This window comes from Enhydra lutris, unplaced genomic scaffold (assembly GCF_002288905.1).
Source record: "Enhydra lutris kenyoni isolate GAN:26980312 unplaced genomic scaffold, ASM228890v2 scaffoldscaffold29, whole genome shotgun sequence".
In the NCBI taxonomy this organism is placed as follows: domain Eukaryota; kingdom Metazoa; phylum Chordata; class Mammalia; order Carnivora; family Mustelidae; genus Enhydra; species Enhydra lutris.
The window spans coordinates 19,353,601-19,497,779 of record NW_019154113.1 but is presented as its reverse complement, the minus strand read 5'-3'; the positions used below and the strand labels follow the sequence as shown (position 1 = coordinate 19,497,779).

The window sequence follows — 144,179 nt, the reverse complement described above, 5'->3', positions numbered from 1 at the left end:
TAAGGTCAAGACCTTGTTATGGTTCTGTGATCAAGACCTCAAAGGGAACAAGGAGGGAGCCAGAGCTGTGGCCCAAGGTCTCTATCTTCTCTGTATCTCTTAGAGACTCTGCACCATGAACCAAGACCCATAAATGTTACTGATATTTATAGGCAAGAAGGTACTGGGTTGAGTGCTGCCAGTGTGTCCTATAGCCCACTCTGTTTCCTCCTACCTTAAACAAGGGAAAGAAAAGAGGGGCGCCTGGGTGGCTCAGTTGGTTCAGATTTGACTCTTGGTTTCAGCTCGGGTCCTGGTCTCATGGGCTATGTGATTGAGCCCCAGGCTGGGCTCCGCACTCAGTGGGGAGTCTGCTTGAAAATTCTCCCTCTGCTCCTCCTCCTGCAGGCTCACTCATACTCTCTCTCTCTCTCTCTCTCAAATAAATAAATCTGAAAAGAAAAGAAAAAAAACCTAGGGAATATTCTTGGATTCGAGAACGCACAAGTTCAGACTGCTCTGGAATTACAGGTTAATTCTTGATATTCTTGCTCATGTCCCAGCTCACTGTGACTTCCAGAAATTCATTTTCTGTCATTTGATAGTCCTCTTCCACAGAAAGGAATAAGACGGTTTCCGGTGGTTTTGTTTCCTTGTTTATTTCCATTGGGATTTAGATAGGAGTAGGTTGCCTTTACTCAAGTCCACATTTAGCCCTGAAATCGTATATAAAGATAGTATACTTTTACAGCAATGTCTCAATACAACATTAAGAGAAAGGGTACAGTGTCATTTTTACCAGATGTTAACAGCTCATTAACGGCCCACCGTGTGTGCTGACTCCAGAGATAAGATGTGGTCTTCAAGAAACTTCTGCTCTTGCTCAGCAGGGGAAGGGTGACTATGTAGGAGAATAACAGGCGGTGATGAAATGCCTGGTGTGGACACCAGACGCTACAGCCTGAATCATACAGGGGAATTTTGGTGCAGGAGAAATGAACATAATTGGGGCCCAGAGCGCGAGAACCCTCAACCAAAGGGAACTTGGGGAAGAGAGAAAATGAACAAAGGTGATAACTAGGACATCTGGCGTGATCTGGGTGGGCTATAAGGGTACTGTATTTTAATCACTAGCTGATGCAAGTTACCTTCTTTCTCTGATAGCCTGGAAGAAATTCTGGTCTTCCCAAAGCCGTGAATACAGTTACGGACTCCTCTTCTGTAATTGTTGTTCCCTTCCTCTCCAATGGATAAAATGCCACCTACTGGATCAGCTGGTATTAAAGAGCTTGGGTGCTTTCCTCAGAAGCTTTGTGCTTCTCGAAAGTACAATTGGCTGGTGAAATCCATTTTACATGTCTGAAGATAATTCGTCCATTTCTGGTTACCCATTTTTTCAGAACATCAGTATTCAGAAAATACTAGCACAATACCATGATAGCTAACTCTGTGTGTCAACTTGGCTGGGACACAGCGTCCAGATACCTCATCAACTGTGATTCTGGATGCTTCTGTGAAAGTTTTTTTTCTCTTTCTTGGATGAGATTAACATTTTTTAAATGTTTATCATTTTAGTTGACAAATGTTATGTTAGCTTTAGGGGCACAACACTTTGATTCCACAGTTCTATATATATGACGCTCACCAAGAAAAGCAGAGTCACCATCTGTCACCAAATGACGTTATGACAGTATTACTGACTATATTCCCTTTCCTATACATTTCATCTCTGTGACTTATTTTATAACTGGAAGCTTGTGCCTCTTTATCCCCTTCATCTGTCTCTCCGTCTTCCCAAACCACCCCCACCCCCGCTCCAGCAACACTAGTTTGTTCTCTGTATTTATGAGTCTGTTTCTGTTTGTTTGGTTTTTTAGGGTCCACATGTAAATGAAATTATATGGCATTTGTCTTTCACGTTCTGACTTTTCTCACTTAGCATAACACCCTCTAGGTCCACTCCTGTTGTCACAAATGGCAGGATCGCATTCATTTTTATAGCTGATATTCCATTGTATACATATTTTATATAAATACATATATAATACACACACACACACCCCAGATCTTCTCTATCCACTCACCTACCAATGGACACTTGGGCCACTCCCGCATCTTGACTATTGCAAATAATGCTGTGGGGAACACAGAGGTGCACACATCTTTTCGAATGAGTGTTCTCCTTTTCTTTGAATAAACGTGTGGTGGTATAGTCACTGGATCACAGGGTAGTTCTACTTGTAATTTTTTGAGGAACCTCCCTACTGTTTCCAGTAGGGAAACTGCACCAGTTTGCGTCCCTACCAGCAGTGCAAGAGGGCTCCCCTTTCTCCGCATCCTCGCCAACACTTGTTATTTCTTGTCTTTTTAATTCTAGCCACCCTGATATGTGTGAGGTGATCTCATTGTGGTTGTGATTTTCATTTCCCTGATGTGAGTGATGTTGAGCATGCTTTCATGTGTCTGTTGGCCGTCTGAGTGTCTGCTTTGGAAAAATGTCTATTTAGATCCTCTTCTGCCCATTTTAATAGGATTGTTTGTTTTTTGATATTGGATTTTATAAGTTCTTCATATATTTTGGATATTAATTCCTTTATCAGACATGTCACCCACAAATGTTCTCTCCCACCATTCAGTAGGGTGCCTTTTTGTTTTTCTGACAATTTCAATTGCTGTGCAAAAGCTTTTTATTTTGGTGTCATCTCAGTAGTTTATTTTTGCTTTTGTTTCCTTTGCCTGAGGAGACCTATCCATAAATATGCTACCAAGGCTGATGTCCAAGAGATTCCTGCCTTCTTTTTAGATTTCTGTTTTCTTTTAGAGGTTTTGTGGTCTCAGTCTCCCATGTAGGCCTTCAGTCCATTTTGAGTTTATTTTTGTGTCTGGTTTAAGAAAGTGATGAGATTAACATTTATTTTTATTATTATTTATTTATTTGAGAGAGTGTGTGTGTACAAGCAAGAGGGAGAGGCAGAGGGAGAGAGGGAAGCAGACTCCGCGCTGAGCAGGGAGCTGGATGTGAGGCTCAATCCCAGGACCCTGAGGCAGATGCTTAACCAACTGAGCCACCCAGGTGCTCTGGTGAAGTTAACATTTAAATTGGTGGCCTTGGGCGCCTGGGTGGCTCAGTGGGTTAAGCCGCTGCCTTCAGCTCAGGTCATGATCTCAGGGTCCTGGGATCGAGGCCCGCATCGGGCTCTCTGCTCAGCGGGGAGCCTGCTTTCTCCTCTCTCTCTCTATGCCTGCCTCTCTGCATACTTGTGATCTCTTTCTCTCTGTTCAAATAAATAAATAAAATCTTAAAATAAATAAATAAATAAATAAATAAATTGGTAGCCTTTCAGTAAAGCAGATTACCATCTGTAATGGGGGTGGGCCTCATCCAATCAGTTGAAGGCCTTCATAGAACAAAGACCGACCTCTCCTGAGAGGGAATTCTGCCCGCAGACTGGCTTTGGCTTCAAACTGCAACTCTTCCCTGAGTCTCCAGCCTGCCATCCTATCTCATCCAATATACACATACACACATGCTGTTGGGTTCAGTTTCTTTGGAGAACTCTGACTTGTAACTTCTTTGTGAGGATGAACAGGTGTAATCATGGGTAGGACCATTCACGAACAATGGACAGGCGCTCCTTAGAGAAATGACTCCAGACCTATAAACAAGTAAGAAGTCCTTTCAAGCAATAGAGGTACCCTAAGGAAAAAAGGAAATAATATGTGGATAAAAAGGAATAAATGTGTTGTGCCCTCAAAGTTAGAGACTGTAGAGTGTTTGAAATAAAAGGTTGAAAGTGCAAACAGAACACAATACACTAAGAAGAGTAGGAAGATTTCAGAGCCAAGGAAAGAAACTGAAGACCAAAAGTAGGTCTGTATAGAACTAATTCGTAAATAAAAATAAAATTCAAGGAAGATAATGTATTACACATACAAATCCCACAGAAAAGAAAAAAGGCAGACAAATGAAAGCAATTAGAGATAAAATGAAGAATATGGAAGACACACACAAAAAATGATGTCCCTAAATAAGGAATAAGCAAATGGGATGCAAAAAGAAAGAAAAAGTGTCCAAAATTAAGACAGACGAAAACACCCCTGAAATGAAGAAAGAACTATTCTCTTCAAAGTCAGGCCACTGAACGTGACCGTGTTGCTGGGGGGAAATATGGTATGTGAACATCAACACTGAGATCTATCCCGAAGACGTTTCTCAGCTCTGAAGTGTGGCTACATGGACAAGCGCCTGTGTCCTGTGCTGGGGAACAAAGTCTGCAAAAGGACAAAGCCAAAAGACAGGGGCGCAAGGCAAGAACAGCAGCTCCATGCTTCCACCAAACAAGAGGGCACCATTTCTTGTATATCAAAGGCCTCCTCCGTTCCCCCCCACAAAAAAGGAGACACAACATCCTAACTGTCCCCATACATATCTCTTGGGTGAGGCTGATTTCTCTTTTAATTCAGTTGGAATCCACGTGAACAATTTGGAACCTAAAGGCTAACTGTAAGCCTTATATAAAATAACAGGGATGGGGCGCCTGGGTGGCTCAGTGGGTTAAACCTCTGCCTTCATTCAGCTCGGGTCGTGATCTCAGGGTCCTGGGATCGAGCCCCACATTGGGCTCTCTGCTCAGCAGGGAGCCTGCTTCCCCTTCTCTCTCTGCCTGCCTCCTTGTGATCTCTCTCTCTCTGTGTCAAATAAATAAATAAAATTTTTAAAAATAAAATAACAGGGAGAAGTGGGAAGGGAAAAATAAAAGACCTACAGGTGTATATGCATGTATCAAGTAAGGGGGAAATAGGCGTGGCTACTCTACCCCACGTCTGTAACTGGTACTCAAGAGGCAGTCTTTGGACCTGCTACAGAGGCCTGGGGCTGAAACACATTCGCATGTAGCATAGGTGACCTCCAAGTGGCAAATCGAGTATTTTGTCTCCTTTATGGTGGCGGGCAGTCTAACATAGAGTAATGTGTCGATCCCTTTGGAAGGGCTATCCCAACATGCTTTACACCCATGAACTTCCAAAAACTGTTGTTAAAGTATGCCCCTGACATCACGGGGCTCTTACTTCCCATCTTCTGACACACATGTATTTTAGTAAGACAGCCTAGGTACTTGTTACTTCCTGGTCATCAGAACCAGTCATCATTTTATGGTCAGTGTCATGGGCTATTGGGATTTTCTATAGTTTGTCAAGACAACCAAGTTCTCCCTGCTGATTAGATCATGGTAGAGAGCAGAAGAATTGACATGGCCAGGACCCCTGGGTGGCTCAGTTGGTTAAAGTCATGATCCCCTGGGTCCTGGGATCTAGTTTCTCCCTCTGCCTGCCACTCCCCCCTGTTTCTGCTCTCTCTCTCTTTTTCTCTCACAAATAAATAAATGAAATCTTTAAAAAAAAAAACAAAAAAACAGAAGAATTGATCTGGCCCTGAGGCAAATGCACCACGATCCCTGCTAGGTGAAAGCAAACTGCTTCAGGAGAACTTGCAAACTGATTAAGAAGGAAGAGCTTTTGCCACATCAACAGCTGTGCACTAAGTATGAGGAGTGGAGTGGATTTGCTCTGGGAGAGAGATTACATCTGCAATTAATTGGTATCTCCACCCAACTACATGATAATCATCTGTGACCCTCCAAGATCCAGCCACCTCTGTGCGGGCCAGCTGGGCAAGGTAAATGGACATCCCCTAGAATTAACATCCCTGGAGCTTTTAACTCTTTGAGGACGCACTGACCTCAGAAATTCCCCCAGATGCTTTTGGCTTACATCCTGGTAGGGGAAGGAGGTTCCAAGGTCATCTACTTGGCTCTTCCTATCATAATAGTCCTCACAAAATAGATCAGGGAGCCAATGTAGGGGTCTTGCAGCTGCTAAATATGTCCATTTCAATTATACATTAAAGAACCTTAGGGCGCCTGGGTGGCTCAGTCGGTTAAGTGACTGCCTTTGGCTCAGGTCGTGATCCTGGAGTCCCAGGATCATCCCGCATTGAGTTCCCTGCTCTGCGAGGAGTTTGATTCTCCCTCAGACCCTCCCCCTCTCATGCTCTCTCTCTCAAATAAATAAATAAAATCTTTTTTTTTTAAAGATTTTATTTATTTGACAGAGAGAGACACAGCAAGAGAGGTAACACAAGCAGTGGGAGGAGAGGTAGAGGGAGAAGCAGGCTCCTCACCGAGCAGGGAGCCTGATGCAGGGCTCGATCCCAGGACCCTGGGATCATGACCTGAGCCGAAGGCAGATGCTTAATGACTGAGCCACCCAGGCACCCCAATAAATAAAATCTTCTTTTTTTTTTAAAGATTTTATTTATTTGACAGAGAGAGATCACAAGTGGACAGAGAGGCAAGCAGAGAGAGAGAGAGGAGGAAGCAGGCTCCCCGAGGAGCAGAGAGCCTGACGCAGGACTCGATCCCAGGACCCTGAGATCATGACCCAAGCTGAAGACAGAGGCTCAACCCACTGAGCCACCCAGGTGCCCCCAATAAATAAAATCTTAAAACAAGAACTAACAGCCAGGTTCATTTTGTTAATCTCAAAATGTATTAATAACAAAGCTTAACTTATGGATCTAAAATAAAACATCTCTGAAATGTTGAAAGGCCAAGTATGGACACAGAGCAGGACAGTGAAAACATAAAGAACACTGTACTTAGCACCCAATTTATGATCTCTAAATATCATTGCCCACTGAAGAGAGTCAGAGCTTCTTGGGGAAATGACTGATTTCATATCTGGGACAAGAAAATTAAATCTGGGCCATCTTATCATACCAGAAAGCAAGGAATATATCAAAGACTCCTATGGTTGTCATATCAAAGGGACTCGTGATGTAAATTTAAGAGCTCCTGAAGTCCGAAGATGAGACAATTCCAGTACCAATAAAAATGACAATTTCCAATGAATTGTGGCATATCAAATATTTTTAAATCTCTAAGTTCATAATAACACTACAAAATAGAAAAAGAAGAGGAGAAATTCATGATTACCTTTGGTGAATGCTAGAGAACCCACTCATCATTTTGAAAATTTAAGGAAACGGAACTGACTTTCCCATGTGAACTGTACCTGAGAGTAACCAAATGGTTGATTACAAGGTCTCTTCTTAGAGAAACAATCCAGTTAACAAACGAAGAAGAAATGATAGGATACGACATTACACCATTTTATTACTCCAAATGAATTAGTGGATCTTTTAAAAGTGAGATAGTAGGGATGCCTGGGTGGCTCAGTCAGTTAAGCGGCTGCCTTCAGCTCAGGTTATGATCCCAGGGTCCTGGGATCGAGCCCTGCATCGGGCTCCTTGCTCAGTGGGGAGCCTGCTTCTCTCTGCCTGCCTCTGCCTGCTTGTGCTCTCTCTCTGACAAATAAGTAAATAAAATCTTTTTAAAAAATCAGATAATATTAAAATGAGAAAAGTAGACCTCATGTCCTGATTGTTGAAAGTACATAACACCACCTGTGAAGTATTCTTGCCAAAATGTTGAATCTGAATCTCATCAAGCCTCCAGATTGAAACACCAGTTTGTAGGAAATACAAGGACCGAGGAACACACTAAGGACCACGGAGGAGAGCTCTTCAAAACCAAGACTCTGGGAAATGCTACAGAGGAAAAAAATCTGGTACTTCCAACAAATATATTACAAGGAAAAGAAAGAGTTGGAGAAGAAAACCTATGCAGTTGCAATATATGGGCTTTATGTAGCTCATGATTTGGAGAGACCGTAAAACTAGGAAACCATTAGGTGAGTTTGAATGCTACGATGTTATTTCATAATGGTATCAGAGAAGGACTGTCAGTTGTTTAAAGAATGTCATATTATGGTTATTTTTAAGGAGTCTTTATCTTTTGGAGATATATGTTGAGATATTCACAGATGAAGTTATATAATATTGGGGATTGGCTTCAAAATAATCCAGTAGAGGGGGAGTTTTCAGAGAACAGACAAGATGGGCCATCAGTCGATAATTGTTGGAACGGGATACTAGATACAATGTGAGTTCATTATACCACTTTTTCGATTTTGCACATGTTTGAAAATTTACACAATCAAAATTTCCTTTAAGAATTTAATAAAAATTATATACAGGGTAATAATTTAAAATCAGGTAAGATTAAATCAAGTGAAGAAGTAGCTTATAAAAGAAAGAGACTTTAGAATGTTAAAGGGAACAATCCACAATAAAGTTACAGCAGTCGTGAATCTTCTTGCAAAAAATAAACTCCATAATACAAAACTGCAAAGAAATAATAAGAAATTGGCAAAAGCATAATAGCAGTAAGAGACTATAATTCATTTCTCTGAGCAAATGACAGATACAATAGGCACAAAAATAAGTAGGGCTATAAAAGCTCTGGATTGTATAATCAATAAGGTCGCCTTCCATATCCTGAGCACGGTGAACACTCTGCTTAAGCTCCAACACAACATTTATAAAAATCAATCTTTTGTAATGCCATCAAGAAAACCTACATCAAGTCAAAAAAGTAGAATAAAATCAGACCCCATTCTGTTTTAACGATGCAATAAAACCAGAAATTTGGAGAAAAAAAAAAAAAAGTAAGATCCGGGGCACCGGGTGGCTCAGTGAGTTGGGCGATTGCCTTCGGTTCAGGTCATGATCTCAGGGTCCTGGGATCCAGTCCCACGTCGGGCTCTCTGCTTGGCAGGGAGCCTGCTTCCCCCCCTTCTCTCTCTGCCTGCCTGCCCGCCTACTTGTGATTTCTGTCAAATAAATAAATAAAATCTTAAAAAAAAAAAGTAAGATTCAAAATACTCTCCTACATTGCCAGTGGGAATGTGGAGTGGTATGGCCACTCTGCAATATAGCCTGGCAGTCTCTTAATAAATTAAACATGTATTTATCATGTGGCCCCAACACCTCACTTCTCCATATTTGTCAAAGAAAAAAGAAAGAAAGCACATGTCTATAAAAAGATTTGTACACAAGTATTCGTAGCAGCTTTATTTGAAATGACCAAATACTGGAAACCACCCTAACGCCCTTCAACAATTGAACAGATAAACAAGTTGTGGATTCGCACAATGGAATAGTACTCAGCAATAAAGAAGACAAGCTATGGATACATGGAACAATGTGAATGACTCTCAAAATAATGATGCTGAGTGAAAGAAGCCAGACATAAAAGAGTATATATTGCCTGAGTCCACTTATATGGAATTCTAGAAAATACAAACTAGTCTGTAGTGACAGAAAGCAGATCAGTAGTTACTCAGGGAAGTGATGATGACAAAGGGACATGGGGGAGTTTTGAGAATTACAGATATGTTCATCATCTTGATTGCATTGTTGCTTTCATGATTACACACACTTGTTGAAATTTATTAAGTTGTATGCCTTTAAAATGTGCAATTTACTGTATATCAATTACACTTCAATTTTTTTAAGTCCTAGGAATAAACAGGACCTACATGAAGAACATCTTAAAAGTCTATCAGAACACATAATATAGATGTGAACCTGTGGGAAGGCAGACTTTAATTTCATAGGGATATTTGATTTCATAAATTCAGTGCAATAATAATATCAAGGGATATTGCTTCACTTAATTATTTGAAGTTGAAAAATGATTCCAAAATTACTCTAGAAAAATGAAACCCAAGAAAATATCCAGGTGATCCAGAAATAGAAGAATAACATTAGCACGGGAATAGGCAAATCAATGGAAGGGAATTGGGAGTACAGACATTAACCCCAAAATAGGTGTCTAAGGTGTGAATAAGATGATGTTTCAGATCAGTGGGGAGAGGATTATTTAATAATTGAAATTGTATAATGAGCTATTGTGAAGTAGAGAGATTTGATTTCTCTTTCCTCTGTCTCTGTCACACTACCCTGCAAAAAAAAAAAAATTGCTTTAAATAATCAAAACTTTTAATGTAAGTGAAATCATCAAAGTACTAAAACAAGGCATGGATAAACATTTTTGTAACTGTGAATTGAGAAAAACCTTTAGTAAATTTGAATCAAAATCTAAAAGGCACAGTGGAAAAAACTGGTCAATTAAGACACAATAAAAATTTAAAACTCCCATAATGGAAAATAAAGACAAAAAGTAAAGAAATTATAAACTGTGAAAAATGTGATGCGGTACTTAACCCTTGGTGTAGCTCTTTATGTATTAGTAAGATAAAGATAACCCAATGAAAATAAATGAGCAACTCAAAGATGAAGGAAAATAAGTAGCCATCAAACATGCAAAAAGATGCCAAATCTTATTAAAATTAAAACAAATGTGAATTAAAGCACTGTTTTAGCTATCTATTGCTATGTGACAAATTACGCAATGCTTAGTAACTAAAAACAATAGATATATAGGTATAGATTTTTTAAAGAGGATGAGAGGGAGGGAGAGAGAGAATCTCAAGCAGACTCCCCACTAAGCACAGAGCTCAACCTGGGGCTCGAATTCACGACCCAGAAATCATGATCTGAGCCAAAAATCAAGAGTCCTATGCTTAACCAACTGAGTCACCCAGCCGCCCCAACTGATATTTATTATCTCTGCTATTTTTGTAGGTGAGAATTCAGAGTGGCTAAGCTAGGATATTCTATTCTGTCTTGGGTCCTTTCATGAGGTTGTAGTCAAAATGTTCCCTGGGGCTGAATTCATCTGAAGGCAAGAATGGAGCCCGAGGATCCATCTGCAAGGTGCCTTATTCATATGCTAGCAAGTTTGTGCCACCTGTTGGCAAAGGCTTCCCATCCTCCCCAAGTAGGCATTTCTGGAGTTCCGTTTGAGTGCTCCCACAATGTGGGGACTGACTTCCCTACCGCAAGCAATCCAAGATAGCAAGGCAGAAGCTAAAGGGACATTTATGACCTAACCTTGGCAGTCATACATATCACGTCTACCGGTTACCTGGGGCACGCAATCTGCTCGTCACGCAGGATCGGAGTTCAGAAGAGTCCTGCACTTGGTTTAAAGTTCTGCTATTGCCATATTGATCGTCTCTTTTTTTAAAGATTTTATTTATTCATTTGAGATAGAGAGATAGAGCAGCATGAGCAGGAGGAGAGGCAGAAGGAGAGGAAGAACCAGACTCCCCACTGAGCAGGGAGCCCAATGAGGGGCTCCATCCCAGGACCCTGGGACTGTGACCCAAGGCAAAGGCAGACACTTAACCATCTGAGCCACCCAAGTGCCCCGCCATATTGGTGTTCTTAACAATTTTCTCTTTGGATTTTCGTAAGGGAGGTCCATAGGACAATGAAGATGACGCGTGAGCCGAGGGGATACTTGCAAGATGTTTGTGCACCACTATTTTTTGCCAGCCTTTTGCCTATAGTGTTAGCAATGCTCAGAATTTTGGTGGGAATTCAGTGAGACTCAAAGCAGGGACAAGGTTAGTATGTTTAGGAAGTCACCAGCTTCCAGAGTGCTGGGAAAATGTGCACATATTAGGAAGTAAAATAAAAAGGGGCGCCTGGATGGCTCAGTCAGTTGAGCTTCCAAATCTTGATTGAGGCTCAGGTTATGGTCTGGGGGTTGTGAGATCAAGCCCCATAGTGGGCTCCACATTGGGCATGGAGCCTGCTTGAATTCTCTCTCCCTTTGCCTTTTCCTCCGGCTTACATGTGTTCTCTCTCTCTCTCTCTCTCTCTCACACACACACACACACACACACACAAAGTGAAATAAAAAGAGTTAAGTTAATTTTGTACATCACTTCCACTGTTCTGGTAAGAAAAAAATACATATGCATATACAAGCTATGAAATATGAATTATGTGATTTGGGTGATTCTGTCTGAGTTAAATGCTTTCCTATTTGCATTTAAATCTGGCATTGCACATATAAAGATGAATGGTAAAATTTGCTAACATTTTAACATTGTGATTTTTCTTTACTTACGATGACATTAATTAGCAAATATAAAAGCACCATGACAAGTTGAGAGAGAGATTGCAGAAGAAAGAGAAAACCTTTATTAATAGTACCTTTAGTCCCTTTGTTGGCAATTTTTGTTGCTTTTTGAACAAGCATTTTCACTTTTTCCACTAAGCCTTTTTAATTAGGTAGCCAGCCGGGCCACACAGAAGAACTCTGATTTGGGGTGAGAGGAAACTCACACACCAGGAGGTTCGGATGAACAGAGGTTATCTTGGAGGCTGTTGACAAAGATAAACAGGTATATCACCTCTGAAGCAGGCAAAGGTTTTAAAGATGGGCAAAAAAAATAAAAAATAAAAAATAAAAAAAATAAAGATGGGCGTCCATGAATGTGTGGAGAAAGAGGTGTGTTCCAACCAGTCAGAAGGGTCGGCTGATAAACTTTTGGAGGTAACATTGATGAAAAATTCAAACGCACATAGAGCTGACCTTTGAACAACCAGGGAAGTGCGGACCCACTTACACACGGAGTTTTTTCAATAAATACAGTACTGTAAATGTATTTCCCTTTTGATTTTCTTAACATTTTTTCTATAGCTTACTCTATTATAAAAATACAGTATATAATACATAAAACATACAAAATATGTATTAATCAACTGATTCCGTTATCAATAAGGCTCCTAGCCAACGCTTGGCTCAGTAGTTAAGTTTTGGGGAAGCCAAACATTACACATGGATTTTCAGCTGCGTTGGGGTGGGGGGATTTCAACCTTAACCCCTGCATCGTTCAAAGGTCCGCTCTACCTGTAACCCAGCAAATTTATTTTTAGGGATTTTGTTCAAAAGCACTTCCAACGTGATGGAGAAGTACGGGGCGCAAGGATATTTGCTGCAACATTGTTAGTGAGACATCGGAAACAATATATTAGTGGAAATTTGGAAACAATGTAAAGATACATCTTTTTCTCCTGACACAGAGAGATGCCTGCAATTGATCCTTAAATGAAACAAACAAGTTCTAGACCAGTGTGTTTAGTAGGATACTGCTCGTGATTTTTGCAAATAGAAGATGTTAACAGTGCACTAGAGAGTGAAATTGGGTAAGGACTAGTGGGATGGGGTAGAGGGGAAATTTTGCTTCTATGTACTTCTCTCTGTGTTAAAATTAACACAAAGATATTACTTGCATCCTTTTTTACTAAGTTTGAAAAACTATCTTTCATTCAATTCCGAGGTGTTAATGATGTTTTCCAATGACACAATCTATAAAAAAAAATCAAGGGGTAGGTACCAGGCGGGCTCAGTCAGTGGAGTGCGCAACTCTTGATCTTGGGGTTGTGAGTTTGAGCTCCACATGGGGTGTAGGGATTGCTTAAAAATAAAATCTTAAATAAATAAACATCATCATCAGATCATTAATTCACATGTGATCAGAACAAGGCCAAAAATAGACCGGGTACCTCTCACCAGAGCTTGTCCCTAGATTGCCAGGAATCCATTAATCAATATTCTTTTGGTAAGATTACATTTTAATCAGGTCCAATTTATTGCTTTGATATGAAAGCACATCCAGGGTCTTTGTAAGACCTTGGACACAGGACGCCTTCAGCATACTCCTCAGAGCGGGTCTAGCACACCTGTCTAAAAAGAAAGTCTTCGTCATCTCCCCTTTTCCTTTTTAAGTAGTTACAAACCTTTTCCAGTTGGTTTTGCATGGAAGAGCACCAAAACCTTGCTCCCAACAGTAGGGTCTGCCCAGCTCAGATGATTGCCAGATGCAAATTAGCAGCCCCTGAGACACATTCGGCTCCTGCCTATATTTCATTGTTCCACAGGGTTCTGGTTGTTTTTATTCTGTTTTGTTTTGAAACGTTAGAAGCCATAGAAATACTTGGACCTCATTCCAGTGTGGTCACAATGAGTTGCAGCCGAGCACACTTTCCGAGAGCTCCCACCACTTGCCACAGCCCCCACTGTTCCTTTTCTCACACCTAAGTTTTTCAACCACTTCTTGCCTTGACCCTGAAGCCATTGGAGTATAACTGGTTTGTTAAAAAATCCAACTTATTTTATTTTTTACTTAAACAAAACTTACCCCGTACCTCGCTGGTTCCGAAGTGCTTACAGAAAGCAACCTTTCCATGCCCAAAATAACCTTATGAAAATGATACTCGTTTCAAGCCCATTTTACAGAGGAGGTAACTGAGTCCCAGAGAAATTAAGTAACATGACACAGGTCACTCCGCTAATGAGAGGAGGAGCCAACATTTCAGTGTAGGTAGTCTGGCATGCTTTTAACCACCACTACGAGAAATAGTTGTATTTTTTTCTTCTCTCGGGAAACCCCTTTCCTACTGGATAGAGGGCTCTTTCTCAAACTAATTCCCTAAATTCAGGGAATTTTTGTTGTTGTTTTTTTTAAGATTCAGTCCAGTTGCCTTTAATGTGTCAGTCACAGATCTGACTTCAAGCTCCCTCTCCAGCTCATCTCCCTGACCGGAACGGAGGGAAGAACTTCTTCACAAACACCACACTGCCCTACAGGGGCCCTTCCTGGTCCTGCCATCCCTTGTGGAGAGGAAACCTGTACACTACTGTGTAGCAACCTCTCCCAGTCTCCGCTCCCTGGAGTGCACCAGTCCTATGAGTTTTTCTAAGAGCAAAGGACCCTGCGGGTGAATTTGTTTGGGATGAGCCATGTCCTCTGTCCCCCTCTTGAAGACTCCCAATTCTTTTAGATTTATAGCCCTTCCGTAGATTCTCCAGCGTAATTAGAAGCTTTAAGAATGCCCACAGTAAAGATGACATAAACTAAACATTTCCCAGACTTACAGGACTATGAGATTCTTTCTGCCCTACATTTACTACTGTGCCAGGCACAGACCCAGGACACAGAGAACGTTGCCTTGGGCCCTGCCTATCACAAAAAGTGTTCTGGACTCCGAGCAAAGTTTCTGTCCATCAGTATTCTGCAACCTAAAACCAAAGGGGACTAAGTCAAAACACGAAGGTCTGTGGGAAGCTCTGTTCCGGTGTAAACGGTAAACACGGGCTGGGAGTGTGGAGAACATCTGAGTGGGAGAAGCGCTTACACAAGGGAAGAGAAAACATGAAGTTGTCAAAGCCTCTGGGAGCTTGACTACAATACATTTTTGCATAACAAAATATCTTCTCCAGGTAGAACTAAGCTTCCTGTTTTTCCATTCTTCCGCATTTGGTTCATGGTTCTACTGTGCGTTAACAAAGGTACCAGCCAGCATTTGCTCCTGGACACTGAAGAACATTTTGCAAGACTAAACAAGTAAAATGAATTTTTTTTTTAATTCAATTTAGTTAACATATAGTGTATTATTAGTTTCAGGGGTAGAATTTAGTGATTCATCATTTGCATGTAACACCCAGTGCTCGTTCTATCCCGTGCCCTCCTTAATGCCCAGCACCCAGTTACCCCATCCCACCACCCACCTCCCCTCCAGCAACCCTCAGTTTTTTCCCTAGAGTTAGGAGTCTCTTAGGAGTTTTCCCTAGAGTTAGGAGTCTCCCTCTCAAACTAATCGTAAATGTGTATATGTCCTTACATTTGTCCTTTACCTTAACATAAAATAGACACATTATGCTTGAATGAGAAACTGGTTTATCTTCGTGAAAATATTTTTTAAAGATTAGGGGCCCTTGGGTGGCTCAGTGGGTTAAGCCTCTGCCTTTGGCTCAGGTCATGATCTCAGGGTCCTGGGATTGAGCCCCACATCAGGCTCTCTGCTCAGCAGGGAGCCTGCTTCCTCCTCTCTCTCTCTCTCTGCCTGCCTCTCTGCCTACTTGTGATCTCTGTCTGTCAAATAAATAAATAAAATCTTAAAAGAAAAAGAAAATATTTTATAAAGATTAATTAAAGTTCAAATTAAAACATTTCGGTTTTATACAAATAAGTACGTAGCATCCAAAATTGTGGAGGGCTGTTTTCCCAAAAAAAAAAAAATAAAGGAAAGAAAAATATACAGAGGACCAACAGGTGCTTGACAAGGTGCTCAGTATCACTAATCACTGGAGAAACGCAAACCACTGTGAGAGGTCCCTCACCTGTCAGACAGCTAATATCAAAAAGTAAAGAAATAACAAGTGGTGGGGGAAGGGAGCCCTCCTGCGCTGTTGGTAGAATGCAGTTGGTGCAGCCATTGTGGGAAGAGTACAGAGATCCCTCCAAAAATTAAAAATAGAACTACCCTGTGATCTTGTAATTCCACCCAATGATTGCACCTAGTAATTACCCAGGAATTCTGGGTATTTCTCTGGAGAAAACAGAATCACACTCTCAGAGACGTCTGTACTCCCAAGTCCATTGCCCCATTATTCACAGTAGTCAAGATGGGGAAACTACCTACATGCCCACCAACAGATGGATGGTTGAGGAAAACGTGCAAGACCTGTGTGTGTGTGTGTGTACACAACAGAAAATAATTCACCCATAAAAAAGAAGGAAATGCTGTCATTTGCAACAACATGGATGAAACTTCAAGGCATCATGTTAAGTGAAATAAGTCAGGCAGAGAAAAGCAAATCCTGTATGATCACTTACATGGGGACTCAATGAAACTGTGAGTGATGCTGCGGTGACTATGGGACTACAGAGATCTCCAAGAGAGTCATTCTGGGTTTGTTCCCGAATCTAGATATTGTCTAGAGAATATTGTTGGCAATTATAGTTGTTATTGTCCCAGGAGAGCAGTATTTCTCCCCAATGGAATAATTTTTTAAAATCACTCAAGAACTAGGGGCACCTGGGTGGCTCAGTGGGTTAAGCCTCTGCCTTCGGCTCAGGTCATGATCTCAGGGTCCTGGGATCGAGTCCTGCATCGGGCTCTCTGCTCAGCGGAGAACCTGCTTCCTCCTCTATCTCTCTCTCTGCGTGCCTCTCTGCCTACTTGTGATCTCTCTCTGTGAAATAAATAAATAAAATCTTTTAAAAAAAAGATCACTCAAGAACTATGGTGATATATCACAGACATTAGTAATGTCTAATTCAAGATTATTACCAATAAAATGCATGTTATACGAATCTCGATTTTGCTGAAATGAAGACAAGGAATTACAGGTCATGGAGTCAATACAAAACAATTGATTAACTGTGTATGCCCTTAGTTTATTACTCACCCAAACGTCACTGCACCATCCACAGAAGAGCCAGACATGCACAATAACAATTATATTCATTATCTTTGTTTTTTGCCATTTTTAATCACTTACAGACCGTAGCTGCTTACACATTTTTCAGTGTTATCCTTTTGAAGGTCCATTTGCCAAAACAGGGGGGCAGAACACATTTCATCTGAAAGTGTGTTAGCCTGATTTATAAGTTTTTAAATATTTTCACTTGATGTGTGTCTTCACTTTCTACTCTTGCCCAGGGTCTCTCAGTATTAGGAGCAAACCTGCTTATGAATGTCCTAACGGGCAGTTTTCTGCAGAACATTCACTGGGGAAGAGTTAATGTGTAGACATCGAAGGTCAGAAGTACCGTTTCTGACTCTTTTCCGTGTTCCTTTCACCGCCAACTTCTCTTACTATTACTTTTCTCCCATCAAACTTTATTTCCTCCACAGTCACTAGTTTTCCTGATTGATTCATGGACTTCTCTTTCATAATGGCCATCATTAGCCTCAAAGCCTTTTGGTCCTATGGTGAGTTCCTGGGTATACGATGCTCTTAATTCTATGTTCTGCATCATCACCCAAGGTCCCATGGTTGCATCTTTCAGCCCCAGGTGACTTGTATGTGTTGCATATGTCGTGGTTTTGGTACCCATGGCAGACGCTGCTAGCTAATCACAGAATCTTGATCCTGGATACAGTTTCGGGAAGTATTCTCCTGCATAGTTAGGAAGCCATTACTAATAGTTTAGAGTCAACACGGTGAAACCTATCAGCTACCCTTGGCCTAGAGCTGAGTCAGCTAGTGTAATAGGTGCTGGGCATCCAGGAGTGAATGGAATCATTTCTCCTCTTGAGAAGTTCAAAATTTATTAGTAAGTGGCCCTTAATGATCTGGAAATTTATATACCTTCTAAGAATTAACTCTAGTTCTTGAAGTCACTTTGGAAGCCAGAAGTCCCCTTCATTTTAAATGGAGTTCATTTTGGAATTTTTAGCCGTGGTCCAAAAACCCAACATTCATTTTGTTTTATTAATATTTTATTTTTTTAAGTAATCTCCATACCCAATGTGGAGCTCAAACCCACAACCCCAAGATCACGAGTCACCTGCCTCACTGACCAAGCCAGCCAGTTTATTTTGGAATAAACTTGGTTCAAATATGGAAACTAAAAAGATGTGGAAAAAACACAGGAACGGTGCAATTAATTGTCGTAAGGTGAGCAGAATTGTGTGAATACTCCCCCAGATGGAGAAGAAGAATATAACCAGCCCGCAAAAGTCTCGTGCCCCTTTCCTACATTATCTGCATCTTCCTTCCTAAAGGTAGTTGCTGCCCCGAATTCTAATACCAAAGGTAAGTTTTGAATTTTTTGTAAGTAAAATCACACAGTATTGATTTTTTCTTGTGTCTGGCTTCTTTGTCCAATAATATAAGGTTAATTGATGTTACTGCTTGTGATAGTAATTTGTTCCTCCTAATTCCTATGAAGTGTTCCGTTATAAGACTATTCTACGGTTTATCCAACGGGATTGTTTCTAGGTTTTGACTGTTAAGAGGAATGCTTCTAAGAAAATGCTTGTCCATGACTATTGTTGTGCATATGTTCACATTTGTATATCTAAAGAGTGAATTTTTTTATCTTTAACTTCAGTGTATCCTATCTTAAACTTTAGTAAATAATGACAAGTGGTTTTCCAAATGGGTTGGACCAATTTATACTGCTGGGAGCAGCCTCTGGAAGCTTCAATTACCCCACATCCTTGACAACACTGGGTATTGTTGGTACTTTTAATTTTAACCTTGCAGGAGCTAGTAGTCTTTCATCATGACTGTATGTTGCATTTTCCTGATAACTGATGATTTGAGAAGCTTTTCATTTTTTTCCTTGCCCGCTGTCCAAAACCTTCTGTGAAGCACCTGTCCAGGTTTTTTAACCATTTTTCTTTGGGGCTGTTTTTTTTTTTTTTAAGATTTTATTTATTTATTTATGTGAGAGAGGGAGAGAGAGGAGGGACAGAAGGAGAGGTGCAGCCGACTTAGTGCTGAGTGCAGAGCCCAAAGCAGGGCTCGATCCCACAACCATAAGATCATGACCTGAGCTGAAATCAAGAGTCAGACGCTGAACCACCTGAGCCACCCAAGTGCCCCTGGGCTGTTGCTTTTTCTTACTGATATGTCGTTCTTTTTCATATTCTAGGTATAAGCCCCTTCATGATTACTTGTCTTGCAAATATTTTCTCACACTCGATAGTTTATCTTTGTACTGGCTTAATGTTGTCTAAATTTCTGGTTTTAGTGAACATCAGTGAATCCAATCTTTCCTTTATCATTATTCAGGGATTTGGGATGAGGATATCCTATTTAAGACACTTGCCTACCCCGTATTTGTTATTTTATTCTTCTACTTTTCACATTTAAAACCAAAATATACCTGGAATTGATTTTTGCATATTTTTTGAGATAAAACTAAAGAAATTTTATCAACCCAGCACTATCTATGTAAAAGGCAGGACTTTCCCCAAAATGTGTCTTTTTCATAAGTCAAATACGTGTATATGTAGGTTGGTTTCTCTTCCGGTTTTGTCTCATTGTTTATCTGTCTTGGTGCTATAACTTCACTGTCTTAAACATTTCACCTTGATAAATACTGATACCTGATAAATTCCTCCAAGTTCGTTCTTTAGTATTGTGTTGGCTATGCCTGCCTCTTTGCCTTTCATATATGTTTTAGAATTAGACCGTCATTTTACACACACACACACACACACACACACACACAATCACACACACATGAAGTCGTTGGGTTTTAATTTGGTTTGCTTGGGATCCATAGATCGGTTTGGGAAGGATTAACACATTTTTAAAATTTTTTTTATTTATTTATTTATTTGACAGACAGAGATTACAAGCAGGCAGGGAGGCAGGCAGAGACAGAGGGGGAAGCAGGCTCCCTGCCGAGCAGAGAGCTGGATGTGGGGCTCGATCAGAGGACCCTGAGACCACGACCCAAGCTGAAGGCAGAAGCCCAACTCTCTCAGCCACCCAGGCACCCCAGATTAACACATTTATAATGTTGACTCTTCCTATCTAAGAAAATAGTATCTCTTTCGGTTTAGTCTTCTTTTATTTCTCTAAATAATATTTTATAATTTTCTATGTAAAGTTCCTATAGATCTTTCATTAGATTTACTCCTACGTAGTTGATTTTTTTTTTTTAACACTGTTGCAAATGTAACACTTCTAAAATTTCATTTTCTAGTTGTTTATTGCTGGTATACAGAAATGCGATTGATTTTTTTCTACATTGACCCTTCGTGCAATGACATTGCTGAATTCACTTAGTCTACTACTAGTGTTTATCGATAGATTTATTTAGACTTTCTACATACATAATTATGTCATCTGCAAATAACAGTGTTTTATTCTTTTTTTTTCTTACCTTATTTCACAGGATAAGAATCTTGAAAAGAAGTAATAACAAATATTCTTGTCTTGTTCCCAATCCTAGGGAAAAATTTCAGAATTTTACCACTAAGTAGGAAGTTTGTTATAAGTTTTTAGTAGAAACCCTTTAATCCATTAAGATTCCCATCTATTTCTAGTTGTTATTTTTTTTAAATGCATGCTGAATTTTGTCATTTTCCTGCATCTCTTGAAAGGATCATATGATGTTTCTCCTTGAATCTATTAATGTGAATGATGTTGATTGGCTCTCAAATGTTAAACAACCTATATTCTAGATGGATTCAAATTTGCCAGGATATATTTTTATTTTTGTATATACCAAGATTTGATTTGCTGATATTTTGGTTGAGATTTTTTTTTCATCTATATTATAAGAGCGATTGGTATGTACTTTTCCTTTTTGGTGTTGTACTTGTTGGGTTTTAGTATTAAGATTGTGTTGGAGGGTGCCTCGCTGGCTTAGTTGGTAGAGTGTATGACTCTTGATCTCAGGCTGATCTCTATACCCACACAGGGTATAGAGATTACTTAAAAACGATCTTTAAAAAAAAAGATTGTTTTGACCTCATAAGATGAAGTTGGGAAGTCTTTTCTCTACGTTTGTGTGAGATTGGCACTATTTCTTCCTAAAATGTGTGGTATGATACACCAGTAAAGCCATCTAGGCTTGTAATTTTCTTTGAAGGGAGATTGTATTTACAGATGAGATTTCTTTCTTTAGCAGTTTCAGGGTACTCACATTTCTCTTTCTTCTTGTGTCAGTTTTGGTAAGATATATTTTCCTAAGGCATTGTCAGTTTCATCTAAATTTTCAAATGTATAGGCATGAAACTTTCTATCATCTGATTTTTATTATTTTAAATATCTGTAGAATTTGAAATGATGTCCCTTTTGCATTCCCCAGTCTTGACAGAGGCTTATCCATTTTAGTCCTTCTGGAAAACCAGCCTTTGGTTCTGTAGATCTCCTCTATGAGATATATATAGATATACGTGGGTATGTGATGATATATATATAGATATAGATACAGATCTCTGTGTGTATGTGTATGTGTGTGTGTGTGTTCATGTAGGCTCCACACCCATTCCCAAGCCCACTCTATTCCCAAGCCCAACTTGGGGCTTGAACTCAGGGCCCTGAGATCAAGACCTGAACTGAGATCAAGAGTCGGATGCTTAACCAACTGAGCCACGCAGGTGCCTCTATCCCCTCTATGATATATTTTTACAGCTTATTAATTTCCGATTTTTGTTATTCCCCCCTTCTCTTTTGTTATTGGGGGGTTTACTTTTTTGTTATTTTTCTAAGTTCTTGGGATAATGGATAAACCATTGTTTTTTATCCTTTTTTTCTTAATATTTGCATTCAAGACTTTCTAGACAGCTTTAGCTTTATCTTAGAAGTTCAGATACATTGTGTTTCCAGCATTATTCTGTTCAAAATGTGTTTTTATTTCCATTGTGATTTCTTTCTTGACTCCTAGGTCATTTTTAATTAGGCAACAAAAATATTGTTTATTTCCAAACATTTGGGGATTTCCTAGTTTCTCTTTTGCTGTTGATTTCTAGCTTAATTTCACTGCGGTCAGAGAATATACCATGCCTAATTTTAATCCTCTGGAAGCTGTTGGGGCTAACTCTATGAGCTAGCATATGGTCAATTTTGGTAAATGTTCCATGTATATTTTAAAATGCTGTTATTCTGTAGATATTTGATACTGTGTTACAATAAGATTATGTTTTTTACTTGTGTTATTTGAACCATCTATCTTTTTACTGATTTTTTTTATCTACTTGTTCTATCAGCTCCCAAGAAAACGATATTGAAATCTCCCGTCATAATTGTGAATTGGTTTATTCTCCTTTTATTTCTGTCAACTTTTTGTTTTATATATTTTTGAGGCTGTGTTATTAGTGTATACAAATTAAGAATTTTATTTCTTCCTGGTGAATTGACCTTTCATTTTTATGTAATGTCTCTTTATAGCAGTATTTTTCAATTGTGGGTATTGACATTTGGGGCGGAATAGTTCTTTGTTGGAGGGATGGGGTGCCATCCTAGGTCCTGTAGAATGTTTAGCAGTATCCTTATTCTGTATCCAACAGATGCCAGTAGCATCCCCATCCCCAGTTGTGACAATCAAGAATATCTCTATACATTGCCTTATGTCCACGGGGGCAAAATCACTCCTAGTTGAGAGGTACTGATCTACAGCAATACTTTGTGTCTTCCAGTCTATTTTGTCTGAATTAAGAATGGCATTTTCTATTGGTATTTGCAATAGAAAAACTTCTACATTCAACCTTTCAATATCCCTACTTGTGATGTGTCTCTGATAAGCAGTATTAGATTGACTAATTTTTTAATACAGTCTGACAATCTTTTTTTTTTAGATTTTATTCACTTATTTGACAGAGAGAGAGGGATCACAAGCAGGCAGAGGGGCAGGCAAAGGGAGAGGGAGAAGCAGGCTCTCCGCTGAGAGTCCTGGACATGGGACTCAATCCCAGGACCCTAGGATTATAACTTGAGCCAAAGGCAGATGCTTCACTGACTGAGCCACCCAGACACCCCCAGTCTGACAATCTCTTTATTGTAATTGAAGTATTTGTCCCTTTTGCCTTTAATGTGATCCTTCATGTTTGGTTTTAAATATGCTATATGACTATTTGTTTTATATTGAAGCCATGTTTTATGTTCTTTGTTATATCCCTGTTATGTTATCCTGGGTTCTTTTTTCTTTCCTTTCCTGCTTTCTTGGGTACTGTATTATTTTACTCTTTTGCTATCCTTCCCATTAGTTGAGCATTCTTTTATTATCCTCTTAGTTGTTGAGAGGTCACGACATGTATCTTTAACTTATGAAAATGTAATGTTAGTACTTGGGTCACTTTCTGTGTTATTACCTTAATACTTTCTGTATTAGGACCTTAGATGTTTTTATTCCATTTCCTTCAATCTCACACTTGGTGAATTTTTGTTTCTCCATAATTAGAACCAAAGTAATTCATCATTTCTTAATTTCATACAGTCACTGTTTATTTAGACTGACTCAAATATTCATGTTTTCCATTGTTCCTCGTGTCTTCCTGTATCTCGCTGCCTCCGTCTGGAATTATTTTCTTTCTGCCTGACTAGCTCCCTTTAGTCTTTCACTTAATACACATCTATGATTGCTGAATTCTCGAGGTTTATACTTGCCTCACAGTTGTCTTTCTCTTTTATTTGAAAGACAGTTCACTTGGTTTTGGGATTTCAGGTTGTGGTTATTTTCTTTCTGTTGGTGAATCAGGTATCAGTCTTTTGGCCGCACCATTGAAGAGAATGTAGTTTTGTGTTTGCCTTCTCTTTGCCTATAGGTTTCAATTCTACTAAAATGTTCTTGGGTGTGGTTTTCTTTGTATTTATCAGGCCCTCAAAATACTTTTTAACCATGGCTTAATAACTTTCATTGGTTTTATTTTTATATTTTTTAAAGATTTATTTATTTATTTGACAGACAGAGATCACAAGTAGGCAGAGAGGCAGGCAGAGAGAGGGGGAAGCAGGCTCCTCGCTGAGCAGAGAGCCCGATGTGGGGCTCAATCCCATGACGCTGAGATCAAGACCTGAGCCGAAGGCAGAGGCTTAACCCACTGAGCCACCCAGCTTTCATCAGTTTTAGAAAATTCTTGGCCATCGTGGCCTCTGATACTGCTTCTATCCCATTCTCTTTTTTACCTCCTCATCTGAGACTTCATATTAGACTTTCTAATCATATCACACAGATGGAAAATACCTTACAAATATCAACCAGTATAAAGCTGATGTGGCTATACTATGTTATTTTCTGGTGTTTTTTCCTTTCTTTTTATCTCTCCGGGCTTCAGTCTAAATATTTTTCTTTGTGGCCTATCTTCCACATCACTAGCTCTCTTTAGCGGTATCTAACCTACCATTAAACTCTGCTTCGGTTAGTTATCTCTTGCTACATAATAACGTACTCCAAAATTTTATGGCTTCAAACAACTGCCACCATGTATTTGCACATGGTTCTGCAATTTGGGCGAGGTTCAGGAGGGACAGTACGTCTCTGGGCTAGACATGCTGTGGGCTAGCGTAGCTTAACTGGGGTTGGTGGATCCAAAATGACTTCAGTCACATGTCTGACACTTCAACGAGGGGACCAGAAGAGTTGGGGACTGACCCGATGTCCTCTCTCTCTCTCTCTGCATTCTTTCATTCTGTGGGGTCTCTCTCCATGTGCCCTTCCGCTCCCATACCAGCAGCGTATTTGTAGGTATTCACATGGTAGGTTGGAACTCCATAAGGGTGAAAACAGAAGCTGCTACCCCTCTCAACGCCTAGGCCTAGAACTAGCCAGGCATTGTCTCTCCCACATCCTTCAGTCACCGAGTAGTCCGTCAGATGGTTGGACCCAGATACCGTACTCTCCCCAGACTCCTGCAACCCTGCTCTGTGTGGCATGGTCTCCATTCCTTCCCCAACCTCCTGGTTCCCCATGGCTCCTAGACCTAGGACCTAAGACAGTGACAGATGCATAGTGCTACTCAACAAATATTTTTTACAATAAACAGAAAAAGGAATGCAAACGGGATGCAGTGCTCTCTTTGGCAGTGCCATGCTGATACTGGAACCAGGCTAGCCCGAATGGTGGCCAAAGCTGCAAATTCTTCAAGCCTCTCATGTCTTTTACATCTTGACTCTCCTCCTGCACAAAAAGCTTAATAACTCACTAACGTCCTCCAGTTTGCTCTCAGCCAGGACAGGAGAGTGAGAGGGCAAGCGTGAAAGCAGTCGCAATGGAGATGGCCTTTGGACTCTGGGTGTCCGGGTGTAGAGTTCCCAGGGCCTGAAACAATCCTCCTTTCCTTCTGCAAATAAGATTCCAGGTGGCTTGGGTAGTACCTTCAGAGACCATACAACGCTTCTGGATCAGTACCGGGGTGCTCTCTTCTTGCCTTAGTGGCCCGAGTATAGCAACACAACTGACCCAACCCTTGACTCCTACCTTGTCCTATCATGTCCGTGTTGACTTTAATGGTTCCTTCTGCTGACTCAGAACGGTCCAGCACTCACCAAGGGGGTGTACTCGGTATCACCGCAGGTAGTACAGGACAGCCCCTCCACTGACTCTCGAGAAGGTGTCAGTATGTGATAGCCCTTTCTCTTTCAAGGAATGTGAGACCAGTTCCTCGGGACATTTGAAAGACGCCTCTCATGGCAATAGTAGTAGAAATGAACTCTGATGCAAAGTGCAGGGAACTGCCTCGGACATATGGGTGTGTGTGTGTGTGTGTGTGTGTGTGTGTGTGTGTGTGTGTGTGATTAAAACCAAATTTTCCTGACTCCCTTTCCACAGTTCTTTCCACTGTACCATGTTACCAACAACCACCACCACAAATACTACCAACTAATATTTAGTGAGTCCTTACCATTTGCCAGGCATTGTTCTAGGTGCTTTCCAGATATCACCTCATATATCATTTGGGGAGAAAGAATCGGTTTTAGGCAACTGAAGCATCAGAGAGTGGGTAGAATCTGGGGGACAAATCTGAAGGAACTATCGGAGTTTTATTAGGAACTTGAGTCAAGATACGAAAGGTGAAGGTGAAAGCCAGACGGGGTCAACAAATTGTGTGGATGTGTGTGAGTGAAAAGAGGAACAGCAAAAAGCAGACCAAAGTGCCAAGAGCAGGGCGAAGTAGTAGCCCGTAGGGATTTTAGGATAATAAAATCAAAAGTGATCAAAGGATGTTGATATTATTATCATTTGTGAATTGAGTTCTTTCCAAGTTTCAGAAGCAAAATTAATGTGTTCTATTCTGACATAGCAAAGAGACCAGCTCTTGGGGCCAAACGAAAATAAAATACATCAGACTCATAATGGTCTTAGTGGTATCTCTAAAGGGTTAGTTATTATCTGTTAAATATTTGAATAGAGCATTGTTCTGGAATAGCCACAGGAAGAGGCCTTTGCATAAAAGCAGAGGAACCAGTCTGAAAGCCCTGTCTGCAGTGAAAGCCACAGGGCAATGCTTCAACCCCACAACACTGTGTCGACAAGGTGGTCTGCACCCAGCCTGGCTGCGGAGACAGATGGGCTCTGAGCCAAATGCACGAGAAGATTCCCAGGACCAGCCAGAAGGAGCCTGGAGGGGGATCCCCTGTGCGCTTGTTATTGACGCTGACTCGGTCAGGACACGACAGGCAGGCAGATGACGTGTGCTGAGCAGTGAGACCAGGCTTAGAAGAAACCCTGAAACCAAAGCCTCGCTGGGAGAAATCTCTACATTCTCAAAACAGAACAAAACAAAACAAAAACAAAAACCCTATCGACAATCCCCTTTGGCTTTTGTCTTCAACCTCTCCCTCGACTGCTTCTGCTCATTATAAACTCACATTTCTCCAATCTTTGACCAAGTGACCAGTCACAGCAGGACAACTCACCCTTCATGCATTCTTGAGAGACCTTCTCTACTGCCGGGAATGAGGTGTCTACACTTCCTACCTGTCACTCACGTGTCAAGCCGCTGCTCCCTGGTTTCGTCCCATCACTGTTTCAGTGACACAGTTCCCACCAAGGTCACCAAAGACATCTCAATCACCAGGTTCAGTGCACCCATCTCCTGCCTTAGCTCCCTTGACCTTCCTGTGGCATCTGTCTGGACAGGTCCCTCCTTTTGGAAATTCTTTATTATTTTTTTTTCTTTTTGGCTTCTCCAGCACTACTCTCCTCTTCTTTTTCTGCCTGACCCTTAAAGGTTCATGTTGCCCGGCTCTATCCTTGGCCACTGCTTTTCTTATTTGACACAGTGCCCTGGGAACCTCCCACAGGGTTTCAACCGCCACCTGTGTATTAACATCACTCAAATCTCTACATTCTGCCTCGCCTTCCTTCTCTAAGCCGTACATTCTGCTGCTCACTAAACACCTCTTCCTGGATGCCCCACGGAAATTTCGACACACAAAACCACTCATTATCTCATCCCCAAATTGCCCTTTCTTCATGGATTTCCTCAACTGAGTGCCAAAACGAATCATCCTGTTGCTTAAGCCAGAAACCAAGGAATGGTTTTTTATTTCTTCTTCCTACTCAGTTGCCACCCAGTGAGTCACCAAGCCCTGTCTCAGCCCTTCTGTCTCCTGGTGAGACCCCCCCCCCCCCCCCGACCCCGTGCCCCTAGACCCTTACCCTCAAATCCACCCCCACACTGGCCTCCGGAGTAATTTGTCTGGCCCCAAACCATGACCATGTCCCTCCTCTGCTTCAAGTCTCCCGTGGCTTCCAACTGACAGCCTGTCTGTTCTCATTTCTTCCCTCTCCCCCATTGCCACGCTATGCCCACAGGGAGGCCAGACTGGAGGAGGCAAGCAGCCAACAGCTAGGGCTTTGGCAGCTAATCAGAGGGATTTCGGTTTGACATATGAGGATATAGGAACCGTTCTCAGGTTCATGAGCGGAGCATGATGAGGGATACACAGGACAGGTCATAGAAGTGGGAAACATGTTCACAGACTGCTAGGAATCGAATGTTGGTGTCCTCCCAAAACTCAGATGCTAAATCCTAATGTCCCATGTGTTTGGAAGTGAGGCCTTTGGGAGGGGATGAGGTCATGAGGGTGGAGCCCTGATAAATGAGATTAGTGCCCTTATAAAAGAGACCCCAGAGATCTGCCATGCCATGCCCTCCTCCCCCTCCTACCTGTGGAAGAACCCAGAGTAAAGACTGTCCTCGAGGAACCAGGAAGTGGGGCCTCACCGGTGGACAGACTCTCCAGCACCTTGTTCTTGGACCTCCCAGCCTCCAGAACTGTCAGAAATCAGTCCCCCCTTCTGTGGTATTTTGTTGTAGCCGCCCAAAGGGACTGACACTGGCTAGGACAATGGAGACAAAAGGACCTAGACTGGTCTTCCAGGGTGAGAAAAGAGGACAGGTGAGCCTGCAGGACCCATGGGGGAAGGCGTGATATCTAAGAAGGAAAGTCACCAGACACAAGTAGTAAGGAAACGCATGAGTAGGTCACGTCAAGCGCTAGTAACAACGTCAACAAGCCTCAGGAAGTCTAGAGACTTCAAAGCCCCATTACTGGAAGCCCAGCACCAAGAACAGGAGCAGGGGTTGGTCTGCCAGGCAACACACACACACACACACACACACACACACACACACACACACACTCTACAAAGCAAGCGAGGGAGGCAGGTACTGATGGAAATGAATAGCTTCTATAAAAGGGAAGAGCAGAAATGCTCAGAAGAGGGGACAGACGCGAATGAGAACCGTCCTCGTGACAAACGAAGGCCACAGCAAGTACGCTACACTCAAGGGCTGCGCCAGTGACTTCTTACGGGTGGGCTTCGACATGACGAAAGAAGCAGATTCACCATTAGGCAGACTGAAGACACGTTGTCCGAAATATTGCCAGGATTGGAAACAAGTGACCCGCCAGAGTTAAGTCCCTTTCCCCAAACTACAGGCCTGCAAGACCCACGCGCTGGAGAAGCACGACCGCGCTTGGGCTCTGGAGTCCTGTAGGTCCGCGTTCGAATCCCGCCTGTGCCGCCAGGCAAAAGAGAACCACCGCCCGTGACTCGGGCCGAAGAGCCTGCCCTCGGTGGGTCACAGTGCATTGTCAAGGGCAGACCTGGGGCGAGGACCCAACACGGTCGCCGACTCCAGAGCGGGGCTCTTTGCAGGCAGCCTGATACGCAGGGCAGCGGGTCCCCTCGCGCAGCCGTCCCCCAGGCCTGCAGGGCCTTTATGCCCCACTCGCCGGAGAGCACCCGCAGCAGTGGCCCGCGGGGGCGGCCAGGCGGGGGCCGGGCGTGGGACTGGGGGGCGCAAGGAGGTGGGGGAGCGCCCCTCTAGAGCTGCGCGGGCCGGCGGGGAGGGGGGCGGCCAGGTGGTGATTGGCTGGGCTGCGGCAGGCAGCTCCCGGCCCAGAACAAAAGAGAGCGGGCGGCGGGCGTCCCCCGGAGTAGGCGCTCCCGCCCGCCCCGCGCGGGCTTCGGTGCTGGGGGAGGACGCGCCCACCGCCCGCCCGCCCGCCCGCGGAGCAGCCGGGCTGGCGCGCTCGGTTTCTGGGCGAAAGCCGGCCGTGTACCTAGGAATTAACCGGCCGGCGCGGGAGGGGAGGGGAGCGGGAAGCGGGGCGGGGGGGATGCTGAGCGCGCGCGAGAACAATAATAAGATCGTGTTTGCGGTCGCTGCCCGAGGAGGAATTCGGAGGAGGCGCGAGGCCCGGCGCTCGCGCCGCGCCCGGGAGCCCGGGAGGGAGGCCGGCGGCGGCGGCGGCGGCGGCGGCGGCATGAGGCAGGCGACGCGGCGCCTGTGAGCAGCGCGCGGCGGCGGCGGGGACCTCGGCGCGGGCGAGAGCCGAGCGGCCGGGGGCTCCCCTCCCCCGCTGCCGGGCCGTGATTTGCCGGGCCTGCTGCGCCCCCCGCCCACCCCTCGCCTCAGCCGCCGCCTCGCCGCTTCCCCTCGTCGGAGCGGCCGCTCGCCCGCCCGCTCGAGGCCCGCGGGGAGCGCGGCGCAGTCCGTCGGCCCACGGGGGGGCGGCCTCCCGGCATCTTCGCGGCGACCAAGGACGACCGGGGGAGGAAGCGGCCGGGATGGCGCGTCCGCGGCCCCGCGAGTACAAGGCGGGCGACCTGGTCTTCGCCAAGATGAAGGGCTACCCGCACTGGCCGGCCCGGGTGAGTACGGCGGCCGCGGGCGGGCCCGCCCGCCCACCATTTTCCCCTTCATGATGGCGCGCCCGCCCCCTTCCTCCATCCGCCTCGGCCCGGAGCCCGGGCGCCCCGAGCCGGCCGCGGCCGGGGCTGGAGGCGCGGGCGGCGCTGCGCACGGAGGCCGTGCCCGGGCCGGAGGCGAGGGTTCCGGGCCGCGCCCGCTCCCCGCGAGGGCGGCCATCCTTCCGCCCCCTCTGGAAGGCGGCTCCGGCCCGGGCAGGCCCGCCGCGGGGAAGCCGGGCAGCCGCGGCGCGGGGGCGGCGGGCCCGGGCGGGAGGCAGGGCTGCGGGCAGGGTCGCGGGTGGGCCGCCGGGTCCCGGGCGAACGTCGGGGCACGTAGGGGAGCGTGATGCAAATGGCCGGCGGCGGGCCGGCGGGGGCCGCGGCGGCGAATCCTGGAAAGGGCTAGTGGTCATCCAGAGGCCAGCAGGAGCCTCTTGGCAGCCGTTCATCCATCCCTCGGCGCCTCCTTCGCCTTCCAGACTTGTTGAGTTTCCCCTGAGCCCCGCCGGCCGCATCATTGTCCTGGCGTCCGCGCCTGCCCGCCGCCGGTCGCTCCGCAGACCCACCCGGAGTAGCCGGGAGCTCGCAGCCCGGCACCGGCTGGTGGGTCTGCGGAGCTCCCGGTGCCTTTTCACCTCCATGTTTGTTTTAGGTCGGATCCCAGACCTTCGCCTCGGCCTCCCGCTACAGCCCACAATAGCTCTCTCTTCCAGGTCGTGGCTGGCTCTTTCTCTCGAAAGCATCTGCGTGTAATACACAGGCTTAATTTTTTTTTTTTTTAATCGGTTCCTTTGGGCGAGGAGGAGATCAACACTTGCCGTGTGTGCTTTGTGTCTTAAAAATAAACCCCGTTTACTTTTGATTTTTATGCTAGTTGGCAGTTAGTTGTTTGAAAGGAGAAATAACAGTGAAAAGGAGGGTCAGGGTATCTTGGAGGCCCTGTTGGTATCCTTGGGGAACAGAATAGATGTGGGAAATATTGGCATAAATAGGAGTGTGAGCTCTAAAATGTTGTATTACAGTCAAGTGAAGGTAGCTAGACGGGGCGGGGGGGGGCACCCATTCACAAAAGGAAGTGACATCACGGGTGGCCAGGCTGAAATTAGTGAAGTTGAAGTAATGGGTGGACATAATCACTTTTTTTTTTTTTTTCCGCTTTAAGTTCGCGGATTTAAAAACAGAAAAAAAAAAAACAAAACACCAAAAACACAAAAAACAGTTGGCCTGGGAATTGGGGGGCCTGGTATTGGGTTTGGGCTCTGTTATGGACTAATCATTTCAGCTGTCTGAACATCCATTTCTGAAATTAGAAAATTATCATCTCTAGGATTTCTTCCAATACTAATAACTTCTGGTTTCAAGTGAGGTTCAGGTTCCATTAGGCTGTGATAATAACTTTGGAGAGTCAACAAACAAGCAAACAAAACCAAACCAAACAAACCAAAACTTAAAATTTCATTAACAAGTTGCTTACTTAGGTTGGCCACCTGTAGTAATTTTGAAACAAAAAAGTGCAGTAGAAGTAGTCCTAGTTCTGTATCTGATTGCACACAAAATTCCTAGAAGTTGTAATTCCAAACCAAGGCAAAATGGAAAATAAAATGAGGAAACAGAATCAGGTTGTTAGATAAAATAAGTACAGGAAGGAAAAATCTGTGTCTCTTCCCCATTTAACGTAAACTCCTCAAAGAAAGGACATGTGTTTTCTTTTTTATAAAATGGTATTTTATACCATTTTATATCATTTTATACCAGTGGCATGTTGTAATTTCCAAGGAAAGGTAAGGGTTAGAAAAAGATGTGAGTCCCTACTCTGGTGGTTACCATGTTGTATGCTCCATGGATGTCCTCATGTTACTTCCACTCCAGGTCACTAAGGCATTATCCCCATTTTACACCTCGCTATAGATGATGTCACAAAATGATGTTACAAAATGCTAACTGGAAAAAAAAATCCTACTTCTTCATATTTCAAATACTGTCATTCGATATGAAGGCAGTCTTGTGGGGATTAGATTCTGTATGGCCCCAAGGGATCAGACAGACCTAGGAGGAAAAACATGGGGGAGACAGATTTTGGGAGGACTCTTCTATCAAAGAAGGTCCATGCTTGAATGGAGAAGCAACTTCCCTGCCGTAGGGAAGCTGTTGGGTCCTAGGCAGCCCCTTATGAGGAATGTGGGCCCAGAGGATTCACTCCTTTAGCAAATTTGGTCAGGTTGGATTCCGCTTTTGGCCGCCCTTCATACTCTGTGACCTTAGGCATATTCTGTAATCTTTCTAAGTTTTAATTTACTAGCCTGTGAAACAGGCATAATTCTCACTGCACAGATTCAGTTGTGTAAAAGTACCAAGCAGCGGTGTTTGGGTGTTCCTACCTTTTTTCCTTTTTCGATTTCTGACTTTCCCCTTGTATCACTACACTGTTTTTAATTTTCAGCTTTTGAGTAGATAGGTTATTTTTTCCAGCCTTTTGTCATGAATCATTTCAAGTGTATAGAAAAGTTAAAACAGTTGTCCAGTGAACACCTTTATATCCACCACTTAAATTCTACAATTAACATTTACTGCACTTGCTTTATCTTGTGATTCACGATCCATCGCTCCATCCATACAGCAGTCCATCTTATTTTAATCCATTTTAAGGTAAGTTGCAGGCATCAGTATAATTTACTCCTAGATACTTCAGCGTGCATTATCATTAACTAGAGGTCAGTATTTTTTATAGATCCTTTTTCTTTCTTTCTTTCTTCTTTTTCTTCTTTTTTTTTTTTTTTTTGCGTTTTGAGATAAAATTTATATAAACTGAAACACACTTAAATGTACCACTCAGTGAGGTTTGATTAATGTATACGCTGGTATAATCCAAATCCCTTGTAAGATATACGGTAGTATCAGTACCCATGAAAGTTCCCTCATGGCTCTTCCCAGTTAATTCCTGTCCTCTTCCCTGTTCACATGCATTATATTAGCGTTCGTAGTCAACTAACTGTTTCTAACGGAATATATTTTATATTGCATATGACTTAAAAATAGAAGTTTTATTTGTACCTACGGATTAACTAGCTTGATATTAAAAATACTTATGCTAAAATAAGAGTCTCTGAATCCTATTGATCATGTGCGCTATTGGTAAAAATCCCTAATATATATAAATTTACTTTAAATTAAATCTCCATGTAAAATGCACTATTGCTACCTACATTGTAAAATAAATACAAAAGAAAGCGGATGACAGATGATGTAATTTATGTTTTAAAATTCTTATTAGCAAAATATTGATAGTAATAGATTAAGTCTGTATTTTTAAAAATAACTTTTGGAATATTTTTTGCCTCTTTCTTGTGAGATCTGACTAGATAGTCACAGTTTTTCTAAAGAGATTTTCTATAATAGAACTGTCAGCTGGGCCATTTCCTTGTTTGCTTGTGCTTACATTATTGGTATTATCTTTGTAGGACTCCTTTTAGCCACTTGTTCATTTGGCAAGAGTTCATTTAGAAGTGAATATTCCATAATTTTGCTCAACTAGGCACTCCGAAACGGCAGTAAATCACAGTGTGCTCAAAGTGAATAAATACAACCATCTGAATAAGGACACCGGTGTCCATTTATATGTTAAATATCTGTAAAATTTACTTTGTAGGTAAAAGAATAAGAAACTAAAATAGAAATTGTACTATTTTCTTCTCACACCCTTCCCCCAAATTATCTTGTATATCCTCTGAGGCGTGAGCACTCTCTGTATGTTACCCCTGCTCTGAAAGATGGAAGTAAAAAGCAAAGCAAAACAAAAAAGTCCCCCAAACTCTTGTATTTCAACCAAGAACTCTTTTTAAATTTAAAAACCTTATATGAGATCTCTCCAGCATTGCTAATAGAAGAGTAAATAGATACAACCACTTGGGAAAACTGGCCCAATCTACCATAGTTAAACACACACCTATCTTGTAATTGAGCGGTCTGTTCTAGGCACATACCCGAGAGAAGTGAGTGTTTATGGCCACCAAAAGGCTTGTGCGACAAAGCTCACCCATGACAGCTTTATTCATCATAGCATAAGATCGCAAACAACCCAGATGTTCATCAGCAGGAGAACGGCTAAAGCAAACCGCAGCGCATTCATGCAGTGGCGTGCTGCTCGGCAGTAAAAAGGAACAGACTACCGAGGCCCACAAACATAGGGCTGTATTTCAAAATTTGGGATTGAGTGAAAAAAAGCCAACATGAATAGATTCTGTGTGATAACATGACCATCGAAAACAGGCAAAAGTGGGGATCAGTTCGTAGTGGTTGGGAGGGATGTTACAGCCTGGGAGGAAGCTCCGAAAATGTTTGTTATCATGATCTGGATGTGGATACACTCAGCCTTATCGGACTGCACAGTTAAGATTTGCACCCCATCCTGTGTGTAAGTTTTACCTCAACTTCATACTTTGAAGTGGGAGAAAAGAATCTAACACTTCAGACTTCATGGATTGAATTTGACCATTCTTAGCTTTCAGGTGAGAATTTTATTTTTTCTTTAAGGCTTCAGTGCTACCAATTTGCATCTTCCTGTTCCCTTTGGACTGTCTGAGAAACTTCGTTTACTACTTTACAGCTTTCTGTTTACATTTCTTTTTAGTTCTGGTTTCTGCCTGTCTTTGGTTTAACTATATTAGTTTTTCTAATCCTTTCATGCTAAATCATTGCTGGTATTTTTAATCTAGCTCTTGACTTCTTATCAGGTAAGAAGTCGAGAGCTAGATAAAACATTTGGGGACGCCTGGGTGTCTCAGTCAGTTGGGTGTTTGCCTTCAACTCAGGTCACGATCCCAGGGTCCTGGGATTGAGTCCCATATCGGGCTCCCTGCTTGGTGGGGAGCCGCCTTCTCCCTCTCCCTCTGCCCCTTCCCAGTGCTCCTGCTCTTACTCTTAATCTCTCAAATAAATGAATAAAATCTTTAAAAAAAAAAAAAAGGCACTTGATCGCTGTTCTAGGACAGCTTGAAGAGCTAAACTCTTAGCTAAACTTTTACTGAGCACCTACTATGTGTTAAGGCACTGTGCTAAGTATAGTTTTTCATTTTTCTACCAACAGATTAAATTTTCAACAATTTAAAAATATTATAATTACATAATTAAAGTTTCCTACCTTTTTTTTTTTTTTTTAAGAGTTTATTTATTTGACAGAGAGAGAGGGAACACAAGCAGGGGGGGTGAAGAGGGAGAAGCAGGCTTCCCGCTAAGCAGGGAGCCTGATGCAGGGCTTGATCCCAGGATATTAGGATCATGACCTAAGCCAAAGGCAGACGCTTAACAACTGAGCCACTCAGGCTCCCCTCCATACCTAAACACTGATTGAGAATCCTTAGTTCTGATCCATAGTACTTTCAGTTTCTTTGCTGTTACTAAACTCTGAACCTTTATTTCTGGAGACCAAGCTACATAATTTCAGGGAATGACTTGGGACTTAAATTCTTTTTAATCTCAACATGAAGTAAGATGTTTATATTCCTGCTCTTTGGCATGAGTCCAGAGTAGCCCATCATTGGTTCATCCCTCAGGTAGAGTGGCAGGAATTCATTCAGCCTTTCCCTGGGGACTATATTCATGTTGCTGAGGGACTGGCACGTTGTCTCATTTTCTTCTGCTTAAATCTGGGAACAGATAGGCAACTTAAACCCTCAGTATCAATATGTACATTTGCTCCCATTTCAGCCTGCTGAATCGTTTTTCTGGCACATCCCCTTTGCTGTGCCCTAATGACTACTGTTTCCCCGGGATTTGGAAAATGTTAATTCTCTGAAGCCAGGTTTCTACTATATGAGATTGTGTTTCATTCTTTTGGAAAATGACTGATAGTTTAAAATTATATGACTGTATTGAAAATATCTATTAGCATAGGAAAACATCATAGGCTAGTAAATATGGTAAACCTAATAGAGGAAGAGCCCAAATGCTCCTGTTTATTGGAGAAAGTTACCTTCTGTTGCAGAAGATTGTCCAGATGTTCAATCAGAATCCAGTCTACTTGAAGCTGTGATTAGTCCACTGCCAAAAGGCTTCTTAATCACTTAGAGCCTTGCTTACTGGGAGCATGGTCCGTGGACCATTAACCTGTCAAGGACCAGATAGGTGCAGAAATGTAAAGTAAGAATTTAGAAAATTTTTTTAATCTATCTGGTAGAGTAACTTCATGTTTATGAATTTAATTTTTAAAATGAAGTTTATGTTTTCTGTGACTATTTTTCTACTATTTCATCTTTCATGTATTTTATAAAAATGTCTGTAACAAATTAGAAATTTAAAAAAAAATGTCTTTCACCACAGAGTACTGACCATAGAGGATCCTTAAAGGTCAGTAGTATTCCTTGCATCTAAAACAATCTGCTCATATGATAAACTTTTTTTTTTTTAAAGATTTTATTTATTTATTTATTTGACAGAGACTAGAAGTGGGCAGAGAGGCAGGCAGGGAGAGAGAGGGGGAAGCAGGCTCCTGCGAGCAGAGAGCCTGATGGGGGGCTTGATCCTAGGACCCTGAGCCGAAGGCAGAGGCTTTAACCCACTGAGCCACCCAGGCGCCCCACGATAAACTTTTTTTAAAGATTTTATTTTGGGGACACCTGGATGGCTCAGTTAGTTAGGCATCTGACTCTTGATTTCTGCTCCCGTCATGATTTCAGGGTCATGAGATAGGACCCTGCATGGGGCTGTTTGCTGGGCATGGAGCCTGCTTAAGACTCTCTCCCTCTCCTTCTGTCCCTCTCCCCCTAACAGTCTGGCTCGCTTGCTTTTGCTTGCTCTCCTAAAAAGAAAAAAACATTTTTAAAGTAATCTCTACACCCCACAGGTGGCTTGAACTCACGACCCCAAGATCAAGAGTCACTTTCTCCACTGAGTCAGCCAGGAACCCTTGCTCATATTGTAAACTATTTTAAACTGTCTTCAGCTGGGGCTCCTGGGTGGCTCAGTGGGTTAAGCCGCTGCCTTCGGCTCGGGTCATGATCTCAGAGTCCTGGGATCGAGCCCCGCATCGGGCTCTCTGCTCTCTAGGGGAGCCTGCTTCCTCCTCTCTCTCTGCCTGCCTCTCTGCCTGCTTGTGATCTCTCTGTCAAATAAATAAATAAAATCTTTAAACTGTCTTCAGCTATTTAAAAGAGAGAATGGATTGACTTTTATAAGTATCTCATCTGTGTAAAAAGTTTTTATTACTTCAGTAATAATATTCATTGTAGAAAGATTACTATCCCTCTGCCTTGTCATAAGCATCATGAATATGAACCTACATGTATAAGTACATAATTTTTGTAGTTCTATACAGTTTTGTAGCCTTTTATCCATTTAAACACTATATCTTCGGGAACTTTCAATGGCAATGAATATATTCCTATAGCATTATTTGTAGTAGCTGTATCTGCTGATTTATGGTATAGACCTATTTGTTATAAATTATAACCAGTTCCTTTATAGGGACATCTAGGTTATTTCCAGCTTTATTTATTTTTTAATTTTTAAAATATTTTATTTATTTATTTGACACAGAGAGAGAGATCACAAGTAGGCAGAGCTGCAGGCAGAGAGAGAAGGGGAAGCAGGCTCCCTGCTGAGCAGAGAGCCCGATGCGGGGATCGATCCCAGGACCCTGATATCATGACCTGAGCCAAAGGCAGAGGCTTAACCCACTGAGCCACCCAGGCCCCCCAATTTCCAGCTTTATACTATAAAATAAGACTCAGAGAAACATGCTTAAGCTAAATCATTAGTTAACTTCCTCAGGACAAGTCTCTGGGAATTTCTCAGTCAAGTGGCAAGTGCATGGTTTAAAACTTTGGATTTACATTGTCATATTGTCCTCCAGAGAAGTTTTGACTGTCTTACCTAGTAGAAGAATAAGAGAATACCTGTTTCCATACATATTCATTGTAAGTAGAGGACTCAAATTTTCAAAAATATTTGTCAGTTTAATAAATACAAATATTTAATTGAATTTATTTGTTTACATGTTAGGCAGAGTATATATATATATATATATATATATATATATATCATATGTGACATATCAAATCATATATCATATATGTCTTGATTACAAGTGAGGACAAATATCTGATAACACTACTTTAAGATGTAAGAAAACCAAAACTTAAGAAATTCACCTAAGGTTCCGTACTGAGCAAGTGTCTTAATCCCAGATCGTTAAGAATGCCACAGGAACACAAGACATGTGGTAACGAGTAGGTAAAGGGACTGAAGAAGCAGTTGGTGGTGCGTAAGAAGATCATTTATGTATATGTAGTACTGAGAAGCAGCAGGGAGGCCAGCACTCTCATGTCCGAGAACATTTATTGTGACGTTATTATATTATTACTATTTTGTATTATCATACATTATTTTTTTATTAATTATTTTTCTCTAGTCTGTATGTCTTTGCAAGCCCTTTGACACAAGGCAGTAAAAACTAAGTAAGATATTAGTTACGCATACAGAGAAAGCAGAGACCCATTAAAATCAATTCCGGTGAATAGCATGGTGTTGACGTGGTTTAGGTTCTAAAACCTTTATGTGTGAGAGGATACATACACTTTGAATACCAGGTGGAGCAGTCGTGAGAGTTACTGGTTCAGTAGAGCCTAGAAGCTAAATCATAAGAACTACTAGTAGCCACTGTATTCTTAATCCCTGTAACAGCATCTTCCTGTGTTACTTCACTGCCATTCATACATGTAATAGCTTCTCAGCTGTGTTAGTAAGTGAATTTTTCTATTCTATTTTCTTACCAAATAGGAATTTGCTGCAGTTAGTCAGGAATAGCTGTATAGTCACAGGGAACCACATAAAGGTAAAAAGAATGAAGTAATCTCAGTGCCTGGGTGGCTCAGTGGTTAAGCATCTGCCTTTAGCTTAGGTCATGATCCTGGGGTCCTGGGATTGAGCCCCGCATTGGGCTCCCTGCTTGGCAGGAAGCCTGCTTCTCCCTCTCCCACTCCCCCTGCTTGTGTTCTTGCTCTTGATGTCTCTCTCTGTCAAGTAAATAAATAAAACTTTTTTTAAAAAATGAAGTAATCTGATAACTGGTGAGTTTTAAGCCTTTAGAAGGGATATCCTCCAGGTATCTGAGTAAGATTTCCTGTGATGTTGGAAAGAACAGTGACACCAGGAGTTAAAATACACATACTTCATTCCACCACTGTCTTGGCTTGTCAGGTTTGGACATCTTTTTTTTATTATAGCCTCTTTGTAAAATAGGGAGGATGATAATTCTTATTTTCTTTCTCATTTTTCCTTGGAATCAAATGTTGAAATGTACATGAAATAAGTTTGCTAAAAGGATCATAGACCATATATGGGGAGGTGTGTGTGTGTGTGACCATATATATATACATATATATATATAGTCTGCCTAACTTGTAAGCAGACATTAATTCAGTTACAGATTTGTGTTTATTAATACCACAGTGTCATATAGGCCATATACCAAAGTCCTGCAGCTAATACCATCCTCAGTGGGGGAAAAACTGAGAGCTTTTCCCCTAAAGTCAAGAACACAAGAATGTCCACTATCACCACTGTTGTTCACCATAGTACTGGAAGGCCTTGCCTTGGCAAACAACAAAAAGAAATAAAAGGCATCCAAATCAGCAAGGAAGAAGTCAGACTTTCACTCTATACTCTATACTCTGGTACTCTATATAGAAAACCCCAAAGGCTCCACCAGAAAACTGCTAAAGCTGATACGTGAATTTAGCAAAGTCTCAGGATATAAAATCAGCCTACAGAAATTTGTTGCATTTCTCTGCACCCGTAATGAAGTGGCAGAAGGAGAAACCAAGGAATCCATCCCATTTACAATTGTGCAAAAAACCATAAGATACCTAAGAATAAACCTAACCAAAGAGGTAGAAGATCTGTATAATGAGAACTGTAGAACATTAATGAAAGAAATTGAAGAGGACACAAAGAAATGGAAAAACATTCCATGCTCCTGGATTAGAAGAAAATATTGTTTAAATGTCTATACTACCCACCCAAAGCAATCTACACAGTCAGTGCAATCCAGATCAAAATAACACCAGCATTTTTCACAGAACTAGAACAAACAATCCTAAAATTTGTATGGATCCAGAAAAGACCCCAAATAGCCAAGGTAATGTTGAGAAAGAAAGCAAAGTGGGAGGCATCACAATTCCAGACTTTAAGCTGTATTACAAAGCTGTAGTCATCAAGACAGTGTGTACTGGCACAAAAACAGGCACATGGATCAATGGAACAGAATAGAGAACGTAGAAATGAACCCTCACCTCTGCAGTCAACTAATCTTCTACAAAGCAGGAAAGAATATCCACCAGAAAAAAAGACAGTCTCTTCAACAGATGGTGTTGGGAAAACTGGACAGAAGAATGAAAGTGGACCACTTTCTCATGCCAAACACTGAAATAAATTTAAAATGGATGAAAGACCTAAATGTAAGATAGGAAATCATCAAAATCCTAGAGGAGAAACAGGCAGCGATGTCTTTGACCTTGGCCACAGCAACTTCTTACTAGACACGTTTCTGGAGGCAAGGGAAGCAAAAGCAAAAATGAACTATCGGGACTTGATCAGGATAAAAAGCTTCTGCACAGCAAAGGAAAGAATTGACAAAATGAAAAGGCAGCTGCCGGAATGGGAGAAGGTATTTGCAAAAGACATCGGATAACAGGCTAGTATCCAGAATCTATAAAGAACTCATCAAAATCAACACCCCAAAAATAAATAATCCAGTTATGAAATGGACAGAAAACATGAACAGACATTTCTTCAAAGAAGACGTACAAATGGCTAACAGACCCATGAAAAAATCCTCAGTATCACTCATCAGGGAAATACAAATCAAAATCACAATGAGATGCCACCTCATACCTATTAGAATGGCTAAAATTTACTCTGGAAACAACCGATGTTTGTGAGGATGTGGAGAAACGGGAACCCTTTTGCACTGTTGGTGGGAACTCAAACTGATGCAGTCACTCTGGAAAACAGCATGGAGGTTCCTCAAAAAGTTAAAAACCAGAGCTGCCCTATGACCCAGCAATTGCACTACTAGGTGTTATCCAAAGAATATTAAAAATGCTGATTTGAAGGGGCACATGCACCCCAGTGTTTATAGCAGCACTATCAACAGTAACCAAATTATGGAATGCACACAAATGCCCATCAACTGATGAATGGATAAAGGTCCGTGTGTACACACACACACACACACACACACACAAGAATATTACTCAGCCATCAAAAGTGAAATCCTGGGGCCCATGGGTGGCTCATTTGGTTGAGTGTCTGACTTTGCCTCAGGTCATGATCTCAGGGTCCTGGGATCAAGCCCATGTTGGGCTCCACTCTTAGTGGGGAGCCTGCTTCTCTCTTTGCCTTTTGCCCATCCCCCTATTTGTGTTCTCTTTCTCTCAAATCAAATCTTTTTAGAAAAGGAAATCTTGCCATTTGCAATGATGTGGATGGAACTAGAGTGTGTTATGCTAAGTGAGATAAGTCAGAGAAGGACATATACCATATGATTTCACTCATGTGGAATTTAAGAAACAAAACAGATGAACATAGGGAGGGAAAGAAAAATAAGATAAAAACAGAGAGGGAGGCAAGCCATAAAAGACTTCACTGTAGAGAACTAACGGTTGTTGGAAGAGAGGTGTTGGGGGGGATGGGCATTAAGGAGGGCACTTGTGATGAGCCCTGGGTGTTACATGTAAGTGATGAATCACTATATTTTACTCCTGAAACCAGTATCACGCTATATGTTAACTAACTTGAATTTAAATTTAAAAAATTGTGTTTATTAAATTTTTATTTGCTTTCCCTTCTTTTTCCCTAGGAATCACATGTTAAGATGTACCTAACAGTTACCTACCAGGAGAGCACCAAACTCCTTGTCATACAGTGGTAGAAACCTAGTAAAGTCTCAGTGGATGTTCTTGTGGTTGGCAGGTGTCTTTCAGTAGTTTTCTTGTGACTTTATAATATTGACTTGGCTCTAGGCTCTGAGCATTGTGGGCATTTCTCATTGGCACCCCTCCCTCAGATTCCCAAGTGTGGTGGGCCATTTCTGGAGGTTCAGGCTTAAGTCTTTGGGAGCAGACTGAACTGGACTGCGTTGGCACATAGGAAGGATCTGTGAGAAAACTACTTTTCCCACTTGAGCACAGACACTTGAGCTCTGAGTGGACTCTCTCAATCTGATCATAGTCCATAAGGCTGCCCGGAAGTAGACATTATCTAGTTGTCAGAGTGGAGGGAGTCCATGCTAATAACGAAGTTGCCTCCACGGGGACTGGAAAATTCTTGATAACATTAACGTCTCAGTTTCTGTTGCAAAATATATATAAGATGAGAGCTGTTAGAAAGGCTGGGTTTGTTCGGTTCAGAAGTGGTTGCCAATATAAAAATGAGTGTCACAGAAGATTCAAAAATTTTTATGTAGGAAGAAATGTCAAAAAATAAACTCATGTCTTCAGATCTGTTTTTCCTTTTTCTCTGTCCCTGAAGTAGAACTTTTGTGCTAATGGCGTCTTTAACTTTGGAGGAAATGCATATTCAGAGGGAGTGGTATGACAGATCCTTGGTTCATTTTTTTTTTAGAGATACATATGTTGACTAGATTGAAAACTAATTCCCTCTAAACCTCTGTTTGACTTTCGAAATGAGACCAACTACTTTCAAACAAGACATAAGTGTTCTTATTTCCCCTCACTGAACTGCTACGTGAGGATTCAGTCAATAATTTTGAAAATGTTTATTAGATCTTGAAAATGAGTCATTGTTGCTGATTGATTCTGTTGCAGTCTAGTCCAGTGGCTTTCAGACTTTTCTTGTACTATAGTAAGAAATAAAGCCCATAGTAAGAAATAACTACTAATTTCATACACATACACACACACACACTAGTAATAAGGTTTCACCAAATCATACTATATGTGATGCATTCTGATATTTTTATATTTTTATTTTGTATAAAATCAGGTTGCAACCCACTAAATCAGTTTCACTTCCTACAGTTTAAAAACCACTGGTCTGGTCTGTTAGGCCAAAGGGAAATTAATCTATGTGAGTTTTATGTGTGTGTATATATATATATGACAGTAGTTGGATTTTTTTTAAGATTTTATTTATTCATTTGAGAGAGTGAGAGTATGAGCCAGGGGGAGGGGCACAGGGAGAGAGACCAGGAGATTCCCTGCTGAGCTGGGAGCTCAGTTCCAGGACCCTGGGATCATGACCGGAGCTGAAGGCAGACACTTCACTGAGCCACCCAAGGGCCCAACGACAGCACGAGTTTTTCTTTTTCTTTTCTTTTTTTTTTTTTTAAGATCTTATTTATTTGATAGAGATCACAAGCGGGCAGAGAGGCAAGCAGAGAGAGAGAGAGAGAGAGGAGGAAGCAGGCTCCCTGCAGAGCAGAGAGCCCGATGCGGGACTCGATCCCAGGACCCTGAGATCATGACCTGAGCTGAAGGCAGAGGCTTAACCACTGAGCCACCCAGGTGCCCCGACAGCATGAGTTTTGAAACGAGTTAGTAGTCCTGAGCATTTGATTGTGCTGTAGCCATGGTGTGGTACCTTCTGAGGTGGGTGTAGTCATGGGACTAACGTTCCTAGTGGTTCTGTATTTCCTTTTAAATCACTTGTTTAATCAAAAAGAGACTTCCTTGCTATTATTAGATCAGCCTCGGTAGAGAGAACCTAGTCTTGATGGTAGTAAGGCATTCTATGGTTTCTGTAAAAGGTGCATTTCTGAAAAGGTGTAGTAAACACAGTTTAGGATCTCACATCTGGCTGGTTCACTCACACAAAGCAAGTACACGTCTGTTAGAAAATACCCCCGCTGTACTGAATGGAAGGATCCTGGAGCTGGAAGGATCCTATTAGGTTAATCTTTGTGCTATGCCAGATACTTCGAGCTCTGCTCGTTCTCCAGCTCAGTCCCTCTGTTGCTGTGGGGGTCTGCTGGTGCCCTACCCAGTGGGAGGCCAGGTAGGCGGGGAGAGACAGAGCCTGTGATAGAGTTATGAAATATGATGGCTTCCACTGTTTGTTTTTAATAAGCTCCTTGTCTGGGCGAGGATTTATTTAGCTACTAGGGATCAGGTAACCCAGAACAAGTGTGTCCCTTGTTTTATATTGCGCTAAGAGCAAATTACAGAAGTAGAGCAGTTCAGCGGGAGTGGGCAGTTGGAGCCGCTTGCTGGAGTGACACGAGAGGACAGTGACGGGGGGACGCCTCCTTTGCCGCAGTGCACTTGTTCCTCCCTCAGTGTTACTGTGCACTCGGAGTGAGCCCGGAACCTCTCCATGTCCTCTGGCCGCATCCACTGCCTCTCCTTACCCAGATTTCACCTCCGAGATCACCTAGACTCTCCCACCCTAGTCTCCTTTTCTACTTTGAGACATTCATCCTAGAAACCGCTTCCTGGGTCATCCTTATAGTCGTCCCTGTCTGCTCCAGCGGGTGCCTCCTGCAGCCGGCAGGCCGTCATCACAAAGTGCGCAGCCCGGCCCTGCCGCAGATTGCTTTCTTCTAGGTCCTCAGTGCCCCTGTCCATCCTTCTTGGGTGTTCCAGCATCCCTTTACTGTTCTCCAACTCAGATGTCTCCCCCTCGTTTTCGGCACATCATTTTACCTTCATATATTCTGTATGTTCATTTTCAAGGTGAAATGGAAGAGTAAGGGCTTTGTGGGCAGAGGAAGTCACGTCTGCATGGTGCCTCTGTCCCTCAGCAGACAAATGACCTTGGGTAGATTGCCTAATCTCTTGGCCTCAGTGGACTCTTCTATAAAATGGAAACAGGAAGGACTTGTTTGCCGGATTGTTTCAAGGATTTTGAACACAAACAGCCTGGAGTTTAACATGATTAAAAAATATTTGTTTCCCTCTGGTTTACCTGTTCCCTGTGCTCTTTACTAAAACCCTCCTCTTCCTTGATTCCACCCTTTTCCTCCTTGCCTGCAACATTCAGTAAGTATTTTTGGAATGTTTGCTATGTCCCAGGTGTTCTCATAGGTCCTGGGAGTACAGAAGGGACTTCAGCAGCCTTCTCCCCTCCGCTCGCTCTTTCTCTCCTGGCCAGAAATAATCCTCTCTCCCGTATTCTAGGCACTGCTCCCTCTGCTTTCCTTGGTAGCCAGGCTTCCTAAATAACTGACCTTACTGTCTTTCTGCCGCTTTCCCAAAGGTCACCATGATATCCCAGTCCAAAGAACACATTTCAATCCTCCTTTTTTGCCTCTGTGGAATTTAATACCGCCTTTAAAAAAAATTCTTTTCTCTTGGCTTCCTTCCTGTATTTCTTTTCTCGAAAGGTTCTTCCACTTCTCTGACTGTGCCTTTGCAGGATCTTCTTTGTCTTCAAGCCACCATTTAATATCTTCTAAACCCCGTTTCAAGCCCAGAATCAACTGTTGTGGGCTTTAGACCCATACGTCCATTTACCATCTCAGCAGCTCCATCTAGCCATCTCTTGGGTACCACAAATTCATTGTCAAAACGAATCTAGCTGCCCCTCCCCGCCTAAATATTTCTGTTTCCGTGAGAGATTACAATTCAGACAGTCACCCCAAAAGACAGAGACCTCAGATTATCCTAGGTGCTCTTTTTCCCTCATCTCCCACGTTTTACTGGTCACTAACGAGGTCTAGATGGCCATGCAAATGCAGGCTTGCTGGTCGTTCAGATAAAGAAAAGTGGTGTGAAGTCTGATTCATCACACAGCCCACGGCATAGTAAGGATTCTAAATGCAAGAGAACCGAGACATATTCATGTTGTAAACAGGATATAATTTCAGTAAAATAATAAGATATTGAATTGATATCATTAATTTGGATTTTATTGATGTTACTTCATTTCTATTTAATATATAAATTAACCTTGGTTTTATAGTATATGGTTATAATATATTGTTGCTATATTTGAGCATGTTTTAGAACATGATGATAAAATTTTATGACAGCTGGGGTTCTACAAGATTTTGTTCCCTTTAAAAATAATTACAGACGGGGCGCCTGGGTGGCTCAGTGGCTTAAGCCTCTGCCTTCGGCTCAGGTCATGGTCTCAGGGTCCTGGGATCGAGTCCCGCATCGGGTTCTCTGCGCAGCAAGGAGCCTGCTTCCTCCTCTCTCCCTTTGCCTGCCTCTCTGCCTACTTGTGATCCCTCTCTGTCAAATAAATAAATAAAATCTTTTTTTTAAAAAAGTTTAAAAATAATTACAGGGATGCCTGGGGGGCTCAGTGGGTTAAGCCTCTGCCTTCAGCTCAGGTCATGATCTCAGGGTCCTGGGATCGAGCCCTGCATCGGGCTTTCTGCTCAGCAAGGAACCTGCTTCCCCCTCTCTCTGCCTGCCTCTCTGCCTACTTGTGATCATCTCTCTGTCAAATAAATAAATAAAGTCTTAAAAAAAATAAAAATAATTACAATTTCCCCTTGAACAGTGAGGGTGTGGGAGTTAGGGGCAATGACCCCCATGGTCAGAAACCCAAGTATAACTTTTGACTTTCCAAAAACTTAAGTACAGGTAGCCTACTGTTGACCAAAAGCCTTACCAATAACATAAACAGTTGATAAACACATATATATGTTTATCCTTACGATAAAATAAGAGAAAGAAAATATTGTTAAGAAAATAAGGAAGAGAAAATACATTTACAGTACTGTATTAGAAAAACCTCACGTAATGTATATAATGTGGGGCCCTTGCAGTTCAAATCCATGTTCAAGGGTCAGATGTAATTTAAGATGCCACAGATTAAGAGACCTCAACAAATTAGAATGAATTTGTGACAATGAGGGACCTAGAGAGAAAGACATATAAGGACATAATCAGGGATTTGAATGTTTAGTCAAAGAAGGAAAGATGTACATGCTGATAGTGATTCTCAAATATTTAAGGGACTCACATGCAAGAAGAAATAGGAAGTGTGGGGTAGCAGGAAGAGCATCTACTTTGGAGCCAAAAGTATAGGTTCAAATGAAGCTCTACCACTTGCTGACTGTGGTCTTGGGTAGATTACCTAATCTCCCTTAGCCTCTGGTTCCTTTTCTCTGAAGAGGACTTGGTATCCCCTCCCCCCACGAGGTTGGTGAGAGAACTTAGTACCTGACACATAGTTGAAGCTAAGCCAATAATAGTTTCTTCCTTTCCTGGGTAGTTTTTTAAAAAGGGTGGAACTAGAATATGGGATAGAAATTGATCTAAAAGTAGGGTTATTGCAAGGAAGAACAGTTAAGAGAAAGTCTTAGGACTAATTATCGAGAACTTATATGCCATTAACTTCATCTGTCAGCACGTAACCCTGTGTGATTCATGTTGATGCCCCTTCTTTACAGATGAAAAACCTGAAGTTCAGAGAGATTTTAAGTATCTTTCCAAAGATTGCCCAGTTATAGTAAATGATAAACTTGATCCCTGGCTCTGGAGTCTGTGCTCTGAACCACTACTGTGCACAGTGCGTTCTGTCTGTGGCAGTGCACGTATATTCAGCCACTCATTCAACACTGTTTAGTGAGCACCTACTCTACGGTAGGCACTGTCCCCCACACAGGCCGAGTGCCCGGTACAGAACATGACAAAGAACCTGCCATCCAGTGATTCTTCTCTAAGGCAAGAAGGTAGTTGAAGGGGACAGGAAGTGCTAGCAGTGGTACAGAGTGAAGAGAGGATCTTGCTGTGTTTTATGTAAGAATGTTCAGGGAAAGCCTCTCATAACCTGGCATTCAAACAGGGAATCGAAGGAAGGGAGGAAGCCCTGTGGATATTCATTTTAGGTAGAGAAGAGCAAGTTTCTCATAATTAATCTTTTTATTAAGAATAATTATTCTGAACCATTTTGACTTGTTTTTCTAGATTGACTTTAGCAATACCTTGAGTTTCAAGAGAAATCACAATGGAATTTTAGTTGGAAGTGAATTAAATTGTAAATTAATAGGAGAAATGACCCTTTTTCCGTATCGAAACATTGAAACATGCCTGCCAGAGGTATGGAATGTTTCTGTTTATTTTTCTATTTCAGTAGAGTTTTGTGGTTTTTCTTCCTAAAGGATCCATACAGTTTTAAAAAATTACTGGGTGTTTCCTGTTGCTGGTGCTTTTATAAATGGAATCTGAGTAGCTCAGAACAAGCACCTTGGTGTCCCCCCGACGTTGTAGCTTTCTCCCACACCTAGTGTGCTGGCAAATCCTCTTAATTCTAACTTCAGAGTATGTGCAGAATCCAAAACTTCCACAGCCACTATCCTTATCCAAGCCAGTATTGTCTCTTAAATATATTATTTGAGTCAGTTTCTAGCTGGTCTCCCTTTCCATTCTTGCGCTCTGAAGATCTGTCCTCAGCAGTGTGGGCACTGCCACATGTTAAAACGGAGTGGACATACAACCTCCTCTCTTCTCTGCTCCAGTGTAGCCTGGGGCCTCCTCCCTGCTCCTTAATGTGCCAGTCATGCTGCTGCCTCAGGGACTTTGCCCAGGCTCTTCCTACATCCCTCCCAGACCGCTTCTAAGTCTCTACGTAGGCGCCAACGAGAAATTTTACCATCCATTTAAAATATAACCCCATCTTCATCCTTGGCTCTGATTTTGTATAGCTCTTTATTTGCTCTCTTATATACTAAATAATTTACTTATTTAATAGAGTTATTTTCTATTTTATTTTGCCCCTTGTTTGTTGGTGAATCCTTAATGCCTTTAACAGTGTCTGGCTCACAAAAAAAACCTAAATATTTGTTGACGGACTAAATTCAGTCTTTTTCTTTTATATTTTTCAACCTGGTCTCTGATGTTACATGCCAGAGCTTTTTATTTTTACTTATTTGTCATCCTGCTATACTTTATTTCTCAAAAAAGATTTATTATAGGGAGTGAGTGATCGGGGAGAGGGGTAGAGGGAGAGAGAATCCTGAAGCTGGCTCCTGCTGAGTGTGGAGCATGACCTAGGGCTCAATCCCAGGACCCTGAGATCATGACCTGAGCTGAAGTCAAGAGTCAGCTGCATAACCCCGAGTCACCCGGGGGCCCCATTCTACTGTACTTTTTAATTCTGTTTTTCTAGTGATACACTTTTTCTTAAATCATATGCAGATAATTCTTTTGTCTTCTCTGTTTCAATACTTGTTACGCAGAATTAAGAATTCTCTTAATATATTAACTAGAACTTTCAGAACAGCGTTAAGCATTGGAGATAATTGACGTTCTTGTCTCCTTGGTTTTTAGGAGTACATCTTATTTTATTACTCTATGGTTTTGTCTGTTTTCAGATAGTCTTTATCATGTTGAAATATTCTTGTATTCCTGTTTTTTGAGGAATTCTTATAAAGAAGTTACATTTTGTCAAATGCCTTTTTTACCATCCATTGTAATAATCATAACATTTTCTCTTTTAGCCTTTGTATTAATTATATAAACAGATATTAAATGTTAAATTGTGCTTGCGTACCTAGAATTTACCTTACTCTGTCGCAGTATGTATATGTGTGTTTCTTTTTTTGTTGAGATAGAATTCAGATACCATAAAATTCACCCTTTAAAATGATGTAATTCAGTGGTTTTTATTACATTCATACGCTTGTGCAACCATTGTTGGCAACTCCAGAACATTTTACCACTCCAAAAGGAAACCCTGTATTCATGAAGTTGTCATTCCCCATCTACCCATACCCCTTCCAATCAGAGATCTACTTTATCTCTATGAATTTGCTTGTTCTGGATATTTCACTGAAGTGGAATCATAGGATGTGTGGCCTTTTGTGTCTGGCTTCGAAAGAAGTGTCACGTTTGTCCATATTCCATCCGTGTAGCGCAAACATCAGTCCTTCATTCCTTTTCAGAGCTGAATAACATTCCACTGTGTGGATATTCCACATTTCTTAAAATCACTCATCAGTTGGTAGGTATCTGGGTTGCTTCTGCTTTTGGCTGTTATAGATATTGCTGTGATGAACATTTGTGTTACAGTTTTTAGTGTGGACTTAATGTTTTCAGTCTTTTGGCCATATACCTATAAATCGAATGGCTGGGTCATATTATTACTCTATGTTTGAAAAATTGCTGGACTCTTTTCCAGTGCTGCTTCCTACGTTACACTCCCAGTAGCCTGATTGCCCTGGCTGAACCTCTAGTACAGTGTTGACAAGAAATCAGAGTGAATGTCCTCATCTTGTTCCTGATCCTATGGGGAAATTTTTAGTGTTTCACCATTAAGTATGATGTTAACTAAGGTTTTGTGTTGTTGTTTTTTTTTAATAGATGCCCTTTATCAGCTTAAGGATATTTCCTTTATTCCCAGTTGGTTGAATGTTTTTATCATGAAAAGAAGTTGGATCTTTTCAAATGTTTTTCCTGTGTCTTTTGAGATTATCATGTGGTCTTTGTCTTTGGTTCTATTAATAGGGTGTATTGTGTTGATTGATTTTGATATGTTGAACCAACCTTACATTCCTGAGATAAAGTCTTTGGGTTATGGTACATAATTTAAAAAAAAAAATCAGAACCAGTTTTATTAAGGAAGTTTGAGTCATTTCCTTCCCTCTCATTCTAGCTTTCCCAGTCTGCCGTCACACATGGTTGGTACACATGACATTGAATACTGATTGACCCTTCTTATACGTTGTTCCATGAACATGAAACCCAATAACAGTGCTAACCCATTAATCTTAAAAGTGTCCTCTTCCATTAGATGTTTCTCCTTGTCAGTCAGTCAGTGCCTAGCTCACTCCCCTCTATTCGGTAGAACTAAATGCTTTCCCCATTCCAAATAATGTGCTTACAAACTGTCTTCTATTTTGGTCTTTCTTCCTAAAGGTGAGTTTATTTCCTTCACTTCTTTAATGATTTGGTTTAGTTTCTTTGTTTTATAATGTTCTGTTATGCTGGAGCAGGTTCTAGTGTTAGCCAATCTGATTATTTTCCTGTCACTTTTTATAACCCTGTCCCCTCATGCAACAACCAGTTTGTTCTCTGTATTTAAGATTGTTTGTATTGTTTGTTTTGTTTTTTAGATTCCACATATATGTGAAATTGTGTGGTATTTGCCTTTCTCTGTCTGAGTTATTTCACTTAGCGTAATACCATCTAGATCCATCCATGGCATCACAGATAGCAAGATTTATCCTTTTTTATGGCTGAGTAATAATTGTATATGTGTACCGCGTCTTCTTCATCCATCATCTGTTGGCGGACACTTGGTTTGCTTGTATAACTTGGCTAATGTAAATAATGCCGCAGTAAATACAGGGCTCATATTATCTTACCGAATTTCATTTTATTTGGGTAAATACCCCGTAGTATAATTACTGGAGTCATAGGGTATTTCTATTTTTAATTTTTTGAGGAACCTCCATACTGTTTTCCCACAGTGATTATACCAATTTACATTCCTACCAACAGTGCATGAGGGTTCCCTTTTCTCCACATCCTTGCTAACGCTTGTTATTTCTTATCTTCTTGATATAGCCATTCTAGCAGGTGTGAGGTGATCTCTCATTGTGATTTGGATTTGCATGTCCCTAATGACTGGTGACACGGAGCGTCTTTTCATGTGTCTGTTGGCCATCAGAATGTCTTCTTTGGAGAAATGTCTATTTGTGTCCTCTGCTGACTTTTTAATCAGATTTTTTTTTGGCTGTTGAGTAGTATAAGTTATTTATATATTTTGGATATTAACCCATTATTGCATATATCATTTCCAGATATTCTTCTCCCATTCAGTAGGTTGCTGGTTTCCTTCTCTGAAAGCTTATTTTGGTGTAGTCTCAGTAATTTATTTTTACTTTCGTTTCCTTTGCCAGAGGACACATACCTAGGGAAATGTTGCCAGTGTTCAAGAGGTGACTATCTGTTTTCTTTTAAAAGTTTTATGGTTTCAGGTCTCACATTTAGGTCTTCAATCCATTTTGAGTTTATTTTTATGTATGGCATAGGAGAGAGGTCTAGTTTCATTCTTCTGCATGTAGCTGTCCAGTTTTCCCAACATCATTTATTGAAGGGACTATCTTTTACTCATTGTATGCTCTTGCTTCCTTGGTCATAGTTTAATTGATCATATAAGCGTGGGCTTATTTCTGAGGTCTGTATTCTGTTAAATTGATTTGTGTGTCTGTTTTTGTGCAACAGCCATACTGTTTTGTTACAGTGTATCTTGAAAGCCAGATTGTGTTACCTCCAGCTTTGTTTTTCTTTTTCAAGATTGCTTTGGCTATTTGGGGTCTTTTGTGGTTCCATACAAATTTTATGATTATTCGAGTTCTGTGAAAGATGCCACTGGTATTTTGAAAGGGATTCATTGAATCTGTACATTTCTTTGGGCAGTTATGGAAATTTTAACAATATTAACTCCTCCAGACCATGAATACAGTATATCTTTCCATTGTGTTGTCTTCAGTTTTTTTTTAATCAGTGTTTTATAGTTTTCACAGTACAAGTCTTTTCACCTCTTTGGTTAAATTTATTTCTAGGTATTTTATTTTTGGTGCAAATATAAATGGGATTGTTAATCTCTCTTTTGCTGCATCATTATTAGTATATGGAAACACAACAGATATTTCTGTATATTAATTTTGTATCCTACAACTTTACTGAATTCATTTATTCTAGTAGTTTTTTTGATGGAGTCTTTAGAGTTTTCTATATATAATAGGTCCTCTGCAAATAGTGACAGTTTTACTTACTTTTTACCAATTTGGATGCCTTTTTTTTTTTTTTTTCTTTTCTCATTACTGCTACAACATTCAGGATTGTGTTGACTAGAAGTGGTGAGAGTAGACATCCTTGTCTTGTTCCTGATCTTAGAGGAAAGCTCTGTTTTCACCATTGGTATTATATTAGCTGTGAATTTGGCATATGTGGCCTTTATTAAGTGGAGGTATGTTCCCTCTAAAACCACTCTGTTGACACTTTTTATCATGAATGGTTGTTGGATTTTTTCAAAGGCTTTTCCTGTATCGAGATGATCATATGGTTCTTATCCTTCATTTTGTTAATGTGATATGTCACGTTGCAGATACTGAACCGTCCTCGCATCCCTGGGATAAATCCCACTTAATCGTGGTGAATGATCCTTTTAAAGTATTATTGAATTTAGTTTGCTAATATTTTTGGGGAGATTTTTGCATCTGTGTTCATCAGAAATGTTGGCCTGTAGTGGGTTTTTTGTTGTTCGTGTATTTGTTTTTGTAATGTCTCTGTACAGTTGTAGTACCATGGAATGAATTTGGAAGCTTTCCTTTCTCTTCTATTTTTTTGTAATAGCTTGAGAAGAAAAAGTATTAGTTTTTTAAATGTTTGCTAGAATAAAACTGTGAAGCCATCTGGTCCTGGATTTGTGTTTGTTGGCATATCATTTTCATAGTAATCTCTTATAACCCTTTGTATTTCAGTGATGTTGGTTGTTGCTTCTCTCTCGTTTCTGACTTAGAGTCCTCTTTCTTTTTTTCTTGATGAGTCTAGCTAAAGGTTTATCAGTCTTATTTTTTCAAAGAATCATCTCATGGTTTTGTTGATTTTTTTTTTCTCCTGTTGTTGTTAGTCTCTACTTTATTTCGGCTCTGATCTTTATTATTTATTTTTATTATCCTTATTATTTTATTATCTTTATTATTATTATTTCCTTACTTCTGCTATGGGCTTTGTGCTTTCTCTGATTCTTTAGGTGTACGGTTAGGTTGTTTGAGATTTTTCTTGCTGCTTGAGGTAGGCCTATATTGCTATAAACTTCCCTCTTAGAACTGCTTTTGTGCTTCCCAGAGATTTTGGCTGTTGTGTTTTCATCTTCATCTCTCTCCCTGTGTTTTTTATTTCATCTTTGATTTCCTTATTGACCCACTGGTTGTTTAGTAGCATATTGTTTAGCTTCCACATGTTTGTGTTTTTTTCCATTTTTTTCCTTGTAATTGATTTCTAGTTTCATACCACTGTGGTAGAAAAGACACTTGATAGGATTTCAATATCTTCTTAAATATACTGATCTATATTAAATATACTGATCTAATGCATGATCTGTCTTGGAGAATGTTCCGTGTGCGCTTGAAAAGTATGTGTATTCTGCTGTTTGGGGATAGAAATATTCTGTATATATTTGTTAAGTCCATCAGGTCTGATGTGTCATTCAAAGCCACTATTTCCTTATTGATTTTCTGTCTGAATGGTCTGTCCATTGATATAACTGGGGCATAATTCTTTTTATGTTGCTGGATTCAGTTTGCTAGTTGGTATTTTGTTGAAGATTTTTGCATTTTAATCATAAGTGATATTGATCTATTTTGTTGTGATGTCTGTGTCTGGTTTTGGTATCAGAGGAATATTGGCCCCCTCTCAAAAAATGAGTTAGGGAATGTTTCTTGTCTATTTTTTGAAAATTTATTTCTGTAGTATTTATGATAGGATTATGTACTCTTATTCATCAGAGAGACATAACACTGCATCCTAAATGAACCTTACCTTACATTTTGTTCTATTGCTTCTTCACTTGCTGCAGATAATCTTGAAGTCTTTAATGAAAAGTTGGGATGCCTGGGTGGCCTCATCGTTAAACGTCTGCCTTCGGCTCAGGTCATGATCCCAGGGTCCTAGAATCCAGCCCTGACTTGGACTCCCTGCTCAGCTGGGGGTCCACTTCTCCTTCTCCCACTCCCCCGGCTTGTGTTCCCTCTCTCACCGTGTCTCTCTCTGTCCAATAAATAAATAAAATCTTTTAAAAAACGAGAGAAGAAAGTTAAATGATAGTACCTCCTAGGACAAGATTTAAGATGACTTCCAGTGTTGTTATATTATTGTTGTGTTATTTGGGGGGGATGGATAAGAAAACTAAAATTCATTAATCTTTTTGATTGAGTGATTTGCTCGGGGTTACAGAGCAAATTAGTAGAAAGAGCTGCTCTAAAATCCATTTTCCTCTTTACTCACCTTTATGGGATGAGAGGAAGAAGAGGACATGTGGAATTCACAGTATTTTGACAGTTAGGGAGAAACCTGATTTAATTTAGAAAATTAAAAGTTCAGGTAGGGAAAGGATTAAAACCAGACTTGGGATGAGCTATTTATGTGTTTTTCATTTTCTTTTCTTTTTAATTGTGGCAAAATATGCATAACATAAAATTTACCGTCTTAACCATTTGTAAGTGTGTAATTCAGCAGCCATCACCACCATCTAACACTCCTCTCATCTCACCAAAGTGAAACTTTGTACCTGTTAGACAGTAACTCCTCTCCCCTCACCCCCAGCCCTGGCAACCACTGTTGCACTTTCTGTCTCTATGAATTTGACTCAGTACCTCCTATAAGTGAAATCATACAGTACTTGTCATCTTGCAACTGGCTTATTTCACTTGGCATGATGTCCTCATGGTCCGTCCGTGTTGTAGCATTTGTCAGAATTTCTTCCTTTTTAAGGCTAAATAATATTTCATTATATATAGTACCACATTTTGTTTATCCACTCAGACGCTGGTGAAAACCTGGTTGCTTCCACTTTTTAGCTATTATAAATAATGTTGCTATAACATAAGGGTACGGATATGTCTTTGAGACCTTGCTTTTAATTTTTATGGGTATGAGTCTAGAAGTAGAACTGCTAGATTATATGATAATTCTATTTTTAATTTTTTGAGGGAATGCCATAGGGACTTTTTTTCATAGGAACTATATATACCATCTTACATTCTCACCAACAGTGCACAAAAGTTCCAATTTCTCCATATCTTTGCCAACACTTGCTATTTTCTGGATTTTTTTTTCTTTAAGAATTTATTTATTTGTCAGAGACAGAGAGAGCGCACAAGCAGGGGGCTTGGCAGGCAGAGGGAGAAGCAGGCTCCCTGCTAAGCAAGGAGCCAGATGCGGGACTCAATTCCAGGACCCTGGGATCATGACCTGAGCCAAAGGCAGACTCCTCACCAATTGATCTGCCCAAGAGTCCTGGATTTTTTTATTTTATTTTATTTTTTGGTAGTTGCCATCCTAGTGGGTGTGAGATGGTATCTATCTCATTGTGGGTTTGATTTGCATTTCCCTAGTGATTGGTGATTTTGAGCATCATCTTGTGTGCTTGTTGGACATTTGTATATCTTCAGAGAAATATCTGTTCAAGTTCTTTGCCCATTTTTTAATTGGGTTGTTTTTGGCTTTTGAGTTAATGGGAGTTCTTTATATACTCTGGATGTTAACTACTCATCAGAAACATGATTTGCAAATATTTTTTCCTGTTATGTGGGCTGCCTTTTTATTCTGTTGATTGTTGTGCTTATTGTAATTTATGTATACAGGCAAAGTACAGGACTCTGAATGAGATGTTTTCAAGACCGTGAGATTCTATGGTAGCCCATGTACAGCAGGAAAGAGCTAGGAAATTAGGTACTAGGGTCATTGTGATCTGTGTTATCGTATGTGTAGGCTGGAACAAGAGTGGAAGTTACTGACAGATAAAAACGGAAGACTAGGGGCGCCTGGGTGACTCAGTGGGTTAGAGCCTCTGCCTTCAGTTCAGGTCATGATCTTAGGGTCCTGGGATCGAGCCCTACATCGGGCTCTCTGCTTAGCGGGGAGCCTGCTTCCCGCTCTCCCTCTGCCTGCCTCTCTGCCTGCTTGTGATCTCTGTCTGTCAAATAAATAAAATCTTCAAAAAAAAAAAAAAAAGTAAGACTAAAGGCAAACCTACCTACTTTGTCCAGGCTTAGCCTTAGATGAGGCAGTTGGATAGAATTGAGAACAAGGAAAACAAGATCGTGTTTAGAAAATAACTGTGACTGATTATCTAAGTGATCAAATGAGTTTTTGCATAGATAAGGTGGTCAAGATGGTTCAGCTAAGCCACTACCTTTATTTGTCAAAAACAATCATATTTTAAGACTAAATATGGTAGGGGCGCCTGGGTGGCTCAGTTGTTAAGCGTCTGCCTTTGACTCAGGTGATGATCCCAGGGTCCTGGATTGAGTCCCATATGGGTCTCCTTGCTCGGCTTGCTTCTCCCTCTCCCACTCCCCCTGCCTGTGTTCCCTCTCTCGCTGCCTCTCTCTCTTTCTCAGTCAAGTAAATAAATTAAATCTTTTTAAAAAAGACTAAATATGGTTTATGGAGCACCTGGCTGGCTCAGTCTGTTAGAGCACACAGCGCTTGATCTCAGGGTCATGAGTTTAAGCCCTGTTGGTTGCAGAGCCTACTTAATGGAAAAAAAAAAAAAAGTCTAAATATGGTTTAATTTTGTTTTATACCAAGAATTAATTGAAATTTTCATGTGATGAATTTCATCCCTGAGGCAGAAACTAAAGGAAGGAGTCTCTGAGAAAATTAACCAAAAAGTGTTGTATTTTGGGAACACTATTGTGACAGGAACTAAGTCTTGTCCTCCACTTATAGAAATATAACAGTTTGCTCATTGTGTTTTGTTTTGTTCTTATTTTATGGACAATTACACCAAAATCTGATAAGTTTTAACATTAGTTTCCTCATCAGCGTACTTGCCGTCGTCGGCTCTTCACGGTGGCGTAGGTTGCTGTGCTCGCCCTGTGGCCTTCCTTCTGTCACTAAGTATTTGTTGAGCAACCCTGTCAGGAGCACGTGTCCATCAAAATTTGTTTTGTTTTGTTCTTTTGTTTTTTATTTTTACATTGGTGTTTTTGGCAGAAAGACAAACTATCTTCCCATTTTTATCCATAAAAACAGATAGATTACAGTAGAATGCATTTTGAACAGGTGGTTCTAAACCTTTACAATCATAATGCTACCTTAGGTTAAATTTTTGAGGCATTTGATGAGTTATCATACTTGTACATTGATTCAATGATTTTGTCTTTCGTCTGGTATCCGCAGTCGAAAGCACAGGTTCCTTTCCAGAGGCATTCAGGGTTAATGGCTGCTATCCTAGATACAAAAGCATGTATTTTCTTCCTTCAGCCTTTTTGCTGTTTCTTCCCTCTTCCCAGGCTTTTTAAAAGTCCTTCGTGCTATGCCTTATGAGAGAAAGCCCTTCTTTCTGGTAGTCTACCACACTTGTGTTTCTCAGGTGTTTTTTCCAGTGAAGAAAAATAGTATGTGTATAGTGAGTCTCTTAAATAAAAAGGCCAAAGTAGAGAACACATAGATACCCCAAATAGCAAGCAGAATCAGTGCTCCAGAAAATAGCCAAATAGAAGACAGACTCTGGAGAATGTATCTAGAAAGCAAAAGAAGTTAGAGACAAATAAAATAAGCATCAAATAAATATCTTTCAGAGAGAGTCAGCTTGCAAACATCATGGACTCTAGCAGAAGACAGGACAAATCAAAACTGGTTATCAGGGGCGCCTGGGTGGCTCAGAGGGTTAAAGCCTCTGCCTTCGGCTCAGGTCATGATCCCAGGGTCCTGGGATCGAGCCCCGCATCGGGCTCTCTGCTCGGCGGGGAGCCTGCTTCCTCCTCTCTCTCTGCCTGCCTCTCTGCCTACTTGTGATCTCTCTGTGTCAAATAAATAAATAAAATCTTTAAAAAAAAAAAAAGAAATTAGATCCCTGTTTCATACAGTGTATAAAGATCATTTCTACATAGATAAAAGTGTGAAAAGCTTTAAGGGCATATGGGGAATATATTGTGTCCCTAGAATAGGGAAGAATTACCTGTCAAGACACGGAAAGAGCTATCCATGAAAGTAAAGATTAATAAATTTGAGTATGTTAAAATCAAGTGCTGTGTTCAACAAAAAAAGTTCCTTTAATGAACTTGAAACTCTAAGCATGGAGCCCGACGCAGGGTTTGATTTCATGACCCTGAGATCAAGACCTGAGCTGAGATCAGGAGTCGGACCTGTAATGGACTGAGTCACTGGGGTCCACTGACTCAGCATTTCTGTTCCTAGGTTTACACCCCAGAAACACATAAACATGCTCACTAGAAGATGTATAAAAAGAATATTCACACCAGCATGATTCATAATGGGAAAAAGAAACTTGGAAATAACCCAAATGCCCTTGGACAAAGAATGGAAAATTAAGTTTTGGTATATTGACGTAAGAATATTATCCAACATTAAAAATGAATGAGCTACAGCTGTGCGTTGGCTGCTTTTCAGCATAGGCAGGCTAGCTTTACAATGATCAGTGTCAAAAAATAAGTAATAAACACTTACTAATTGGTTTAAAAAAAATAACTTACTGAATTCCTGCCATGTGCCAGACAGCGTTTGGGGTGCTAAGGATTTTGTAGTGAACAAGGTGGACAAATTTCCTATCCTCATGAAGCTTACATTTTAGTTCTGAGGGGACAGATAAATAAAGTAAGCAAAGCAATATGTAACTTAATATAATTCATAAAAGCTGTGGAAAAAGATGAAGCAAGGTAAGAGGACAGCATATAATTTGATTTGTGTGTTTGTGTTTCTGCAGATTGAGGAAGGGTTTTTTGAAAACGTAACATTTGAAAAGAGTTGGACGTCCTATGGGAGAGAGTGTTACTACTTTCTTGGGGGAAAGTAGGAATGAGCTTGGCGTTTAAGGGAGTTGGAGAAGCGAAGTGTGAGTCGGATAAAGAGCCAGGACTAGGGGAAGAGGGCAGGAGAGGAGTTCAAGGGCATGGACAAAATTCGTATCATGTAGGGTCTTACAATTTTAGTACTAAGTTTAGGGTTTTAAAAAATATGGAAAGTCCTTGGAGAATTTGGGGCAGAATGACATAATCTGAATCATGTTTAGAGTCTGAACTGATTGTTGGGGGGCAGAGGTAGGGGGTTGGGAGGTGGATACAAAGGGCCCAGTTAGGAGGCTTTTATTGAAGTACAGACATTAGATGATGGTGGAGTAGACCAGAGGTGGGGGGACAGCAACAAATACAGAAGGAAGTGGCTAGTTCAGTGATATATTGGGGGGTTATAATCGGAAGGATTCAGTATTAGATGAAATATATCTATATGGGAGAGAAGTAAATCAATAAAGACCTCTTGCTTTCTACTGAGAGCAACTGGTTGGACAGTAATACCATTTACTCACCTGGGGAATACTGAAATGTAAGCAGGTTGGGCCATAAGGTTAAGAGTTTGTTCTTAGATCCCTTGAATTTAAAATGCCTGTTAGACACCCAAGTATGTGAGTGTGAAGCCCTCAGAAGGGAGGTCTAGAGATCAAGGGGTAGAAATTCGGGATTCATCAGCATACAGATGGCATTCAAAACCTTGGAGTCCAAAGAGACCACTGGGAGGGTGAGTGTAGACAGAGAAGAGGAACTAGGAAAGGAGGCCAAGAAGTGGATGCTGGGAGAAGGGAAAGGTGCCTTGAGATGTGGTGTCCAGGAACTCAAAAGAAGAAGATGGGTCAGTAGACATGCTATGTAACAGAAAAATATATTTGTAATAGAAATTACAGATATCAGGTCAATATATCACAAGCGAATAGTAAAAAGACAGTCTTATGTAGAGAAATGCAAAAATGATCTGAATAGGCAGTTCACTGAAGGGTAAGTTCTAATGGCGAGTACACCTATGAAAAGATGCTTAACCTCATCATTAATCAGGGAAATGCAAATTTAAAAGAACAGTAATACCTAATGCTGTCAAAGATTGGAAGGGAGGTCGTTTTCATACCTTAGTGGAAATGTGAATTATTACAGCCTTCTTTGAAAGCAGCCTGGCAATATCTATTAAAATGAAAAATATCTCTAATCTATGATCCAACAATTTCACTTCTAGAAATCTGTCTCCTGGGAATAGAAGCACCAGTGCATAAAAATCTAAGTATGTTTACTATAGCCTTTTTAAAGGGCAAAAACACTAAAAATAGGGTAAATGCCCGATCCCTCAGGGAAAAGTTTAATGATTATAGATTATCCAGTCATTAGATTATTATGCAGCTGGTTGAAGTCAAGGACCTTGAATGATGCAGGCAATTTTATAAAATAGGATTCATTGTGTGTACACGTGTGAAACACAGTAGCCTCCCTCTTTCCAGAAAAACTTCTGCCTGTGTATACATTTGTATCTATAAGAAGGTAGAGAAAAGCATAGTTCTAGATAGTTCTTGTCTGGGGATACGTAAATCTGAGGGAGATTGTGGAGGTAAGTCTCTACTCATTCATTCACTCAATAAACAAACACACTCATCTCTGTTTAAAAGATGAAGGATCCCCAGGATAAAATCATTTCCGTGATATATCCCATTTGTGTAAAGTATATGTGCCTATATATAAAGATGGAGAAAGACAGTCACCAAAATTATAATCCTAAAGTATAATTAACTTTTTTAAAAATAAAATGCTAAATTGGGGTGTACTTTCACCATTTTTTCTCCTTTCAGTGCTAGTTCAAATGGAGAATCTTGATATTGACCAGATAAATTCCATTTTCAAAAGAATACTTTTTATTTTTATTTTTATAAGAATAATTTTTAAGTAAATTTACAAGATTAGTACCATTTTATTCCCTTCATTAACTTCTGTTAAACATTCATCTTCCTCTTGTTTTCTTAGCTTTTGGTGTTTAGCCAGCAGTTTGTTTCGGGTATAAACTAAGAATAGAAATTAGAACAGATTAGTGGTCAAGCCCACAGGTAGCTATGTTCAGTTGAGTGAGAAACCTCACTGAATATCTGAATCATGAGCACAGTTATTTAGCATTTACTGTATGTATCTGTTCAATAGGTATGAAGATACTTTCATACTGTTCAGTTTTAGAAAATATTTGTGATATTTATTGATTTAATTGATTTAATATGATAAAATATTAAGTATTATTTATTTAATAAATATTAAGTATATTTATTAATAAAATAAAATATTATGTACTATATGCTTTTTTAAAAATTTGAGTATAGTTGACACACAGTGTGATGTTAGTTTCAGGCGCACAACATATTGATTTGACACTCTGTACCTTATGCGGGGCTCACCGGGCCTGGAGCTAGCACCTGTCACCATAGAGCTCTATTACAGTGTCATTGGCTATATTCTCTGTGCAACACTTTGTATTCCTGTGACTTACTCGTCCCGTAACTGGAAGCCTGGACCTCCCACTCCCCTTCACCCATTTCGCCTGCCCCCTGACTCCCCTCCCCTCTAGCAGCCATCAGTTTGTTCTCCGTATTCATCGTGAAATCATACAGTGAAATCATAGAGTATTTGTTTTTCTCTGACTTACTTGACAGTAAAATTCCCGCTGGTCCATCCATGTTGTCACAGTGGCAAGATATCACTCTTTTTATGGATGAGTCTTACTGCCTCGTGCCTGCATTACTGTGTCTTTATCCAGTCATCATCTATTGCTTTAGACACTTGACTTGCTTCCTTATCTTGGCTATTGTAAATAGTGCTGCCGTAAACACAGGGGGGTACATCTCTTTTCACGTTAGTGTTTTCATTTGCTTTGGGTAGATACCCAGGAGTGGAATTAATGGATCATATGGTGGTTCTATTTTTAATTTTTTGAGGAACCTTCACAGTGGCTGCACCAGTTTGGGTTCTCACCAGCAGTGAACAAGTGTTCCTTTTCCTTCACATCCTGGCTAACACTTGTTATGTCTTGTCTTTTTTGATTCTGGCCATTCTGATAGATGTAAGTGTATTTATTGATTTTTACATTGAGATTAAAATGGACATCATGACTGTCATTAATTATGTGAACTTCTAGAGCAGTGTGGGAGCCTGTGGGTTGGGAGGCTACCATTTACAGAAGATTGGGGCTAGCCTGGCTGATTTTCTCTTAAGTCTTGTCTTCATGCATTACTTCGTATTCATCTTGACAGGTCTCCCACCTTTGCTCTTCCTCTGTGATTTAACTGCTGTGTCGTCTTGCCTCATTTTACTTACCTGAAGCTTTGTTTTGCTTCTACTCTGTGTTCAAAGCCATTTCATGATGCTAGCATCATTCCTGTCTCTTTGGATAAGGTCCTGTAACTATTCTGGTCACTCTGCTAATGAAAAGCAGGGCGCCTGGGTGGCTCAGTGGGTTAAAGCCTCTGCCTTCCGCTCAGGTCATGATCCCAGGGTCCTGGGATCAAGCCCTGCATTGGGCTCTCTGCTCAGCAGGAAGCCTGCTTCCTCCTCTCTCTCTGCTTCCCTTTCTGCCTGCCTTTGATCTCTGTCTGTCAAATAAATAAATAAAATCTTTAAAAAAAAAAAAAGAAAGAAAAGCCCCCAGATCAGGTCTAGTCACAAAAGCAAACCAAGTTCTGTAAGAAATATGGTCAATTCTGTGTGATAATTTTAAAAGTTCAGACTTTATTTAAAGCCAAAATTTCACCCTTCCAAAGAATCTTCTAACTCCTGAAGTAGGTTGGCCTACTACAGTGGGAAGGAGGAGGGGTCAGCTACTTTTTCTGACTTTACATGACATACTGCTCTTCCAGCATTTCTGCAGCCCCCGAGGCAGGAAGTGGAGCAGAAGGTGGCAGGAAAGTTCTTACCTGACTGTGACTGTTGTGAGGCGGTGTTGATGCTGTCTGGACTTAGCAACTGTGTACAGCTGATCGTTTTGCTTATGAATTCTTTTGCAGTTTCTTCAGAGCCCCCAGTATTAATTATCTTTAGGCTCATGACACATCTCTCCAAAACTTAGTGGCTTAAAACAACACGTTTGTTATCTCACAGTTTCTGTGGATCTGGAATCTAGACATGGCTTACCTAGATCTTCTACCTCCATGTCTCTCACAAGATCAGAGTCCTGTTAAGGCTTGACTCGGGGATAGACTTGCTTCCGAGCCTACTCCAGTAGTTGTTGGCAGGATTCAGTTCCTCATGCACCAATATCCCAACTGCTTCATTTCTTCACAAGCTATTGGCTAGAGCCTTCCCTTGGTACCTTGCCATATAGGCTTCTCCACAGTGCAACTCACAATATGGCAGCTGGCTTCCTTCAAGCAAGAGGGGAAGAGTCAAAAAGATGGAAGTGACAGTCTTTTGTAACCCAATCTTGGAAGTTATATCCTATCACTTTTGCCATATTCTATTCATTGGAAGAAAGTAACGAGATGTAGCACACACTTGAGAGAGGAGTACACAGACCATGAGTACCAGGAAATAAAGATCATTGGGAGCCATTTTAGAAGCAGCGTACCATCCCACCACCAGTATTCCTGGGATTATCTCATTTTCACTTCTCTTGATACAGGCAATTGTATCTCTTTTTTGAGTAGTCACTTAAAACTCCCTCCTCCCTGGACATCTTTCTGCTTGGTCCCCTCACCTCCAGGTGGCCCTCCTGAACAGGATTTAAGACAACCCCCATATTATCTATCTCTAGCTAATGGTGCATGGAAAACTTGCATCCTTAACCGCAAGAAAATTCGGAGGTACAAGCCAGTGCCAGTATAATCATCACCCATTTCAGTCTGCCATGAGAACAACCACCAGCAAATCTGTACTCTTTCCCAAGATTTCTTAGTCTTGAGTTAATCACTGGTCTTCTATGACTCTAGTTCTAGAAGACATATCATAAGCTCTTCCAAGTGGTCTTGTTGATGCTTTTTTCCCTACATCAAGGTGCTAGGGGAAAGGAGAGCCTTTTATCAACTCTGTTTACCTCCAACTTTTTTTTTTTCTTTTTTAATTTGGCTAGAGCTGAAGTTCACAAGGAGGTTTGGTTTGGTTTGGTTTAGATTTTTTATTTATTTGAGACTGAGAGGACTAGCAGGGGGAAAGAACAGAAGGAGAGGGAGAAGCTGACTCCATCGGGCTCCATCCCAGGAACCTGAAATCATGACCTGAGCCAAAGGCTCACCGGACCAAACTACCCAGGTACCCCTACAAGGAGTTTTGACCACATTCTTGGATCTGCAGCTAAAACTGACACTCGAGTAGTCCATATTGACATCCTGCTTCTTCTGCTGTTTGCTTTCTTCCTAATCCTTTGAAGGCATTTGCTTTGGGTGGTTGCTTATAGTTATTATAACAAGGAAAATGATTACCAATTTATTAAATCAAACAGTGGAACATAATAAGAGATGGCAGAAAGATTATTAATGAGAAAGGGAAGGGAAGAAGATAGGAGAAAGCACTAGATACCTTATTTGGTTTCAGATTAGAATAAATAGGTAAATATTGTCTTAATGTTATTGTGTAATTACTGTTGTTTTAATAGTGTCCTTGAAATGTTTGAGGCACTTGTAGAATTAAAATTAAGATATTTGAGTTTAATTCTTAGAATAAAGGTAAATATGAAGAGAGAAGAGAGGCATAAAAAGCCAAATATTATACTAGAAGCATAGATGTTCTCCATTTAGACCCATAAATAAAATCCAATATAATGTTTGTAAGAGACCAACCTAACACAAAATAATGGGAGGTAAAGATTACTCCCAAATTAGATCTGTTTATCAGACCTGAACAGAAAGATGACAGTAATTTTATTATCAGGCAAAATAAAATGTAAGGGAAAAAAAGCAGACAGTGCATATCACTTTATATTGACAACATAAAGCCCAATGAAATTGACACCAAAAATAAAAGATATGCCCAAATTGGCATAAGTCTTGTGAATTGGATTTACAAGTATCCAAATATTGTTTTACATAATTATCTTTCTTTAAGCTTTTTGGTGGGGGAAGCAAGGTTTGGAAGATCTGGATGAAGCAATAAATTCTCTTTCTATTAAAACATGCTACCTAAATCTTCGTGTGTAATAATGAAAGTTTCACTGGCGGAGAACCAGCCAAGAATCCTTGCTGGGGAAATGCAGAAGGCAAGGGTAAAGTTCTACAAATACCGTTTCCTAGGAATTCAAACCGGGTTTGGAACTGGACACTTGTGCCGAACCCCCTTTGCTGTGGGAAAAGACGCTGTTTCTATCCAGTTAGACAAGGTTCTCGTGGGTGTAAAGAAGTCATCTTCAGCTGACATAGATTTCTGAGTCTGAGAAGTTTAATCATCCAAGTATTCTTTACCCAATAAAAATTCCATTCTGCAGTTCTTGTTTTTTTGAAATCAGACTTTCTGGGGCAAGCCCTAAGCATTGATAGTTTGATTGATTTACTCTTAGAAAATAATGTTTTGGTTTGTTTTTAGTTTCAGAAATGTAGTTCTGTAACACTACCAGGCCTCCTGCCCTGATGTAACTAGCAGTGATAGTTGGCAATATATCCTTCCTAATGTTTTCTTACGCTTATGTAAGCGTTTGTAGATAGATATAGGTAGGTGCAGATACACACACACGTAATTTGATGCAGTTACCATTTTCTCATTTTCAGCTTGCTCTTTTCACTTGTCCTTGATAATGCTGCTAGCTTTCCAAGTCAATACATACAGATCTTGGCTATGGATATGCCAAGCATGGCTGTGGCATCATTTAGTTAATCATTTCTATACTGATGGCCCGTTAGTTGTTTCTTCTTTTGGCAGGAGAACTTCGGTGAACATCTTGGATGGTTTATCTTTGCATGCTCCTGCTCTTCTATAGAATAGATTGGATCCTAGAAGTAGAATTGCTAGACATGTGGTATGTGTGTTTTTAATTTTGTAATATATGAAATCATATCCACTTCTTAAACGTTTGTAGCAATTTATATTTCGTTTATGTAATCGTTTATGTGGGTGCTGATTTCCCCACACTTAAAGTTGAGCACATTTCTAGCTTAAGAAAATAATTCATTATAACCACAAAAGTGATACAAGGGAAAATATGAGAAAAATTTTTTGTAGTCTTGGAATAGGAAAGGCCTATTAGGCAAGATATAAACCCATAAGCCTTAAATAAAAAGATTAATAGCTTTTACTATATTACTATATAAAAATTTAGAATTTCGGCTGGCCAAAAAAAGTGTTGCAGATGAAATCAAGACAAATGATAAATGAGTAAAAAAAACTTGTAGAGTATGATAGAAAAAGGGCTGAGAGGGCACCTGGGTGGCTCAGTTGGTTAAGTGACTGCCTTCAGCAGTAGAAGCATGAGTATTGGACTTGGAAAAGCACTCACTCACTCAGCAGTGAGTCTGCTTCTCCTTCTGACCCTCTCCTTCCCTCTCTATCTCTTCATTCTCTCTCTCGAATGAATAAATTTTTAAAAAATCTAAAAAAAAGAAAAGGCCTGAGATATAGATATGCACAAAATAAGCTTTTACAGATCAGTAACCCGGTAGAGGCATGAGTATTGGACTTGGAAAAGCAGCTTATAGAAAACATAAAACAGATAACTCAACATATGAAAAGGTGTCCAACGTCCTCTATAATTAAGAAAGGGCAAATTAAAACACCATTTTTCACATAACAAATTGAGATCCCCATTATTAGTGAAGATACAGGAATATGGACTCACATATGGCAGTGTAATTGGTATAGTCTCTGTAACTTTTGGTGGTTTTACTTTTTGAATTGTTTTTAGCTAAAGTATTGTATGTACAGTTTTACAAATCAACCTTTGCTTATAATGAAGTACAACAGTTTCCTTTCTCATCTGAATTTATTGACTAGACAGTGTCTGTTGACTTTCTATATTAAAAGACAAGGATATATGGGGCACCTGGGTGACTCAGTGGGTTAAAGCCTCTGCCTTCAGCTCAGGTCATGATCTCAGGGTCCTGGGATCGAGCCCCGCATCGGGCTCTCTGCTCAGCGGGGAGCCTGCTTCCCTCTCTCTCTCTCTCTGCCTGCCTCTCTGCCTACTTGTGATCTCTGTCAAATAAATACATAAAATCTTAAAAAAAAAAAAAAAAAGACAAGGATATAACCAACTTGGTCTACTACCCTCCCTATTATCTCCATTCTACATATTTTTACCAAAGTATTTTGAGAATACAGAAAAGTTAAAATACAAAGTGAACACTGTATACCCACAACCTAGATTCTACAGTTAACATTTTCCTAGGTTGGTTTTATCACACTTCTATCCTTCTAACAATCTCTCTCTATCCATCAATCCACTTTATTTTTTTGTATTTCAAATGAATTTGCATAGAATTTCATCCTGTACACTTCAGCATGCATATAATTAACTGGAATTTAACATTTATTTACATTTTTTGAGGAAAACTAATACACAGTGAATGTCTAAGTCTTAAGTGTTTCATAGGATGAAACAGATATACACACCTACGTAACCCAAATCCCAATCAGCATATGGGGTATTGCCATCGTCCCAGAAAATTTTCCCATGCTTCTTTCAAATCCCTAAGTCCCCGAAGTTAGCAATGTTAAGATTTTTTTCACCATAAAGTAGCTTTTCCTTTTCTAGAACATCATGTAAATAGCATCACGCAGTAAGTATTCTTTTATGGTAAGACTTCTCTCATTTAACATGTTTTTAAGGTTCATTCATGTTATTGTATGATTATCACGACATCTTATTTATTGTTGAATATTATTCCCGTGTATGAGAACAGCGCAGTTGGCTTGGCCACTCTCCTGCTGGTGAAGGCCTGGCTGCTTTCAGGCCGGGCTCTTGTGAGTAAAACTGCTGTGTACCTCCTCGTACAGATCTTTGTGTGGTCCTGTGCTTTGGTTTCTCTTGGATCAGTGCACAGAGTATTGTGGCAGTTTGGTGTGTTAAAAGATCATCACAACAGATTGCGCTTCATACCGAACAGAATGGCTGAAATTGGAAAGGCTGGCTGTACTGCCGTGCCGTACCGTGTCAGTCAGGATGGGGAGCAAGGAGAGCTCTCATATTGTTTGAAAGAACAATACGATACAGTAACCACTTCGGAAAATAGTCTGGCAGTTTCTTACACAGGTAAACATTTACCTAGGCTTTACCCTGTAATCACGCTCCTGGGTATTTATCCAAGAGAACTGAAAGCATATATTTAAAAAAAAAAAAAAAAAAGAGTGCAAGAATGTGTATAGCAGTTTTATTCACAATAGCCAAACCTGGAAACAATGCAAATGTCCTATCAGTACATCCCCAGGGGAATGGGTATAGTGGAAGACAACAAACTACTTAAATAATATGAAGTCATCTCAAAAACGCATTGAATGGGTGCCTGGGTGGCGCAGTTGTTTAAGCAGGCAACTGCTGGCTCCGGCTCAGGTCATAGCTCAGCCCAGGCTCATGGGATCAAGCCCCGTGTTAGGGTTAAGCTTGGTGTGGGTTCCACTGGCTCCGGCTCAGGTCATAGCTCAGCCCAGGCTCATGGGATCAAGCCCCGTGTTAGGGTTAAGCTTGGTGTGGGTTCCACTCCCCGCATCGGGCTCTCTGCTCGGCGGGGAGCCTGCTTCCTCCTCTCTCTCTGCCTGCCTCTCTGCCTACTTGTGATCTCTCTGTGTCAAATAAATAAATAAAATCTTTAAAAAAAAAAAAAGAAATTAGATCCCTGTTTCATACAGTGTATAAAGATCATTTCTACATAGATAAAAGTGTGAAAAGCTTTAAGGGCATATGGGGAATATATTGTGTCCCTAGAATAGGGAAGAATTACCTGTCAAGACATGGAAAGAGCTATCCATGAAAGTAAAGATTAATAAATTTGAGTATGTTAAAATCAAGTGCTGTGTTCAACAAAAAAAGTTCCTTTAATGAACTTGAAACTCTAAGCATGGAGCCCGACGCAGGGTTTGATTTCATGACCCTGAGATCAAGACCTGAGCTGAGATCAGGAGTCGGACCTGTAATGGACTGAGTCACTGGGGTCCACTGACTCAGCATTTCTGTTCCTAGGTTTACACCCCAGAAACACATAAACATGCTCACTAGAAGATGTATAAAAAGAATATTCACACCAGCATGATTCATAATGGGAAAAAGAAACTTGGAAATAACCCAAATGCCCTTGGACAAAGAATGGAAAATTAAGTTTTGGTATATTGACGTAAGAATATTATCCAACATTAAAAATGAATGAGCTACAGCTGTGCGTTGGCTGCTTTTCAGCATAGGCAGGCTAGCTTTACAATGATCAGTGTCAAAAAATAAGTAATAAACACTTACTAATTGGTTTAAAAAAAATAACTTACTGAATTCCTGCCATGTGCCAGACAGCGTTTGGGGTGCTAAGGATTTTGTAGTGAACAAGGTGGACAAATTTCCTATCCTCATGAAGCTTACATTTTAGTTCTGAGGGGACAGATAAATAAAGTAAGCAAAGCAATATGTAACTTAATATAATTCATAAAAGCTGTGGAAAAAGATGAAGCAAGGTAAGAGGACAGCATATAATTTGATTTGTGTGTTTGTGTTTCTGCAGATTGAGGAAGGGTTTTTTGAAAACGTAACATTTGAAAAGAGTTGGACGTCCTATGGGAGAGAGTGTTACTACTTTCTTGGGGGAAAGTAGGAATGAGCTTGGCGTTTAAGGGAGTTGGAGAAGCGAAGTGTGAGTCGGATAAAGAGCCAGGACTAGGGGAAGAGGGCAGGAGAGGAGTTCAAGGGCATGGACAAAATTCGTATCATGTAGGGTCTTACAATTTTAGTACTAAGTTTAGGGTTTTAAAAAATATGGAAAGTCCTTGGAGAATTTGGGGCAGAATGACATAATCTGAATCATGTTTAGAGTCTGAACTGATTGTTGGGGGGCAGAGGTAGGGGGTTGGGAGGTGGATACAAAGGGCCCAGTTAGGAGGCTTTTATTGAAGTACAGACATTAGATGATGGTGGAGTAGACCAGAGGTGGGGGGACAGCAACAAATACAGAAGGAAGTGGCTAGTTCAGTGATATATTGGGGGGTTATAATCGGAAGGATTCAGTATTAGATGAAATATATCTATATGGGAGAGAAGTAAATCAATAAAGACCTCTTGCTTTCTACTGAGAGCAACTGGTTGGACAGTAATACCATTTACTCACCTGGGGAATACTGAAATGTAAGCAGGTTGGGCCATAAGGTTAAGAGTTTGTTCTTAGATCCCTTGAATTTAAAATGCCTGTTAGACACCCAAGTATGTGAGTGTGAAGCCCTCAGAAGGGAGGTCTAGAGATCAAGGGGTAGAAATTCGGGATTCATCAGCATACAGATGGCATTCAAAACCTTGGAGTCCAAAGAGACCACTGGGAGGGTGAGTGTAGACAGAGAAGAGGAACTAGGAAAGGAGGCCAAGAAGTGGATGCTGGGAGAAGGGAAAGGTGCCTTGAGATGTGGTGTCCAGGAACTCAAAAGAAGAAGATGGGTCAGTAGACATGCTATGTAACAGAAAAATATATTTGTAATAGAAATTACAGATATCAGGTCAATATATCACAAGCGAATAGTAAAAAGACAGTCTTATGTAGAGAAATGCAAAAATGATCTGAATAGGCAGTTCACTGAAGGGTAAGTTCTAATGGCGAGTACACCTATGAAAAGATGCTTAACCTCATCATTAATCAGGGAAATGCAAATTTAAAAGAACAGTAATACCTAATGCTGTCAAAGATTGGAAGGGAGGTCGTTTTCATACCTTAGTGGAAATGTGAATTATTACAGCCTTCTTTGAAAGCAGCCTGGCAATATCTATTAAAATGAAAAATATCTCTAATCTATGATCCAACAATTTCACTTCTAGAAATCTGTCTCCTGGGAATAGAAGCACCAGTGCATAAAAATCTAAGTATGTTTACTATAGCCTTTTTAAAGGGCAAAAACACTAAAAATAGGGTAAATGCCCGATCCCTCAGGGAAAAGTTTAATGATTATAGATTATCCAGTCATTAGATTATTATGCAGCTGGTTGAAGTCAAGGACCTTGAATGATGCAGGCAATTTTATAAAATAGGATTCATTGTGTGTACACGTGTGAAACACAGTAGCCTCCCTCTTTCCAGAAAAACTTCTGCCTGTGTATACATTTGTATCTATAAGAAGGTAGAGAAAAGCATAGTTCTAGATAGTTCTTGTCTGGGGATACGTAAATCTGAGGGAGATTGTGGAGGTAAGTCTCTACTCATTCATTCACTCAATAAACAAACACACTCATCTCTGTTTAAAAGATGAAGGATCCCCAGGATAAAATCATTTCCGTGATATATCCCATTTGTGTAAAGTATATGTGCCTATATATAAAGATGGAGAAAGACAGTCACCAAAATTATAATCCTAAAGTATAATTAACTTTTTTAAAAATAAAATGCTAAATTGGGGTGTACTTTCACCATTTTTTCTCCTTTCAGTGCTAGTTCAAATGGAGAATCTTGATATTGACCAGATAAATTCCATTTTCAAAAGAATACTTTTTATTTTTATTTTTATAAGAATAATTTTTAAGTAAATTTACAAGATTAGTACCATTTTATTCCCTTCATTAACTTCTGTTAAACATTCATCTTCCTCTTGTTTTCTTAGCTTTTGGTGTTTAGCCAGCAGTTTGTTTCGGGTATAAACTAAGAATAGAAATTAGAACAGATTAGTGGTCAAGCCCACAGGTAGCTATGTTCAGTTGAGTGAGAAACCTCACTGAATATCTGAATCATGAGCACAGTTATTTAGCATTTACTGTATGTATCTGTTCAATAGGTATGAAGATACTTTCATACTGTTCAGTTTTAGAAAATATTTGTGATATTTATTGATTTAATTGATTTAATATGATAAAATATTAAGTATTATTTATTTAATAAATATTAAGTATATTTATTAATAAAATAAAATATTATGTACTATATGCTTTTTTAAAAATTTGAGTATAGTTGACACACAGTGTGATGTTAGTTTCAGGCGCACAACATATTGATTTGACACTCTGTACCTTATGCGGGGCTCACCGGGCCTGGAGCTAGCACCTGTCACCATAGAGCTCTATTACAGTGTCATTGGCTATATTCTCTGTGCAACACTTTGTATTCCTGTGACTTACTCGTCCCGTAACTGGAAGCCTGGACCTCCCACTCCCCTTCACCCATTTCGCCTGCCCCCTGACTCCCCTCCCCTCTAGCAGCCATCAGTTTGTTCTCCGTATTCATCGTGAAATCATACAGTGAAATCATAGAGTATTTGTTTTTCTCTGACTTACTTGACAGTAAAATTCCCGCTGGTCCATCCATGTTGTCACAGTGGCAAGATATCACTCTTTTTATGGATGAGTCTTACTGCCTCGTGCCTGCATTACTGTGTCTTTATCCAGTCATCATCTATTGCTTTAGACACTTGACTTGCTTCCTTATCTTGGCTATTGTAAATAGTGCTGCCGTAAACACAGGGGGGTACATCTCTTTTCACGTTAGTGTTTTCATTTGCTTTGGGTAGATACCCAGGAGTGGAATTAATGGATCATATGGTGGTTCTATTTTTAATTTTTTGAGGAACCTTCACAGTGGCTGCACCAGTTTGGGTTCTCACCAGCAGTGAACAAGTGTTCCTTTTCCTTCACATCCTGGCTAACACTTGTTATGTCTTGTCTTTTTTGATTCTGGCCATTCTGATAGATGTAAGTGTATTTATTGATTTTTACATTGAGATTAAAATGGACATCATGACTGTCATTAATTATGTGAACTTCTAGAGCAGTGTGGGAGCCTGTGGGTTGGGAGGCTACCATTTACAGAAGATTGGGGCTAGCCTGGCTGATTTTCTCTTAAGTCTTGTCTTCATGCATTACTTCGTATTCATCTTGACAGGTCTCCCACCTTTGCTCTTCCTCTGTGATTTAACTGCTGTGTCGTCTTGCCTCATTTTACTTACCTGAAGCTTTGTTTTGCTTCTACTCTGTGTTCAAAGCCATTTCATGATGCTAGCATCATTCCTGTCTCTTTGGATAAGGTCCTGTAACTATTCTGGTCACTCTGCTAATGAAAAGCAGGGCGCCTGGGTGGCTCAGTGGGTTAAAGCCTCTGCCTTCCGCTCAGGTCATGATCCCAGGGTCCTGGGATCAAGCCCTGCATTGGGCTCTCTGCTCAGCAGGAAGCCTGCTTCCTCCTCTCTCTCTGCTTCCCTTTCTGCCTGCCTTTGATCTCTGTCTGTCAAATAAATAAATAAAATCTTTAAAAAAAAAAAAAGAAAGAAAAGCCCCCAGATCAGGTCTAGTCACAAAAGCAAACCAAGTTCTGTAAGAAATATGGTCAATTCTGTGTGATAATTTTAAAAGTTCAGACTTTATTTAAAGCCAAAATTTCACCCTTCCAAAGAATCTTCTAACTCCTGAAGTAGGTTGGCCTACTACAGTGGGAAGGAGGAGGGGTCAGCTACTTTTTCTGACTTTACATGACATACTGCTCTTCCAGCATTTCTGCAGCCCCCGAGGCAGGAAGTGGAGCAGAAGGTGGCAGGAAAGTTCTTACCTGACTGTGACTGTTGTGAGGCGGTGTTGATGCTGTCTGGACTTAGCAACTGTGTACAGCTGATCGTTTTGCTTATGAATTCTTTTGCAGTTTCTTCAGAGCCCCCAGTATTAATTATCTTTAGGCTCATGACACATCTCTCCAAAACTTAGTGGCTTAAAACAACACGTTTGTTATCTCACAGTTTCTGTGGATCTGGAATCTAGACATGGCTTACCTAGATCTTCTACCTCCATGTCTCTCACAAGATCAGAGTCCTGTTAAGGCTTGACTCGGGGATAGACTTGCTTCCGAGCCTACTCCAGTAGTTGTTGGCAGGATTCAGTTCCTCATGCACCAATATCCCAACTGCTTCATTTCTTCACAAGCTATTGGCTAGAGCCTTCCCTTGGTACCTTGCCATATAGGCTTCTCCACAGTGCAACTCACAATATGGCAGCTGGCTTCCTTCAAGCAAGAGGGGAAGAGTCAAAAAGATGGAAGTGACAGTCTTTTGTAACCCAATCTTGGAAGTTATATCCTATCACTTTTGCCATATTCTATTCATTGGAAGAAAGTAACGAGATGTAGCACACACTTGAGAGAGGAGTACACAGACCATGAGTACCAGGAAATAAAGATCATTGGGAGCCATTTTAGAAGCAGCGTACCATCCCACCACCAGTATTCCTGGGATTATCTCATTTTCACTTCTCTTGATACAGGCAATTGTATCTCTTTTTTGAGTAGTCACTTAAAACTCCCTCCTCCCTGGACATCTTTCTGCTTGGTCCCCTCACCTCCAGGTGGCCCTCCTGAACAGGATTTAAGACAACCCCCATATTATCTATCTCTAGCTAATGGTGCATGGAAAACTTGCATCCTTAACCGCAAGAAAATTCGGAGGTACAAGCCAGTGCCAGTATAATCATCACCCATTTCAGTCTGCCATGAGAACAACCACCAGCAAATCTGTACTCTTTCCCAAGATTTCTTAGTCTTGAGTTAATCACTGGTCTTCTATGACTCTAGTTCTAGAAGACATATCATAAGCTCTTCCAAGTGGTCTTGTTGATGCTTTTTTCCCTACATCAAGGTGCTAGGGGAAAGGAGAGCCTTTTATCAACTCTGTTTACCTCCAACTTTTTTTTTTTCTTTTTTAATTTGGCTAGAGCTGAAGTTCACAAGGAGGTTTGGTTTGGTTTGGTTTAGATTTTTTATTTATTTGAGACTGAGAGGACTAGCAGGGGGAAAGAACAGAAGGAGAGGGAGAAGCTGACTCCATCGGGCTCCATCCCAGGAACCTGAAATCATGACCTGAGCCAAAGGCTCACCGGACCAAACTACCCAGGTACCCCTACAAGGAGTTTTGACCACATTCTTGGATCTGCAGCTAAAACTGACACTCGAGTAGTCCATATTGACATCCTGCTTCTTCTGCTGTTTGCTTTCTTCCTAATCCTTTGAAGGCATTTGCTTTGGGTGGTTGCTTATAGTTATTATAACAAGGAAAATGATTACCAATTTATTAAATCAAACAGTGGAACATAATAAGAGATGGCAGAAAGATTATTAATGAGAAAGGGAAGGGAAGAAGATAGGAGAAAGCACTAGATACCTTATTTGGTTTCAGATTAGAATAAATAGGTAAATATTGTCTTAATGTTATTGTGTAATTACTGTTGTTTTAATAGTGTCCTTGAAATGTTTGAGGCACTTGTAGAATTAAAATTAAGATATTTGAGTTTAATTCTTAGAATAAAGGTAAATATGAAGAGAGAAGAGAGGCATAAAAAGCCAAATATTATACTAGAAGCATAGATGTTCTCCATTTAGACCCATAAATAAAATCCAATATAATGTTTGTAAGAGACCAACCTAACACAAAATAATGGGAGGTAAAGATTACTCCCAAATTAGATCTGTTTATCAGACCTGAACAGAAAGATGACAGTAATTTTATTATCAGGCAAAATAAAATGTAAGGGAAAAAAAGCAGACAGTGCATATCACTTTATATTGACAACATAAAGCCCAATGAAATTGACACCAAAAATAAAAGATATGCCCAAATTGGCATAAGTCTTGTGAATTGGATTTACAAGTATCCAAATATTGTTTTACATAATTATCTTTCTTTAAGCTTTTTGGTGGGGGAAGCAAGGTTTGGAAGATCTGGATGAAGCAATAAATTCTCTTTCTATTAAAACATGCTACCTAAATCTTCGTGTGTAATAATGAAAGTTTCACTGGCGGAGAACCAGCCAAGAATCCTTGCTGGGGAAATGCAGAAGGCAAGGGTAAAGTTCTACAAATACCGTTTCCTAGGAATTCAAACCGGGTTTGGAACTGGACACTTGTGCCGAACCCCCTTTGCTGTGGGAAAAGACGCTGTTTCTATCCAGTTAGACAAGGTTCTCGTGGGTGTAAAGAAGTCATCTTCAGCTGACATAGATTTCTGAGTCTGAGAAGTTTAATCATCCAAGTATTCTTTACCCAATAAAAATTCCATTCTGCAGTTCTTGTTTTTTTGAAATCAGACTTTCTGGGGCAAGCCCTAAGCATTGATAGTTTGATTGATTTACTCTTAGAAAATAATGTTTTGGTTTGTTTTTAGTTTCAGAAATGTAGTTCTGTAACACTACCAGGCCTCCTGCCCTGATGTAACTAGCAGTGATAGTTGGCAATATATCCTTCCTAATGTTTTCTTACGCTTATGTAAGCGTTTGTAGATAGATATAGGTAGGTGCAGATACACACACACGTAATTTGATGCAGTTACCATTTTCTCATTTTCAGCTTGCTCTTTTCACTTGTCCTTGATAATGCTGCTAGCTTTCCAAGTCAATACATACAGATCTTGGCTATGGATATGCCAAGCATGGCTGTGGCATCATTTAGTTAATCATTTCTATACTGATGGCCCGTTAGTTGTTTCTTCTTTTGGCAGGAGAACTTCGGTGAACATCTTGGATGGTTTATCTTTGCATGCTCCTGCTCTTCTATAGAATAGATTGGATCCTAGAAGTAGAATTGCTAGACATGTGGTATGTGTGTTTTTAATTTTGTAATATATGAAATCATATCCACTTCTTAAACGTTTGTAGCAATTTATATTTCGTTTATGTAATCGTTTATGTGGGTGCTGATTTCCCCACACTTAAAGTTGAGCACATTTCTAGCTTAAGAAAATAATTCATTATAACCACAAAAGTGATACAAGGGAAAATATGAGAAAAATTTTTTGTAGTCTTGGAATAGGAAAGGCCTATTAGGCAAGATATAAACCCATAAGCCTTAAATAAAAAGATTAATAGCTTTTACTATATTACTATATAAAAATTTAGAATTTCGGCTGGCCAAAAAAAGTGTTGCAGATGAAATCAAGACAAATGATAAATGAGTAAAAAAAACTTGTAGAGTATGATAGAAAAAGGGCTGAGAGGGCACCTGGGTGGCTCAGTTGGTTAAGTGACTGCCTTCAGCAGTAGAAGCATGAGTATTGGACTTGGAAAAGCACTCACTCACTCAGCAGTGAGTCTGCTTCTCCTTCTGACCCTCTCCTTCCCTCTCTATCTCTTCATTCTCTCTCTCGAATGAATAAATTTTTAAAAAATCTAAAAAAAAGAAAAGGCCTGAGATATAGATATGCACAAAATAAGCTTTTACAGATCAGTAACCCGGTAGAGGCATGAGTATTGGACTTGGAAAAGCAGCTTATAGAAAACATAAAACAGATAACTCAACATATGAAAAGGTGTCCAACGTCCTCTATAATTAAGAAAGGGCAAATTAAAACACCATTTTTCACATAACAAATTGAGATCCCCATTATTAGTGAAGATACAGGAATATGGACTCACATATGGCAGTGTAATTGGTATAGTCTCTGTAACTTTTGGTGGTTTTACTTTTTGAATTGTTTTTAGCTAAAGTATTGTATGTACAGTTTTACAAATCAACCTTTGCTTATAATGAAGTACAACAGTTTCCTTTCTCATCTGAATTTATTGACTAGACAGTGTCTGTTGACTTTCTATATTAAAAGACAAGGATATATGGGGCACCTGGGTGACTCAGTGGGTTAAAGCCTCTGCCTTCAGCTCAGGTCATGATCTCAGGGTCCTGGGATCGAGCCCCGCATCGGGCTCTCTGCTCAGCGGGGAGCCTGCTTCCCTCTCTCTCTCTCTCTGCCTGCCTCTCTGCCTACTTGTGATCTCTGTCAAATAAATACATAAAATCTTAAAAAAAAAAAAAAAAAGACAAGGATATAACCAACTTGGTCTACTACCCTCCCTATTATCTCCATTCTACATATTTTTACCAAAGTATTTTGAGAATACAGAAAAGTTAAAATACAAAGTGAACACTGTATACCCACAACCTAGATTCTACAGTTAACATTTTCCTAGGTTGGTTTTATCACACTTCTATCCTTCTAACAATCTCTCTCTATCCATCAATCCACTTTATTTTTTTGTATTTCAAATGAATTTGCATAGAATTTCATCCTGTACACTTCAGCATGCATATAATTAACTGGAATTTAACATTTATTTACATTTTTTGAGGAAAACTAATACACAGTGAATGTCTAAGTCTTAAGTGTTTCATAGGATGAAACAGATATACACACCTACGTAACCCAAATCCCAATCAGCATATGGGGTATTGCCATCGTCCCAGAAAATTTTCCCATGCTTCTTTCAAATCCCTAAGTCCCCGAAGTTAGCAATGTTAAGATTTTTTTCACCATAAAGTAGCTTTTCCTTTTCTAGAACATCATGTAAATAGCATCACGCAGTAAGTATTCTTTTATGGTAAGACTTCTCTCATTTAACATGTTTTTAAGGTTCATTCATGTTATTGTATGATTATCACGACATCTTATTTATTGTTGAATATTATTCCCGTGTATGAGAACAGCGCAGTTGGCTTGGCCACTCTCCTGCTGGTGAAGGCCTGGCTGCTTTCAGGCCGGGCTCTTGTGAGTAAAACTGCTGTGTACCTCCTCGTACAGATCTTTGTGTGGTCCTGTGCTTTGGTTTCTCTTGGATCAGTGCACAGAGTATTGTGGCAGTTTGGTGTGTTAAAAGATCATCACAACAGATTGCGCTTCATACCGAACAGAATGGCTGAAATTGGAAAGGCTGGCTGTACTGCCGTGCCGTACCGTGTCAGTCAGGATGGGGAGCAAGGAGAGCTCTCATATTGTTTGAAAGAACAATACGATACAGTAACCACTTCGGAAAATAGTCTGGCAGTTTCTTACACAGGTAAACATTTACCTAGGCTTTACCCTGTAATCACGCTCCTGGGTATTTATCCAAGAGAACTGAAAGCATATATTTAAAAAAAAAAAAAAAAAAGAGTGCAAGAATGTGTATAGCAGTTTTATTCACAATAGCCAAACCTGGAAACAATGCAAATGTCCTATCAGTACATCCCCAGGGGAATGGGTATAGTGGAAGACAACAAACTACTTAAATAATATGAAGTCATCTCAAAAACGCATTGAATGGGTGCCTGGGTGGCGCAGTTGTTTAAGCAGGCAACTGCTGGCTCCGGCTCAGGTCATAGCTCAGCCCAGGCTCATGGGATCAAGCCCCGTGTTAGGGTTAAGCTTGGTGTGGGTTCCACTGGCTCCGGCTCAGGTCATAGCTCAGCCCAGGCTCATGGGATCAAGCCCCGTGTTAGGGTTAAGCTTGGTGTGGGTTCCACTTTGAGTTTCGTTCTCCCTCTGCCTCTCCCTTGTACTTGTACTCTCTCTCACTCTCTCTCTTTCGAAAATAAATGGATAAATCTTAAAAAAACAAAAAACAACAAAACACATTAAGTAGAAGAGGCCAATAACAAAGACTTCTTCCCTTTTTAAAATTTTTATTATTATTATTTTTAAATTTTAAGTTGAGAAACAGGCAAAACTGATCTCTGGTGACAGAAATCCGGGAAGTGGTTGTCTTTGGTGGGCCTGCAGTAACTGGTAGGGAGGATGAGGAGGCTTTCTGAGCTGACTTAATGTTATACATTTGATTAGGATGGGTTATATGGGTCTATGATGTATCAAATTCTTATTCATTTAAGATCAATATAATTCACTATATATATAAATTTTTACCTCAGTAAAAGTGAAACCTAAAAAACAAGTGTATTTCATACCTTTTCAAAATTGAACCCATGTGGACAGTTGCTTAGAAGACTGTGGGGACTGAGGGAGAGCTGAAGGAATAGGCCAAATTTTTAGACATTTCAATTTAAAATGTGACTTATGAAATTTAAAAAAAAAAAAAAAAAAAACTGAGGGCCTGGAGGTTTAAGTAAAGATCTTCTATGACAATCATAAACCAAATCCCTTCCTTTTTGGAACCTGAGTTTTTCCAGTTGTCAGAGACTGGCCTTCCCTAAGGTGTACCATGAGGATGAGGGATGAGTTAATACCCAGCACATGCCCCGTCTCCAGAATCAGCAGTCCTAATGAAGGTCTGCAGTTAATTGTCCAGCCTGCCCCCTAGAGAGCCTACCACAAGGTTAAAAGCCCTGCATTCTGAGTATATCATGACCTCTCAAAATTACTTATAATTCTTTTAAAGATAAAATTGTCAAGTTCTGTGGAGTAAAAAACAAAATGTCTATAAAATTGCTCTATCAACTAAGAGGTGATGGTTTTTACATACTTAAAGTTATTAGGGACTGCTTTTCTAGAGATTTTTTGAATTGTTATTTTGGGAACGATTTCCATATAGTCAAGCTTGTGATTCTTTAACAGAGTGTTATTTTCAAATATTAAATTGATGAATAACCTGTTGGTTAAGCCAAATATAGTCACATTTTAAGAATTCTTTCCCCTTTATCTTGTGCACATTTCTGTTTTCTGTAATGTGCTTTCCTCATTTTAGCCTGCAGTAAATCTGTTGACTTGTTTGTAGAACTCTTTATCTAAAGCCATTTTTAGAATAACATCACAAGTTTTTTTTCCCCTCTGTAATTTAACTTCATTGTATACACTTTGATACCTAAAATAGTCTTTTTTTCTCTATTCTTTTCATTATTCTTTTCTGCTAGCCCCTCAAATCTTTATTGGCATACTCAGGGACAAGTTTGCTTGTCATTCCTTTTTTTTTTTTTCTTAAGCGTAGGGACTCCTTTATACTATAACCTCAGAATAGTTTTTTCTTAGTAACCTGTTATTGAAAGTGTTCCATGATATGCTTTCTCTTCCCCGTCGTGGTTGGAATCACTAATTCTCTCCATGTGCGAGTGTAGACTTCTTCATGTCCTAAGTCAATAAGGAAACCTTGGTCCTCAAGGAGTATTTATTATGCATGTATCAGGCACTGTTTTAGGCATTTGGGCTACTGTGTAAAGAACACGTTTCCCCTGCACAGAGATTATATTCTTTTTTATTCTTCTAAGATTTTAATTATTTATTTGTGAGAGAGAGAGTGAGAGCGTGCATGAGTGAGTACAAGCAGTGAGAGCAGCAGGCAGAGGGAGAAGCAGGCTCCCCGCCTAGCAAGAAGCCCGATGTGGGACTCGATCCCAGGACCCTCGAAGGTGGACGCTTAACCAACTGAGCCACCTAGGTGTCCCAGAGAGGTGCTATTTTTAATTGGGTTGTATGGAAGTCTCTCTGATGAGGTAGTATATGAGCAGAGATTTGAACAAAGTAAGGGAATGGGCCAAGGGCACTTCTGAGAGAAAAGGCATTGCCAAAGGAGGGAGCTTGACTATGTTTGCCTACCCTTCTGGCTCTTAGGACCTCTGCACCCCCACCCCCGACTGCTGCGTGGACTACAGTGAACGGAACCAGTAAGCTACCAGTGTGGAACCCCTAACCCCTAGTAACCTGATTAGATTCCCCTAATGTTGGTTCCAGGGTTTTCATACCCTCCTGTTCACCCTGTTACTGAGAGAGGGATTCCCACCAGATGGTTATGGGAATGCCTCAACACACATCACCGGACAGACGAACTAGGCCGCAGCTTATTAATTACATGAACTCACATCTGAGAGGAAGAGGACACCGCATGCCATACAGGACCACGTGGGGGTTGCACTGAGGAGTAGAGTGAACAATCAGAGGCAGTGGGAGGTGGGCTTCGTAGTATCAAGAGAGTGGGGCTCCCACGGAAGAGTGTGGTTGCCTTGTTTTCATCATTTGGAGGGCTGGCAGTATTGAGCTTCAGGTCTTACACCACAGCCTGAGCAGAATAATTTGTTTCCCAGAAGTACTCTGATCTCAGTGGCATCACGAGAGTTCTCAGAGAAGATCTGATCCCTTGATTAAGATAGGAACTTATATTTCTGAAAATAATGAATAATGACTTAAAAAAACAATGTTTTAAGTGAACATGGAAGATGGTAATCCAGTTTTGTTTTGTTTTTTAAGAACCATAATTCTTTAGCAAGGAACTTTTGTTTGTTTAAAAACAAATTTAAGGATATGACAGTATAAATTCTAGGAAGTCACTAGGAAGTCTAGTGAAATACAGCATCTCTGCTAGCTACGTGAATTATTCTGAGAATACTGTTTTTTTTTAACCACATCATGTTAGGAACAGACAGGATACTCCAAGACCCAATTTGTTATTTTAACAGAGAAAGCCAACTTCTTGTTTTATCTTAATAAATATTCGATATTAATGAATTTATAAGCTCACCCTTTTTAATCTTACGAATAAGTAATAAAAAATGAGCCAGTTATATCAAAAAGACAAAATAACAAGTGTTGGCAAAGATGTAGAAAAGAGGGAACACTCATACCCTGTCATAAGAATGTAAATTGGTGCAGTCGCTATGGAAAACAGTAAGCAGGTTCCTCAAAAAACTGAAAATAGAAATACTATACAATCCAGCAATTCCACTGGTATTTAACCAAAGAAAATGAAAATATCAATTTGTAGAGATCTATGCATCCCTGTTTATTGTAGCATCATTTAGAATAGCCAAGATATGGAAGTGTGTGTGTCGAGAGGTGATTGGGCAAAGAAGATGCAGTGTGTGTATATGGTGGAATATTACTTGCCCATAAAAAGTGAACCTTTGCCATTTGTGACAACATGGGTAGATCTGGAGGGTTTTATGATCAGTGAAATAAGTCAGACAGAAAGACAAATACCATGTGATTCCACTTTTATGTGGAATCTAAAAAACAAATAAAACCCAGAAACTTATAAAATTGAAGAGACTCAGATAGAGGAAACTGTTGGGTTACGAGAGTGAGGGGGGTGGAGATGGGGCAGGCAAATAGTTGAAGAGGATTGAGGGTACAAACTTAGTGACAATATTAAGCTAATATTAGCTTGGTATCGGTAGACCTGTTGAAGAAGTTCCAGTGTAATTAGTGTCTTTATTAGAAAACCAACCCAAATTTTACTTAAGAAAATAAAACATTTGCTTATATCACATTCTACAACGATTAAATCCACACAGTTGTTTTTACACCAAAATTATCACCAGTCTGATTTGTTCACTTTGATTACTTAAATTTGGATTTTTTATATAGATGCCTCTGACCTATCAGTTTCTGTGAGAAGGATTTTTTTCTTAGATGGTCACCACATTGAACATAATACAGTACTCCTTTAATAAAAAACAGAAATGTTGACATTTTATACATTTTAAAGCTTTAGGAAAACAATCCTGGATTGGTGCATTTTTGCAATCTCGGTGCAAAAGTCCTGCAGATAAAGTGAGACATATTAATCACAAGAAATGAAGGCAGTCCACCCTCAGGAACCACAGCAAGAGGCTGGAACATCTTATAGTGTAATTCAGAATCAGCTCGAGTCTTCTTAAAACATCGATTCGATTCTTGGGCTTAACTCCCAAGGTGTCTAAGTCAGTTGGTTAGGATTCTGGAATGAGAACTAGCATTTCTAGTGAGTCCCCAGGAAACACTAAGGGTGAAGGTCCAGGGATGAAACTCTTAGGTTTTCTGGGAAATAAGAGGTTGCCTTCCTCCCATAGGGCTGTAGACCTATAGACTTCAAGGGATAGAGGCTTGGTCTCTAACTGACATCCCTGAGTGTCTCTCTAATGATCAAAGCAGACAAATAAATAAAGAACAATAAGGCTACCATATTGAACATACTGTACATTCACTTTTTTTTCTCCTGAGGATTCTTAGGTTTTATATTCCTTCATATTATATATGAATGTAATGTAAAGAAACCTTATGTTTATGTAATATGTGTATTTTTATTTATTTTTCCTTTATATCACATTTTTGTAAGTCATATTAGTATCTGCAAACCAATAAAAAGAGCTCTTTTATTTTAAGAAAATTATATATAATTTGTTAAGACCCTTTTCTGGGTAGAAAAATGTTTCAAAATCACAAAAGGAGGGGTTTATACTGTCAAGTCCAAACACAGAGAGCTTGTGGCTTCAGGTCTACAGGTTCAGGTCCAGGTTAAAGGAGGCACAGAACACACACATTCACTGATCTAGGTCTCCAAAGGGCTTTTCTTCTTTCTAATAGAAGCCAGACATTCTTCTGCAAACGAAAAGACTAATACACCAGATTTTTTTTTTGCCATGTCATTCCGAAAGGCAAAAGGTCACCAGCATCCTATAATAGGGCATAACATTTGGCTGTGTACAAACCAGAATCAAAACCAAACATAGCCAAGAACCAGAAACAAAAGTAAAAATACAAAGTACAAAGTCAGGAAAACAGAAACAGTAGAGAAAAACAAACTCTGAAGATAAAGTCCTGTAGCCACTTGCCGTTCACTATGGGTGCCAAAAAACAGTGCCTGGGAGGTACATTTTTTAATTAGTTCAGGAAGATGTATCTACTTGAACAACTTGTTACTCCAGAATTGCCAAAGTCTTAATTTTCAAGAGTTAAAAACAAAGATTCTCAGGGCGCCTGGGTGGCCGGCTCGGGTCATGATCTCAGGGTCCTGGGATCGAGTCCCATATCGGGCTCTCTGCTCAGCAGGGAGCCTGCTTCCCCCTCTCTCTCTGCCTGCCTCTCTGCCTACTTGTGATCTGTCTCTGTCAAAGAAATAAATAAAATTTAAAAAGTTAAAAAAAAAAAAAACAAAGATTCTCAATAAAATGCAGTGAGTAACAGCTTACTGGTGGTAAGGCTGGTTATGCTATTTTTGACAGTATTTATTACAGGGACACAGACTGAAATATTCCAAGGGGCCAGGTAAACAATATAAATAAGGAACACAAGCATTTACATTATCTAGAAAGCGGTGGGCATGTAACAAACATACTTGAGGGCACATACTTTGTCTAAAGGTGGCAACCGTTGAAAATGTTGGCAAACTGTCACCCTGTGGGAATTCTTGCTTATTCCCGTCTTTTATATTTTTTTGACAGAAGCCATTAACGTGGATTTAAATGTGAATCTTCCCATTTTAAAGTGTTAGTAACTAATTCAGTTAAAAAGCAAAAAACTCTGTATAAGCCAAACAAAATTTATTTTCAGGTCAAAAATGGCCCAAGGGCCATCACTTTGCGACGTCTGCAGTAGATGCTACTTATGTAACATTATAGCAAAAGAAGAGTTTAACCAAAAGTTGTATTTTTGTTGGAAAGAAGGTTTTAAAAGATTTCTTTTTAAATTGTATACTTTCAGGTTTTTTTTTTATAAGAGTGACAAAACAGTATGCCCACCGCATATTTAACATGTATTTCCATTTTAAGTTCCATTTTTTGGTCCATTAAAAATACAGTTATTCACTTTCTGGAGATCTATGTCACAACAATGAATATTGTTACTACTGAACTATACATTTAAACATGGTTAAGATGGAAAATTTTATGTTTTTTTTTTTTTAAAGATTTTATGTATTTATTTGACAGAGAGATTGCAGGTAGGCAGAGAGGCAGGCAGAGAGAGAAGGGGAAGCAGGCTCCCCGCTGAGCGGAGAGCCCGATGCGGGGCTCGATCCCAGGACCCGGGATCATGACCTGAGCCAAAGGCAGAGGCTTTAACCCACTGAGTCACCCAGATGCCCCATAAAATTATGGCTTTTACCATATATTGCCACACACATGTATTATTGAATATTTAGTGAATTATATTAATAATTATATAATTATATTATACTATAATTATATAATATATAATATATATATTATAATAATAAATAAATAATAAATTAAATTCATTCATTTTAAACTGTCTTTGTAGGGCAGTATTGAATGTAACGGGGTGGGATGTGGGGGAAGCCTGGAGACAAGGAGATACTTAGACCGCTATAGCGGCCTTGTTGAAAGATCATGAGAGCTTGTTCAGGGAACTAAATTTACCAGTGGGAGTGGTGATCAATTTGAGAGACATTTCCGGAGCTGATCTGGGAGAATTAGATGAAAAACTGAATATGGGGCTTGAGGAGATAATAAAAAGATGAAGGTTTCTTTCTTAGTAACAGATTATACCAATAATTAAGATTAAGAAAAACAGATTCAAGGGAAGTTAGTTCCGTTTTAGACAAGCCATGGTATTTCAGGACTTGAAGGAAATCGAGAGGTCACCAAGTGCAACCACCTCATTTTACAGATGTGAAAGTCAAGGCCCCAAGAGATGAGGTGATACCTTTGATGTCACAGTTTAAATCAGAAGCAGGACTTTACATGTTCTAGACTCGAAGTTCCCCTTTCCTCCGCACACCCGGTGTCTGTTCTGACGCGGGCTTCCTCGGGTTCCGGGTGAGCATGTGCTGGTGTCCTCCCCAGGCTTCCGCCGTGTGTGAGTGAGGGGGGCCTGCACAGCTCCTCGGGGGACCGGGCCCCACGCCCTGCCTCTTGCTCTCTGAACTGCAGTTGGGCCCCTTCTCCTCGTCATAGGCTTCCTTCAGCTTGAGCTGCTTGGAGGACCTGTGAATGGAAGTGGTTTGTAGACCTCGGCGGTCTCCTGCCTGCAGGTCCGTGTGGTCCTGTCCGAGTCATAGGAGTTCAGAGGCAAGGCTGGGCTGCAGATGGAGATTTGTGAGGCAAGGACCATTTCCTGACACACTGTAAGGAATTGTGGATGTAAAAGTATATAATAGCTGAAGGGTTTCAACTTTATCTTACTAGAGGACCTCAAGCCCGGCTTTGTGTAGGAATCAGTAAGTCCCTGGGGGAGGACTGAAGTGTGTGTGTGTGTGTGTGTGTGTGTGTGTGTGTGTGTATACAATATATATATTTTAAGATTTCATTGATTTATTAGAGAGCACAAGCAGGAGGAGCTGCAGGCAGGCCGTGGGAGGAGAGCTCGAGGTGGGGCTCGATCTCAGGACCCTGAGATCATGACCTGAGCCAAAGGCAGACACTTAACTGAGCCACCCAGGTGCCCCCGAAGTATATTTTTTTTAAAGTTCCAGAGGTTTCATATGCACAGCTAAGAATGCTATAAGCAATGAAAAGTTATAGAAGGATTTGAAGCAAGAAAGTGAGATAATCAAATGTCTGTTTGAAAAGGTTTCTAGGGACACCTGGGTGGCTCAGTCAGTTAAGCGTCTGCATTCGGCTCAGGTTCTGATTCCAGGGTCTTGGGATCGTGCCCTGTGTTGGGCTCCTTGCTCAGTGGGGAGCCTGCTTCTCCCGCTGCGTGTCGCTGCCCCTGCTTGTGCTTGCTTGCTGTCTCTCAGTCTGTCCCTCTGACAGATAAATAAAATATTTAAAAATAAAAATAAACAGGAGGGCTCCAGAGTGGCTCAGTCAGTTGGGCATCAGACTCTTGATCTCAGCTCAAGTCATGATCTCAGGGTCATGAGTTTAAGCTCCATATTGGGCTCCATGCTGGGGTGGAGACTACTTAAAAAATAAAATGAAATTTAAAAAGGTAATGCTAGCTTAAATGGGTGGTAAGAGAGACTTGCAAAAGTCCAGGCAAGAGATGATAATTTTTAATGACACTATATTTCATGAGTTAATTTTCATAATAATTCTTTATCTTACAGCACGTGTTTCTGGGGGTGTGGGTGTGTGTGTGTGTGTGTAAAAATTCACTGTCATCTCCAGAAGGTGCATCTTTGGGGTTTTTTGTTCTTAATACTACTCTTTTTAACTATTTCACTAGGACAGATTCCCAGCAGCAGTTCTGTCAAGTCAAAGGAAATGAGTAGTTTTGGCTCCTGGTTATGTATTATAATGGTTATAATCAATTTACAGTGTTACTCTCCACATGGTGGGCCAAATAGGAACTTTGGAATCATTTGTAAGATTCAAAAAAGAAAAATTATTGGGATTTTGATTAGAATAATTTTATTTTGAAATTATCAGAACAATGTTTATATCATGCTTATGCTATTTTACATGATTTCACTGAATATTTAATAACTAAATTTATTTTTAACAGATTGATGAACTCCCAGAGGGAGCTGTGAAGCCCCCAGCAAACAAGTATCCTATCTTCTTTTTTGGCACCCATGAAACGTAAGTCAGCAAAACAACTTAAAACTTCAGCAACTCTAATTTGACTCTACTAGACTACGATGTTTATACCTGTTCTACGACATTTTATATGTTATATAAAGGATCACAATTATATAAAAGGATCACAATTGTATAAAATTACCAAGCTTAATAATGTATTTTTCTTTTTTCTTTTTTTTTTAAAGATTTTATTTATTTATTTGACAGAGATCACAAGTAGGCAGAGAGGCAGGCAGAGGGAGAGGGGGAAGCAGGCTCCCGGCTGAGCAGAGAGCCCGATGCACGGCTCGATCCCAGGACCCTGAGATCATGACCTGAGCCGAAGGCAGAGGCTTAACCCACTGAGCCATCCAGGCGCCCCAATAATGTATTTTTCTTAATGTGAAGATTTTTCATTGATTTTGCTTTCGAATGTTATTTCTGTGTAAATATTGGACATCACCCAGAATCTCCTTTAGGACACTTTTAAGTCCTAAGGTATCTCCTTACCACTCCCAGTAAATTTCTTCTGTTGCTCTTGTACATTTCCTTTTAGAGAAACTTCATCCATTTCTATATTGTACAACAAAGTTATGTTGTCTCAGGCTCTTTCATTTTGTTGAACCCTAAAGCAAACATACCACCTTAATAAGGTTTTTAAATTGCATTGGTTAGAATACAGGCTAAACTGCTAAATAAAGGAACCTCAAAATACAGTGTCTCAAATAATACAGAAAATTCTTTCTCTGAAACAATCCAGAGAGAGGCAGGTAGCTGGAGGTGAGTAGACTACTACTGTGCTCTAGGGACCAAGGTTCCTTCTGTCACATTGTCCTATCGTTGCCTGGAGTGTTGCTCCTTTCTGCTTATTTAAAAACAAACAAAGGAAACAGGGCTTAGCAGCATCTCTGCGTCTTACAGGGAAGGGGAAGGGAAAGAGAGAACATGAAGAACAGGCAACTTCTTTGTAAGGAAATGACAGGAAAGTTGCATATATCACATACACTTGCATTCAGTGCAGTGGCACAGACTGGGTCACGTGGCCACGTGTTGCTGTCAGGAATTGGGAAATTGGCCACCAGCTGGGCAACTCTTAATGGGGAAATAATTGGAAGGAGTAATCCCTTAATAAAAAGAAAGAAGACAGTAGATACTAGGAGACAGTTGGCAGTCTTGACACAATGGAAATATTTGTGGTCCGTCAGAGCAAGGACATAATGGAGTAGGAACTGCAGATGTGGAGGAAAGCTAAACACTGTCCTCTTACAGACTTCAGGTTCAGGGCCCTCCCTTGTGTTCATTTGAAGTAGTAGAGCCAGGCGCGAACTTCTTAGCTTGCGGTCTCTGCCGCTCTGACATCTTCATTCTTACCTGGAAAGAGCTAGACACGGGGCGCCTGGGTGGCTCAGCTGGTTGAGCGTCTGACTTGATTTCAGCTGGGTCACGATCTCAGGGTCGTGAGATCGAGCCCTGCATCGGGCTCTGTGCTCGCCGTGGAGTCTGCTAGAGATTCTCTCTCTCCATCTCCCTCTGTCCCTCCCCGAACTCATGCTCCCTCTCTCTCTCTCTCAATAAAAATAAATAAAATCTTTTAAAAAATCAAAACAAAAATAAAAAAAAGAGAGCTAGCTAGGAGACCGAAGGCCCGTAAGACATATTTATTTCCTGGCTTCATGTGAGACATAGTTTTGTTTCTTTCAGAAAGTTGGTTTTATTTTCTTTTGTTTTTATCTAAAAAACACTGTGTAGGGGCGCCTGGGTGGCTCAGTCATTAGGCGTCTGCCTTTGGCTCAGGTCATGATCTCAGGGTCCTGGGATTGAGCCCCACACTGGGCTCCCTGCTCAGTGAGGATATGCTTCCCCCTCTTTCTCTGCCTGCCTCTCTGCCTACTTGTGATCTCTGTGTGTCAAATAAATAAATAAAATCTTAAAAAAAAAGACACTGTGCACATACTATGCACCAGTACCATGTTTTCTTCCATAGAGGTTGCTAGAAAGTTTAGAGATTAATGTTTTACCTATAATAAGTGCAAAGGGCTTTATGATACATATTTTTCTATTTGCTCCATTCCTGTCTCCAGTTTACATCTATACCATTACTGTGCTTTTTCTCTAGGACCTATTTCCAAATGATTGTATTGTATCCCTGGGACCAGGCAGGCATTAATAAAAAAGATTATCACATTTCCACCATATAGGACAAATCAACCATTTACTGACATTATGTGGTCACTTTTATTTACTTAGTAAACATTTTCTAGGCATTCCTTAATGCACTGTAGAACGAAGAGCTTGCCACCTGGTGTATTGCTGGTGAATGTAATAGGATCGTTCCAGTGAACAGTGTGAAGGGTTTCACAGCGCTGTTCTTTACAGCATCCCTAATGGAAGCCAGTGGCATCATTCCAGGCCTCAGTTCAGTGAACGTGGTTCTGCTACCAAGAAGTATCACACAATCCATATGTGAGTTTTTTGCTGGTTTGATCATCCAGAGGTAGATTTTTAAACGTCTAGAGGAAAATGAACTCACAAAACCAGCAGTGAGTTCAAGTTTCAGCAGACTGTGTATTAGGTATTAGGTGCCCCGAGCCTGAGGCTGTATGCCTGGCACATATCCAGTGTTCAGCCTCTCTGCGGAGGCGGAGATGGTGTGGGGGTGGCTTACTCCCGTGGGCACAGTGCCCAGCACAGTGCCTGGCCAATGGTCAGTGTTTAAAATAATCGCTGTTGGGTGAAATTAAAATAAAAAGACATAAAAGAAAGAGGGAAAAGTATAGGAAAGGTGAGGAACTTCACAAGAAAGCTGTGTGCTGGTCAGCCAGAGGAGCACCCCCAAGCAGACTAGAGGTTTCCTCAGAACATCGCCTTGAATTTATTCTGGTGCCCAGACAGGTCGTTGAAGCCCCCAGTCTCCGCCGTGTAACAGCCCAGCAGGTTTAGTTCAGACACTTCTCAAGGTGCCTTAGCCTGGAGGGAAACCATCCGCAGAGCATGGAGCTGCGAACGGTTTTGTTTCCTGGCCCACACTTTAAGACTTGTGAAACATGCGGGGTCGCTAACCAGTTGGGAGAAAATTCTATGTGCGGAATTATCTTTCTGTAATCTAGGAGAAAACAAGGTTGTGTGTCAAAAATACGTTGTTTTAAGACAGTTCCTTCAGGGCTCTTGTTTCTGGCCACAGCTGTGATGGCCACTGGAACCATGAGCCCTGCCTCAGAAAAGCACAGGCAGGCTCTGGTTAGCAGCAGCAGCTCATGGGCCCTCGGCAGCCTTGCCCACGGCTAATTCCTATACTTGGAGTCCGTTGCTGGAGGAAGGTCAAAACCATAGTTGAATAAGGCCTGACAAACTTCTCAGAAAGACGGGCATGGCTAAAGTCCATTTCTTTTCTCATGTTCCATTTGTCACACAAGGCTGTGACATGACTTTGATTAAAATGTCCAGTAACCCAATAAGTTATGTCTGGATTCAGTGAGATAGAATCATGTTGACCAAGCAATTAAAGGTCAAGGGAGTTGGTGGTTGGGGCAGAAAACTTCCCCAGATATTTTTTTTTTTTTTTTTTTTTAATTTTTTTTTTTTATTTATTTGACAGACACAGCGAGAGAGGGAACACAAGCAGGGAGAGTGGGAGGGGGAGAAGCAGGCTCTCTGCTGAGCAGGGAGCCCGATGTGGGACTCGATCCCAGGACTCTGGGATCTTGACCTGAGCCGAAGGCAGAGGCTTTAACCCACTGAGCCACCCAGGTGCCCCTCCCCAGATATTTTTGTCAAATTAAAGTTTTTGATCAGCTAGGCAATGAGGAAATCAGTACTAAGACCCAGTCAGAAAATGGAATGTGTGTGTGTGTGTGTGTGTGTGTACATATACATACATACATATATATGTATATGTATGTATGTATAAAATACATATATTTTGGTGGGAAACAAAGTTTTTTGAGCAATGGCATCAAGCGATAGTACAAAGCTCCTGATGAGGGAGGGCACCCGAGAAGATGGCCCAGAAAATGGAATTGATAAAGATGGACAGTACACTGTTACCTCACCTCTCAGAGCTTTGATATCTCCAGCTCAGACCTTTCCTCTGAGTTCCAGAATCACATCTCCAGCTGCCTACTTGACTTCCTCACTTGGATGTCAAACCAGGGTTTTAAACTTAACATCTCAAACTGAGCTTTTCACCTTCAAGTCTTGTTCTCTCAAAGATCTTTCAATTCGGTAAATGCCACTCTGTTCTCATTTCCCAGCCTGGCACCTTGGAGACAGCCTCACCTCCTTCCTTTCTCTCACATGGCGTCTCCAGCCCAGTAACAGTCACGTCGGCTCTTTCACGGGCATGAGTTCAGGGTCCAGCAGCCCCTCGCCCACTGTACCCTGCACACCCTGGCCCGAGTCACTGTCATCACTCTGGGGGACTGATGGGTCCCCCTGCTTCTATCCTAGTGCCCACTTCTTCGGTCTCTCTTCAGCTCAGCAGCCAGAATGATCCTATTAAGACACAAATCGTCACGTGTCTTCTCAGACCTTTCATGGTTGCTCATCTGACTCTGAGGCTCGATAGCGGCCTTCAAGGCCCCACGTACTCTGTACCCCCAGCTGGTCCCCTCTCGGACCTCCTCTCACCCTGCTCTCACTCTAGCCACGCCGGCCTCTTCATTTCCTCAGCACAGTAGGCATTCCCACCTCGGGGCCTGTCGTACTCACTCTTCCTTAAATGTGCCCCTGGCCCCGGAATACTGCCCGGCCTGCCTCCTCACCTCCCGGGCCAGGGAGGCCTTCTGCGATCTGTGGATCTGAAGCGACCACATGGCACCCCCAGCCTTGCCATCCCCCTTCTCTGCATTCTCTATGTTGGCACGCGGCACTGTGCTTTCTGCTCTCTGTCTGTGCAAACCCTGCTCGCCCTCCTAGCACGTGTGCTCTTTGAGCGCAGAGGTGCTCCTCCGCTCGTCCGCACAGAATCCACAGCACGGCAGCAGGGCCTGACCCTTCACGGGTGTTCACTCAGGTCTGTCGGACGGAAGGTTCTCTGAATCTCAGTTTGAAATGTAAGCTTCTTGGGTGTCCGCCAGGATGTGGGCCTCTCCCGTCTCATTTACCAGCTTGATATGTTGCAGGTGATACTGAAGACTCTGGTCTGAATGCTCAGATCTCTTAGCCGGCCCCAGGATTTATTCAAACTCATTTTCTTTCTCTGGTTATGATTAAATTAGGATAAAGCTTAAGGGGCGCCTGGGTGGCTCAGTGGGTTAAAACCTCTGCTTTCAGCTTGGGTCATGACCCCAGGATCCTGGGATCGAGCCCCCCATCTGGCTCTCTGCTCAGCAAGGAGCCTGCTTCCTCCTCTTTCTGCCTGCCTCTATGCCTACTTGTGATCTCGGTCTGTCAAATAAATTAATTAATTAAAAAAAAAAGCTTAAATTGCATAGCATTCTGTGTTTGCTACATCTGAGTTTTTTCTTGTTTGTGCCTCATTAATCACTGAAATGATTTTTTAATTTATCGAAATAATAGTGAATAAATATACTAATGTGATATATAGAGTTAAAGTCACTTTTTATAACCAGTGTTTGTATTTTACTGTAAATCTCACAAAACCCTTACCTATGGAAGATTAACATAAATAAGTCTTAGTTTAAGGTGATGATATAAGTGGTCATCTTTAAAATTACGTGTGTAACCGTAAGTTTTAAAACAAAAAATAAATTGCTAATTTAAAAGTAAAATCCAAGTTACATGGTCTAGAATTGCTGGCTTATATAGCCGGCCATTTTTTTCTGCCTAGAAGTATATTTATAAACTTTTTAAGATTGTATTTATTAGAGAGAGAGCAAGAGTACGAGCCGGGGGCGGGGGGTGCCACAGAGAGAGAGAGAGAGAGAGATTGAGGAGGAAGCAGACTCCCTGCTGAGTGTATGAGCCCAATATGGGGCTGCGTCCCAGGACTCTGAGATCATGACCTGAGCCGAAGTCAGACACTTAACCGACTGAGCCACCCAGGCACCTTATATATTTATATATTTATATGTAAACTGTTTTATGATATGTGCCCAACTCAGAGGGTTTATGTATACTTTTAATTTGTTTACTAAAATATACTGTGACACCTTAGTTGATAGTGATATTTAAAATAGTTTGTATTTGAAGGTCAAAGTATCAATTTTATTTCTAATCTATCTCTACAGTGCATTTTTAGGTCCAAAAGACCTTTTTCCATATAAGGAATACAAAGACAAGTTTGGAAAGTCAAACAAGCGGAAAGGATTTAATGAAGGATTGTGGGAAATAGAGAATAACCCAGGAGTGAAGTTTACTGGGTACCAGGTAATGATTTGCTTCATTGTTAGATCTCATTTCTTTGGTTTTTAACTCTCTTTGGGGTCTTTCTTACATGTCCTTTGTACTGGTAGTTACCCTCCATCTATTTGAAATCAGAATTCTTTTTAGCTCCAGTAACGTTTTGGATTAAATATAATTCTGTTACCCAAGAGGGTTCAAGTCAAGTGGTCATGGAAAAATTGAAGTTGACAGTCCTTTATTTTGAAAATCTTAAAAGTAAGCTGAACCTTTCAGGTTAAAATAGAACGATTCTTTTCACAGTCTGTATTCTTTACTATTTTTTCAAAAATGTAATTAGCCAGTATCTTGCTATTTCTTAGGCAATTCAGCAGCAGAGCTCCTCAGAAACTGAGGGAGAAGGCGGGAACACTGCAGACGCAAGCAGTGAGGAGGAAGGCGATAGAGTAGAAGAAGATGGAAAAGGCAAAAGAAAGAATGAAAAAGCAGGCTCAAAACGGAAAAAGTCCTACACTTCAAAGGTGACTGAGAACCTTTTCCATTGTTATTAATGTTATGTGCATGTTCTTTAAGGTTTTAGATGATTCTTAATTCATTCCTTGCGTGCAGGGAGGTATCCTAGCTCTGTGGACCTCTGCCTCCAGAGACAGTAAGATAGCCAAGGGGAATAGGACAGGTAACCTTAGACGTGAGGGCATCTTCAGGGCTGATCTGGCACTGAAAATACCGCTTCTCAGTTAAGTTAGAGAAGGACTGTTCTTTCGTCAAGGGTACAGTAGTAGGTATGCCTCCTATAGGAACCTCCAGATGAACTTGGAAGAATTTAGGAATATAGGAGACCCGGTACCATTCACAACACGTCTATGTAAAGAGAAAGATCTACTCCTAACCTGTCTTTCTGCTTTAAAGACTGTCCAAATAATAAATATAAATCATGAGGGGGTCTGAAGGCAGTGAGTGGGAAGAGCATGTAGTTCAGATAGAGTGGCCAGGCTTTTCTGAAGAGGCAAAGTTCATGCCGAGGCCTGAAGGAAGAAGAGAGGAGGAGGGCTGGATGGGGCAGAGCAGCTAAAATCTTGAGGCAGCACGTGTCTGGCATGTCCTGAATTGAAGGAAGGCGAGCGAGGCTGGAACATCGTGACCAAGAGGGAGAGAGGCAGGCAAAGGCTCAGTGATTGAGCCTTTGAAAGAATTTGGCTTTATTCCCAATGTAATGATCGTTTATTGAAGGCTTTAAACAGAGGAGTGACATGATCTTACATATACACACTGAAAGTCTAGGTTTTTCATACAGTAATTTAGACATGCAGTTGAACAAACTATGAGATTGTAAAAATTGTTCACCTTTAGAAACTGGAAAGCAAGATAAATACGTCTTTGAAGACCAGAGATTGGTACAGGTTTCACTGTAATTGTTCTTTCACATGATTGACTACTTGGATAAATTATTTCCCTTTAGATTCTGGTATTTAGTGGCTGGCCAGACTTAGGCAGCTCCTTCAAAACCAAGTACCAGGAACTGATTGGATTATCAGCATTTTATTTTACCATCTATAAAGTCCACCCAGCTAGCATACAGGTGGAACTGTGTGATCACGTATTACTTCCTGCGTACCTAATGAGAAACATGGTATCTGCCTTGAATGGGGATAAAGTTTGCAAATCACAACAAAATAATTAGAATTTTTCTTGTCAGACTGTATCTTCCATTGCATTTTTTAAAAGATGGTTTTGTTTTGTTTGTTTGTTGTTTAGTATTTTGGATTTCACTTAAATACCCAATTCGGTTGATATTTTAAATTTATGATTGCCTGCTGAGCTGTGTGATGTGTTGTACCCTTCTAAATTACGTAAGCTACCTGAGGTATCTGAGGCATTTGTTAGTGTGGATATGTGGCTTTTCGGTGTCATTATTTCCTCATTCATTATGAAGACCAGAAGTCATGGGGCTCAGACCTGATGTGGATATATAATTTCAAAGCAGTGAAGGGGTAAAGACATACTTTACTTACTAAGGTTTACCTATTTTAGATTAAGGAATCATCCTTTTCTTCCAAAGATCACAAATTCCATGATCACTAAAGAACCATGATTTTTAGATTTGACTTTTTACTATTTTATTTATTGTCAAGATAAATTATGCACAAACACAAAAATTTTGAAAGCTCATAAATGATTTTTAATTTTTAGTATTGACTGAGAAACTTAGCACAGTGGTTCTCAAAATTGCACACGCATCAGAATTACCTGGAGGGCTTATTAAAAACACACATTGCTAAGCCACTGCCTAAATTTCTGTTTGAGTAGGTCTTGGGTGTGTGGGTCTGAGAATTAAATTTTCAGTTAAGGCTGGTGCTGCTGATCTGGGAACCACATGTAGAGAAGCACTTTCCTGACATAATCTCCTTTCGCCTTGACTTCCCAAATGTTTCCTTTTTGTTGAGTATGGTTATCTTTTTTTACACCTTCTTCTTAAGGTTGAGTATCTTTCTTTGCCACTGAAAACCAGTGGTTCACAAACTTTTAACTGCATCTCAGTCAGCAAGCAGATTTGAAGGAAGTTATGTGTCTATCTCTTCGGCAGTAAGTATATGAATGATTCCTATCTGAGCCATGACAGGTGCTGGTCAGAATATTTTACACACACGTTATTTACTGTATAAAGTGGGGCAGGTCAGAGAGCCTCACAACACTGGTGATGATGCTAACTCCACTAGTCATCTTAGTTAAAAAAACAAAGGTGGCAAGAGTTGGACCCCCAACCAATTCAAGACTATAGTGCTGAAACAGTTGGAGGGTCCTTCCCCGGAATTACAAGAATTGCCATGATCAGAGTTTGCTAAGAGCTTTGCAGCATTACCAAATCTAGCTGGGCAGCCAGATTTCTTCGAGTACTGAATGTGACCCTTGAGCAGAACTTCTGTACTATCCTAATTCTGGTCCTTGTGCCAAACGATAGCACTTACAATTTCACGGTGGGGTTGCTCGTTAGGATCGTTGGTAAGCATTGTGAACTTTAGGGAGTTGTGTGTTACTACCTCGAAGAACTGTAGGCCAGAAACCATTACTTGAGAATTACTACCTAAAGCAGTTACTACATTTCAGTAACTATACTGTATTTACTAGGAAAACAAAAAGTAGTTTGCTTTTTGTATTGTCATACTTGATCTTAGCTTTACCTGTAGACACTCCACATTTGGATTATTAAACCTCTGCTTTTCCTTACTGTAAAAAGTAAAGATGACCTCATTTTAAACTGACATTTGGGCTTGGTTGGTGGTTTCAGTTAAGTAAAATAGAAGCAGTGTAATTACATGCTCCATCACGTAGCTAGAAGATTTTTCTCTTTGGAAGTTGGGTTTAAAATATTGATTGTCTGAGGAAGCTCCAATTTGCTAATTATTTCTGGAAGACTGAAAGTGACATGGCTAAATCAGTTTTGCCTCAGCTCTTATTTGCCGTGTGCTTAAAGATTCTTAAAATTCTGGAGAGGACATGTTAGTGAAATGGTTAAAAAAAAAAAAAGTAAAAACTTTCTTAAAGGTGCACAGCGGGGCCAGCTTTTGATCATTTTAATGCTTTCTGCAAAACAGCTCTGGCTGTAAACTAGAACTGTATTTTCATCTTCCTTGGAGTTCATCTTGATTTCAAAGGCAAGGTGATAAGAAAAAAGGGCTCGTTCCCTCGGGCTCTTCAATAATCATCCCTAATTTAAAAAGATTAAAGTTAGTTTCTATCACAGGGTGATATAAATGTTTTCTGCTCTTAACCAGGCAGCTTCAACAGGTGTCCTAACATGAATATTCATCTATTATCTTAGCTAGTTCAGCTCACTCTCCTGAGACCTGAGTTTCTGCTGTGAAATTCGGGGAAGCCTTCTAGCCCAGTAGCCCCCAAAGGTGGCGCCGGGCTGTCCATCTGGCTGTCATTCATCCTTTGGCAGTGCCCCGGGGACATGAATCTTTCTTTTCTGCTTTTACCATTGCACTGCTGGAAAGAACGAACAAGTCATCGAGTGCACCTGTACCTCCTTTTCCAGCTGGTTACACTGAGGCCCAGTGAGGTGACACGGTGTGTCCCAGGTCACCTGGCCCAGCCTCGGCACCGCACTGTGGTGCTGGTATGTCCTGTAGTGAGTCCCATGATTGGATGTAAGTCAGCCACTTCTGTGTTTCTTACCTACACTTGTGCATTGGAGTTGTGCTTTTGACTATAATTTTTAACTTGTCCAAACGTTTAGAAATCCTCTAAACAGTCCCGGAAATCTCCAGGAGATGAAGATGACAAGGACTGCAAAGAAGAGGAAAACAAAAGCAGCTCTGAGGGCGGAGACGCCGGCAATGACACAAGGAACACGACTTCAGACTTGCAGAAAACCAGTGAAGGGGTAAGGACGGCGCGTGGTCTCGTGCTTCTTCTACCTAGAAGACCGGGTGCTTCGGAGCTGCCGGCGGCAAGCCCTGTCCCCGTAGACGAGTGGACGCAGGGGGCCAGCAGCCTCCGGGGGGGTCCCACACTGCTCCTGGGTGCATAACGATCCAGAGCTCAAGAGGGCGGGGGTCTACACCTGCCTCTCAGTTTGGACTCTAGGAACAGGTCTATTCTTTTTTAAACTAACTGCCGCAACTTGATAGTCTTTTAAAAAGGAAGGTGGGCAATATTGAAATCATGAAATGCCACCTTAAAATTTTATAATTATATTTCTTTTATTATAAGACGGCACGTGCACAATAGGGGATTTCATACTACAGCTTCTTTCCTAGGAGTTTGGACTTTAATGTCCCCATGGGGACTTTAAATATTTAAGTATTCCAATAATACGTGAAGACTGGTATTTAAAGTACGGAAGGGGAAGACTTGTCCACTTTAAATTTTGTTAACTCTGTCTTAAGGTGTAGGTGACGTACAATAGCATATGACTTTCAGGTACACAACAGTGAGCCCACACTGCCAGACGGTACTAAATGCTCACGTGATAGTCTGGTTCCATCCATCATCATACCCAGTTACGCCAACATTACCGTCCCCGTTCCCCATGCTGCCCTTTGCATCCCTGTGACTGACTTGCTGTATGATGGAAGTTGGTACCTCTCTGTCCCCTTCATCTGGTTCAACATCTCACCCACTCCGCTGGTGGTAACCAAAGTCTGTCTCCTGTATCTGGGACTCGGAGTTTTGTTTTGTTTTGTAGATTCCATGGACAAATGAAATCGGATGGTATTTGTCTCTTTGTTTGACTTGTTTCACTTAACATGGCACCCTCTAGGTTGTCCACGTTGTCACAGATGGCGAGCTCCCATTCCTTTTACAGCTCAGTAACCGTCCATTGTACACGGACACCACGTCTTTATCCACTTACCTGTCGCTGGATGCGTGGGTTGCTTCCGTACCGTGGCTGCTGTAAATAGTGCAGCGGCGAACAGAGCGGTGCATAGATCTCTTGACATTGGTGTTTTCATTTTCTTCAGATAAATACCCACGAGTGGAATTGCCAGTATTTCTCACCTTTTAAGGACCCTCCCTGCTATTTTCCACGGTGGCCGCACCAGTCTGTAAGCACTCCCTCCAGCAGTGCGCCGCGGTTTCCGTTTTTCCACATCCTTGCCAGCACTCGTTACCTCTTACTTTTGGATTCCAGCCGTGCTGACAGGTCCGAAGTGATAGCTCACTGTGGTTTTGACATGTGCTTCCCTGGATGAGAGGTGGTGAGCATTTTTTCATGTGTCTGTTGGCCATGTGGATGTCTTCAATCTTAACTTCTGTTAACCTCTATTAATTTAAAAGTGTTAGTGAAGGCACATTTTGCCCCTGGTCATTTTCTGTTAGTCTTTTCTCTGTGAAGACGAATGGGACAGTGGCAAATCATTTTGAAACAGTAATCCACAAAATACATTGCTATTGTTGTTCTGTGAGGTTCTGGTTTCAGCTGAGTGCTGGGCCATTCTTGTCAGTACCGTTGACCTCTCAACAGCTCCTTCCTGCCGTTACCCAGAGTCACTCCCCAGTTGTGATTCTCGTTCACTCATCCCTCTTAGCCACTCAGCTTTACTCTGTCCTCTGCGTATCGTTCTTCCCTTGACCACTTTCCAGTAACAAGTCCTCTGTCGTTAAACCTTTGCGAGTAGTGCTCCTGGGAACAGTCCTGTTAACAGGCACCAAAGGCTTGAGTACCTGACTCGTTTGATTTTCTCTTTATCGCACCTGCCGTCTTCGTCCCAGCTGGCTTCAGTACGCACACAGCAAAACCCTCGCAACTCGTCTCCCTTTATGGTCTCCCTTCTGTCTGCTCGTCTGTGCCAGCGGAAGCGGTGACTCCACCCGTATTGCTCAGAGTGGTCGGTGGCAGGCAGCATCAGTGCCACCGGCGGGCCTGTTAGAGGTACAGAGTCCCAGGCCCGCCCCCAGGCTGTGCGAATCATTTTAACTAACCCCCAGGTCACTCACGCGCACGTGGAAGTCTGAGAAGCATTATTCTGCACCTGTCTGTTCCCACGGTCCCGAGTTGTGTCTCCTTCTCCTCCTTTCTCCAAGGCCTCACCCAGTCAGTGGTCACCTATCACCCTGGACGTTTATCTTCTTTTCCCTCTGCCTAGAAACAGTGTTAGGCGTCCCTCCCCGCATGTATCCTACTCTCCCCACTCTTCTCCTCATCTCTAAACTTCCAGATCAAGTTTCTTGGCTCCAGTGTCCGGTCCTCACCCTCTCCTGCCTTCCTCCAGGCGTTCGTGTTGCTTCATCCCCATTGACAGAAATCGCTCTTGTAAAGGTCCATGGCGGTTCTCTCGTTGCCAGATGCAGGGTCAGAGTCGTCGTTAGTTTTTATTTTCTCTGTGCAGCATTTAAAGCCACTAGCCACCGTCCCTCCTGACTTTGCCTCCAGGTCACCAGCCTCTCCTGCTCCTGCATCAGTTCCTTCCCAGAGCCCCTTCCTTCCGTCTGTCTTGGTGTCCTGCTGTTCGGAAAGCTTCCCCTGTGTTCATCTGCTCCCCGCTCCTGGTTTCAACCATTATGTATTACTGGTGACTTCCCACCCTGTATCTCCTGCATTGTAGATCCATTTTCCTAATGGTTCATGAAACCATTTCAACTCAGATGTCTTGAAAGCACTTCAGAAAATACTTGCTGTTAGAAGTAGCAGCGGCAGACTCGGGAGTAGTGATGGCTGACATCTTACTCTGTGCCATAGACTGCTCAGTGCTATCTGTGCGTTGTCTCACTTGATTCTGCACAAATCCCAGGATGTATCATCTCCATTTGTACCTGGGGAAACTCAGGCTGGAGAGACTGGCCCAGGGTCACATAGCTGGTGAGAGCCTGATTGTAAAGAAGGAGCCTGAGATCCGTTCATTTATTCATTCAGTTTTTGTTTAAGTTGAAGCACAGCTGACACGTTACAGTAGTTTCCGGTGTACAACATGGTGATTTGACAGGTCTGTACTTGCGCTGTGCTCACCACGAATGTAACCACTACCCGTCAACACACAGCACCAGTACGGTACCATTCACTGTATTCTCTCTGCTGTACCTTGTCCCATACTCATTCATTCCAGAACTAGAAGCCTGGACAAAATGGGCCCGTTTTGCCCATCCCCTGGCCCTTCTCCTCGTGGCAGCTGTCCGTTTGTTCTCTGTCTTTATGGGTCTGCTTCTGTTTAGATCCCACATAGAAGTGAAATCATACGCTATTTGTCTTTCTTTGTCTCACTTAATTCACTTAGCATAATCCTCACTAGGTCCACGCGTGTTGTCACAAATGGCAAGATCGCCTTCCTTTTATGGCTCAGTCAGCTTCCATTGATACCGCATCTTTATCTGTTCATCTATGGATGGACACTTAGTTTGTTCCCACAACTTGGCTTTCATAAATAATGCTGCAGTATACATAAGAGTGCATAGATCTTTATTTTTTTTTAAGATTTATTTATGTATTTATTTGAGAGCGAGAGTAGGGGGCTGGGGAGTGCGGAAGGAGAGAGCAAGAGAGAAACCTCAAACAGACTCTCCCTGCTGAGCGCGGAGCCTCGCGTGGGGCTTGATCCCAGGACACTGAGGTCATGACCTGAGCAGAAATCAAGAGTTGGCCATTTAACTGACTGAGCCACTCAGGCACCCCCATATATCTTTTTGAATTAGTGTCTTTATTTTAGTAGAATTACTGGATCATGTGGTAGTTCTACTGTTAATTTTTTAAGGAACCTCCGACTGTTTTCCACAAGGGCTGCACCAGTTTACATTCCCACCAGCAGTGCATAATGGTTCCTTTTTCTCCACATTTTTGCCAACACCTGTTGTTTCTTGTCCTTTTGATATCACCATTCTGACCAGTCTGAGACCATCTCCTTGTGGTTTTGATTTGCATTTCTCTGATGAATAGTGATGCTGAATATTTTTTCATGTGTCTGTTGGCCATCTGGATGTCTTTGGAAAAATGTCTATTGAGGTCCTCTGCCCATTTTTTAATAGGAGTATTTGGTTTTTCTGGTTTTGAGTTGTATGAGTTCTATATATATATTGGATGTTGAGTTGTAGGAGACAGATATAGATATAGATATATGTATATTAACCTCTTATCAGATACATCATTTGCAGGTATCTTCTCCCGATCCATAGGTTCCCTGTTATTTTGTTGATGGCTTCCTTTGCTGTACAAAAGCTTTTTATTTTGGTGAAGTGTCAGTGGTTTATTTTTGCTTTTGTTTCCTTTTTCTAAGGAGACACATCTAGAAAAATGTTAAGCCTCATGTCCAAGATGACTGCCTAGGCTTTCTTTTAGGGGTTTTATGGTTTCAGGTCTCAAATCTAGGTCTTTAATCCATTTTGAGTTTATTTATGTGTATAGTGTAAGAATGTGGTCCACGTTCACTCTTTTGCATGGAGCTGTGCGGTTTTCCCAGCACCATTTATTGAGACTGTCTTTTCACCATTGTACATTCTTGCCTCCTTTGTCAAAGATTAACTGACCATGTAAGTATGGGTTGATTTTTGGTCTTTCTTTTCTGTTCCATTGATACATATATATTTCTGTTTGTGCCAGCATCATACTCTTTGATTAATGTAGCTTTGTAGTATATCTTGAAGTCTGGGATCGTGATACCTCCAGCATTGTTCTTCTTTCTCAAGATGGCCTTGGCTATTTGGGATCTTCTGTGGTTCAGTACAGATTTTAGTAGTTATTTGTGCTAGTTCTGTGAAAAATGTTTTGGTAATGTGATGGGGAATGCATTGCATCTGTGGATTGCTCTGGGTAGTATGGACATTTTGAGAATATTTGTTCTTCCAGTCAATGAGATGGAATATCTTTCTGTTGATGTCATCTTCAATTTCTTTCATCAGTGATTTATTGTTTTCAGAGTACAGGTCTGTCAGGAACTTGGTTAAGTTTCTTCCTAGGTATTTTATTCTTTCTGGAACAACTATACATGGGATTACCTTCTACATTTCTCTTTCTGTTACTTTGTTATTAGTATGTAGAAACAACAGATTTCTGTATATTAATTTTGTCTTACAACTTTACCGAATTCATTTATTCTGATCGTTCTTTGGTGGAGTCTTTAGGGTTTTCTATCTGCTATATCACATCATCTGCTGATAGTGGCAGATTTACTTTTTCCTTACCGGTTTGGATGCCTTTTTGTTTTCTTGTTCAATTGCTGTGGCTAGGACATGAATTAAAATGGCAAGAATGGACATCCTTGTCTTATTCCTGATCTGAAAGGAACAGCTCTTAATTAGCAATGGGTTTTTCCTATATGGCCTTTATTATGTTGACGTATGTTCCCTCTAGACCCACTCTGTGCAAAGTCAGATCCTTTTATTTTTAACCCATTTTTAATAATACATTTGTCATATACAGAAGAATAAATATGTGCTATACATTTAATATGGTATTCTGATGAATACCAGTAACCCTACCACTCAACCTAAAACAGAACAGTAACTTACACCTAATTCCATACTCTTCCCTGACCCGTCTTCTTCCTACCCAGGGATAATCACTAGTGTTGTATTAGTTCCTTTCATTTTCAGAATTTTTGCTCCTCATGTATCGGTATATCCTTAAATAATACGTTGTTTAGTTTTGCTCATTTTTGAGCTGTTTAAACAACAGTACGTTCACTTACTCGTGTGCTTCCAGGAGCCCCTCACGCGGTTGTGCGCGGAGTAGCTTGTTAACTCTCCGCTGCTGTGTGACACTCAGCCTTACGAATCCACGATTCAGTCTCCTCTTGACGGTCATGTCGGTTGTCCGCGGGTTTTCACAATTCTGAACTGCACTTCTGTGAACACCCTCCTGTTCGCCTCCTCGTGCACAGAAGCGAGAGGGTCTTTACTGCACGCGAGAGCTGGCCGGGCTAGCTTAGGAGCTCACGGGTGCTGACTTTAGAAGAGAAGGCCCAAGGACACCCTTAGGTATCTGGGCCAGTTCACACTCTGGCCGTCCGCGTCCGGCTTTCTTGTGACTGACGCGTCACCGTCAGACTTTAAAACTTTGCTTATAGTCACGAGCGTAATTGTAGTCTTAGTTGCGATTCTTTGATGAATAGTGAGGTTGAGCTTCTTTTCACTCGCTTATCTACCATCCAGGTTCCTTCTGGCATCTCCTTGATTTTGTATCTCGGCCCATTCTCCTGTTGGACTAGTTTTGGTGACCGATTTGTAGGACTCCTTTACAGACTCTGGATTCTGACTAGTGCGGTCGGTCGTGTGCATTTGTACCTATCTTCTCCACACTTGTAGCTTGTCTGATTTTTTTAACGATACCTTTTGGTGAACAGACTTTCTCTCTAGTAATCAAATGTCTCAAACTTTTCCTGTTGTGGTTAGCATTCTGTCTTGTTTAAGAAACCTGTCCCTTTCCCAAGATCGGAAAGATACTCCCCTGTATTTCCTTTTCAATTTGTAAGTTTTGTTTTTAACCTTTTAGTGTTTAATCCATCTGGAATTGATGTGGGGCTATAAGATGAGGTAGGACTATTGCCTTTTTTCCCCACAGAATAAGCATGGGAACCAGAACCATGTGTTAAATTACCCCGCCTTCCCTCTCTGACGTGCACTGTCATTTCGCACAGCCACGGGCCCCCTCGGGGTTCTCTGTTATGTTCTTTCGGTCAGGGTCATACTTTCCTTCGTTATAGTAGCCGTACAATGAGTCCTGATGCCTTGTACGGCTAGTAGACTAATCTTAAACTTCTTTTCAAATACTTAATAGTCGTGGTCCGAGAGAGAGTCAAAAGGGGCTTTTTTTTTTCCGGTGGGAGAATTTACAGCCCATGTGCTGGTAAGAAGGATTCACATGAGGAATGAATGAGCACAAAATGATAAGGAAGGAGTTGCCAAAGCAGTGCTCTTCAGAAGACAGGGAGGTGTAAGATCTAGAGCACATCTGGAGGGCTCCCTTGGCTCCCCCACTGAGGTGGGAGGGAAGGCAGGTAAGTGGGTACTTAGGGTGAGAGCTTGTAAAAGTTCTCATCTGATTGCTTCTATTTTCTCAGGAAGTGAGGTCAGCATCTGAGAGTTGATACCGGGAAGCAGTGTTGGAAATTTTGAGAGAGAGGAAATGGGACAAAGTAGTCCCCTAGAAGATGAGAAGAGCGGATAGACTTGGGGAATGAAGTGAGGGCTCACTTGAGGTTAGTGGCCGTGACTGAAAGTGAGAACAGTCGTCGGGATGGGTGTGTGATCCTCTCCAGGCGTATTCAACTGTGCAACCACAGAAAGGCAGAGAATCGAGTGCAACTAGGATGGAGGGGGATGGAGGCAGAAATGGATTTTGTGCAAGGAAGGGAGCAGTTACAGTGATGGATCATTGAACCAAAATATGTTTGGAAGGAGAAAAAAAGGCATGAGGAAGGGAGTGGGTCAACAGATTTTCAGTATCAGAGAATTATTGAAGGTAGAGTCCTAGCTTAAGAGAGAGAACCGGGGACAAGTGGTGGTGGACGAGTGCGGTGTTCCGTCAGGTTGTGGAAGAGCTGCGGTGGTGGTCGCCCTGCAGGTGGGGCTGGTACTTGAGTGGGACGTTTCACTGGGTGAGCGCTGTTCGTGGCACAGGTCCCTTGACGCCTGCCTGTAAAATACCAGACAGCCCCCAAGTTCTTAGGACAACCAAAACTGCCTTCATAATTCCACTCCCCAAAAGAGCGGCTTAAAACCATGTTTGCAAATACAGCTGTCCTCCCTTTATCTGCAGGAGCTCTATTACCAGAGCCCCTGTGGATGCCTGAAACCGTGGATAGTATGAACCCCATATATACTGTATTTTTACCTACATGTATGTGCCTGTCATAAAGCTTAATGTGTAAGTTAGGCACAGTAAGACAGTAACAACAGTAGCTAATAAAATAGAACTACTGTAACAATATCCTGTAATAGAAGTTAAGTGAAAGTGACCTCCCTCAAAATACCTCCTGTGTGGTACTCACCCTTCTTGCTGTGGTTGATGAAGGGAGATGACAGAGCGCCTATGAGATGAGAAGTGAGGAAGAGTGACGTAGCCCCTGTAACGGAGGCTACCGTTGACCTTCTGATGGAAGGAAAGTCAGAGGGAAGGTCGTCTGCTTCCCGACCACAGCTGACCAAAGAAAGTGAAAGTGCAGATCTATGGGGGACTCCTGTACTTCCGGGGCATGAGAAACACTTGCCCCAGTGAGTGACTGAGCGAGGGTGGAGGAGGAGAGAGAATCAAGGCACTGAGAGGTCGGAGTTTTGGAAAGACAGTTCTGCACGGAGAGACTTCCCAGTGGTGATAATACCGAATGACAGTGGGAGTAAGGAGTAGCCCCGGCGGTGTGGGGGGGACTGTAGGCAGGAAGGATGGCAGTTCAGAACTGGGAGGACTGGGTGGTCGGAGGAGAGCACAGGGGAGAGGAGGAACGGCTTAGGAACAGCGGTGATGATCAAGAAGGACACCTTCCCCGCCTCCGGGCCCATGGTACAAGAGCTACCACAGGAGGCCTGCGGGAGAAGCAGCAGCACAGTCCTCAGGGAGAACTAGGTTTCTGTTGGAACAAATTAGGGGGCAGAATAGCCGAGAAATGCAAGTTGGGAATATGGAAGACTTGCTCGTGGCTGACTGTGATTTCCAAGGGGCCTGGTGGAAGAGATCAAGGAATCTGGGTGGGGGCAGGAGAGTTTAAGAGATGCAGTCATAGACCAGCATGGACACAGCTGACTGGGGTGAGCATGTAGGAAGTGACATGCCCAGGAGCCCGTCTTTGGTAACTACAGTAAGCATAGGCCATAAGGATAAAAGGTTTGAGGGTCTCGAGGCAGATGGTGTTGTGGTTATAAGTACTGGTGAGGGAAGGAGAGAAGAGGTTCTTAGGAGGAACCCACAGACTTCTGGGGACCCCTTTACTTCCAGAGGCTCTGACAACATTCTCGCTCCTGACAGTTCGAAGCATGAGGCAGACGAGGGCAGGCTCCAGAACACTTGGAGCGTCCCTTCTTGATCCACAGGGCTGTGAAGTAGTCACTCATCTTTGTGACAAGAGGACCGTGCACCGATTGGCTCAGGCCTGCTGTGGCAATGACGCCGTGTAACAAATTACCTCAAGACGTAGTGGCTTAGAACAGCATTTATTATCTGGTATTTTCCTTGGATCAGGAATCCGGACAGGCATAACTTGTTAAGCCCTCCATCTCTGGGTCTCCAAAGATGCGAAGAAGGTGTTAGAGGCTCAGCTGGGGCGTTGGTCCTCTTCCAGGCTCACTCAGTAGATGTTGCTGGGATTCAGTTCCTCCCTAACTTTGGCCAGAGGGCCCCTAGGTTCCTTGACACGTGAGCCTCCCCCTAAGGCAGCTCCGTCATGCCAGAAAGCTTCATCCACGAGAGAGAGTGCTAGCAAGACAGAAGCCAGTCCTCTGTAATCTCATCGCAGACGTGACATTCCCATCACTTTTTCCTCATCCTGTTAGAAGTAACTCACGAGGTCCGGCTCACACTCAGGGGGAGAGGGCGTTACACAAGGGTGTGCTGGAGACCCTGTCCGAAAGTCACCCATCCCTGAACCAACCACTGATGATTGAGACTGGGACCAGTCAGTTCTTCCCACTCCTGGAGCTGGAGTCCGGTCCCCAAACCACAAGGCCACCATAATAGCAGGGAAGAGCAGAGGATAGAATAAACATTGGGAGGACAGCCGCTGCGTTTGCTGTAACCACTAAGCAGTGTCCATGCTTCTATCCTTCCAGCCCTGACCTTTTCTTTTTTTTTTTTTTTTAAGATTTTATTTATTTATTTGACAGAGAGAGATCACAAGTAGGCAGAGAGGCAGGCAGAGAGCCTGATGCGGGGCTCGATTCCAGGACCCTGAGATCATGACCTGGGCCGAAGGCAAAGGCTTAACCCACTGAGCCACCCAGGCGCCCTGCCCTGACCTTTTCTTTCTGCAGTAAGGGTCTATATCCTTAGTCTCCCCAGTGCCCTCAAGATCAAGTCCAGACTTCTTACTTTGGCACATGTTGGCCTTTGTACTCAGATCCCAGTTATCTGTGCTGCCTTCCTTCTAACCCTGTACTCAGTATCTGCTCAGCCAGTGGTTCATCCAACTTTTTGGTCTCGGCACCCCTTTAATTCACTTATAAGTTATTGAGGGCCCCAAAGAGCTTCTGTTACAGCTGTGAGCATTTACTTAATGCTCACAGGTGTAGCATTTATTAGGAATAAAAACTAATTTTAAGATATTTATTAATTTGTAAAATAATACTCAATATAAATAACATTTTTATGAAAAATACATTTTTTAGAAAGTGTTTTGAGAAGAAAGACATTGCTTTACATTTTATTATTTTTTTTAAGTTTTTATTTAATTTTTTTAGCAACCTCTGTACCCAGCTTGGGGCTCGAGCTCACGACCCTAAGATCAAAGAGTCACACGCTCTACTGAAAGCGAGCCAGGTGCCCCATAATGTTTTGCATTTTAAAATTTCTTTAATGTCTGGCTTAATACGAGACATCAGGGTTCTCATATCTACTTCTGTTTTCAGTCTCTGGTTGAGTTATATGAAGAAATGTGGCCTCACATAAATATGTAGTTGGAAAGTGGAGATACAAGTATTTTAATAGTTTCTTCAGATCATTGCGAATGTTATTCTTTGATATTACACCAGCTCTGTGTAAGAGGTATTTTCTGAAAGGTTACTAGCCATGTGCAGTCTAAGCTTTCTGTATTCTGTTAATAAAGTCTGTCGGACTGTCTGGCACTGTGAATAGCTCTTACCCATTTGGAAGGTATTGGCTCCCTGAATTCATTGGGTCTTCCAAATCTTTCATTATAAAGTATTTTTAATCACATTTTTAAATACCAGGTATATCTTGTCAGAAAAATCCCTATTGGGAAGTCTTGACTGTAGAGGATTAAGTTTTCCAGAATTTTAAGTTTCACTTAAAAGCTCAAGTTTCGTCGTTGGCAACAAATACTTCCACTTGTCTTCCTTGAGGGAATAGGCTCATTTCACTTACTTCTGAGAAAGCGTCCGAATAACCATAGTTTACCTGCCATCATTTTGTCAAGTGACAATGGTGCTCCGTGAAAAGACCCTGTGACTTCCACCATCTCATCACTTCCGCTGTGTTCGGGGCTTCTTCAGCTCTGCGCCCTCCCACAGCCTCTTCCTGTGCCTCGTGCCCGTGGGCCTCGGGGGGCCTGGTTGCGTTAGTCGGCCGCTATCTGACCGAGGGCGGCCTGGCGCAGAGCACGGCCACCGGCACAGAGTGAACCACTTCTTGCTGCGGACTTGGAGGAGACGTCCAGGCTAGCACGTGCTCCGAGCACCATGTCCAGGATACGTACCATTGTGAATCAGCAAGACGGTTTTTGATGCGGAGGTGCCAATAGAGTCGTGGTGGTATATGACAAGTTAAAAAATGGATTTGTAATTCGCTTTTTATAAGCACCCATTCGACAGTACCTTGTTGAAAGACACCGCCCCCCCCCCCCCCACCAAAATCCCATGTCCTTACAGTTGTGGTCACATTCTGGTATCACCTTTTCTTCCTTGGGAGCATTAATTCTATTCCAAGGCGGCTCTGGGACCATCTGTCCCAAAAATGTCCTTCAGTACGGCTTGAGTCGTCGGCGCTATGACTATTCCGCCAATGTCCACACAGATTTTATCGCCTTTCACATTGGTATTAGTGAAAAGACATTGTTAAATAAATTCCTTTGGTTAATAATTTTTCATTGCTTTAAATGGGTGTCTTCCTCCTTCACAAGGGAGGAAAATCCCCCAAAGTCTGTGAGTATAATCATATCTAGTATTTTTATGTGTTAATAATTAGGAGTCACTAGTCACTGCATTTTGTAGGTTCACAGATTTGAAATAAGATTTTTATTGTTTTTTTTTAGTTGACTTTCTCATTCAGATAGGAACAGAGCAGGCTGGCTGTAAGAGAAGTGTTTTTCCTTTTTTTTTTTTTTTTAAGATTTTATTTATTTATTTGACAGAGATCACAGGTAGGCAGAGAAGGGGGGAAAGCAGGCTCCCTGCTAAGCAGAGAGCCCAATGCAGAGCTTGATCCCAGGACTCTGAGATCATGACCTGAGCCGAAGGCAGAGGCTTAACCCACTGAGCCACCCAGGTGCCCCAAGAAAAGTATTTCTGCCATCTTGAGGTTTAGTAGCTTTTCCTATTTGAAGGTCCTGGAATTATTTATATATGGCATAATGTACACTATAGATTTGGACTATATATGTGAGAACATACCCACAAGCGAGTACTCATGAGCTCACAAGCGAGTTCATTCACTTAGCAAAGGAAAGAAGAAACAGGCTGTTTTAGGAAGAAATACGGGGGGCCCGAAATCCCTCTTTCCTTTGTCCCTGAAGAGCATGGGGAGTAGGGGGAGTAAGGTATTTGGGTTAATGATGAAGAAAACAAAAACAGCGTCCCTATGAAGAAACGTAACCTGGTAGGATTTATGGTAGGACCCGGATTGAAACAATTCTTTTCTGAAATGGAAATATTTTGTCACACACATGCCATCTAAATTTTAAAAGAAATCTAGACTTCCTTTCTTATCGTACATCTTGATTTTGTTAAATCTTGTATGTCTTCGAACCATATGTCCCAAGTAATTAAGTTATAAATATTATACAGAGTAATTTGCATACATTCCAAATGCTTTTTAAATTTGAAGCAGCTTACCTTTCTTTCTGACACCACAGTCCTCACAAAGATGGATTATCTCAATTTCTCCAGTGACTTTATCCCAGCAATACACTGTCCTGAGCTGTACGAGTGCACGCTACTGCACTCTGTCCCTGCCAGACAGTAGACAGAGTTTATTGTTTTGTTTCCTTTTTTTGAATGGCACACTACAGATGCCCTAGCACCTCGCTTGCTGAGCTGACCGGTATCAAGCACAGCCTCACCAGGCTCTTCTTGCTGAGTACTGGTAATGCTGCAGTACAGATTAAAATCTCAGGAAATCCCACTTATTATGTACTTTACAGGTATGGAGCTTTTATTGTTAATGTCCCAAATCATCTAAAGTCTTGTTTTCTTTCTTTTTTTTTTTACAGACCTAACTACCATAATGAATGCTGCATATTAAGAAAAACCATAAGAAGGTTATACATTTGGTTGTCTAATAATCTTGGATTTGATATGAACCAACACATACTCTTGTTGTCATTGACAGAACCCCAGTTTGTATGTACATTATTCACATTCCTCTCTGTTGTGTTTGGGGGAAAAAAAGACATTTTAGCCTTTTTTAAGGTTATTGATTTAATTTCATGTTATTTGGTTGCATGAAGTTGCCCTTAACCACTAAGGATTATCAAGATTTTTGCACAGACTTATACATGTCTAGGATCCTTTTATCAAGGCAGTTACGTTCATCATTCTCCTGCCTTTACTCCACTGTCACCAGACACTCCATTAAATATAAATTAGCACTTTTTAAAAATGACCACTCAACATAATGCTTACGGGATTTCCTCTCTGTGACAGAACCCAGGAACCAGTTCCTAAACACATAATGTTGGCATATTGAAGATGAAATTAAATTGTCCTTCAGTTTTGAGGCCATGTGTAAAGTTTAATCACATTGTAAAATATCTATTCCGTATTAGAAATAGCTAGTCGACAGCTTATACTTCTCAAACTCATTGTTACGTACACAAACTCAGTTTTTATATGTGAAGTTAGTGAGTCTTTTGTGTTATTCCAAAATAAAGGCAATGATTTATTTTTTCCCCAATGCCAATACAATTTGAGCTAATCACTCAAGGTGGATAATTTACATTTTAAAGCTGGAATCAGCAGTAGCCCTATGGGAAACCAGACCAAGCATTGACTTTTAAATGAACCATTGTTTTCTTTTGGAACTAGAATTAGGATAGTTAATATTCATCCACAAACCATTATTATGTGTACATTATTGTTGCTATTGTGATAATAGAGAATTTTATTTATTTTTATGCCAGCTTATATTGTGAGAACACATTTAGTCAGTTTGGGTTTTATCAATCCTGTTATGCTTGTCCTTGGAACATCTTTCGCGTATTCGAGGTTTGTAGTTGAAAAGTTTACTGTAAAAAAAAAAAAAATCAAAAACAAAAAAATGTATTGTTTTTACAGAATAAATTTATTGGAATGTGTACTGGGAGTAAGATTTGAGGTTGTAAACAACGAAGTTAGTGTAATTTGGCTTCATCTATGTAATGTGAGGTATTAATGTAATTCATATATTAAAGCAAAAATTGTTAACAGCAAGTTGACAATAGAATCAAGTGCAGGTGAGGGTTTTTCTTTTTCTTTTTCTTTTTTGCACACTGTCTGGGTGTTAAGTTTTTTGTAAACATGGAGGAGGGAGAGGAATGGCTACATGATTGCTTGCACGTCTCAGATAATATTTACCAGCTCAGTGGACCCTAAATTCGCACACTTGACATTATCCATGCACTGATTTGGACTCCCATTTCTTTTTTGTTTTCTTACTGTGGTGAAGAGCTAATAAATAACATGAAGAGAAAATGTGAGCTGCTCTGAAAGCCCGAGGCCATTGAGGACAGCGATGGTGCTGGTGCTGGTGGCAGCGTGCCCGAGTGGATGGAAAGCACCAGTCTGCTTACCCCTCCAGGGCGCACGGATTTTTAGTTTGCTTCTCTCGCTTAACAAATACCAATTTTTTTCTCTATACTCGTAATTCCAAATATGAAAGGTTCTTTAGAAGATAAAAGGGATGCCACTCCAGTTCTTTCTCCCTTAGAAGTACTTTTTAGTTTTGAGTGCTGTAATTTAATTTTAAATTAACGAAATTTAATTAATTCATCAGAAATCCCCTTCATTGCTCACACTAAAACATAAGGAGAATGTAGATGACATTTTGAGTTGGAACATGTAACTGACAGATTTTTAAAATAAAAACCCTAGAGACTACGAAACTGTTTCTGAAAAAAAAAAAAAAATACAAAATGTTTCCAGTTTAATAAGATTTGTTTTCATAAAAGGTCAAAAAAATTTATTAAAAATATACACAGAAATACAATAGAAATATTTCCAGTCACTGATAAAACCAGTATTCATTAAGAGTAATGATAAAGTTATCGATCTCTCCTTAGCTATTTAGGCTCACAAAAAAATTTTACTAAAAGCAATTTTTTAAAACAGCAGTGAATATAATAGACTTTCCTTGGGAAAACATTTTCAAATAACATTTTAAAATACTGTGATGATTTGCTTGTTATATTGAGGTTAATAATGATGCATATATGTCTTATATGCAAAAAGTATCTCTCCAGTATGTATTTGTTGTTTTGAATTTTTTAATATGCGTAGGCCATATTCACTTTTGAATAGTTTCATTTTCATTCTCACTATTGTAGGAGCTTAATTGTAATTGTTTACAGTTATATTTAATATGTGCAAACAATATGGAAATAGATGGTCAAGTTTATTCACAGATAATTTTGAATATATTTCTTTAAGCAAACCGTTTCTCAACTTCACTTTTCCTTCAAAGAAAGAAAATTTTACTCACACAAAACCATATGAGAGCTCACATACAGTGCAGAACAAGAATTTATGTATTCTTAAGTATCCCTGTATGAGAAGGGAGTGAAATGGGACAATATAACAGTATCAGGATAACAAAAGTCAGTAATCTAGAGAGGAAGAACATGAAATAATATTTTTATTCAACTTTTTCATCTGCCTTTGTTTTTATAAAGAACTCTGGTTTGTAGATACAACGATAGGCCAAGAGCTGAGGAAGAACTCCATATGCTATGTTTAATGCTAGAAAAAGGGTTTTCGCTTCTTCGGGGACTCTGTAGACATAAGCAGTTCTAGCATGAAGAGAAGCACCGATGTGAGAAAACTGAGCCTGTTGCATTTAAAAAAAAGGAGGGGGGGAGGTAAGCATGAATTCTGTGTTCAGTTGGATTCACAATGTGTTCTGGGTGATTCATTCAGACCCTGCTTCCTGTGCCCTCAAAACCAGTACTCAAGCAATCCATAGTCTTCAGGATTTCATTGAATTTAGGGCCAGTCTTAACATAACTGTTCAAATAAAGTAAACCTTCCTTAGCGAGGCTTTATCATGCCGCTGTTTATTCACCCATCCAGTGCCCCGTACCAAACACCAGTGGCTCAGTTTAAAAGAAAAATTGAGCAAAATCTCGGTGTTTTTGTTTTTGTTTTTTTTTCTGATTTGCATTCTGGAGATCTATATAGGCCGTCACTTGTGGCTTACTAAATGTGTTCCAATAAAGATGAAGAAAGTACAGAGTTTACAAAGTGGAAATATTTTTAATACAACTATTTAAAGAGAAGCACTGAGGACCTTGGCGTCATAAATCAGTCTTTGACCTGTTCCTTGCAACAAGAGCTCAGAGCCCTTTGTTATATATTTTTTGTTGGTTTCTTCAAGCATTGGTTTTTTATGCAACTTTAAAAATACTAGTATGTAGGGTTGTCACCAACTTGGATGGGAGTAGGACTGTGGTTGCTCTTTATAAAATGGTAAATGTACCTGCCGGCAACCTTTTCAAGTTGAAGTCTAGTCTATTTAGAAGTAGAACCAGTCCCGGTCAGCATCATCTGAGCTAGAGCTTCCGGTTGGTCCGTCCATACTTGTTATAACATGCATTCAGGATGTGTCTTTTTTGATACTTTTCGTAAGCACAGGGGAAAACTGTATCAGAAAAGGCGTCCAGTGAGGATTTCTCAGGGTTCTCGTATTGTTACAAAATGCAACCCTGGACTCTGCGTTTTCATATCTCACTGAAATCTAAACTGTATGTGAATAAAGGATTGGAAATTAAATATATCCAAGTGATGGATTATTAGTTCATCAGGATCAAAGTGAAGAGAGAAGATATTATAATCCAAAGAAGTCACAGAAGAATAATAAGAATGAAAAACTAAATAATTTGCTTCACATACATACGAGTTACCTTACACTTCCTTCCGTATGAGATCAGTCTGTTCTGCTAAGTGGTTCACAGATAAAAGTGTTCCTTAGCACCTCACTTTATCATGGGAAGAAAAGGACATGCCTTCATCGTTGGCATGTGTATGGATTTCTATCAGTGACGGGTACTTTAACAGGCTACATTGTTACAAATTACTGGTACATTCTGGGGACCTCACAGTACAGTTTTGCTACTCTCTGGAGATAAGAAATTAGTGTGGTGTGTTACCAAGGACCAACACAGAAACTGTCCACCCCTGCGTTGTAACCCAGGAGGCTCTGGGAGGGCTCGGCCCCCAAACACACGTCCCCCAGGCAGATGCCCAGACGGCGCCCAGCAGATGGTAAGCATTCCACCTCCAGGCTCTGAAGACAAAAGACCTTGCGAGTTAAGGGTACTGGAGAGGCTGCCCTGAGAAGCCGCTCTTGGGCGGTTCTAGGAACACAGACCAGGAGTTTGGCCCCTGTTGCTGTTTTTCCCTAGGGCCTCTTTTGAGTAACAGTGTTTTTCTGAATAATATTAACCAAACTTCTGGACTAGAGGCCAGATATGAATCTTGATCTTCAGAAATGTGGGTTTGATGTCTCTGTCTTTAAAGACGCTTATACACATGACAAAAATCACCAGGTTTGGGGAAATGCCAACCATCCTTTGAGAGATTAATAGGAGCAATCATGCCTCCTTGCATAAGGAAACCTGCATAAGAAGTCAGTGAATTCTGTAGGCTCTTTTCCTGCACTCCCCAGTGCAGTTAATACCTCATTTTCAAAAACCGCAAAATCATGGCAACGTTACAAAATGATCATGTCCTTAGATTAGATTGTAAGCCCACCGGGCAGGTACCGTGTCTAATGTTTCGTGTGGCGCCTCTCGCATTGTTAGAGCTCAATAAACATTAAACAACAATGGTCTTGTGACTGTCAAAATACAAAAAGGTTCTACAAAGCACTTCTCTATTTTTATACCTATTTCGGTAGGCCTGTCTTCTCCAGAATTATTAACCGAGGGGTACAGATCTACGTTCCTTATGCAGAGAGGTGGCTGCAGGTGAGAAGCCTGGGGCCCGTATCCCGCAGTTTCTGGCACTGCCTGCAGCTCTAACAGGTGTGTTTACAGTGGCCACACCTCCCGCTGAGTAAGCCCCCAACCACTGCTTCCTTCCAACACCCGTGCTGTCCCCTTTCCAGAGTTGCGAAGTTTCAGAAAAACCTCCATCTCCCCGGAGAACGGTTTCCTCCCCAAGCACACAGCTGCTAAGGGCCTGCACAGGCATCCCGTGTGATGCTGCTCCCAGCACACGAGGCCTGTGGACGGCAGGGCCGAGAGCTCAGCCTGGCACCCGCTGGCTCTGGGCTCCGTGTGGCTGAGTTGTCACCCAGGCTCACAGGTACAACTTGTGGAGCCCAGACATTTCTGCCAAATTCAGTGATGTGACATTGAGCCCCTAGTCTTTCTTGCCGTTCTAAACCTGCTTTCACTTCAAGTAAATTTCAAAGATAGGCTTTGATCCTTTTATTAGTGGATGATTCGAATGGAAAATGAGGCAAAAAAAAAAAAAGGCAAAGTGGTTAAATTTTAATAACTCCCTTTTCTTATATTTAGAGACAACATGGAAAGGATGACTAAAAGTCATGATCTTGAATGCGAAAGGAGAGGTGAAAGTTACCCTGTGTCCACATAAGTATCCTAGGCCAAAACTGATGTGAGCCCTGGGACAGCAGCCAGGCTATTTGGCTGATACAAATATGAATAGTTAATCCAGAACTATGTCATTTTTTAGGGTTTTCTGAGCAGCACAGTCCAGGGGTTAAGAACACTGCATCTGAAGCAGACGGCCAGTGTCCGATCCCAGCTCCACCAGCAGCATGACCTTGGGTTAGGTATGTAACCTTTTTGGCTTCCTCATCTAGAAAAGTCGGATAATAATGGAGCCTACCTCATAGGGGTTGCTATGCCCACTCAATGAGCTGATCTTTGTGGAGTGCTTAGGACAATGCCAAGAGAATCACCTGTTCATGATCTGGAATTCTCCTTTGCTGACAACTCAGGTGGGCTCTTCTTTTTTAGATCCCCTTGCTGACCTTTTGACTATTTCAAGACGGTCTGTCTCTAATCTTAATGCTAAATAAAGATGTTTACTGATGAATTACACTGAAGTAAACTATTAAATTAGAATTTGCATTAGTATTCCCAATTATCCATGTTCTTCTGAAATCTTTCAGGTTTTTCCTAATGGTTTCCATAAGGGAAAAACATAAAATTCCCCTTCAGTAGGGTCAACTCTGCAACCAGATTCTCCACAGATAAGCTTCTAGACCCGTTTGTGAGAAAGGACACAGCACCCGCTGTAGCCAGGGAGTGCGAGAGTCTGAACTGCGAGTGGGAAGGGGCACCGCCCCACCCAAGGCGGGACTGTTCCTGCTTCCAGGGCTGTGGGTATTACTGGACGGGCGGCAGGCTCCCTGCCAAAATCCACTGGGAGTCCATCCCAAATCTTTTTCCCAGTCCCTCTGATCTTTAGGTAATAATATCTGTTACACATGGCTTCAGATGAATGAGTCTTTGAGCAACACAACGCACTTCCTCTCCAGACTCCTGTTGGGAATCTTAAACCAACGATGAGAACAGCAACAAAGACCCACGGCGCTTTCTGTGCCAGGCCCTGTTCTAAGCCTTGTACACAGAGGCCCTCATTCAGTCCCCTCCCAGCAGCTTTAGCAGAAAGCTCCTATATTATCCTCACTTTCACAGCAGAGGAATCCAAGGTGGCCAAGGTCACGAGCTCCCCAAGAACAGGCTGAGACACGACACAGTCTCTCCAGAGATTGTGCTCTTAACCATACTGACTAGATTGTTTTCTTCTAATGCTCAGTGATATTTTAGCAGAGAAAAATTCTTCAGTTGCTAGAAGGTACTAATAATAAGTGGATCTAAGCAACCTGGAATACTTTTCAAACTAGATTTGAACTTCAATCCTACAATAAGAATTTTATAGGAAAGGACACTTGAGTTATGAATAAGTCCCCACTGGTTCTTTGGTGTAAAAATGTGACCTGGTTTTAATTTAATTTGATTTTTTAACTTTTTTTAAAGATTTTATTTATTTATTTGACAGAGAGAGAGAGATCACAAGTAGGCAGAGAGAGAGGGAGAGGCAGGCTTCCTGCTGAGCAGAGAGCCCCATTGCGGGGCTTAATCCCAGGACCCTGGGATCATGACCTGACTGAAGGCAGAGGCTTTAACCCACTGAGCCACCCAGGTGCCATTTCTTTTACTTTTTGATTTATGTTTTTGATTTTTAAAGACTGCAGATTTTACAGATCCGTATAGGATCTGAAATCAGGGACCCTGTAAAGGACTTCACATGTTTTTTCCACTGACTTGTACTGATCTAGAAATTTTTCACTTTTTTTCCTATTAAATTAGAGTCTTAGGAGTCCACTAGGCCTTTCAAGAAATGCAAACTTTGATAAAATTAGTGGGATCGTGAGTGCATAAAGCTTCTAAACGAGGAATGCGGCAGTTTTAGTAGGCGAGGGATGCGAGGTGGGTTATGGAGGGTGTTTTCTGTGATCAGTGTGTCCGATGCCCTCACAAGACAAGAACTCGTTTTGTAAGCAAGTATTAGCTAGGCAGAAAACCAGTTACGGAACATTCTCATCGTGGGCACTTTGTTTCCAGGGTGATTTATAACTTTTCCTTTGGCTAACTCTAGAGTAGCTAGATACCATAGCTAGATACCAAGGCCCAGGGCAGAGTCGGGACGATCGGACACCCAGTTCTCAGACGACGCCATTTCTGGGTGGGGAGAAACCCGCTCCTGGCACTTGTAGGATCTAGTCTGTAGCCTTGGGCTACCTTGCGGCACTGGGCTGTGGTGGACAAGCCAAAGAGTTCCTGCGGGGCCGGGGCTCTGGCTGAAGCCGCTAGTGCTGCTGCCCGGAGCTGTCTGCTGGCCCCCTGGCCTTCCCAGGAGCGCTGGGCCAGAGCTGCCGGCTGGCTGCAAGCCTAGCCCTCACCAGCAGCCACAGTCCTGGGTTCGTCTTAGTGCTGGCACTTCAAGCACACCCCCAGGCCCCCAAGGTGTGACCTGCCCAAGCCTCCTGACTGCCCCTGTCCACCTGACTGGGTCCAACAGTGGCCTCACTCTTGTTAGCCTCCTCGACGGGGATAGTCCGGGTTCTGCAGCCGGGCCTGCTACGGGGCAGACACAGGTCCCCAGGCTTGGAGAGGGACCGTGACTGTCAACTCTGAGCAAGCTAATCTCGAGGAAGGGACCGGTAAGAGTGAGGCTGGTGGGAGCCCCTCTCTCCTGGGCGGCGCAGGAGAAGGAAGCCGGGAAGGCAGAAGCCAAGGTTTACTCCCCGCTGTGACCTGCCACAGCTCCTAAGAGCTCTCCCCACCTAACGCGGCCTACCCCGGCCTACCCTGGCCTTGCCCGGCACTCGCAGCCCCGCTCCTACGTTCCTGCCTCCCAGCCCCGGGGACTCTCTGGCTCCCCCGTGCCCATACAAGGTCTGGCTTTGTGCCGATGGGTAGGACTCCACCATGGCTAACGTCTGCATGAGAGGAAGGATACGGGTGGAGAAAAACGTGGGCATTGGGGTCAGACAGGATTCCAGATCCCTATTCTGCCATTTAGTAACTATGACCCCAGGCAAGTAACAAGCTGCCCTGAGCCTCCACTTTCTTATCTCTAAGTGAGGCTTTGAAAACCAAACAGAACTGCAGGGCTTGTGCTGTGTTCATCACTCCAGGCCTCCTGGGGCGCACAGGAGGACCACAGGATCTGCTTCCCTTGCACTCGTGTTGATGCCAGGCCTGGCTCCTGAAAATACCCACCATGCCCTTTGCCCAAGCAAGAAGGCAGACTTCACTGTGCTAAGCCACTGAGTATTTGCTATGCCAGGAGAGCACACAGCCTGGCCTCACCCAGACAAGTGAGCAGAACACTTAGCCTGCTCTGCCTCCACGAAGTAAGCAGACACGCGCACGGACCACTGCAAGGCCAGGAGCTGTAAGCGGCGGGTGTGCGATTACTCCGGAGACAGAGCTAACTGGACCTAGCAACGTGCTACATGTAGGGGTGAGGGCATGGCAAAGGCTGTTTGCAGGGATGGGGGACGTGGAGGATAAGTAAGGCGTAGGGAAGGTCAGGAGTGCTGTTTTAGACACTAACTCCAAGACAGCCAAGTGAAAAGACTGAGTTTAAGATTCGGTCTAGGAGGCTGGGAACAACTTGGCCTAAAGACAGAAAATTAAAAGTCAGCTTATAGGGGCGCCTGGGTGGCTCAGTCAGTTAAGCATCTGCCTTCAGCTCAGGTCATGATCCTAGGGTCTCGGGATCAAGTCCTGCATCAGGCTCCTTGCTCAATGGGGAGCCTGCTTCTCCCTCTGCCCGCCACTCTCCTTGCTTGTGCTCGCTCACTCTCTCTCTCTCTCTCTCTCTCTCTGACAAATAAATAAAGTTTTTTAAAAGTCAGCTTAGAGTTGCTATTGAAAGATACTGGCCTGAGGAATCGGCTGTTCCAAGGCCTGCAAAGAGCAAATAGTAGTTCTCTTCCGTCTTAAGTCCTTCAAGGAAAGGACAGGAACCCTTACTTCCAGATGCTGTACCAACTTTTTTGATACTAATATTCTAATTCTGTAATTGAGAATTACCTCAGACTAGAAGGGTTTAGCTCAAAGTGTTAACCCCTGACTGCCACAGCTGTTTTCCAGCCTGTAAACACCAGGGCGTCGTGCCGCCGTCCCACACCAGGACTATGACTGACACTTTCCAGATGAGCCTTGTTCTGCTTGAAAAGAGCAAGATGCAAGAGTGACTTTACAAGGTAGATTCATTTGTTTCTTTTTTATTTATAGTGAGAGGGGGTGAAGATAAAATTACTGGATAATTTTCTTCCCTGTTCATAAGATCAGTTTATCTTGCCAACTGTTAGCTTGTAAAAATGCACTTTGAGTAAGAATGCGCCTCCGTAGATAATTTTATTTCCAGCTCAATGAAGTAAGCATTCACTGAAAGCCCACTAAGTGTTCCGTGCTAAGAGGCCAGGGGCTGGACTGAGTAGTGGGGGGAAGGAGAGGCATGACTGGGAGCAGAATGTTCTCCAACCCGGTTTCCCTGGCTCAGTGCAGGGTAGCACAACAGAATTCTGACATCTTTGGTGTGAGATAGACACCTACAAGGTGACAGCTCTCCATTCTTGTTAGTAGCCATGGTGTTCAGAGACGGGGAAACCACCCCAGGGAACCAGCAGGGCCCCCTGCTGGGCGTGTGACCTGGGACAGATCGCTAACCTCCCTGGGCCTCAGCTTCCTCACCTGTACAGCCGGGTGACACACTGCCACATGGTTATAGCGCGATCTCAATGAAATGCATATGCAGAAACGCCTCCCAAGGCACTGGGGAACTGAAGGGGACGAGTCTAGGACCTGCTTCCCACCCCCTGGAAACACCAAGCAGAGATGTTTCTCAGATTCCCAACAAGGACAGCCAGACCCGCAGCGGACGTTGTGGACAGAGCGTATGTTTAGTACCTGAGCTAGACCTCCGGCGTGCATCAACGTGACGTCAGGCATCCAGGAGCATCCCGGAACCACCAAGCCATAGAGCGCAATCACGAAGTAAGGGACAGAGTAGAACAGATACGCCAGCATCTGCATTGAACAGAGAAATAACATCGTCAGCAACTTCACAGTCAGCCCCGCCTGACGAAAAGCACAAAAGATGAACGTTTTTATCTCTGAGAATATTCACTCCCGTTTCCTACATGGGTCCCCGTGTTCCCATTCTTAAAGAACCGAACACCCATGTTAGAAAGACCATGGACTTCATAACTACTTGACCTGGATTTTAGGATAAGCAGCGGGATCCTTTAGGTAGGGCTCTTGAAATTGCGTGTAAAATCGGCAGAGCTCAGCCGGGCAATCCAAAGCAATCTGGGAACAAAAACAAATTCATTACATAGTTGCAATCACATCGGATTCTCAGCGCTCGCTGGGAGGGCTAAAGGTTCCAGGTTCAGCCACAGGCCATTTTAACAGCATATGGTAGAAGCTTATCAGTAGGAGGGAAGAGAAAAGCAATGGTCTGCAGATCTGCTCTGAAGAGACGAAGAGGTTAAGTGGAGCAGGAAATACGTGATGCCCTATCCCTGGGTGCTCCTTCAGTGCTAAGACTCCCACTGACCAAAACACTGCTCCCACCAGATGACCAGTTTCACTCTTCCCGGGAAGAAATAACTAGCCAACTGTTCTGTGCGGGAAGAAAAGGACATTGCTAGCCCAAACTCCTCTCACTATGCTTTGCAGAATTTAAAACACAGCCTCCTGCGCTCTGCAGCGCCTCACAGAGCACATGGCCTCTGGGGGCAGTAAAGGGTGAGCCGAAAGCAGGGTCCTACGCGAAGCCACGATCCGTGTCCGCCTTGAGAGGGAACAGAGCAGAGCAGAGTTGGTCACAGCAGACTCCTGGCCATGGAAGGGACACAGTCTCCCTGGCACATCATCAGGTCCCTCTGAGTCACCTCCCTCCTGCATCGCTCGTGTCCTAGGTCATAAATGTCCTGCCTAGATGACATCTGGGAACACGGGCCAGTGACAGAATGGGTACAAACAGGCCCAGGCAGAAAAGCCCATCTGCAAAAGTCCCGCCCCCATGCCCACATCTTCCTTGTGCACAGAGGAGCGGACACGGCTCTGCAGGGATACAGCCGGGGCTCGTTTTTGTTGTTGCTGTTCTCTTCTCTTTGGGACACAAACTAACCAAGGAACAGTTTTAAGGTTGCCTGGCTGGCTCCGTTGGTAGCACGAGTGACTGCTGATCTTGGGGGCCTGGGTTCAAACCCCATGTTGGGCATGGAGATTAGTTAAGAAAAACGAAACAGTTTTACTGCTCTGTGTTCTGAGCAAACCCTCTGGCCCTGCCTTCTCCTTTACATCCCTTCCCTGTGCCACTCCTCCCATTAGCTGACTCGACTCCGGGAAATTTCTGATGATCTACTGCTGGAGACCAGAGCTTCTTGCTCTGAGCCCAGCCAGCCGCACAGAGTATACGGTTCAAGGACCCCAAGATAGTGGGTCAGGTACATCAGCTCACACTTGCTGTGCAAGCCAGCAGGCTGAGAGCGGTCACTGTCACCGAAACGGAGTATAATTACTCATATGATGCTGACCACTGGAATTTGTTTCCACTAAGAACAAACCATGATACTTGGCATTGCGAAGGACCGTCCATCAGTAAAGATCGTAACTAGTAACCCTGTGTGGCCAACCCTTACCGCGTCTAACGCCCTCTGTTAAGTGTTTGATGTTTGTTCTCTCATTTAATTGTCAAACCAGCACCGCAAGGTAGGTGCTATTACTTTACAGCAGAAGAAACTGAGGTCAGAGAGGTTAAGTCATTTTTCCAAGGCCACACAGCGGGTAAACAGCCAGGACTCTAACTCCTTGCTCTGGACCCCGCCTCACTACCCTGTCCCTACCCCTGAGAACACAAGGCATGCTCTGTGCCACAGTGTCACTGGCAACTTCAGGAACGACCCTTCCCAAAGGCAATGACATTTAAAGCAGAAACAACAAAGAAACCAAAAGAATGAGACTCTACGAGCTCATTTTTCAGGGACCCTAACATCGGGGAAGGAAGAGGCTTCTGGGTGGGCTTAGTGCAAGGAGGCAAAGGAGGTGCGCGTGGCAGCCCAGCGCCCCCCACCCCTGAGGGAGGAAGGCTGGGGGTCGACCTGGCGGGTGGGAGAACGGCAGCAAGCCGGGCCGGGTTTTGTCGGGGCACTAGGACTCCTAATTAAATATATGTTTTCTTTAACGTTCCTGTGATCTGTGCCGCTTACCAGTCCTCTAAACAGACAAAATCCAGTTGCGAGGAGGAGACACACGACCAGCATTAAATCCAATGGTCTTCTCATCAGGTCCTTTGCTTGGGCTTCGTGAATGACCTAAAACAAGAGTTTGTACCAATGAGCAGGCCCCGAGCGCCAGAGAAGCATCAGAGATCCACGGACGCGGAAGCGCTCTAGTGCTAGACGGGGAGAGAATTCTCTGGATGGGGGATTCGTGTCATAAACCACCGGCCGCCCTACCTAGGAAAATCGTGTCCCGCCTCCTCTCTGCTTCTGCTCTGCTCATGTGAAATGAGGAGATGGGGCCAGGCTGTCTTGAAGGGCCCTTTGCGCACTATGAATGGTTTTTTGTTTTTTTCTTGCAGTAACAGTTTTGTGATTATAAATGTAAGATATGTTCATTTAAAAAGGTCAACCATAAACCCAGCACATTATTAGGAGCCACTCTCTTTCTCTGGAGATATCCATCTACTTACCTATCTGATCTACGTGTATTTTTTTTACAAAATTATGACTTTATGTATAACCAATTTTGTATTTGTCCTTTTGATACTTAACATCTACCTATTTTACAAGCACTTTCCCACGTTACTAAAACCTCTCCTGACACGTTGTGTCACACGGAAGCACTGCATTTCAGCCCTTCTCTCACTGTCGGACATCTGGGCATTTGCACCATTCATGTGATGATGAGCGATCCTGTATGAAAATCTTGACCACATCTCTCTGACGACCGTCTGAGGACAGGGCCCTCGACGTGGGATTACTGGGTAACGGGGTGAAATCTGCTAAGGCTAATGACAGCCCCAAACTGCCCCACGGAGCGAGTGTGGATTTATGTTCCTGTCCATGCTGTGTGACGATGGCCATTTCTCCCTGGCCATCACTGTGTTTGGACATTTACAAAATGATATTGAACAGTCTTCTGTGTCTCACGGCAGGAGCGGTGTTGACACACTGATGCGGAGACTTTTTTAAAAGTGGTGGAGCCCAAGGCTGTGGGTACTTCCTGCTGTTTAACAACCACCTCATTCCTCAAAAGGATGTCAGTGTGTCACCCTGAGTGTGCACAGCAGGTGTCTAATTGTTTACAAATGAGGTCTATAAATTACAATGCATTTAATGAACTCCACTAAGTCTTACAGTCAACCAAATAATCAGGTTCTGAAGATCGCTAGTAATTCACGTTCCATGTTTCACTTTGCTTTATGGATCTTGCTTAAGGGTCTAATACCTATAAGAGGAAAGGACACTTAGATGTCACTAGCTTAGAAGTGAAGACCTTACCAGAGTACCTGCCCGGCCAGCGCTGCTTCACCTTGACCGCCTTGGCCGTGAATGCAAGGGAAGTGTCTTAGAAGACGTCCCATAGCCAGTCTCCGGATGCCTGGATCCCTTGGTAAATTAGACCCTGAGGCTATGTGTGCCGCCCTGCCCAGCAGGACCCCTACAGCCTCCCCTTGGGGCGGTAAAGGCACTGGCTTCTCGGCAAGGGGTGCCCAGAGGCCTAAACACCAGGCCTTTAAGCGCCCCAGACAAACCACACAGTCCACGCACTAAAGCAGGATCTGATGGGAACGGCCAATATGACAGGTGGCAGAGAGAGTTCCAGAAAGCCCAGACCGTCCAGCTGAAGCAGATGGGTTCAGACAGAAACAGACCATCTCTGCCACTGTAACTGAGGTGTGACCAGTGCACAGAATCAGCACCGTCAAATGGACCGGCCCGGATGGTCCAGTGCGCAGAGGCACGGTTCGAGCCAGTAGCCAGGAGATGACAGCGAGCCCCGTGAGTTTGGGAACAGGTCACAGTTAACATAATAAAATCACCTTTGAGGGATAATTATAACTTTCTGATGGCTGATTATAGATTCTGAAACCAGCCCAAACAGGAAGACAAGTATACGGTATGCTTAAGATAAAAGCAGGACAAATGCGGGCTCCATACTTTCCTATTTAAAAGAAAGAAAGAAAAAGTCAAAGTCCAAAATTTGCCAAAAAGCATCTCTAAACAGGAGTAACATTCAGGACACTCATCTCAAGTAATTTTAACACTGTGCTGTGGACCAGGCAATATTCTTTATGAGACCAAATAAAACCCGTCAATTTAAAACTACAAGGTGCTCATTACCAGCATGTCCTAGCCACCGTATTTTTTAAAGAATATTTAATATAATGCCCTGATTGTTTACACACATAAACGATAACCTCTTTCACGGTAGCTTTCGAGAGCCTTAATACTCTTAATACTAAATAAAATACATTTATCGAATGTGTCAAAGAGTTACATATGATAAAAAAAAAAGTTGTAAGAAATATTTGCACACTGCAGGGAGCCACAGACACAAATACCCCCTCTAAATCCTAAATTTCAGGAGTCGCTGATGGTCTCGTCGATCAGTGTTCACTTCTGAAAGTTGCTCAAAAGCATTAACAGGTGAGATGACAGAGGGGAAAGGAGGAATTTGGCATACCGCTATCTGGTAGGCTTGGAGTAACAACCAAGACAGTTTCTCTGTCTATGAACATTGTTTCAGAAGAGCAGAATGAATTTTAAGGTGAAGTTTCTTACCCACAATGTTTCCCAGCACAAAAACGACAATGCTCATGATAATAGATCCAACCCAATAGAGGCCAATGGTTCTATAACTTTCCCTGCAACGAAAAAATCTTGGCTTAGTGCACTCGAGTTAGGATACAATTAGCAAAAGATGACCCACGTGATTAGCATTACCCTAACTAGTAAAGTGTGCGAACCGCAGCTTACTGAACCGATAGTCATCGGTCAACCCCAAGGGGCCCTACTGGTCAAATTTCATCCCCATCTGTGATACGACAGAACCCTATTTGTGTCCTTTTGAATAGGAAGTACACTTCTACCCTGATCACCTGTTACACTACAACAGGTCAGTCACGGTCCAGGGAAGCCTGCGTTTCACTGTGTCCTGTGAAGCTCACGGCAGGGAAGGAAAAAGAAGGTTCGAGACAGAAAGGAAACTGGACCCATGCTTTAAGGCATTGTAAGTACGAGTAACAGGATGTTAAGTGGACTTTCCCTGGTGTCAGAAGGATGAAGGGTTAAGGGCCATCCAGCCTGTGTCCTAACGGAGCGGCGGGCACAGGCCCCGAATCCTCACAGGTGAGGGTGGCCAGAAGCTCTTCCGGCTGGTACCCCTGCTCATCCCCACTCTGTAAGGGGCGATGAGAGACCGCAGGAAGATTCTCTGAAGTGGGGCAGAGGGGCCACACTGCACTTTCTGCCCTTCCCCACGCCCCAAGCCAAGGGCTGCTACTTCCCAAGAGGCCAGTTCACGACGGCTGGGATTGTCAGCAGGACCGGCGAGAACCCTCCCAGCAGAGATTAACGGACCCAAAGAAGCCCCAACCCACTCCCGGCCGCCTCCAAGCAGAGCCCAGGCATTCTCAGAAATACCTGATGTGCACCCTGGAGGCTTGGGAATGTTCGTGAAGAGACAGGCTAGGACCTGGAAGAGTCCCAGAATGACTAGAGCTGTCCCTGGGCTCATGACTCAGGGCGCAGAGGCTCGGGGCAGGCGGTGGGTCGAGGTGAATTTCCACCTTGTCTGGGCAAGAATCCATCGTTTTCTCCAACCTGGAGCCATGGGGAGGCCTGGGAAGGTGGCCAGGCTTGAGAGGATCCTGCCCCAAAGGGTACACGTTCTTGGGGACAGGGACGCCAGCAGAAAGCAGCAGTGGGCATGCCACCACGGGCAGGGAAGTCCCACGAATTCAGCCAGTGAGAGCACCGCTCACGTGAGGGCTCTGTGCATGCAGTGTCCTGGGCTGGGGTCTCCGGAGAGCGCACCTCCGTGCCCCACACGACAGGCCTGACATATCAGAACTGAGGGCACAGATCCCCAGAAACCAGAAATCCTCACGTAAGACTGCCCTTGTGCCTCAGCCCCATGTGCATGAACATGTGAGGAGCCCACTGGAGACGAGACTGTCCTTACAAGACAACAGTCAGAAGCAGAAGGGTCTGCCCAAGCTGTCCCTATGGCTGGGGATCGTCCAAAGGGACATGTTCAAAGGCAGCGGTGCCAAGGAAAGACCTTGTGTTGACTCCATCTAGCCTGTGTCCCTGGAGCGCATCTCCCCATTCCTGGGTACCTGTTCGTGCCTTTGCCCCACGTGTGGTTTCCTTACACAAGCGCGTCTCGGCGGCTAAGCTGACACAGGGACACACAAGCAGACGGACGGACTTACTCCCAAGCGATGGCCGCCACCATCACCAGATACATCAGATAATGAGCGGAGCCGTCCCAGTAGCAGATCATGTGCCCGTACGCCGTGTTCAGATACGGCTCACCCTAAGGAGAGAGTCAAAGAGGGGTCGGCTTTCAGTCGGACGCAGACCGCCCCGCACACACCGGCCCGGGCTCCGAGGAGAGCGGAGCAGGGAGCTGGCTTGTGTTTGTCCGCGGAGACGAACCGAGGCCGAATCCCAAACTTCACCCTGAAGCTGCTATTGCTGAAGAGCCTGCCTGGCCATCGTCTGATGCATTGGGTGACACACGTGGGCGGTGACACGAGGCAGGTGACATCACGGGCAACCAGGGTGGCACAGCTAACTCACGAGGCTGAGTCAGATCTGTGACCAGGTGCATGGCTCTGGCCAGAGGGGCTGCAGAGAGGACCCTGCCCGCCCAGCCACCAGCTGCCCCACATGCCGATCCCTAGGCTCGTGGGGCTGAGGCTGCTCCGCACCTGGGCTCTCAGACAGACGGGCACCCCACCACCCTCAACCTTCCCAGCCATCCTACGGGACACACACAACTCCGTCCACTCTACGCACGAGAAAACAGGGCTCCGAGGGGTAGGACCGGCCTAAGGTCACATGGCGAACATCAGCATGCCATCAAAAGCCATACTTCTGAGAAATTAATTTTATCAACCTGAGATTATGGCATGCGCTACGTTTCCCTCCTCCAGACGGCTCGCAGAAAGTCACAGTCCAACTCGCAGGAGGTCTTAGTGTCACTCTGACACCCCCTCGTTCTCCTTCCTCCTCTCCTCCATGTTCATGCTCTCCTGCCCTGAGTATCCCCCGAGACGCCCTCCGTCCCGTCTGCAGCAGCCATGAGGGGCCCCACTGAAGCCTCACGCTCCCGGGGCAGGGACAGCCCTGTCGTCTGTCCCCACGAATCAGATGGAATAAAGACCGTGGAGGAAGTGGCAGTAACACAGCAGCTGGACTTGTGTGTTCATGCCTGGCCCGCATCCTCTCTCTCCAACGTGCTCTGGCGGGACAATCCAATCCAATGTCATGACTTCATTTCCCGCCGACACACCAGGCCCTCGGAGCCAGAGCTGGCCTCTCCTGGCAGCCGGATGGGCGTCTTGAACTGGACGGCCCGCGGGCCCTCCCAACCCCCTGAACTCCTTTCCCTCCGCAGTTCTGCCCTCTGCCAAGCCCAGTACCCAGCCTGCCTGGCTCGAAGCCACAGGCCGTCTGTGTCGTTCCTCTCTCCTCTGCAGTCTGTGGGCAAGTCCGGTCAATTCTCTCTCTCTGAGCTCCCCATGGGCCACCCTCCCTCTCCGCAAGTCCCGTTCAAGCCCTCGGTGCCCCTCACGGAGCCAGTCCCGCACTGTCTCTCTGTCCCCTCCTCTCCAATCCAAACGAAGGGTCATGACGCCTGGTTCTTAACACGTTGCTCTTGTGCTCAAAAGCCTCCCGAGGCTAGGTGTCGCCTGCAGGCCCGGCCCTGCCTCCCCCATCTGGCAGCCGGGGCCCTGCCTCCCCCATCTGGCAGCCGGGCGCCCAGAACCTGGCCCTGCAGGCCTGCGCAGAGCAACACCCCCTCCCACCTTCTCACAGCCTTTGTGCCTCACCGCTTGCCACCGTCACCAGCCCAAAGTCTGCGCCCTTCAGCAGCCACCTCGTCCCCAAAACCTCCCTGTCCCGGACTCAGGAGGTCCCAAGCTCTCCGGCTCTTCCACCTCCCTCTTGGCCTCACAGTCCGCTGAGTGCGGGGGCTCTTCTGACCATGGCCTCCACTCATTCCAGCCTCGGCCATCCTAGCGCTCCCCCTCCTCCCCAGCAAGACTTCAGGTACCGTGTATACTCTGAAGGCCCCCGAACCTCTCCGTCAGGAATGTTCCTCAGAGCTCGAGACCTGCAAAGCCCTGCCAACAGAGACATCTGCCGGATGTCCCTCCACCACCCGAAACGCGACATGTCCCCATATGAACTGTGCGTCATCCCTGCACACCTGCACCCGGGCTGACCTGGGGAGACCCCTGCTGTTTCTCACCTCCAGGCTCTTGCTCAAGCCGTCCCTTCTCCTTGGAGGGCCCTCCACCCCCTCGTCCATCTGGAAAATGTTCACCCTCCAATGTCATTGCCATTTAAAAAACTGCTAGAGCAGCGTCACTAAATCAATGGGGCCTCCCCTGACCGCTTCCAGCCCCAGCTCTTCCCTGCGTACAGGCAGACCTTGGCTTTATGGCGCCTGCAGACATGGTGTTTTCACATGCTGAAGGTCTGCGGCAGCTCCGCGTCACAAGTCTCTCAGGAAATGCCGTTCCTCCAACGGCATTTGCTCACTTTGTGTCTCTGGGCCACGTTCGGGCAATCCTGATGATATTTCAAACTTTTCCATTATTATATCTGTGATGGTGATCTGGACCAGTGACCTCTGATGTTACTGCTGGGACCGTGTGCGGGAGCCACGCGTGACGGCGACTGTCGGGTGTGGTCTGACTGCTCCGCCTCCCTGCAGCCCGCCCTCTCTCTCCCTGTCCTCAGCAAACTGTTGTCGCATTTTAAGAAACTGTCACAGCCACCCCAGCCTTCAGCAGCCACCATCCTGATCAGTCAACAGCCAGCGACTTCACGGCAAAGACCCTCCACCAGCAAATAGATGAGGACTTCCCGAAAGCTCAGATAATAGCAAGTTTTTAGCAAAAAAAAGTATTTCAATATTAAGCTATATGCGGGCTTTAGACTGTAGATCTCACACTATAGCATCGTGTAAATATAACTTCTAGATGCATCAGGAAGCCAAAAACTCCACGTGGCTTGCTGTGCTGTGAAATTTGCTTTATTGCGACCGCCAGGGACCAAACCCGCACTGTCTCCACAGTGGGCCCTGACTGCCCAACTCCTGTCTGTGGGACAGAATTCCCCCTGTAATCCCTCGGGTTTAACAATACTAGCATCTTCCCCAAAGCAGGAGGCAGATGTCTTCTTCGACCGTCTCCCCATCACCCCCAATTTATCCCTGAGTCCCATCCCCTCCAACCACTCAGAGCCTCTGGAATTCTTCCCTCCTCCCCACCTCCTCTGCTTGGCTCTGCCTAAGCCATCCCCACACCCTTGCCAGCCCTGCAAAGCCTCCTGACTTGTGTCCCAGCTCCCAGCCCTGACAGTCGCCTTTAAGCCCATCCTTCCCAGAGCTGACTGCATTGTTCCCTGACTTAAAATCTTCCCTCAAATGTGAGATAAAGTCCAAATTCCCTTTGCTTAACATACGAAGCTCCCCATTGTTTGAAACAGAGATGCAAGACTACTTTCCTGTGTGACCCTGAGTAAGTTACTTAACCTCTCGGGCTGGATTCCTCACCGCATGAAACAAGGAAAGAGGACTAGCTCCCTCAAGGGCAGGTAGCCCTACAATACGATGACAGGGAGGGGAGGATCTTCAACACCAAATGGCTCCCTTCAGTGCCTCGGTGTTCTCTAACACACCTAAGAACGGCCTGGGCTTCTGGATATGGTAATGTTTTCATAAGACACCAAACACTAAACTCCTTTAGAGTGTACCACTTATATTAAATAGAAGCAAAGGAGAAAGTTAATGGACCAGGTGTGAGGCAGGAGGGATCAGACCCAACGCTGAAAAGTGCCTCCCATGATTTAATCCCAACTTTCTGCCTCACTCTCCACAGGAATAAACCACCTACGTCTGTGGCAGTAAATGAAATACCATGGGTCCTACCCCCTTACACTAAATGCAGGCATCTCCTCTGTCATCTCTGAGTGACGGGACGTGGGTGGCCGACCCTTTGGCGTAAGGCTAAGGTCACTAAGCGATTCCGTACCTCTCTCAAGTAGTGCGTCATGAACCCATCAATGACTCCGTCCTGTTCCAGGCCTATGATGAGGCTCACCACGCTGGTGAATCCAAACACCGCATACACTAGAGCAAAGGAAGAAGCCGTTATTTATGTCTTTATCTCTCTGCCAAGTAAGCTCTACACCCACTGTGGGGCTTGAACCCAGAACCCCCGAGATCAAGAGTCAACACGCTACATGCCTGAGCCAGCCAGGTGCCCGGATTTAAAAAGCAGCAGCTCGGGAGGCAATGACGTAGAGCTTGGCATTCACCGAAAACAGTGACTTGGGCTTCATCTTTTCCAGAAGACGCTGTGGGCACCGTCAAGATGGACCAGCAGAAGGACCCTCCTGCACAGAAGGACCCTTGCCCTTGTCATGGATCTCCGCATCATTACCGGAGTGCTCTTTGAGGGGACACGCCCCGCGGGGACAGAATCACACACCCACCCGCTAACTCTGTGCCACAGGAGCCTACCCGGCCACCCCATCCATCCTCCACAACCTCCCAGTGGCTGCCATGGGCCACACCCGCATCTCCCCTGCAGCCAGCTCGCCCGATGCTCGCCTGTTCCACACTGAAGAGCCCGAAGACGGACAGTGACCGACAGGCAAGTTGGAAGAAGAAAGGCCGGTGATTTTTAAAATGGGTACAAGACGGCACATTGAATGTGAAACAAGCCAAGCCACAGCGTCTCAAGAGATTCTCACTCAGGTTGTGAGACTCTCCCAAATGGCCCACGAGCTCCCAGCAGCAACCAGCTACGGAACGAGGCCTTTACACGGCAAGGGGTCAAACTTAGCGCATGTTAGTTTATCAGCAAGGCTGCATTTTCAAGCTGTATCCCATCACAAGCCATGTGGTAGGCACGGGCAGGACAAGAATTCGAAGGTGGACAGAAGAACAGCCATGATAGAATCAACGGGAGGTTACTTCCCAGAGAAGAGGAGCCGGCCTCGCCGAGTCCACAGCCGGAGCCGCGGCGTTCACATCCTCTCCAGGCTGCAAGGCCCACGCGGGCGCCCTGCCCCGCAGACCCAGCCTCCCCGTGCCCTCCCGGGCCTGTGCTCCAGATCTTGCTGTCAGGATCAGCCACCAAATGTCCCCCCAAAAGAAGGCACTCGCATCAGATCACTGAGGCTGACGGGGGCGTCCTGTGCTGGGTCTGAGGCAACCAGCCTGGCCCCAAGGATGTAGCATGCTCGGGCTAGGACACAGACGAGACCAGACGGCTGCGGGTGTCAAAACCATGCTCAGTCCTGGGGGGCTGGGAGAGACCCAAGTCAGCTAAGCGTGAACTCCACGGAGTGGGTGGAAAGACAGCAGCAGGAGAGCGCTCTTGAAAGCTGGGCTGGGGTCAGAGCGCAGGCAGGTGGTGGGCGGCAGGAGAAGCGATGTGGGCCTTGAACTCAGGGCCAACTCCTCTACCCCCTGGTTGTCCAACCTCAGACAAGTCACATCATTTACCAAAGCCTCGGGGTCTTTTACACGCAAGGTGGGAGAAATTAGTTACTTACAATTCTTTCCCTCCCCACCTTTGCCAAGACCCACAGTGGGCAGAGAATATTCCCCATATGCCACTGATAATGGATGCAGCCACACAATGTGGTTTGGCCAGTGGAATGTGCATGAAAGTGACAATGGCCACGTCCCCGTCTCCTCTGCCATGAGAAAGGCCCACCGGGGGGAGCTGCTGGTCCAACAACAAGGAGACGTGGGGCAGCTCTGGACGTGGCCCACAGCCTGACGCACAGCAGTCCCAGCCGATGGGCAGACCCGTGAGCACGGACACTAAATGTTTACACCCAGGACTGGAAACACCTGGAGAGTCCGTCGATGGACGAATGGATAAAGAAGATACATGTAAACACAATGGAGTATTACTGAGCCGAAAGAAAGGAGGAGGGAAGTCCTGCCGTTTCCAACAACCTGGTGGACTTGGAGGGCGTTACGCTAAGTGAGATGAGCCAGCAGAGAAGGACCGAGGCTGTATGGTGTCCCTTACGGACATGGAACCCGAGCAAGCTGAGCTCACGGGAACAGAAGCTGGAACGGTGGCTGAGCGGCTGGCGAGGGGGGACACAGGGAGATGCTGGTCGAGGGGTACAGACCGACAGTGACAAGATGAGTAAGAGGTCAGCGCGGCGACGGTGGTTAACGAGGCCGCACTGTACACTCAGTGTTCTCACTGCAGGCCATAAAAGGTGATGATGGGACGTGAGGGACCCTACGGTGAACGAACTTGTCAGGGTCACGGTCTCACGGTGTGGCCGTGTGTCACACCATCCCAGGGTAGCCCTCACACCCGCCCAGTGTCGGATGTCAAGGGTGTCTCAGCAAAGCGGCGGAAACATGGGGAACGTCTGTTGCTGCTGCAGGACACTGAGGTCTGGGGGGTCTGACCCGCAGCCTCACTAACGCAGACACGGAACCAGGGAAGGCCCAGCCCAGCTCCCAGCATGGGAAGCGCTCGAAGGCGGGGACGGCTTTGCCGGAAGCAGCGTGGGGCAAAGAGGAGCCTGGCTTCTGGGGTCAGTGACGTTCTCACTGCATGACCTTGACCACCTGTCTCAGCGGCCCCGAGCCAGCTTCTTGGTCTGTAAGTGGACAGGACTTGTCGTGAGGATTAAATAAGCTAATACGGGGCCAGCGCTCGGGGCCACACCAGGCACGTAGTAAGTGCTGGATCGGGGTGTTTTTATTTATGTAATGTACATGGGTATTTTTCAGGCACTGCTTAAATGTTCGACTAATATCACTGTGCGCAGCAACCCCCACGGGGAGCGTTAGTATTTCCTCATCATGCAAACGTGCGGACCAAGACACTGTGCAGCTCAGCTCCATGCCAGGTGGAGGGAGCGGCCAGAAGCGAGGCAAAGGCAGGAAGCCCGGGAAGGAGCTACTGCAAGAGGTCAGAGCACGGCTGGGGGTGGGGGCAAGGAACACAGGCGCCTCCTGCCTGGCCCTGGCATTGACCTTCTGCCACGATCCCCGCTGGGGAAGGGTGGGGTCCACGGCCCAGAGGAGGTGTTCGTCTAGAGGGGAGGACTGTTGCCCTGAAACACTCCTGCTTCCTGCCGCTTCCCCAGTGGGGCTCAGGGTACCGGAGGCGGACGACTTCTTCACGGGGGGACATGAGGAAGGCGAAGGCCGAGCGCTGCGCCGTGAGGGGGACACCGACCGCCTCCCTCCCGCGGAGACGTACCATAGAACAGTGGGTCCCGGGGTGGTTTTCTTTTGACCAGGACACGAGCCAGCAGGGCCACCAGGAGCAACATGAGGGCAGCAACCGCCACGACTGTCCAGGAACTGCAACGACCAGCACAGGGAGGCAGCCACTTACCGAAATAAACACGTGGATACATGGAATTTCCTGGCTGTGAATGCTCTCGCCCCACGTCTGCCTCTGCCTCCAGCTCCAGTGCCGCAGGCTGAGCTGGGTGGCCTGCAGCCCTCTGGCCCCTGCGGGTCACCCGTGCGACTTTCAGGGACTGGAAGCACCAGCTCCCCACTCGTCCTAACCTGAGCGCCTGCACCCTGCACGCCATCCCACGCCCCCTGAAGACGGTCCCTGCCCCACCCCCCCAGCTCACCCCGGCACCTCCAAATCCTGTTCCCCGGTGACTGACAGGCCTAACCGCTGAATCTGTCGCCTCTCTCAGGGCCGGAAACCCTTGGACTGCGCTCGAGGGAGCACAGAGGAGTCTCAGCTACACACACCTTCCAGAAAGACCAGGAGGAAGGGCCCCAGGCCACGTGTATAATCAAAGGGACCAAAGGATAAGGCCAATCCCAGGAGGGAGGAGTTTGGGCCAGAGCTGCGGCCCAAAGGAAGGAAGCCAGCTCCCCACACCAGGGCCATCAAGCCAGAGTCCAACCCCACACCCAGAAGGTAAGGGGAGGCTGGGGTGGGCACAAAAGACATGGTACCAAGGAGACCAGGGTCCAAGGCCCGTTCCCCATGGGGCAGCCCTAGGGCGTGAGGCTTGGTTGAGTTAGCAGTCGAGATACCTGGAGTCTAGGACCCCCTTTGCCACTGCCCGACTGAGCAACTTGAGAAAGCCATGTCATTTCATCATCTGCTTTATAACTCACTTTAAAACACATTAAGGATAAAATGTATTATGTACCCATGCGGGCCAGGCACTGTGGATGAATGGAGGTCATCCATCCCTGTCTCATGGAGGGTCCAGTCTCAGTGGACTCTGAGCGCTCTCACCCAGGAGGTCACCTCCAGTCCTGCAGAGATGCGCTCTCTCTCACACCCCGGCACCCAGCAGGGCTGGCAGGGCTAGACACAGGATCACGTGGCCCTCTCCAATGGTCCACTATACCACAGCCTCCTCCGCTGAAACCCCATCCACACCATCACAGCCCAAGAGCATCTTCTGGATCACCTTTGCTATATGCCCCTGGGGCTTCTGGAAAGTACCTTCCTCAGTCACAGCTTCCACCAGGACCCAACAATACCTACCAACAGCTGAGGGGCAAACTCATGCTGAAGCTCGCTCCACCCCCCCCCCCCCCCCCCCAGCTGGAATGGGGGTTAGAAACCTGCCCCCAGCGTAAGAAAGCTCAGTGAGGAGGTGGGAAGCGAGCCACCCAGGCTGCAGGTAAATGGGCCCCCAGGAGACTGGTTGCAGGTGCGGGAGAGCTGCATCCCCAGCTCTCCTGCAGAGTCAGGGAATGGGCTCTGGGCCTCAGGAACACCCAGATTTCCAAATGCCGTCCTCCACCTATAGAATCAGAATCCGTTGGGCTGGGGCAAGGGAATATGCAGCTTTTTTTCAAGATTCCTGGATGAGTATGACAAAGAAAGTCCGCCTGAGAACTCCTGTCAGGGTATTTGGGAATTCATGAATGGATGAAGGAGGGAAGTAGGGGGAGAAGAAGCCAAAAAGGAGAAATGGATGGATGGTGGATGGTGGATAATGAATGAATGGACAGATGGTGGATGGCGAATGGTGAATGAATGGATGGATGGATGGTGGATGGATAGATGGATGGATGGTGGATGGATAGATGGATAATAGATAGTGGATAGATGATGAATGGTGGATAGTGAATGGATGGATGGATGGACGATGGATGGATATATGGTGGTTGCATGGATGGATGGATGATGGATGGCAAATGAGTGGATGAATGAATGAATGAATGATGGATGGTGAATGGTGGATGATGGATGATGGGATGGATGGATGACAGATGACGGAAGGATGACACACTTCTATGATAAGAATGAGGATGACTGTGTCAATGTCCAGGTAGGATGCTGAAGTAGGAAATTTCTAGTGGTGCACATCCGTGGCTCTTCCTGTAGAGATAAGCCAAAAGAGCAAAGGATGGAGGAGGAAGCTGATGTGGGTCAGGAACATGATGCTGGACCGAAGCATCCCGTGAGAAGCGAAGAGGTCCGGTGTGCTATGTAAGCTGACAAGCACTTTAATCACAGCCCAAGGCAGGTGGTGACCAGGAAATGGCCCCCATCCCTGCTCGTACAAGGACCTATGCACCGTCGCACAGCGGGCGCCCTCAGGGGAGTGTGAGGGTCGTGTAAACTGCGCTCTTACAATTGCCACCTGGCAGAGGAGCAAGGAGCGAAGAGAAACTGGGGCCACAGATTCCGTGCGTATCCCAGGGACCACCAAGTGCAGGACCAGCTCAGAACTGAGAGAGAAGGATCTGGCAGGACTTGGTGGGGGCGGGGGGCTGCTGAGACACAACAAAGGGTAAAAACTTTGCTAGTCTTGGACTGGGGCGAGGGGGTTACTGATGCCCTTCCATGAAGGGGATGTGTATGGGTGAGCATGAGAAGAGAGATAAAGTGTGTGTGTGTGTGTGTGTGTGTGTGTGTGTGTGTGTGTGTGTTAGAGAGAGACGATGAGACTAACGGATCCTAAACTCTTTCCTGACTCCGTAACCTGCCTTGCTTTTTCTGGTTTTCAGGCTTTCGTAAACTGCCTGGTGGGAAGGAAGCTTCAACTAATCGAGCTGATCCAAACCTGACCGCATGCCTGCTACGCACAAGGCCCCGGGCTGGGCCACACGACGCCACGGTGAGCTGTGGCCTGGGAAGGTGAGTTCTGACCACAGCGAGGGAATTCTCGTGGGAGAAGCGCAATCCCAGGGGGCCAGGTAGACGGAGAGATCCTGCACGCTTGGAGGGAGGGTCTGGAAAACGTGGAGGTGGCGTGGTACCTGAGGCTATCAAATCAGGGATGGCTTCCACAGTCAGGTCAGGGAGGAAGTCCTCCCAGTCAGAGGTGAGAGCATGAACCAGGGCAAGGAGGCAAGGGCTGGGGCAGAGAAGTTCCTGGGGGAGGCTTGGCAGGGCCTGGGGTGGGGAACCGCAGGGAGGAAACAGATGTTAGCCCAGGCCTGGGGCCAGTGTGGAAGGGGACAGTGGGAGGGGGGAGTGGAGGAAGAGGACAGAGGAGCCAGAGGTCACTGGGATTTTACCTGCAGGGGGATGGGAAGAATGACTGGAACCAATTATTCAAAACTCTGCAGGGCTTAGCGATGTGCTCAATACTACAAGGCAATACATAATTCAGTGTGTGCTTAGTAAATGCCATCACCATCCTGCCAGGGGCTGAGGCCAAAATCTCAGAGTCATCCCCAAACCCTCTCCAGGACATGCAGACCTTCAGTAAGCCGCACTGCTCTCCCTCCCAGATACCCTGCACCCAGCCACCACACCCCTCTCCTCCCTCTGCTCCCTGTTCCCCTACCTGGAAGGCTCTGTCCACACCTTTTCCCATGCCCACCTCCTGCACCTCAAGCCACCCCCTCCAAGAAGCCTCCCCTGACCACCAGTCACCTTCCCAGTCACTCATGTCACCCCATTTTTTGATGTCTGTTTCAACACTCGCTTCCCTAACCTTTCCTAGCTTGTCCATAGCTATATCCCCAACACCTGGAACAGCGTCAAGCACAGAATATGTCCTCAATAAATATTTGTTGCACTGCGCACAATGCCACTGTGGACACTGTATTCACAGACACGTGACATCTGCTGCCCGGAGCTGCAGCAGCTCCCAGGAGATGTACCCCGAGACGGGGTCAGGCCAAGGGCAGTCACGGCCAATGTCCAGGCAGTGCTCCGTATGGATGGGGGCCATCTGCATAAGGCTGTCAGCAAGTGGTAGCCCCAGCAGAGAGAGAGAAGGGGGAAGGAAGTCACCGCCCTGGAGGCAGACCCTTATCCCCAGCTCAAAGACTGGAGGGGGTTTGCCACGCGCAGACTGATGCAATTTCCTCAGCACCAACTGCTGGGGGAACCTAAGAGGTTAACTTCTTCGCCCCCATGGAGAGCAGGGAACACCAGCAGGCACGGAGGCCTGGCACCTCTCCCACCATCCCGGCAGGCCCGCAGCTGCCTGGTGCAGGGTGGCATAGCCTGGGATCCCTCACACCAGACTGAGGCGGGGCTTTGAACCAACCCATCTGTGGCCTGTCAGCCCCACCCATTTCCTTGGCCATGAGCTGCTCGGCCACCCTTCCCCGTGCCGTCTTACCCCGCGCCTCTACACAAAACGGTCTCTCTGGATCCTGACAATAGGATACAAATACAGGCCATTTCACAGACCAGAAAACTGAGGCCACGCCACACGGGTCGTGCCAAGGCACGACTAGAACCCGGGTCTTTGCTTGTCAGCCCGGGGCTATTTCTGCTAGTCATTCACAACAGTTTCTAAAATTAATAGGAAACGAGAAGTATGTGCGTGTCCATACATGGAAACGTCCCTGTGAAATGCGAAACGAACCCGGCACAACCCGAGGGAACACGGCCACGCTCGCAGCTGGCGGCGTCTGCGCCCCCACACCCCGGCCCCTGGGCTCAAGGGCAGGGGCATTGCCTCGTTGACCTCCGTCACCCCGGACACCGGGGCCGGCGCGCGCGCCCCGCACTGGGCTCCAGAACCTCACCGAACGGCCGGGACGCCCGCCCGAGCCCAGCCCCCCGCCCTCCCCCGGCCCGCGCGCCCCCCGCGCGCCTCCCCTCCCCCGGCCCGGAGCGGGGAGCCCCCACAGGCCGCTGGCCCAAGCCCTGCGGTTGGCCGCTCGAGCCCCATCGGAAAAGTTGCCGGGGGCTCGCGCGGCGCCCACCCGCGGCCCCGGCGCCGCCCCCCACCGCGCGCGCCCACTCACTCGTGCTGGGCCGCCAGGTGGTTGAAGACATAGGTGACCGGGATGGCCGAGAGGGACAGCACGAAGACCCCGGTGGCCGCAGAGGCACTCATCGCCGCCGCCGCGCCGCTCGCCCTTCAGCGCATCCCGCGCGGCGCCCCGCCCCAGCTTCCGGCAGCGCCCGCGCCCCTCGGCCGTGCCCTTCGGGGCGTCCCGCGCCGCGCCCTCAGCAGCGCCCCCTCGGCGCGCCGGCCCGCAGCCGCCCGGGAGCGCAGCGCCGCGGTGCGGTCCCGGAGGGCGCCCTGGCCGCGCCCGGGCCCGAGAGCGGCGACAGCCCGCGGCGCGGGACAGGTGTCCCGGGGGCGCGCGCTTTGCGGGAAGGCGGCGGCGGCTTGGGAGGCGGGCACGGCCGGTCGCGGATCCTCGACGACCTGGAGAGGCTCTGGGCAGCGCTGCGGGCGGCGGGGGTGGGGCGGGGGGTGGAGTCAGACCCGCAGGCGTCGGAGCGGGAAGGGCCCCGCGAGATCATCCACGTGGGGAGCCCTAGGCCGGGGGGTCGGGAGGGACGATGATCCCGAAACCGTGGATCGACAGCGGGCAGCGGGCACAGCTCGGTGCAGAGAACCGGGTCAAACCCAGGCTGCTCGCTCGCGTGCCGCTGACCTTGGTCAAGTTACTTAGCTCTTTGGTCTTTTCCCTTCTCTGTCCAATGGGAATAGCGCGCGCAGCGCAGGAGGCGATGAACTGAGCCGCTGTGTATGGATTGACACCCCCCCCCCCCCCCGCCTCTCGGAACACCGGGGTCTCCTGCAATTTCCGTTTCTGGTGGTTGAAACTCACCCTGGGAGAAACCCTATGATTTGAGAGACCAGGTAGCGTTCCGGAGGCCGGGTTTCTGCGGGACCGGAGGCGTGGGGCCCTGCGCGGGGAACGAGCACAGGGAGGCCAGGAATGAGGGCTCAGACCGCCGTCAGACAGACGGGCACCAAGTATGCCCGAGGCTGCTTGACCGTGCTGGGGGCGAGGTCTCAGAACCCCCCCGGGACTCAGCCTGGCATGGTCTGCTGTCCCGGGAAAGAGAAAGACAACGAGTGCCAGACAGACAGCAGCCCCGGAGACCCAGAGAGGAGAGCGGTACTCAGCACTAAGCCTGCAGCGGCCCAAGGCCTGAGGGCATCATTCGGCTCCTTTTAGAGAGGACGGAGATGAGTCACAGAGAGGCGGAGACCTACCCCTCCGGGGCCACTGCACTTTCCCAAGCCAGCTCTCCTGATCCCCTACCCGGGTGCTCCCGGGAGGCTTGGGTCTAACTCTGAGGAGGTAATGATAAAACCTTGGCCCAAATCGTGACACAGCCGAAGTTTTTCCCAAGGGACATCCTTACCTCTGACCTGGATGTCACCCTCCTTCACAACTACTCCGGTGTTTGTCACTGTCCTTAAGCTCTCTCTTCCTCCAGACAACAAAACCCCCTTTTGAGCCCCCCACTCTCCTCCCAGCCCATCCCTGAGGCCAGCCCAGCCCCTCCCTCACCACCCAAACCCTGCTGCATGAGTTTTGCCTTCTCTCTTATACCTTAAACCCCTCTGGCTGCCCTGGGTCCCTCCCCTCAACCTAGGCACACGCATGACTACGTCCCAGTGTAGACATGGCTCCCTGGGCCAGCGGCTCCTCTCCGTTCGCCACCTTCTCTCCTTTCTCACGCACACTCCGATTTAATGCCCGAGCTCTGCTGAGAGATCCCAAATTACAGTCCTCCTGCTGGCGTCTCCCCTCAGTGCTGCCGCATGGGCGTCCCACAGACTCATCACAGTCAACATGGCCAAAATAGATTTCCTCATTGTCCACGAGACCAGGTTCCTCTCATCTGGTGGCACCACCCCTCACCCGACGGGCCAAGCCAGACACCTGGGAGTGCACCTCCGTTCTGGCCGATCCCCCTTCCTCTGGTTCCGGCAGCACCGCCGGCGCTCCCTTCCAAATCCTTCTCAAGTCTGTGCCCCCACCGTTTGTCGGGGTCTGTCTCCCGTGTCCTACCCCTTCCCTCGTCTCTCCGGCTCTGATCCTGCCAATTCTAGAAGACTTCACCTGACCCCCATCCTGGGCCTCCCTCCCCCTGCATCAAGCTTTGCTTTCTTCAGAGAGCTTCCACTCTTCCAGATTAACTTGCTTACGTGTCTGCTTTCTGTTCCGTGTCTCTCTCTCCCTTATGACGTAAGCTCGGCGAGGTCAGGAACGCACCCGTCGTGTTTATAGTTCTAGTCCTATCCTTTCTATTAGCGGAAGAGGTGCTCAAGAAATCATTGTTCAGTGAATGAATGCTCAAGTCATCATTGTGCATTGGAACTATGTGAGCCGCATGTGTAATCTTAATTTTTTTTTTTTTTAGGTAAACTCTATATTCAACATAATGCTTGAACTGAAGACCCCGAGGTCAAGAGTCACACGCTCCACCAACCGAGCCAGCCAGGTGCCCCTGTAATCTTAAATTTTCTAGCAGCCACATTACAAAAGAAGAAGGACACAGGTGAAATTATTTTTCATGATAGAGTCTATTGAAGCCATATGTCCAAAAGATTATTATTTCAACAAGTCATCAGTGTCAAAGATATTGAGATATTTTACACTAAGTCTTTCAAATTTCATGTATTTTACACGTAACAGTATATTCTGTTTCAGACTAGTCACATTTCAAGCACTCAACGGCCACATGTAGCAAGTGGCATCTATACCGGAATCATGGTTCTAGAACTTTCTCCCCCTCTT

The 144,179-nt window shown here is 43.5% G+C and overlaps 2 protein-coding genes across 8 annotated transcripts; one reads left to right on the top strand and one right to left on the bottom strand.

Moving 5' to 3' along the window:
• The first annotated feature begins 29,846 nt into the window (after window positions 1–29,846).
• On the top strand, window positions 29,847–114,834 carry LOC111152729 (HDGF like 3). Of its 2 annotated transcripts, none has more exons than XM_022511318.1 (6): window positions 29,847–30,159; window positions 88,565–88,641; window positions 94,809–94,947; window positions 95,283–95,441; window positions 99,161–99,307; window positions 112,446–114,834. In XM_022511318.1, the coding sequence occupies exons 1-6, from the start codon at window positions 30,076–30,078 to the stop codon at window positions 112,449–112,451; spliced, it is 612 nt and encodes a 203-aa protein (XP_022367026.1). In that variant the 5' UTR covers window positions 29,847–30,075; the 3' UTR covers window positions 112,452–114,834. The 2 variants fall into 2 exon arrangements, 1 of the variants encoding a protein (XP_022367026.1); XR_002640939.1 differs by lacking the exon at window positions 29,847–30,159 and adding an exon at window positions 85,138–85,149.
• On the bottom strand, window positions 111,620–141,539 carry LOC111152727 (transmembrane 6 superfamily member 1). Of its 6 annotated transcripts, none has more exons than XM_022511316.1 (10): window positions 141,435–141,539; window positions 136,486–136,589; window positions 133,267–133,364; window positions 129,430–129,533; window positions 127,775–127,857; window positions 127,033–127,154; window positions 125,195–125,299; window positions 123,195–123,287; window positions 122,886–123,005; window positions 111,620–112,184 (listed from the first exon to the last, which is right to left on the bottom strand). In XM_022511316.1, exons 1-10 carry the CDS (start codon window positions 141,524–141,526, stop codon window positions 112,128–112,130), a joined length of 978 nt encoding a protein of 325 aa, XP_022367024.1. In that variant the 5' UTR covers window positions 141,527–141,539; the 3' UTR covers window positions 111,620–112,127. The 6 variants fall into 6 exon arrangements, with proteins under 6 accessions (XP_022367024.1, XP_022367025.1, XP_022367021.1 ...); XM_022511317.1 differs by lacking the exon at window positions 111,620–112,184 and adding an exon at window positions 113,421–113,459; XM_022511313.1 differs by lacking the exon at window positions 111,620–112,184 and adding an exon at window positions 115,009–115,255 and having other exon boundaries at window positions 127,775–127,872.
• Between the last annotated feature and the right edge of the window lie 2,640 nt (window positions 141,540–144,179).

Coding starts and splice junctions, on each gene's coding strand:
- LOC111152729 (XM_022511318.1), top strand. CDS start 30,076: ATGGCGCGTCCGCGGCCCCGCGAGTACAAGGCGGGCGACCTGGTCTTC. Junction 88,642..94,808: donor TTTTTTGGCACCCATGAAAC/GTAAGTCAGCAA, acceptor CTATCTCTACAG/TGCATTTTTAGGTCCAAAAG. Junction 94,948..95,282: donor TGAAGTTTACTGGGTACCAG/GTAATGATTTGC, acceptor GCTATTTCTTAG/GCAATTCAGCAGCAGAGCTC.
- LOC111152727 (XM_022511313.1), bottom strand. CDS start 141,526: ATGAGTGCCTCTGCGGCCACCGGGGTCTTCGTGCTGTCCCTCTCGGCC. Junction 127,873..129,429: donor GTGGCGGCCATCGCTTGGGA/GTAAGTCCGTCC, acceptor CACTAAGCCAAG/ATTTTTTCGTTGCAGGGAAA. Junction 123,288..125,194: donor TTTGTCTGTTTAGAGGACTG/GTAAGCGGCACA, acceptor TTTTGTTCCCAG/ATTGCTTTGGATTGCCCGGC.